We start from the raw sequence: 142,183 nt of genomic DNA, 5'->3' as shown, positions 1-142,183 counted from the left end.
TTCAAAATATCTTAATATACTTCATAAATTGTTCCAGATCAGAGCCATTTCTTCATTTTAATGGATGTCTAGTCTTTCAGGGTGCTGCCATGCTATGATTTAATAGTCCTCTATTAATGGATATTTAAGTGGTTTCTATTCTTTGTTTTTATTTTTATTGAATTTATTGCAGTAACATTGGTTACTAAAATTATATAGGTTTCAGGTGTGCAAATAGACATCATCTGGTGCCTAAAATTATATAGGTTTCAGGTGTGCAATATACATCATCTGTATATTGTGCGTTCATCACCCCAAGTCAAGTCTCCTTTCATCACCTCAAGCTAGTGGCCCAACTTCTCTGTGCATCAGTGTCCCATCTGAAAGGGGACAACATGAGTACTGCCTGTCCAGTGCTCAGAACACTCCTGGTGCCCATGAAAGCCCCATGAGGCTAAGAACTAGGTAGGTTACTGCTGGCCCACCTGATTCCATGGCACACAAAAGATGGTCTGGACAGGTGATGGAGTGCCTTCCCAGGTCAGGACCAGTGCCTTGAAAGTGGGAGGAGGAGAAGAGAGGAGAAAATGAAGTAAAATGAAAAACCTCTTCATGCCCTGATGTTGGAAAACTTTACTTACTGGTGCAAACATAAGGAATCTGTGATAGATTAGGGTCACTAGAAGTAGGACTAAGATGGGGATTCTAGTCAAATGACTAGCCGAGGGAGCTCCCTCAGCAGAAGGTCAGCGAGGGACATGGGACAGGGCAAAGAAGAATGGGGTGAGGACATGGTCTCAACAAGAGACTGATACCAGGGGATTTCTACAGTGAAATTGCCCCTGATCTATTCCCACCCTGAGACAGGGCTGACCTTACGTGCTCTGTGGCAGTCCCTCTTAAGCCACAGGAGAGTAAGGCTGAAGGTATCCCTCCCCTGGTGCCCAGTGAGCTATCAGCATCTCTCATGGCAGCTAGGCTGGGTCTCCAGCCTGGAAAGGGGTCTGGGCAGGGCAACAAGCCTGCTATTGGAAAGTAAAAACAGCTAGAGAGGGAGGCCATGAGCAAAATGGAGGAAGAAGCCTGGAGAAATGGCCAGTGCTATCAGGAGACTCAGTAGATTTTAAAGGGAAGTGACAAAAAATGTGGCAAGTGACAACGTGGGCTGTACAGGAACCAGAGTTCCAAGCTGGCTGCCCAAATCCTTAAGCCTAAATTTAGATTTCCCCTGATTCTTCTCTGGCCCAGAGCATCTTGCTAGCTTCTTGAACAATGGCTTGAAATGAACATCAGCAAAGGGTGTGTGTCTGGTGCCATCAGTACTGGCTGAGGTCAAGGACATTGACAATTCACCTATGAGATGGAGTTCCTCTGAGTTCCTACAGTACTTGGGGCTATGAAAAGACTAAATGTACAGTAGGGATAGGGAGGTAGAAACACCACCTCAGCCCCACTTGATGTGTGGCTTTTGGCAAAGCCTCCAATTCCATGTGTCTAAAAGGAAAACTGTTTCTCAGCCAGGTGGCTATGTGAAATAGAGATTAGGACTTTCCAAGATCCTGGCATCACATTGGCACAGTATAATAGATGCTGACAGAATGAGACTTTGCTCCAAGAAGTGACAAACATGTGGGGCTGGGTGGGGAGCTCAATTATCTTTGTTTTATACACATCTTTCCCCTCTATTTCAGCCTGAATTATCAAGATGTACAAGCAGTTACTCAGTTGAGATGGTGATGCCTTGTAATGAGGTGTTGATGGAAAACAGAAGGAAGGAGGTGGATTTGAGAGATATTTAGGAGATAAAATGAACACATCTTGGTGATTAGAGTCTTGTTGGGGACCACTCTGTGTGGGTTTTGAGACTGTAGCCCCATGAGAGCAAGCCCTGAAAGGGGCTAGTAAGTCTCCCTGGAAAACCAAGTAAAAATGCAAGTGGCAAGCATGACTTGACTCTAACATCCAGAGTTCCTATGGAAATCAGGCCTGATAAATACATTGTATTCTTTGAAGCTTGCTCTGTTTAGTTTTGTATAGCCCTGGTGATATAAACCAGATGTTTAAATTCAAGGTACAGGAGTAAACTGCTTATCTCATGAAATATGTCTTAAAGACCCTCTGGCATCAGCATGACTAAGAGACCCTGACCTATGACAGATCTCTGTGTTCCTTCAATTGTTATCTACAGATAGTACCTGCTTTTGTATAACTATAGCTTTTGTTGTTGATTGATGAGCTATGCATGTATGCTGTGTATGCCTACATGTACCTTTCCCAATAAAAGCCATTTGGGAGAAGAGCTCAGGGCATTCTCCACTAGAGGGAATTGCCACTCCCTTTCCCACCTGAACAGCTAGATTGTGACCGGGACCATTTATTTTACATCTGCAGCTGGGAGGAGCATGCTGCTGGATGGAGTTGCTCCCACAGAGGCTATGGGAGAGTGAAAAACGATACTAGGTTTCTTTCATTGCCTCTAGATGGGGCTGGATAAAGCCTTGGAGAGAGACCACGTGTTCAGTCTTGGTCAGGTTGAGTCTGAGATGCCTTTGAGACATCTAAATGGCAATTATACATCTGAGTCTGAAATTAGATGGGTGAGGTCTGGTCTTAAGATAGTAGTTTGGGCGTCATTTGGTATACCAACAGTAATGAAAGACAGTCATCTGAGAGTAGAAGGAGAAGATAAGAGGGCATCAGGCTGTGTTAAGATACTCCAGAATTTCATGATTAAGTAAAGAAAGATGAACTTGAGAACCAGATGGAGGCATAGGCAGAGAAGACAAAGTGTTTGTGTCCCAAAAGCCAGAGGATGACCATATTTCAGGTGGCATAGGGTGGTCCACAATGTTAGTGCTACCAATGGGTTCAACAAGGTAAGGATTAAGACATAACTGCTGTTTTAGGACTGTTTAGTTTTATGCAGAGCTGTTTCTATGGAAGAACAGATGCCAGATTTCAGGGTGTTAAGGAATGGAAAGGAGGTGAACCTGAGGTGGTATGGCCATATTACCATGTCACATGTCCTCAAGCCATTCTCTGTCATGCCCTACAATTTTGATGAATTAGTTTATTAGCACTAACAGTTTTTGGTTTTTTTGTGGATTCTTTAGGGTGTTCTACACGTAAGATCATGTCACATATTAGCAAAGCTAGTTTTGTTTCTTCCTTTCTAACTTAAATGCCTTTTATTTATTTTTCTTGCCTAAACATTCTCTCTAGAATGTCCTATATTATGTTGAATAGTACTGGGCAAAATAGGCATCTTTATCTTGTTTCCAACAGTAGAGAAAAAGTCTTCTTTGCCCTTCGATATTTAGTATAGTACTATCTGTAGGTTTTTTCATATATGGCTTTATACTGTTGAGAAATTTAGTGTTTTATTATTATGGGGGATTAGATTTTGTCAAAGGATTTTTCTGCATCAATTAAAATAAGCATGTGTTTTTATTCCTTTATTCTACAGTATATTATATTGATTGATTTTCTTATTATGAACCACTTTTGAATTCTGTGGATAAATTCTACTTGGCCATGACATATGACATATAATGTTTTTAATATGCTGTTGAATTTAGTTTGCTAGTATTTTGTTGAAGTTTTTGCATTTATATTTATAAGGGATATTTACCAGTACTTTTCTTTTCTTGTAGTGTCTTTGTCTGGCTTTGATATCAGAGTAATATTGGCCTTATAGAATAAGTTAGAAGTGTTCTTGTTTTTTTGGGAGAGTTTGAGAAAGACTGGTGTTAATTTTTATTAAGTGTTGGTAGAATTCACCAATGAAGCCATCTTGCCCTAGGCTTTACTTTGTTGTTTTTTAAAATCAACTTTATTATGGTATAATTATATACAGTGAAATGCATTTTTAAAAAATGTGGTAAGAAAATCCAAGATGCAGTGGATTGAGCGCGGGCCTGCGAACCAGACAATCGCAGTTCAATTCCCAGTCAGGGCACATGCCAGGGTTTCAGGCAGGTTCCCTGCAGGCCAGTTCCCAGCAGGGGACGCTCGAAAAGCAACCATACATTGATGTTTCTCTCCCTCTCTCCTTCCCTTCCCCTCTAAAGATAAATAAATAAAATCTTTTTTTTTTAATATTTTATTTATTTATCTTTAGAGGGGAAGGGAAGGAGAGAGGGAGAGAAACATCAATGTATGGTTGCCTTTCGTGCGTCCCCTGCTGGGAACTGGCCTGCAGGAAACTGGTTTGCAACCCAGGCATGTGCCCTGACTGGGAATCGAACCGCGATTGTCTGGTTCGCAGGCCCGTGCTCAATCCACTGAGCTACACCAGCCAGGGCTTTAAAGATAAATAAATAAAATCTTAAAAAAAAAAGATTAAAAAAAATAAATTAAAAGAAAATCCAAGATGGTGGAGGAGTAAATGGAAGCTACAGTAACCTCCTACCAGGAAAAATCTGGAATTACAACTAAATTGTAGAGAAGTCATCCTGAATAACCAACTGAACACTTTCTGGAGAAAAGTCTTATAACCACAGATAGATGGAAGAACCACTTCACCACAATAAGAGTGGTAGGGAGTGCAGAGAATGTACAAGAGGGCTGGCTGGGCTCCCATGGCAGCAGCTGAAAGTCCTGAAGATAGACCCCAAACCGAAGAAGCCAACTTTCTCAGGCACAACTCTTCTCCAAATGACATCAGCCTGAAGGGAATCAATAGCCCCACCCATAGGTATTACTCTACCTCACCTTTGGAGCTTATATTGGGCTGCTTATTACAGCTTGGGGATATAGCATTGAGTAGCTGAACAACTAAAGCCGACTTCTGAGAGCTCTATGAGACTTCAGTGGGTCAACCCCTGGGGCCTGGTGCTGATAAAGCCAGACTTGGAACTTTGACTTCTAGCCAGGATAGAGGCATAGGTAGATACATTGTGCCTCTTTGCACAACCAAAAGAAGGACAACAACAAAATTTAAGAACAAACAAACAAACAAAAACAACCAAAACTGACAGAAAATTAAACTGTATGGGAGTCAGACAACCAAGGAGTTAAAGAAGAAACATTCATCCAGACTGGTAGGAAGGGCAGAGACAGGCAGCTGGTTGGAAAGGACTCATGGCAAGGTTGTGGCTGGAGAACTGGGAGAGGTGGCAGCTGGCGGGAGTGGGCAGCCCACAGTCACTGCAGATAAACCAGAAGGAACAACTGGGGAGCAAGACAGACTGCGCAACCCAGGGTTCCAGCATGATGAAATAAAGCCTCAAAGTCTCTAACTGAAAAAACCTGTGGGGTTGTGATGGCAGGAGAAACTCCCTTCCTCACAGCAGAGTTCATTGGAGAGACCCACAAGGTCTTAGAATGTACATAAACCCACCCACCCAGGAATCAGCACCAGAAGAGCCCAATTTGAGTAGCAGAGGAAGTGTCTGAAAGCTGGCAGAGAGCTGAGTAAGCAACATTATTCCCTCTCGGACCCCTCCCACACATACAGCACCACAATGCCATAATGTGAGTTGCCCTGCCCTGGCTAATACCTCAGGCCCCACCCTTACTATATAACATACACAATGAGACCACCCCCCCCCAAAAAAAAAAAAGAAAAAAGGCCCAAATGAAAGAACAGATCATAACTCCAGAAAAAAATGCAACTAAGCAATGAAGAGACAGCCAGCCAATCAGATGCACAGTTCAAAGCACTGGAATTTAGGATGCTCACAAAAATGGTTGAGTATGGTCATAAAATAGTGGAAGAAATGAAAGCTATGAAAAGTGAAATAAAAGAAAATGTACAGGGAACCAACAGTAACAGGAAGAAAATCAGGACTCAAATCAATGGTTTGGACCAGAAGGAAGAAATAAACATCCAACTGAACCAACATGAAGAAGCAAGAATTTTTAAAAATGAGGAGAGGCTTAGGAACTTCCAGGACAGCTTTAAACATTCCAACATCTTAATTATAGGGGTGCCAAAAGGAGAAGAGGAAGAGCAAGAAACTGAAAACTTATTTGAAAAATAATGAAGAAAAACTTCCCCAATTTGGCAAAGGAAATAGACTTTTAGGAAGTCCAGGAAGCCCAGAGAGTTGGATCCAAGGAATAACACTCCAAGTCACATCATAATCACATTACCCAAGATTAAATATAAGAAGAAAAAGCAGCAAGAGAAAAGGAGGCAGTTAGCTACAAAGGAGTTCACATATGACTAGCAGATGATTTCTCAAAAGAAACCTTGCAGGCAACAAGGGGCTGGGAAGAAATATTTGACATCATGAAAGGCAAGAACCTACATCCAAGATTACTCTGTCCAGCAAAGCTATCATTTAGAATGGAGGGGCAGATAAAGTGCTTCCCAGATAAGGTCAAGTTAAAGGAGTTCATCATCACCAAGCCCTTATTCTATGAAATGTTAAAGGGACTTATCTAAGAAAAAGAAGATCAAAACTATGAACAGTAAAATGACATCAAACTCACAACTATCAACAACCAAACCTAAAAAATAAATACATAAATAACAACAAAAGCAAACTAAGCAAACGACTAGAATAGGAACAGAATCACAGAAATGGAGATCACATGGAGGGTTATCAGCAGGGAGGAGGGAATGGGGGAAAGGGTATAGGGAATAAGTAGCATAAATGGTAGGTACAAAACAAACAGGGGGAGGTTAAGAATATTATAGGAAATGTAGAAGCCAAAGAACTTCTTTTTGTAACCCATGGACATGAACTAAGGGGGACGGCATACAAGTGGGAGGGGTTGTCAGGGTGGAGGGGAATAAAGGGGGGAAATGGAACAACTGTAATAGTGTAATTAATAATTAAAAAACTAAAAACCAACCTTGATGCACAGCCTGGTTCTTTATGCACACAAACAGGCCCAGCAGAGGGAGCCACACATTGTGGATTGCTGATAGCTCCAAGCAGGTTGCCCAGTGCCAGTCAGAAACAGTGTCTCTGACAAAGGTCTACACTACAGTCTTCTCAGATCTACTTAATAAATAGAAACAAATCAAAGAAGCAGTCAAAGTGGGAAGACAAAGAAACAGACACCAAATGACACAACAAGAGAATTCTCTAGATAAAGACTTAGATGAAATGGTGGCAGACAATCTATCAGAGAATTTAAAGTAATGATTATAAGGATAGCACAAAAATAGACATAGAAACCATAAAAAAGAACCAGTCATAAATAAAGAATGTAATATCTGAGAGAAATAATACACTAGAAGTAATAAACAATCAGATGCATATAGCAGAGGATTGAATCAGTGATTTGGAGGATGAGGTACAAAAAAAAAAAAAAAAAAAAAAGACCCAGGCAGAGCGGCAAAAAGAAAAAAGCTTAAAAAAATGAGGTGAACTTAGAAACATTTTGGACAACGTGAGACGTAACAACATCTGCTTCATGGGAATACCAGAAGAAGAAGAGAGAAAGCATGGGGCCAAGAACCTATTTGAAGAAATAATGAGAGGACTTCTGCCAAGATGGAGCCATAGGTGGAGATGCTGTGCTTTCTCACACAACCAAGTTTAGAGACAACTAAATATTAGCAACAGAAAACATAGTCAGAACACAGAAAAGTGAACTTTTCGGAAGTCTGATAACAACAAATTCTTCAGCCTGACTGGTAAGGGGGCGAAATCAGCAGCTGGCGGAGCAGGGTTGCACAGGAAAACTTGGTCAGACAGACTCAGGCGCATGGAACCCAGGCACAGGGTTGGACCTGGTAGGCAACCCAGCGAGCGACCGCGGGAAACAGTGAGGGAGAAGGGCTGCAGGTTGACTGTGGTCACTCATTCCTGCGTGGATAGACAAGCGAGGGAGTGGGTGACTGGATGGGAGCCAGCAGGCCCCAGTGGCAAGCAGCACGGGAGGGCACCGCCATTTCCCCGCTCTGACCCCGCCTCCACATAAGCGTCATAACCCAGCGACCTGGGAGTCCAAGGCTCCACTCCTCATACTTAATGGGCGCGAACAGACCAAAAATGGCTCAAGAAGATCTCAAAGCCCCAGAGCCTATAAATCTAAGCGATGAATAAATAGCAAAACTCTCAGATGCACAGTTTAAAACACTGGTGATCATGATACTCACAGAACTGGTTGATTATAGCCACAAATTAGACAAACATATGAAGGCGAAACTAATTGAAATGAATGGAATTGCACAGGAAACCAATAGCGATGAAAAGGAAACTGGGACTCAAATCAATGGAGTGGACCAGAAGAAAGCAAATAATGGCCAAACAGAAAAGAGTCAAGAAGCAAGAATGCAAAAAAATGAGGAGAGGCTTAGGAACTTCCAGGACATCTTTAAACGCTCCAACATCTGAATTATAGGGGTACCAGAAGGGGGAAAGGCACAGCCACCAGTGGAAAACTTATTTGAACAAATAATAAAGGAGAATTTCCCCAATCTGGCAAAGGAAATAGACTGCCAGGAAATCCAGGAAGCTCAGAGAGTCCCGAAGAAGTTGGACCCAAGAAGGAACACACCAAGGCACATCATCATTACATTAGCCAAGATTAAAATGAAGGCGAGAATCCGAGAAGCAGCGAGAGATAAGGGGACAGTCACCTACAAAGGAGTCCCCATCAGACTGTCAGCTGATTTCTCAAAAGAGACCTTACAGGCAAGAAGGGGCTGGAAAGAGGTATTCCAAGTCACGAAATTCAAAGACCTACAACCAAGATTGCTCTATCCAGCAAAACTTTCATTTAGAATGGAAGGACAGATAAAGTGCTTCTCAGATAAGATCAAATTCAAGGAGTTCATCATCACCAAGCCCTTATTATATGAAATGTTAAAGGGACTTATCTAAGAAAAAGAAGTTAAAAAAACATGAACAGTGAAAGGACAGCAAACTCACAGTTATTGAGAACCACACCTAAAACAAAAGCAAACTAAGAGGACAGCTAGATCAGGAGTGGAAACATAGAAATGAAGATCTCAAGGAGGGTTAGCAACAGGGGAGTGGGAGGAGGAGAAGGGGGGAGAAGGTACAGAGAATAAGTAGCATAGATGGTAGGTAGAAAATAGACAGGGGGAGGGCAAGAATAGTATGGGAAATATAGAATCTAAAGAACTTGAGACACATGGTCATAAACTAAAGGGGGGAATGTGGGTGGGAGGGGGTGTGCAGGGTGGAGGGGAATAAAGGAGGGGAATAGAACAACTGTAATGGCATAATCAATAAAATTTTTTTTTAAAAGAAAGGAAAAAAAAAGAAATAATGACTAAAAACTTCCCTAATCTGGTAAATAAAAAAGACATACAGGTCCAGGAAGCTCAAAGAGTCCCAGACAAGTTGAACCTAAAGAGGCCTACAACAAGACACATCATAATCAAAATGGTGAGACTTAAAGACAAGGAGAGAAACCTAAAAGTGCAGAGAAATGCAGGTAGTTACCTACAAGGGAGCACCAATGACACTGTCATCTGATTCCTTAACAGAAACATTTTGGACTGAAAGGGAGGGTCGTGGAGTACTCAAGGTGATGAAAAGCAGGGATCTACAACCAAGGCTACTTTACCCAGCAAGTCTATCATTTATAATTAAAGGAGAAATAAGGAGCTTCCCAAACAATAAAAAGCTAAAGGAGTTTGTTAACACCAAACCAGTACTGCAATGAATATTAAAGAGCTTGCTTTAAGAAGAAAAAAAGAGACAAAACACAGAGGGAAATAGTCTCACAAAAAATGGCACAAAATATGTATCTATCAATAATCACCTTAAATGTAAATGGCTTAAATGCTTCACCAAAAGACATAGGGGAGTTGAATAGATAAGAAAACAAGCCGAATATAAATGCTGCCTCCAAGAGATTCATCTCAGACCAAAAGATACACACAGACTAAAAATAAAGAGAATGAAAAAGGTATTTTATGCAAATGGAAAGGGAAAAAAGTTGGGGTAGCAGTAGTTACATTCAACAAAATGGACTTTAAAACCAAGGCTATAGTAAGAGACCAAGAAGGGCACTACATAATGATAAAGGGAACAATCCAACAAAAGAATATAACCCTAGCAAACCCTTGGGTATTTACATACCCAAGACAGGAGCACCTAAATATGTGAAGCAAATCTTAAGGGACATAAAGGGAAAGATGGACAGAAAGGCAGTCATAGTAAAAAAAATTAATACCCCATTGACTTCAATGGGTAGATCCTCCAGGCAGAAAATCAACCAGGAGAGAGCAGCCTTAAACAACACACCAGATCAAATGGATTTCTTCATTTAATGCATTTTTTCAGAGCATTCCATCCCAAAGCAGCATAATATACATGGAATGCTTTCTAGGATAGACCACATGTTAGCACACAAAACATCTCAATATATTTTAAAAGACTGAAATCATATCAAACATCTTCACTGACCACTATGCTATGAAACTAGAAATCAATCACAGGAACACTGAAAAACACATAAATACATAGAAGCTAAATAATGTTTATTAGCCACACATAAGAATAAATTAAAAATAGATTAAAGACTTAAATGTTAGACCCCAAACCATAAAAATCATAGTAGAAAACATAGGCAGCAAAGTCTCAGACATTGCTCATAGCAATATTTTATTGGATATATCTCCCCAAGCAAGGGAAACAAAAGAAAAAATAAACAAATGGGAGACCAGCAAACTACAATGATTTTGCACAGCAAAGGAAATCATCAATAAGATAAAAAGACAGCCCACAGAACAGGATAACATATTCCCCAATACATATAATAAGGAGTTAATATCCAAAATTTATAAGGAACTTACAAAACTCAACACCAAAAAAACAACCTAATTTAAAAAATGGGCATAGGGCTTGAATAGACACTTCTCCAAAGAGGTCATACAGATGGCCAGAAGACATATGAAAAGATGCTCAATGTCACTAATCACCAGAGAAATGCAAATTAAAACCACAATTATATATCATCTTCACCTGTCAGGGTGGCTATCATCAATAAATCAACAAACATCCACTGCTGGCCAAGATGTGGAGATGGGGAAACACTTTTGCACTATTGGTGGGAATGCAGACTGGTGCAGCCACTGTGGAAAGCAGTATGGAGATACCTCCAAAACTTAAAAATGGATCTGCCTTTCCATCCAGCTATGACACTTCTGGGAATATATCCAAAGGAACCCAAAACACTAATTCAAAAAAACATAAATGTTTCTATGTTCACCGTACCATTATTTATAATTGCTAAGATATGTGGGCAGTCCAAGTGTCCATCAGATAGGCAAAGTATATATCAGTAGATAGACACTTCAGTGAGTATAGTGATAGAACTATGGAACATTTACACAATGGAATACTATTCTGCCATAAAAAAGGATGAAAATTTTACCCTTTGAGACAGTATGGATGGACCTATGCTAAGTGAGATAAGCCAGTCAGAGAGAAACAAGTACCATATGATTTCACTCATATGTGTTATCTAATGAACAAATTGAACTAACAAGTAAAATGGCAACACAGACTCATAAATGGAGACAGGATGACAGCTGGAGGTGGGAGGTCAGGGGGTGGAGGGATTGAGGAAAAACTAAAAGGGATTCATGGACATAGACAACAGTGTGGGGATTGCTTGGGGTAGGAGTGTATGTATAAGGGGAATAAATAGCAACGGAAAAAACACAATAAACATTCTCTTAAAATTTAAAAGTGGGGTAAAATTCTCATAACATAGAAATGATTATCTTAACTATTTTAAGTATACAACTCAGTACATTGATATCTTTGTGCAACTGTCACCACCATCCCTCTCCAGAACTCTTCATTGTGCAAAACGGAAACTCTATACCCATTTAACACTAACTCTCCATTCATCCTTACCCAAGCCCCTGATAACCACGCTTCTATGTTCTGTCTCTATGAATTTAATTACTTTAGGGACCTCATATAAATGGAATCATAGAGTATTTGCCTTTTTGTGGCTGCCTTATTTCACTGAACATAATGTCCTCCAGGTTCATTCATGCTGTGGCATGTGTCAGAATTCCATTCCTTTTCAATGCTGAATATTTCATTGTATGTATAGACCACAGTTTGTTTATCAGTTCATTCAACAATGGACACTTTGCTTCCACCATTGAGTTATTGTGAATAATACTGGCATGAGCATAGGTGCACAAATGTCTCCTTGAGACCCTGCTATCAATTATTCTGGGTATATACCCAGAAGTGGAATTTGATCATATGATTATTCTGTTTTTAATTTTGAAAGCAACTACCATACTTTTTTCCACAGTACTGCACCATTTCATATCCCTTACAACTGTGCACAAGGGTTCCAGTTTTTTTCACATCCTCACCAACACTTGTTTTCTGGATTGTTTTTATAATAACCATTTTAGTGACTATAAAGGCACACCTTATAGTGGTTTTGATTTGCATTTCCTGGATGATTAATGGTGCTGGGCACCTTTCCATATGTATACTGGTGATTCGTATATCTTATTTGGACAAATATATATTAATATATAGACATTTTTATAAATGTCTATTTGCTCATATATATTGTGTGTTTTAGGAGTTCTTTATGTATTTTGGATGTTAGCCTCTTATCAGATAGGTGATCTGCCAATATTTTCTCCCATTCTGTGGTTTCCTTTTTACTTTGTAGGTAGTGTTTTTTGGCATACAAAGGTTTTAAATTTTCACGAGGTCCAACTTTTCCTTTTTGTTACCTGTACTTTTGGTGATATCCAAGAAGTCCATGCCAAATCCAATATCGTGATGCTTTTGCCTTTTGTTTTTCTTCAAAGAGTTTTACAGTTTTAGCTCTTACATTTAGGTCTTTATTTCATTTGAGTTCACTATTATTTATGGTATTAAACAAGGATCCAACTTCATTCATTTGCCTATGGATATCCAATTTTCCTGGTATCATTTCCTGACAAAATTGTTTTTCCCCAAAAATTGTTTTTCCCCCATTAAATGGTCTTAGCAGTTTTGTCAAAAATCATTTGACCTGATATGTGAGGTTTTATATTTAGGCTCTCTGCTCTCTTACATTGATCCACATGTTTAATACTGAGTCAGTACTTCATTGTTTTGATTACTAAAGATTTTTAATAAATTTTGAAAATAGAAAGTATGAGATTTTCAGATTTGTTTTCCTTTTTAAGATTGCTTTGGTTATTCAGGATCTCTTGAGATTCCATATGAACTTTAGGATGAATTTTCTATTTTTGTAAAAATTGTTGTTGGGATTTTACCAGAGATTGCATTGAATCTGTAAATTGTTTTGGGTAGTATTAATATTTCAACAACATTAAGTCTTTCAATTCATGAACATGGAATGCATTTTAATTTATTTATGTGTTCCTTGATTTCTTTCAGCAACATTTTGTAGTTTTGATTGTTTAACTCCCATCTCCTTGGTTAACTCAATTCAAAAGTGTTCCTTTTAATTAATTTATTTTTTATTTTTGAAGCTGTTTTAGATGTCTCCCAGTTTCCCCCATCTCCAGCCTTCCCCACATTGTTGTCTGTGTCCATGCATTACAAATGGAATTATATTCTTAATTTCCTTTATAGAGTTGTCATTGTGTGTTGATTCTATATCCTGCTATTTTGCTGAATTCATTTATTCATTCATTCCCATTTATTAGTTTGTGTGTGTGTGTGTGTGTGTGTGTGTGTGTATAATCTTTTGGGCTTTCTATAATTAAGATAATAGCATATATGAACAAAGATGGTACTACTTATTTCTTTCCAATATAGATACCTTTTCTTTCTTTTTCTTGCCTAATTATTCAGACCAGAACTTCCAGTAATATCTTGAATAGAAATGGCAAAGGTAGGCATCAATCAGCACCCCATTTCTAATCCTAGAAGAAAAGCTTTTATTCTTTCACCATTGAGATGCATGTTAATTGGGGGCAGTGGAGAGGGTGGTTCATGTATGGTTTTTATGATGTTGAGGTAGTTTTCTTCTAGTCCTAGTTTGCTGAGTGTTCTTTTATGAGAAAGATTGTTGAATGTTTTCAAATGATTTTTTCAGTATCAGTTAAGATGATCATGTTTTTCCCCTTTACTGTTAGTGCAGTGTATTATTATATCCATGACTTTCATGTTTTTTTAAATTTAATTATTTTTCAAGTACAGTTTTCTGTCTATCCTTGCATTCCAGATAAAAACTCATTTGTGTGTGGTGTATAATTCTTTTAATATGCTGTTGAATTCAGTTTGTTACTATTTTGTTGCAGAGTTTTGCATCAATATTCATAATTTTTATTGGTATGTGCTTTTCTTGCTGTGTCTCTTTGCCTGGCTTTGGTATCAGAGCAATGCTGACTTCATGGAATTGGTTGGAAAGTGTTTCTTCATCTTCACTTTTTGGAAAAAGCATGAAAAGGATTGATATTAGCTCTTTAAATGTTTGATAAAAACTTACTAATGAAGCCATCTGGTTTGGGGCTTTTCCTGACTAGGAGTTTTTTGATTAGTAAATTAATGTACTTACTATTTATGGGTCTATTCAGATTTTCTATTTCTTCATGATTCACTTTTAGTAGGTTGTATGTTTCCAGGGATCTGTTCATTTTATCCAAATTATCCAATTTGTTGCTATACAATTGTTCATAGTATTCTTTTATAACCCTTTTTATTTCTGTATATTCAGTAATGTCCCTACTTCTGATTTTAGTAATTTGAATTAATCTTTACTGTCTTTTTTAGTCAATATAGTTAAAGGTTTGCCAATCTTATTGGACATTTTAATAATCAATTTACATTTTGTTGATTTTTCTAGACCATTTTTCTGTTCTCTCATTTTTTTAGTTCATTTAGGTATAGTGTTAGACTGTTTATTTATTTGAATTTTTTATTGTGAACCGGGAAGCTGCTCAGCCATGGGTGGTCCAGGAGGGAAGATCAACCTCCCAGAACAGAGTTGAAGAAGAAACTGCTCAAGCAAAGGCAGGTGTTAGGAGCTGTGATAGAGGAGGGGCTGATCACATGGCACCACCTCAAGAAGCAGGTATCCAGTCCAGTGCATGTACCAACATTACTCTGTCTGGGAAGAAGTGCAGAAAACTCCTCCAGCAGAAAGAAAAGGCAGCTATGGAAGTGGAAGTCCAGGCAAAGCCAGTCAAGACTAGTGAACCATAGCCCAAATCACAAAAGAAGACAGAAGCCCTCCTACCCACCCCCAGGATAAAAATATGGAGAACCTTGAAGATTGGAGCTAAATCTTACTCCTTTCATCAGAAGATTCTCAACTGAAGCCAGGAGGATTCAGTGGTTGTTTCAGAACACTTCAAAGTAAACACTGCACCTTTTCACTCTCCCTAGACTCCTCTTGCATAAGGGCCTAGTGACTTTGCCACAGAAGGATGTGCTGAAAGGAAGAATAGAAAAGATAAGAGAGGGGGCTTCTTAGCAGTCAGCTGTATTTGTAGACCTAGAGTTATCAAGGATAAAAACATCTTGTTTCTTTTTTATTGTTGATACTATTACAGATGTCCCCTCATCCCCCCCCTTATAGTCCCCACCACCCAACTCCTGCCCCCTGGCCTTCACCACATAGTTGTATGTGTCCATGGCTATGCACATGTTTCTTCCAATCATCCCACCACCCTCCCCTCTGAGATCTGTCTGTCTGTTTCATATATCCATGCCTTTGGTTTTATTTTTTTCATCAGTTTATTTTGCTCAGTAGATTCCACATGTAAATGAGATCATATGGCATTGGTCTTTTTTGACTGGCTTATTTTCCTTAGCATAATATTCTCTAGGTTCATCCATCCTGTTGCAAAAGGTAAGTGTTCCCTCTTTATCACAGCATGTAATATTCCATTGGGTAGATGTACCACAGCTTTTTTTATCCACTCATCTACTCATCTGCTCATCCACTCTTGAGCCCTTGGGCTGTTTCCTGATTTTGGCTATTGTAAATAACACTACTCTGAGCATAGGGGTGCATATATTCTTTCTGATTGATGTTTTGGGATTCTCAGGATATATTACCAGAAGTGGAATTGCTGGATGAAATGGCAGTCATTTTTAATCTTTTTGAGGAAGCTTCATATTGTTTTCCACAGTGGCTGCACCAATCTGCATTCCCACCATCAGTGCATGAGGGTTACCTTTTCTTTACATCCTTGCCAGCACTGTTTGTTGATTTATTGATGGTAGCCATGCTGGCAGGTGTAATATTACATCTCATTATGGTTTTAATTTGCATTTCTCTGATGTTAGTGACATTGAGCATCTTTTCACATGTCTATTGGCCATCAGTATGACCTCTTTGAAGAGGTGTCTATTCAGGTCCTTTGCTCTTTTTTAATTGGGTCGTTTGCCTTCCTGGTGTTGAGTTGTTAAGTCCTTTATATACAATATTTTAGAAATTAACCCCTTGTCAGATGTATCACTGGCAAATATGTACTACCATACAGTGAGTTTCCTCTTCATTTAGTTAATAGTTTCTTTTTGCTATGCAGAAGCTTTTTAGTTTGATGCAGTCCCATTTGTTTATTTTTCCCTGTTTTTCTTGCCCTAGGAGATATATCAGCAAAAATATTGCTATGCAAGATGTCTGAGATTTTACTGCCTATGTTTTCTTCTAAAACTTTTATGGTTTTGTGACTTACATTTCAGTCTTACCCATTTTGAGTTTATTCTTGTGAATCATATAAGTTGATAGTCTGGGTTTTTTGTTTGTTTGTTTGTTTGTTTGTTTTTGCATGTGCTTGTCCAATTTCCCCAACACCATTTTTTTGAAGTGACTGTTTTTATTCCATCGTATGCTCTTGCCTCCTTTGTCAAATATTAATTGACCATAAAAGTGTGGGTTGATTTCTGGGATCTCCATTTTGTACCATTCTTTATGCCTGTTCTTGTGCCAGTACCATGATCTCTTGCTTACAGTGGCTTTGTAGTATAGTTTGATATCTGGTATTGTGATTCTACCAACTTTGCTCTTTCTTAAGATTTCTAAGGCTATTTGAAGTCTCTTTTGGTTCCATATAAAATTTTGGAATATTTGTTTTAGGTCTGTGAAATATGGAATTGCATTGAATCTATAGTGTGCTTTTGGTAGTATGGGCATTTTAATGATGTTAATTCTTCCAATCCATGAACATGGTACATGCTTCCACTTGTTTGTGTCTTTTATTTCTTTCTTGTAGTTCTATAGTTTTCCAAGCATGAGTCTTTTGGAATCCTTTTGTTTCTTTTTCTTAAAGTATATTTTATTAATTATGCTATTGCAGTTTTCCCATTTTCCCCCTTCATTCCCCTCCACCCTGTGGATCCCCTTCCCCCACTCACCCCCTTTAGTTCATGTCCACGTGTCACAAGTTCTTTAGAATCTATATTTCCCATACTATTCTTGCCCTCCCCCTATCTATTTTCTACCTACCATCTATGCTACTTATTCTGTGTACCTTCTCCCCCTCTCTCCTCGTCCCACTCCCCTGTTGCTAACCCTCCATGTGATCTTCATTTCTATGGTTCGGCTCCTGATCTAGCTGTCTTCTTAGTTTGCTTTTGTTTTAGGTGTGGTTCTCAATAACTGTGAGTTTGCTGTCTTTTCACTGTTCATCTTTTTTATCTTCTTTTTCTTAGGTAAATCCCTTTGACATTTCATATAATAAGGGCTTGGTGATGATGAACTCCTTGAATTTGATCTTATCTGAGAAGCACTTTATCTGTCCTTCCATTATAAATGAAAGCTTTGCTGGATAGAGTAATCTTGGATGTAGGTCTTCGGATTTCATGACTTGGAATACCTCTTTCCAGCCCCTTCTTGCCTGTAAGGTCTCTTTTGAGAAATCAACTGACAGTCTGATGGGAACTCCTTTGTAGGTGACTGTCCCCTTATCTCTTGCTGCTTCTTGGATTCTCTCCTTCATTTGAATCTTGGCTAATGTAATTATGATTTTCCTTAGTGTGTTCTTCTTTGGGACTCTCTGAGCTTCCTGGACTTCCTAGAACGTCTATTGCCTTTGCCAGATTGGGGAAGTTTTCCTTCATTATTTGTTCAATAAGTTTTCCACTTGTTGCTCTTCTTCTTCCCCCTCTGGTACCCCTATAATTCGGATGTTGGAACTTTTAAAGATGTCCTGGAGATTCCTATGCCTCTTCTCATTTTTTTTTTAAATTCTTGTTTTCTTCTTTTCTGTTTGGTTGTTTCTTTCTTCCTTCTGGTCCACTCCCTTGATTTAAGTCCCAGTTTTCTTTCCATCACTACTGGTTCCCTGTACATTTTGCTTCATTTCACTTAGTGTAGCCTTCTTTTTTTCATCTAATTTGCAACTAAAATCAACCAAGTCGGTGACCATCCTGATCACCAATGTTTGAACTGTGCATCTGATAGGTTGGCTATCTCTTGGTCACTTAGAAGTATTGGCTCTGGGGCTTTGAGCTGTTCTGCTTGAGCCATAATGTTTTGGTCTGTTAGTGCCTGTTAAGTATGAGGGGAGGAGCCTTAAGTGTTCACCAAGGTGGGTCAGCCCAGTCGCTGGCTTGTGACTGGGGGCAGGGTCAGAGAGGGAGCAATGGCATTTGTTTCACTCTCTCTTGGATTTTGGTCCCCTCTACCACTTCTCACAAGCAAATTTGGCCCTTCTGATGCTGGTTTCCAGGTGTGTGGGCTTCTGTATGTTCTAGGACCCTGTGGGTCTTTCCAATGAACTCTGTTGTGAGGCTGCAAGCCTGTCCCGGCACCTCAACCCCCAAAAGTTTTCTCAGTTGGTGCTTTTAGGCTTTAATTCCCATTGCTGGGGCCCTGGGTTGCATGTTCTGTCTAACTGTCCATTTTTTCGCCTGGTTTATCTACACATGAAGGTGTGACCACAGTCAGCCAGCCACCTTGTGTCCTCGCTGGGTCTGCCCGTTGCCACCCCACTCCTGGGATCTTCTAACCACTCCCTGCATGCCTGGGTCAGTCGGCAGCCACCGCTCTTCTCTGCCATGACCCCTCTCAGCTGGCCACCGACTCCGTCCCTCTTACCGGTCTGGACAAATGGTTCATTGTTGTTGGACTTCAGTACAGTTCAATTTTCTGTCTGTTTTGGTTGTGTTTTTGCTTCTAAATCTTTGTTGTCCTTAAGTTTGGTTGTGCAAGGAGGTACAGTGTTTCCACCTACACCTCCATCTTGGCCAGAAGTCTGTAGTTTTTTATCTTCTTCAATTTCTTAGATAAGTCCCTTTAACATTTCATGTAACTTGGTGACAATGAACTCCTTTAACTTGACCTTATCTGGGAAGCACTTTATCTGTCCTTCCAGTCTAAATGATAGCTTTTCCGGATAGAATAATCTTGGATGTAGGCCCTCGCCTTTCATGATTTCCAATATTGCTTTTCAGCCCCTTGTTGTCTGCAAGGTTTCTTTTGAGAAATCAGCTGATAGCCTTATGGGAACTCCTTTGTAGGTAACTCTTTCCTTTCCTTTTGCTGCTTTTAAGATTCTCTCTTTATCTTTAATCTTGGGTAAGTTAATGATGATGTGTCTTGGTGTGTTCCTTCTTGGGTCCAACTTCTTTGGGACTCTCTGGGCTTCCTGGACTTCCTAGAAGTCTATTTCCTTTGTCAGATTGGGGAAGTTTTCTTTCATTATTTGTTCAAATAAGTTTTAAATTTCTTGCTCTTGTTGTTCTCCTTCTGGCACCCCTATAATTCAGATATTGGAATGTTTAAGGTTGTCCGAGAGGTTCCTAACTTTTCTTCATTTTTTTGAGTTCTTGTTTCTTCATTCTGTTCTGGTTGGATGATTATTTCTTCTTTTTGTTCCAAATCATTGATTTGAGTCCTAATTTTCCTCCTGTCACTGTTGGTTCCCTGAATATTTTCCTTTATTTCACTTTGGGTATCTTTCATTTTGCCATCAAGTTCAATCAGTTCTGTGAGCATTTTGATTACCTGGGCTTTGAATGCTCCATCATATAGGTTGTCTATCTCCTCATTGCTTAGGCCTCTCTCTGAAGTTTTGCTCTGCTCTTTCATTTGGGCCATATTTCTTGTCTCAGCGCAACTGGTGTAAGGGGGAGGAGCTTTAGATATTCACTAGGGCAGGACAACCCTCCTTCCTGTGCTGTAGCACTGTCTGTCGGGGAGGGGCCAGGGCGGAACAATGCAGCTCGCCTTCTTGGGTCTAGCCCACTGTCCAATGAACTTGTGTGACACTGGGAGTTTCTCCCACCATAGTCCACAGCCAGCTCTGAGTCTCAGTTTCCTGTTCACCCAGACTACCTGGCACAGTCTGCCACCTCACTGCATTTGTCTCAGCTGTCCTCATCTGTGAAGTCTGCCACCTCACCCTGGCTTCTCTCTGTCCACCTGTTTTATTAGTCTTTGTGTGCTTTACTGTTTCTTTAATTCCTTGGTTGTCAGAGTTCCATGCAGTTTGACTTTCTGGCGCTTCTGGTTGTTTATTGATTTTAGATGGCTGTTATTCTCCTTTTGGTTGTGCAAGGAAGTGAAGGGTTTCTACCTATGCCTTCATCTTGGCAAGAACTTTGTTTGTTTCTTGAGATAGGCCTGTATAGCTATAAAATTTCCTCTTGGAAGCACTTTTGCTATATTCCATGAATTTTTAAAAGTTGTGTTATTTTCATATGTTTCAAATGTACTTTTCTAATATCCTGTTTGATTTTCTCTTTGATTTATTTGTTATTTAGTGACATTTAATCTTCATATATTTTGTTTTTTTCCAATTTTCTTCTTGTTATTGGTTCTAGTTTTATGTCCTTGTGGTCAGAAAAGATGCTTGACATGATTTTAATTTTCTTGAATTTATTAAAGCTTATTATGTGGCCTAAAATGTGATCTATCCTGGAGAATATCCTATGTGCACTTGAAAAAAATGTGTATTTTGCAATGTTTAGGTGAAATTATTCTATAAATGTCTATTAAGTTCATCTAGTCTTATGTACATTTAAAACCAGTATTTTTTTATTAATTTTTCTCTTTGGATGATCTTAGTCATTGATGTGAGTAGGGTAAAAATTGCCTAGTGTTACTATATTAATTTCAATGTCTCCCTCTATGTCCATTAATTATTTTATATATTTAGGTTTTTCAAATGTGCATTTCTGTTGGGTGTGTAAATATTAACAATTGTTATATCCTCTTGTTGAACTGACCCCTTATAATTATGTAAATCCTTTTTGTTCTTTTTTTACATTTTTCACTTTTTTTTTTGTCTGATATATTACTACTTCACCTCTCTTTTTGTTTCTATTTGCATAGAAAATCTGTTTTTATCTGTTCACTTCGGTCTGTGTTTTTCTAATTCAAGTAAGTCTTTTTTAAGAAGCATACAGATGGGTCATGGTTTTAATTCATTCAACCACTCTATGTCTTTCTATTGGAGCATTTAATCCATTTCAATTTAAAGTAAATATTTTTAAAATTTATTTAGTTATTTTTCAAGTACAGTTTTTTGTCAATTTCTCCCATCCCAGCCCCCCCCGCCCCGTCTCCCCACCTCCCTTCCATTCCCCCCCACAGTCCTCATCCCTGTGTCTTTCATACTCGTTCTTCAAAATCCCTCCCCGTTTTTCCCCTTAAATTCCCTTCTAAAGTAAATATTAATAAATATGTACTTATTGCCATTTTGTTAAGTTTTTATTGGTTGTTTTTAAAGTTCTCTTCTGTCTCTTTCTTCTTCTCTTGATCTCTTCCCTTTTGGTTTGCTGCTGTTCTTTAGTGTTTTCCTTGAGTTCTTTTCTATTTGTTCTTTGTATATCTTTTGTAGGTTTTTTTTTGCAAGGTTACCATGAGGATTATGTACATCATTTAATACCTATAGCAGTGTATTTTAAGCTGATAGGCATTTAAGTTTGAATATGCTCTATAAAGATTACATTTTTATTCCCCTCTACAGTCTGTTATTGATTTCATGTTTTAGATCTTTTTGTGTGGTGTATATCTTAACTACTTATCATAGTTTTAGTTGAGTTGATACTTTTTTCTTTTGACCTTTATCATAGCTTGTTAAGTGTTTTTATTTGCTGTACATATTAAATATTTGGCTTTATTGGTGCAGTTTCCCCCTTTCTCATATTTTCTTATCTATCGTCATGGCTTTTCATTTTCTGCTTAAAATGCCTTTTAACATTTCTTGTAAAGCTGGACTAAAGTTTTTGCTTGTCTGGGAAACTGTATGTTTTCTAGAACAAAGTGAATGATAACATTGCTGGGTAAATTATCCTACATTGTAGTTTCTTTCATTCAGCACTTTATATATCTTGTGTAGCTCCCTTCTTGCCTGTAAAGTTGCATTTGAGAAATCAGTAGATACTTTTATGAGGTTTCCTTTGTATATAACTTGTTATTTTCCTCTTGTCGTCTTCAAATTTTTCCTTTTTTTTAAACTTTTGTCATCTTGAACAATATGTCTTGGTGTGGATCTCTTTGGGGTCATCTTATTTGGAGCTGTCTGTGGTTTCTGGAACAAAATGTCTGTTTCCTTTCCCAGGTTAGGAAAGTTGTCAGGCATTATTTGTTTAAGTAAAGTTTCCATTCCTTTTTCTTCTTTTGAGATCCCTATAAAGTGACTCGAGCAATTGATATTACCCTGGAGGCCCCTCAAATTATCCTTGCTGTCCTTGTTGTTTGTTTGTTTTGCTGTTCTGATTTCTTCATTTATACTAGTCTGTCTTCTAGGTTGCTAATCTGTTCTGTGTTAGATAATCTGCTGTTGATTTCTCCTGATTTATTTTTTTATTTCACTTACTGTATTTTTCAAGTAATACAGTTTCAAGTAACAAGTAATAAAAAACAGTCTGTTTTTTATTATACTTTCTAACTCTTTGTTGAAGTACTCTGTAAGGTTCTCTATACTACTGTAAATTTTGTTGAGCATTCACATGACCATTTCTTTGAATTTTCATCGGGTAAATTACTTATCTTCATTTCCTTTGGGCTTTTTTTTTCCCTGGGGATTGTTTTTGTTCCTTTATTTGAAAGATTTTTTTCTAGCATTTCATTTTCTTTGATTTTCTGTGTTATTATGAATTAGACAAATTGTCTTTCTCTTCCAACTTTAAAAAGTAGACTTATGTAGAATTGGCCTCTGTAAAGGCTGTGTGTGCTGTGTGGTTTTGGCAGACTGGTAAAAGCCAAGCAAGTGCTTAATGCATCCAAGTAACTGACTTTTTGAGCAAAAACAGCACCTAGTGAGAAGGCCAGGTATGTGTAGTAATGCCCTATTTATCTTGCCTGCTCCTTTTTGGGGGGGGGGGTGAAACAGGCTTGGGTAATGTGTCCAGGAACTCATTGTAGTGATTTTGCAGGTAGGATAGAGCACTTGGGTTAAACCCCTACCCAGCCTATGGAGATTGAGGGAGATGTCAATAATGATGCTCACTGGCACTTTTGGACCTGTAAAATCCTTGCAGTCCCCAGAGAGTCCCCACAGTGCTCCAGCCTTTATGCAGTCTCTTTATTGTTTGTTGTAAAGAAAATAGTCTTCTGGAAAAGAAACCACTCTGTACGTTTTATATGCTGGGTAGTTTTGAGAAGCTTATTGGAACCAGACAGGTACCTATTATGATGCCTGGGCCACTGGCTTGTCAGGCTGGAGTGACTCTTGTCAGGAAGGCCAGGTGCATGTGTTAATGCCCTGATGTTCCTGTTAGCTCCCTTTGCTTCAAGACTTCAGGCCATGTAGCTGAGAACATGTTGGAGTGATCTTGCAAGTTGGCCAAAACTCTCAAATAGATATCTTGCCCCCCATATCAATGTGGAGGGGAACATAAACAATGGTGTTCCTTGGTTTCTCCTGCTCAGAGAGTTTCTGCAGCTCCCAAAAGGCTTTTGTGGTTTTCCCGGCCTTTTCTTTTCCTTTTATTTTTCTTATTTGTTGTTTGTAAGCTGTTTATTCATCCCTAGGTTGTCTCACAGGAGTACTTTTTTACATATACCTGTACCATTGAGTTTGCTCATGGGAGGGAGTAAGTGCAGTATCCTTCTACACCACTGCTATACTGTACTTCTCAATTTTCTAAATTAGCTTTCTATTCTCTACTGATCTATCTTTGTTCCAGTCTTTATTATTCCCTTTCCTCTGTTAGCTTTGTATTTGGTTTGTTCTGCAAGTTCTAGTTCTTTAAGTTGTGTAGTTAGATTATTAATTTTTGATTTTTCTTATTTTGAAGTTAGGCTTTTAAATATATAAATTTATCTCCTAGCCTTGCTTTCACTGCAGTTTTTATGTTTGGTATGTTGTGTGTTTTTTTCTTTCATCAAAAAGACCTTCTAAATTTCATTATGATTTGTTCTTTGACCTAATGATTTTTTAAGGATGTTGGGTTTTAGCCACATATTTGTGAATTTTCCAGCTTACCTTCTTTCATTGATTTCTAATTTAATTTCATTGTGGTCAGAAAATATATTGTATATGACTTAGATCTTTTTAAAATGTATTAGTTTTGTGGCCTAATATATCCTGTAAAACATTCCATGTACACTTGAGAAAAATGTATATTCTACTATTTTGGGGTGAAATTTTCTGTATATCTGTTAACTCTAATTGGTGTATAGTGTTATTCAGATGCTTCATTTATTTAATGATCTTCTTTCTATCTGGTTCTATCTATTATTCATAGTAGGGTATTGAAGTCTCCAACTATTATTGTAGAATTATCTGTTGTTAAGTATATTTTTTATATTGTATCTTCTTAATGGGTCAAAACTTTTATCAATATTTAACAATGTTCTTTATTGTTTCTTGTAACTCTTTCGCTTAGAGTTCTATTTTGTCTAACAGTAATATAGCTATCCAGATCTCTTATGGTACTATTTTTGTGGAATATCTTCTTTCATCCTTTTACTTTCAACCCCTATGTGTTTCTCTTGTAGACAGCGTATAGATGAATCATTTTTAGTACATTCTGTTAATCTCTGCCTACTAACTGGAGAGTTTAATCCATTTACATTTAAAGTGATTACTGTAAGGAATGACTTCTTTCATTTAATCTTTGCTTTCTTTATGTCTACATGTTATTTGTTCCTCAATTTTTCTATTCCTTGTTTTGTATTTAGTTGATTTCTTGTATTGTATAATTTTAATTCCCTTCTTTTGCCACTTTCTGTATACTTTTTAGTTACTACCTTAGTGGTTATTTTTAGGTTTACAATTAAAACCTTAAATATATACAAATCTTGTATGAATAATATCAGCTTAGCTAAAGTTGTGTACAAACATTCTGATTTTATATATCTTTGTCCATCTTTCTTCATATTGTTATTGTCACACATTACATCTCTATATATTATGTTTCCATTAACTTAGATTTGTAATTACTGTTTTATTTATTTGTATTTTAATTTATATATAAAAATATAAGATTTATAAACAAAAATACAATCATACTGACTTTAATATTTATCTATGTAGTCACCATTACCAGTGTTCTTATTTCATCTTACAGCTTTGAGTTACTATCTGGTGTCCTTTCATTTCTGTCTAAAAAACTCCCTTTAGCATATTTTGTAGGGTACATTTACTGATAAGAAACTCCCTCAGCTTTTGTTAATTTGTAAATATATTATTTTTCCCTCTTCTCTTTATTACTGATTTTAGAGAGAGAGGAGAAGGGGAAAAGAAAGAGAGGGAGAAGGAGGGGGGAGAGAGAGAGAGAAACACTGATTTCTTGTTCCACTTATTTATGCATTCATTGGTTGATTTTTGCATGTGCCCACTGGGTATTAAACCTGTAGCCTTGGTGTATTAGGATGATGCTCTAACCAATTGAGTTACCCATCCATGGTCTCTCTTCATTCTTAAAGAATAGTTTTGCCAGATATAGACATCTTTGTTTAGAGTTTTTTCTTTCAGAACTTTAAATATGTCATTTCACTTCTTTCTGGACTCCATGGTTTCTAATGACAAATCAGCTGTTAATCTTACTAAGAATTCCTTGTACACCTGGCATAAGAACAGACACATAAGCCAATGGAAGAGAATAGAAAGCCCAGAAGTAAACCCAAGTCTCTATGGTCAATTAACATTCAAGAAAGGGGGCAGAAGCATAAATGCAGTAAAAGTAGCTTCCTCAACAAATGGTGTTGGGAGAGCTGGATAGGTACATGCAGAAAAAGGAGACTTGATCGCCAACTTACACCATACACAAAAATAAATTTAAGGTGGATAAAAGACTTAAATATAAATTGTGAAACCATAAAAGTCCTAGATGAGAACATAGGCAGGAAAATCTCAAATATTTCATGCAGCAATATTTTCATGTATATGTCCCCTACAGCAAGAGACACAAAGGAAAGAATAAGCAAATGAGATCTCATCAAAATAAAAAGCTCCTTCACAGCTAAAGAAAATGGCATTAAAATGAAAAGGGAACCAACTGTATGGGAAAACATATTTGCCAATGACACCTTGGACAAGGGTTTCATCTCCAAAATATATAAAGAACTCACATGAGTCTACTTCGGGACCTCAAAAAAACAATTAAAAAATAAGAAAAAGACTTGAACAGACACTTCTTCAGGGAGAACATCCTGCTGAGGATGTGGAGAAAAGGTAACCCTAGTGCACTGTTGGTGGGAATGCAGACTGGTGCAGCCACTGTGGGAAGTTCTGTGGAATTTCCTCAAACAACTAAAGATGGAACTCTGTTTTGACACAGCAATTCCACTGCTGGGATTAGACCCTCAGAGTCCTGAAACATGAATTCAAAAGAACCTATGCACCCATATGTTCACAGCAGCATTATTTATAGTAGCCTAGTACTGGGAATAGCCTAAATGTCCATCAGTAAATGAGTGGATCAAAAAACTGTGGTACATTTACACCATGATTGCATGGTGTAAATTCTGTTTCTTTCTACACAGCAGAAAGAAAGAAGGAACTCCTAACTTTTGCAACAGTGTGGATGGAACTGGAGAATATTATGCTAATTGATATAAGCCAATTGGTTTAAGAGAGATACCATATGACCTCACCTATAAGAGGAATCTAATGAACAACATACATAGAAATACAGGTGTGGAAACATGGAACATACTGACAGTGACCAGAATGAAGAGTGGAGGGGGATAATCCTGGATAGAAAGAGAAGCAAATAATCAAAGAACATGTATGGAAGACCCACAGACATGGACAACAGCATGAGTACTGACTGGGGGAGCAGGGTTGCAATGGGTGGAGGTGGGGAAGGGGGTAAAAAATTGGGACAACCATAATAGAACAATAATACAATACTCAATTAAAAAACTGATGCACTGAGAAATAAAAAATCTGTGCAACCAATTACTAGTAAATATATTAAATTGGTAATAAAAAACTTTCCAACACAAAAAACTCATGACCAGATGGTTTTACTAATGAATTTACCAAATATTTGAAAAAGAATTAATGTCAATTCTTCTCAAATGCTTCCAAAAAAAAGAAAACTGAAAAGGAGGGAACACTCCCAAACTCATTTTATGAGGTCAGCATGACCCTAACACTTAAGTCAAATAAGAATATTACAGGAAAAGAAAACTACAGGCCAATGTACATGATGAATATAGAAACAAAAATTATTTTAAAAAATACTGGCAAACCAAATTCAACAGCACATCAAAAGGATCATGTACCACGGCCAAGTAGGGTTCATCCCTGTGATGCAAGAATGGTTTGATATATGCAAATTGACTGTAACAGAATGAGTGATAAAAATCACATACTGTATTTGCCATGTATAATGTGCACCCATGTTTTTGGCCCAAACTTTCAGGAAAAAAAACTTTCATTTTAATTAATTCAATTTTTACTTATTTATGTTTAGATACTTTTTTGTATTATTAAGGAATTTTAGCATTTTTTAAACATTATGATACAAGACATTTTATGTTACAAATAATTACAACACACAAGAACAGATACAAGGTACAAGAAATTTTATGTACTGGTAACAAATTTATAATATTTATGCATCATGGAAGGCCAAGAACTCTTCATCACTGTCAACATCAGAAGTATCACCTTCTTCAATATCTGCATTACCAGTGTCTTCTGAAGTCACTTTTCTCATCCTGGTAAATCTCACCATCCTCACTTCCATCCATAGCATTGCTGGCGCCACATTTTTTTAATGATTTCACAACCACTTCCTTCTTAACACCGTTCCAGGATCTTAGGATCCAATTACAAACCTGGGTGATGGATGCTTTCCTGATCCTACCTGGTAGGATCCTGGTAATGATAAAGTGTTACATCATTACCAGCTGACTGAATCCACAGCATCCACTTTTTCTTTATTAGAGCCTTAAACAGCTTGTTTACTGACACATTGAGAGGTTGCACTTGGTTGATTAGCCCACCAGGTACCACAGCAAGTTGGGTTTTCAAGCCTGCTGAGATTGCTTTTGCACTTTGTGTAACATGGGCTTTGAAGTGATCAAAAGAAACAGAGCTGGTTTTTAAGTAATCCTCCAGGCCTTTGTGACCAGACTTTGTGAAACCAGATTTTCATGCCTTATTCATTCATTCATCCTTTTTCATGCTTATGGACAATAACTCCACTTGGAATCTTTTCTTTTGGAAATGTTTTTCTTTTCAAGATGATCGTTCAGTGGCAGTTTTGTCCCATCTGTACAGCAGGCTAGAACAATATGTTTTCTCATGGCCACTAGTTTTAATAGCCACAGTCTTTGCTCCTTTGATGTCCACAGTTCTGTTGGATAGCACATCAAATGTAAGTGGGACCTTGTCCATATTGGCAATTTGGGACAGCTCAAAATTGTAAGTCTTTTGAAGATTGATAACATAAGTATGAAATTCCAAAGCTTGATTCTCATAGGCTGCTGGAAGCTTTGGGGCAAATTTCATTTGTGTCCTCATGCTCAAGCCTTCTCTCTTCATAAAGTTAAAGCACCACTTAGATGTCTTTGAGAAATCACCAATGTTATTTTCTTATGCAATCCTTTTACCTTTGTATATCATCTTGGTCAGAACAGAGATCCCAGTTTGATGCTGCTCCAGAAACCACCTCCTGCTCCACCTCTGTTCTCTTTGGAGGTTTCCCTTACATTGCCTCCTTCTGTCCTGGCATCTGAAGAGGCTTTTCTTCCTGTTGCCCCACAATCTGATGACACTCCCTGTGGGAGGAGGTCTGAAGTTTCTCTTAGCAGTTCTGTTTCCATGCTTTTTAGCATATTTAATAGCTTTTACCTTAAAGGTTGAAGTGTAGAAAAACCATTTTTGACACCTTACAAGGGATTTTCCAATAATTTCTCCCACCTACCCTGGCTGGTGTAGCTCAGTGGATTGAGCGCGGGCCTGCGAACCAGAGTATCGCGGTTCGATTCCCAGTCAGGGCACATGCCTGGGTTACAGGGTCAGTTCCCAGCAGGGGATGCATTAGAGGCAACCACACATTGATATTTCTCTCCCTCTCTCCTTCCCTTACCCTCTAAAGATAAATAAATAAAATCTTAAAAAAATAAAAGCATCAGTTCAAATCTACTCTTTAAAAAAATAATTTTTCCCACCTAAAGTGTACAAAGAGAAATGCTGCACTGTTCATCCTGTGATAATAAAGTCTGCATCACCTATGTTATTAAGTGGATAACAATTGGCATCATCTGTCTTACTCTGCAGATAACAATATATCACTCTTCGTTCCATTTTATTGAATCATTGTCTGAAACTGCTTTCATTGCAAGCTCATCATAAGTTCAACGAAACTGATTATTGTATTCCATGGTATTATTTTGCATATGGATATAGTTATTGCTTTCTAGAGTTACACTTTTAATGCATAAGCATAAATAAAAGAATTTTAAAAATTAAATAAACATTAAATTATATATATATATAATTTATATAATGTGTTTATATATAACCATATATAAAATAATGTGTTTCCTCATTTTTCCTTAAAATTTTTGGGCAAAAAACTACATATTATACACAGCAGAATATGGGTAATTTTTGAGGCTTTGATGATTTGATGTAAAGCTGAATTGGTTTCTTGACATTTCCTGTATCTTAGAATTTTTTGGATCTGCTCTTCTTTCCAAAATTTTACTGATGTTTGTTTCCTCTGTTATCCTGAAAGAAATTAAATAATGCCTAAATAAATGGAAGAGGGAACAATCATGTTTAAGGATTGGAAGATTTAATATAGTTAAAATGGCAATACTACTTAAAATGTTCTACAGATTCAATACAATCTCTATAGAAATCCCATTGGTTTTGTCCAGAAATGGAAAAGATGATTCTAGGACTCACATAGAATGTGTGAGTTCTACCAGAGACCCCTGATAGTTAAAATAATCTTGAAATAGTAAAACATAGTTGAAGGATTCATACTTCTTGATTTTAAAACTTGTTACATATTACAGTAATAAAAAGTGTGGTGACAGAATAAGGACAGAGATCAATGGAATAGATTTGAGAGTCTAGAAATAAATCCATGATTTATAGCTAATTAATTTTTGACAGGGTGCCAAGACCATTCGATGGGAAAAGAATAGTTCCTTGAACAAATAGTGCTAGCACAAGTGGATAACTATATGTGAAATAATAAAAGTGGACCATTATTTCACATGATACATAACAATTAACTCAAAATGGATCTCAAGCCTAAATATAAGACTCTTATAAACAGACTTCTAAACTATGAAATTTTTTAATGGAAACATAGATTTAAATCTTCGTGACCTTAGATTAGGCAAAGTTTTTAAAAATGTGACAAATAGCCCAAGCAACCAAAGAATAAATAGATAAATTGGACCTCATCAAAATTAAAACCCTTTGTGCTTCAAAGAAACTATCAAGAGAGTCAAAATATAACCCACAGAATGGGAGAAAATATTTTGGAACATATGTCTAATAAAGGCTTAATATCCACAAAGAATTTTTATAAGTCAACAATAAAAAAACCAGAACATCCATTTAAAAATTGGCAAGAACTTGAGTAGATGTTTTAACAAAGCAGATACACAATGGTCAATAAGCTAATAAAAAATACTCAAGTCACTAGACATTTTGGAAATGAAAATCAAAACCACAATGAGCCCTGGGTGGTGTGGTGTGTCATCCCATAACTGAAAGGTTGTGGGTTTGAGTCTTGATCAGGGCACATATCTAGGTTACAGGTTCAGTCCTTAGTCTGGGTGCATATGGCAGGCAACCAAGCAATGTTTCTCTCTTACACTGATGATTCTCTTTCTCCCTTCTCTTTCTCAAAGCAAGGAAAAAATGTTCTCATATGAGGATAAAAACAAAACCCACAATGAGGTACCACTTCACACCTATTACAATGGCTATTGTCAATAAAAGAAAAATACGTGCTGGTGAGGATATGGAAAAATCAGAACCCTTGTACTGCTGGTGGAAATGTAATATGGTGTAGCTGTTCTGAAAAACAGTTTGGTGGTTTCTCAAAAAGTTAAACATAAAATTATCATATGATACAGTAATTCTACTTCCAAGTATATATTCCAAAGAATTGAAAACTGAAATTGGAAACTCAAAAAGAAACTTATACATCAGTGTTTACTGAAGCATTATTTACAATAGCTGACAGATGGAAACAACTCAAATGTCCATCCACAGATACACACAGATGAATGCATAAACACAGTGTGGTAATACCCATACAATGAAATATTATTCATCAATAAAAATAAATAAAGTTCTGATATGCTGCAACATGGATAAACTTTATAAACTTTAGGATAAGTATAATAAGCCAGATGCAAAAGGATAAATATTGTGTGATTCCACTTACATGAAATTTCTAAAATAGACAAATTTATAGAGATAAAAATAGAGGCTACCAGGCACTGCTTGGGGGAGATGGGAGGTGGGAGTTATTGTTTAATTGGTCCGGGGTTTCTCTGTGGGGTGATGAATATTTTGGAACTGGGCGGAGTGGTGGTTGCATAACCTTGTGAATGTACTAAGTGACACTAACCCATATGTTTTAAAATGGTTACTTTTTGTTATATGAATTTACTGACACACACACGTGTGTGAAACTTGGTTGCCAGAAAACAAGGAAGTGAGCAAAGAATGAGGACATATCAAAACACCATAAAAAATAGCTTAAAGTGGTCAAATTGGGGACAATTTGTGTTTTGTTAGTCCAGTGAAATATTACTCAGCCATAGAAAGGAACAAACTACTGGCACCCACAATAAGAAGTCTCAAATGCATCATGCTAAATGAACAAATGAGTCACTAAAGACTAGGTAAGTCATGATTGCATTTGCAAAGTTATGTTGACGGAAACAGAGCAGTTATTGCCAGGGGTCAGTATTTAGTGGAAATTAATTGGCTTCAAATGGGCATGAAGTAACATTTGTAGAATTATAAAATTGTTCTGTATCAGTATAATGATTGGTCACTACCTCAATAAAATTAATGAAAATAATAATATATTGCCTGTAGTTGAAAGAGATTTACATAGAAACATGAATTCCTCATTTGGGAGGTCTTGTCCCCCAGGGACTCACATTGCCAGGTGGCAATAGAGGGAAGTGGAGAGGGAAGAGGTGAGTGGAACCTTCCTATTTGCCTGGGCGCCCTTTGCGTGGGCCTCTGCTTTCCTGACAATGTTAGCGACCGGACCCAAAGGCATCTAAGTTAGAGACCCTTGATTTATAAAGAATTTTGCCTGATTCCTAAATGGATTACAGAGCAGAAAAAAAGTGAAGCGGTGCTAGAATAAGAGCTGTGTCCTTTCCCACGGCCACAGCATGCCAGCTGCCTGTTTTAAGTCTGGAGGAAGACCACAGACAACCCTTGCCTGGAACCCCTGCAGCAGCGCAAGCCTTGCCTATTCCTCCCCTGAAGTGGGGAGCTGGCTGTCTAGTGTCATCGTGTGGTAACTATAGGGAAGAGCAGCAGTGGGCCTCCAGCAAGCCTCCTTTTGGGACTTAGCCCTTTCAGATTTCCAACATCCAGAGATGAGCATCCCTGCGGCTGAAAAAGCCCATACAGTCTGGTAAAGGCGTGTTTCGTGATGATGAACTAGGTACACTGGAGCTTAAACCAGTTGTGCCCTAGAGTTTCTGAAGCTTCATATCCAGCATAGGTGCAAAGAAGTGTTCACATCAGTGTGGACAAAACCCTCTTTGTCTTGTTAACATTTTCTCCTTTCAAATATTTTCCTGAAATTATGGTTGTGAGCTGAGATTTTGCCTGGATAATGAGGTTTGTTTTGAGAAGAGTGAGAGATAATTCAATCCTCCCTTCCACCCCCACCTAAAAGGCTGCCAGAAAGGCAGTCACACCTAGATCTTGGGAGCTTGAATCCTCCCCGAAATTCTAATCTTAGGCCTGAGAGTCCATTAAAGAAAAAATGTAAACTGCATATCATTAAACATAGAAACCCAAGGTCAACTTTGGAAGTAGAACTCTTGTGTTTGCAGTGGCAGTGCTGGCTGAGGCCAGTGAGAGAACCCTTCTCAAACTGGAGTCTGGCTTGTGACTACAGGTGCAGTGACATTTAATATTGCTGATATTTTCCTTGTGTGAAGTCCTCTTTTTGCCTCCAAACTTGGGTCTTCATTAACAGTGCTTGGTGAAGCCCTATGCCATAAACTGTGCCCTCTGGGGACTATGGTGTCCAGAGAACCTGCCTCCTCACAAAAGAGGTGATGACACCAAATCCCCAGTTGCCGACAGCCAGCTATGTGAGAAGATAGGACTTCCACTTCTTACACCAACACACCAGAGCTGAGTGGCACTTCAAAGGGTTAGAATATGCTGAGCTTGTTTTTAGAGTCTAGCAGGAACAGGTGGGTAATCTTTGTATTTGGCTGCTCTGTCCTTGCATGGCAAAAGTCCAAGAAACTAGACCAGCAGGAGCAGGTGCAGGGAGGAGCCACATATGGCTGAACAACCATGGTTGCCAAGGCCATAGTAGTGAAGGCAGTCAGGGTGATGGAGGTAGAGCTGCGACCACCAGTTCTGACATGATTCACAAAGGCAGGGGGGCTCAACCACTGAGTATTGGAGTGTTCCCAACACACTTCTACCCCATAGGCAGCTCCTGGCCCTCTCTGAGGAGTCCTCATATTTCCAGCTGTAAATTGGAGACACTAGCAGTACCTGCTTGCTAGGGTTATCTGAGGATTAGGTGAGATTAGGGAGTGCAAGACACTGCTGAGTGTCTGGCAGCAGTCCTCCTCTATCCCATCCATGCTTGCAAATCTCTGAGACTCACGATTTGCATTTTAGCGTTTGCTATTGCATTATTTTATGCAAGTAACACATGTGTGGTCTGAAGACCAAACACAGTGTGGTTCAAACACAAAGACTTTCCATTGTCTGGGGACATGCTCAGGGACCCTTGCTCAGGGCCAAACAGTGGCAGAAGCACTGGGAGGCTGGCTGACAGGTCTTTCTCCATCTCCTCCCAAACTGCACCACTGCTACAAGGAAATAAGGAATCACTCTCCATCATGTTGTGAATGTTGCTGAACAACTTGACTTATTTGAAAAGCTCACAGTAGGGGGCTTTCTGACAGGGAGCACCATGGGGCCAAGGACGCTCACCTCCTATCAGTCAGGCTTTGGCAGGAATCATCAGGAACTGCTCCAGGGGCCAGGAGAATTTCAGGAGGGGACAACTCACAAAGGTGAGGTGGGGTGAAGGGATATAGAGTACAATGGGCCTTTCTTAGTACCTGCTGTCAGAGGGCAGGAGGTAACTGCAACTGTGGAAGAGGGGTTGCCTGAGGGGTGTAGACTCTGCTGGTCCTAGGGAACCCCACAGGATGCCCACTCCCTCTGACATTCAGCTGGCACCTCCCACCAGCTAGACCCAGTAGAAAGCCCGACCTAGAGTCCTAGTGATGGGAGCTAGGGCAGGTAAAGGTGTGGGGGTGTCTGTGGAGTGAACTATTGGTGTCTATTTGTGAGAAAGGACTCAAGTTTTCCCATCATAAGTTGAAAATATTGTAATTCACAAATGTGTTAAATACACCTAACCTACCAAACATCATAGCTTAGTCTACTCTATCTTAAACATGTTTGGAACACTTATATTAGCTTACATTTGGGCACATTTAAGGTACGCTAGACTAAGCTACTTTAGACAAAATGATGGCTTCGGTGCTGAAAGAGCCCAGAACTATGGTATATATGTTAAATAGTTTAAATTAAAAAAGTGAATGTTATGTGTGAACATATAAAAAACAAATAATCCATTTAGTGGATTTAACAGTAGGTTGGACACAACAGAGTAAAAAATAAGTGAAGCTAAGTACAAGTTTATCCAAACTGAATTACAATGATTCGAACAGAAGAGATGGAAAAATACTGCAAGTCTGAGATCTGTAGGACAACAAAAAGTCTAAAGCACATGTAATTGGAATTTCAGAGAGGAAAGAGAATGGATAGAAGAAATATTTGAGAAGGCAATGGCTGAGAATTTTTCCAAAATTGGTGTAAGATATCAACCTACAAATATAAGTTTAGCGAAGCTGAAGCACGATAAGTACAAAGAAAAACATATGGTCAAAAAAAAGCCAAACTGCTGAAAACAGTTCAGCAGTTCGAGAGAAAGTAAATTCAAGAGAAAGTAAAAATCTTGGAAGCAATCAAAGAAAGAAAAAAAGAGTACATTCAGTACAGGAGGAACCAATGAAAGTGACAGTTGAGGTCTCATCACTAACAATGGAAACAAGTAGTGGAAATTTCTTTTTTTTTAAATATATTTTATTAATTAAGCCATTACAGTTGTTCTATTTCCCCCTTTATTCCCCTCCACCCTGCACGACCCCACCCCCGCCGTTCCCCCCTTTTAGTTTATGACCATGTGTCTCAAGTTCTTTAGATTCTATATTTCCCATACTATTCTTGCCCTCCCCCTATCTATTTTCTACCTACCATCTATGCTACTTATTCTCTGTACCTTCTCACCCCTTCTCCTCCTCCCACTCCCCTGTTGCTAACCCTCCATGTGATCTTCATTTCTATGGTTTGGCTCCTGATTTAGCTGTCTTCTTAGTTTGCTTTTGTTTTAGGTGTGGTTCTTAGTAACTGTGAGTTTGTTGTCCTCTCACTGTTCATCTTTTTTATCTTCTTTTTCTTAGGTAAGTCCCTTTAACATTTCATATAATAAGGGCTTGGTGATGATGAACTCCTTGAATTTGATCTTATCTGAGAAGCACTTTATCTGTCCTTCCATTCTAAATGAAAGCTTTGCTGGATAGAGTAAGCTTGGATGTAGGTCTTCAGATTTCATGACTTGGAATACCTCTTTCCAGCCCCTTCTTGCCTGTAGGGTCTCTTTTGAGAAATCTGCTGACAGTCTGATGGGAACTTCTTTGTAGGTGACTGTCCCCTTATCTCTTGCTGCTTCTAGGATTCTCTCCTTCATTTTAATTTTGGCTAATGTAATTATGATGTGCCTTGGTGTGTTCCTTCTTGGGTCCAAATTCTTTGGGACTTCCTGAGCTTCCTGGATTTCCTGGAAGTCTATTGCCTTTGCCAGATTTGGGAAGTTCTCCTTTATTATATGTTCAAATAAGTTTTTCACTCTTGGCTGTTCCTCTTCCCCTTCTGGTACCCCTATAATTCAGATGTTGGAGCATTTCAAGATGTCCTGAAGGTTCCTAAGCCTCTCCTCATTTTTTAAAATTAATTTTATTTTATTTTTCAAGTACAGTTTTTTGTCTATTTCTCCCATGCCAGCCTCCCCGCCCCTGCTCCCCACCTCCCTCCCATTTCGACCCCCCTTAGTTCTCGTCCCTGTGTCCTTCCTATTTGTTCCTCCAAATCCCTCCCCCTTATTCAACTTAACTTCCCTTCCTTCTCCCCTCTGGTCACTGTCCCCTTGTTCTCTATTTCAGTGTCTTTCGGTTTTTTTTTTTTTCCTGCTTGCTTGTTCGTTTTGTTGTTTAGCTTCCTGTTAAAGGTGAGATCATATGGTGTTTGTCTCTCAGCACCTGGCCTATTTCACTCAGCATAATGCTTTCCACTTCCATCCATGTTGTTGCAAAAGGTAGTAGCTCCTTCTTTCTCTCTGCTGCATAGAATTCCATTGTGTATATGTACCACATTTTTTAACCATTCATTTACTGATGGGCACCTAGGTTGCTTCCAACTCTTGGCTATTGTAAATTGTGCTGCTATGAACACTGTGGTGCATAGGTTCTTTGAAATTGATGTTTTAGGGTTCTTAGGATATAATCCCAGCAGTGGAATTGCTGGGTCAAAAGGCAGGTCGATTTTTATTTTTCTGAGAAAATTCCATACTGTTCTCCATAATGGTTGTACCAGTCTGCAATCCCACCAACAGTGGACTAAGGACCCCTTTTCCCCACAACCTCTCCAACATTGGTTGTTTGTTGCTTTGTTTATGATAGCCATCCTAACTGGTGTAAAGTGGTATCTCATTGTGGTTTTAATTTGCATCTCTCTGATAGCTAACGATATTGAGCATCTCTTCACGTGTCTCTGAATGTTCTGTGTGTCCTCCTTGGAGAAGTGTTTGTTCAAGTCCTTTTCCCATTTTTTAATTGGGTTGGGTGTCTTCTTAGAGTGGAGTCATGTAAGTTCTTTGTATATTTTGGAGATTAAACTTTTGTCTGAGGTATCATTGGCAAATATGTTTTCCCATACATTTGGTTGTCTTTTTAACTTAATACTGTTTTCTTTAGCCACACAGAAGCTTTTTATTTTGATGAGATCCCATTTGTTTATTCTTTCCTTTATATTCCTTGCTCTAGGGGACATATCAGTAAAAAAGTTGCTGTGTGAAATATCTGACATTTTCTTGCCGATGTTTTTCTCTAGGACTTTAATGGTGTCATGGCTTATATTTAAGTCTTTTATCCACCTTGAATTTATTTTGGTATATGGTATAAGTTTGTGCTCAAGTTTCATTTTTTTGCACATAGCTGTCCAGTTCCCCCAACACCATTTGTTGAAGAGGCTATCTTTACTCCATTTTATGTTACTGCCCCCTTTGTCAAATATTAATTGACTGTAGAGAGTTGGGTTGATTTCTGGCTCTCTGTTCTGTTCCATTGGTCTATGTGCCTGTTTTTATGCCAGTACCCGGCTGTTTTGATTACAGTGGCCTTGTAATACAGTTTGGTATCAGGTATTGTGATCCCTCCTACTTTTTTCTTCTTTCTCAAAAGAGCAGCTGCTATTCGGGCTCGTTTATGGTTCCATATAAATTTTCAAAGTGTTTGTTCTGTCTGTGAAATATGCCATTGGTACTTTAATAGGTATTGCATTGAATCTGTATATTGCTCTGGGTAGTATGGAAATTTTGATGATGTTAATTCTTCAAATCCACGAACAAGGTATATGTTTCCATTTGTTTGTGTCTTCCTTGATTTCTTTCTTCAGGGCTGTATAGTTTTCTGCATACAGGTTTTTCACCTCCTTAGTTAGGTTTATTCCCAGATATTTTATTTTTCTTTTTGCTATATCGAATGGGATTTTTTCCTTGATTCCTGCTTCTGCTGATTCACTGTTGGTATACAAAAATGCCTTTGATTTCTGGATATTGATTTTGTAACCATCTGTTTTGCCAAATTCATTAATTAGTTCAAGCAGTTTTTGGGTAGAGTCTATAGGATTTTCCTTGTACACCATCATGTCATCTGCAAACAGTGACAGTTTTGCTTCCTCCTTTCCTATTTGGATGCCTTTTATTTCCTTTTCTTGCCTGATCGCTGTGGCTAAAACTTCCAATACTATATTGAATGGAAGTGGTGAAAGTGGACATCCTTGTCTTCTTCCTGATCTTAGTGGAAAAGCTTTTAGTTTTTGCCCATTGAGTATGATGTTGGTGGTAGGTCTCTCATATATGGCCTTTATTATTTTGAGAAATGCTCCCTGTATTCCCACTTTGCTGAGTGTTTTATCATAAATGGGTGTTGTACCTTTTCAAAAGCTTTTTCCGCATCTATTGATATGATCATGTGATTTTTGTCTTTGCTTTTGTTTATGTGATGTATTACATTTATTGATTTGTGAATATTGAACCATCCTTGCTTCCCTGGAATGAATCCCACTTGGTCATGGTGTATGATCTTTTTGATATATTGTTGGATGTGATTTGCCAATATTTTGTTGAGGATTTTAGCATCTATGTTCATCAGCGATATTGGCCTGAAGTTTTCTTTCTTTGTTATGTCTTTATCTGGTTTTGGAATTAGGATGATGCTGTCTTCATAAAAAGAATTTGGGAGTTTTCCATCCTTCTGGATTTTTTGGAATAGTCTCTGGAGAATAGGGGTTAGCTCTTCCCTAAATGCTTTGTAGAATTCTCCTGTGAAACCATTTGGTCCAGGGCTTTTGTGTGATGGGAGTTTTTTGATTACTGCTTCAATTTCTTTTGCTGTTATTAGTGTATTTAGATTTTCTGCTTCTTTTTCACTGAGTTTTGGAGGATTATATTTTTCTATAAATGTGTCCATTTCCCCTAGGTTTTCAAATTTCTTGGCATACAGTTCTTCATAGTAATTTCTTACAATCCCTTCTATTTCTGTGGTATCAGTTGTAATCTCTCCTCTTTCATTTCTGATTGTGTTTATTTGTGTCCTCTTCTTCTCTTGATGAGCCTACTTAAAGGCTTGTCTATTTTGTTTATCTTCTCAAAGAACCAACTCCTGGATTCATTGATTTTTTAATAAAATTCTTCTTTGTTCTCTTTTTATTTAAGTTTGGGACATTTCTATTAGCCCATCCTCAGTCTCACTAATTCTTTCCTTGGCCATGTGCGCTATACTGGTGATTCCATCAAAGGCATTCCTTATTCCTTTTTTTTAGTGATTTATCTACTTTGGGGCGGGGGAAGAAGGGGAAACATCCTGTGATTGCCTCTCACATGCCTCCTACTGGGGACCTGGATGGCAACCCAGGCATGTGCCCTAGACAGGGAATCAACCTGGTGACCTTTTGTTTCACAGGCTGACCCTCAATCCAACCAGCCAGGGCTCTTATTCCAGTTATTTCTAACATTTCCTTCTGTTTCTTAAGAGTTTTCGTTTCTCTTATTGTACCCATCTTTCTTGTATGTTTCCCACTTTTTCCATTAGAGCCCTTAGCATATTAATCATAGTTGATTTAAATTCCTGGTAATTTCAATCTCTCTCCCATATGAATCGGATTTTGATGCTTGCTGTCTCTTCAAACTTTGTCATCTTTTAATATGCCTTATAATTTTTTTCTGTTGGAAACCAGGCATGATGAATTGAACTTGGGTAAGGTTTCGATATGTAAGCTTATAGTTTCCATCAAATTTATAAAATTCTTCTCTAAATATTTTCTGCTTCTTGTCTCCTTTGCCTTTCTGGGACTCTTAATGATAAATTTAAATTATTTGACAATGTTACGGAATTCATGTAACCTAAATTCATTTATTACTTTTCTATCTCTTTTCTGTCCTTACTTTATATTGTTTCTATCATGTCTTTAATTAACTACATTTTTCTTCTATAGTGTCTAATCTATTGATCACATTCAATTAAATATTTTTTTGAATATAGTGAAGGAACAGTTGATTAAGTAGGTCTATTTTGCTCACTTTTATTTTGCTCACTACATACCTCTGTAGCCAGGGCAGTGATCCCTGGCTAAGCCGTGGGAAATAAATTGATGAAATACAGTTACGGGTTAATTATTATTAGATATGCCTAAACTAGTAGGTCAAGATGCACCAGGATATGTGTTTAAACATGAATGTTTATAATTTACAGTTGGTGTCTGATTTCTGGTCCTCATCACAGCTATGTGACTAGTCCCTTTCAAGAACTCAGAACTCTAAGACATGTGTGAACTTTCCTGGGTGTAGACAGGTGTCTCTGCAGTTCACAGTTGAAAGTACATCTGTACAACTCTTGTAGAGATATGACTTGGAAACCTGAATATGATCTAACACTTGCTTTTGCTTTTTTCCCTGTCCCTGCACTTTACCCTTACTGTAATAAAAACTGGGCATGAGTGTGACTTTGAGTCATATGAGTCCTTCCAGCAAGTCACCAAACTATTTCAGGGATTCCTGAAATGTGTATTGTATTTTTTTTTAAATCCTTAATCTAGGATTTTTCATTGCTCTTAGAGAAAGGGAGAGTGAAAGCAAGAGAATGAGAGTGAGAATCTATTGGCTGTTTTCACACACACCAACTCGGGATTGAACCCACAACCTGGATATGTGCCCTGACCTGGAATTAAACTGGGACTCTTGGGTCTACAGAATGATGCTACAAACAACCAAGCTACTTCTGCAAGGACTGTATTTTTCACCTCTACAAATTATTTTTGGTTCTTTTATTTTCCACTTTATTCATTATGTTCATGTTTCCCTGTAACAACCTTATGTTATTTCATTATGGGCCTATTTCTTATTCACTGTTTTTTCTTAGGGGTCTCACTTTCCTGCTTTTTAGCATGCCTAGTAATTTTTGATTGGGTATTAGACATTAAGGTCTTTACATTTTCAAGTGTTTTGTTGTATTCTTTTAATGGGTGTTGTGCTTACTTTTGTAGGCAGTGACTTCTGGATTATCTTAGTTCCATTAAATTCTACTTTTAAACTTTGTTAGGATGAGTCAATAGTAGACTTGCCTCCTGGGATAGTTCAACTTTGTTGCTAAAGCATGGCTCCTCCTGGGGTCTCTACTTAATATCTCAAGGGGATTATTGAGGACATTCCTCTGCTGGTCAGTTAGAATTTTTTTCCTCACCTAAGTTCTGTGGCAATTGTTCAGTTTTTACTCCATCATTTTTTCCCTGACCTTCTAGACTTTTACTCTGAGGATGTATGGCTTAGAATTCAACAGACTCGGGATCTTGCTATAGATTTCTGGACCTCTTCTCTGCAGAGTTCCCACCACATTTCTCTCCACCACAATAAACTCCAATTTCTATCCCTATTAATCAAGATCACTGGGCTCTGTGTGGATTCTCCCTCGTGTTTGTATACTGAAAATTACTCCCATGCAGAAAGTTCGGGGAAATTGTAGGGAATCACTTCATTTGTTTTCCTTCTCTCAGAAATCACAATTCTGCACTGTCCATTGTTCCATGCCTGAACACGGTTCCACATTTCCTTCAGGTTATAGAGAAATGTTAAGTCTAGTACTTGTTATTCCGGTATGGGTAGAAGCATACGTCTCAAATATTTGATGATGTCTTACAATAAATTCCCACTAGGTCTCTTTGTCACTCCCTTCCTAGACACATGAGATAGTTCTACATTGGGAAATAAAACCACAATTTGAAAAAATTGTACTATTACTCAAAAACCTATAAAGTGTACTAAAGCACATTACACAACAAATTACCAAAACTTGAGCTGTTTTAACACAAACACATTCAGACCTGTATGTTCCAAGAGAAGACTACCATAACAGGAACTCAAGATGGTCTCACATATCCCAAATTCTAAAGACCACTGACACAATTCCAACAACTAGTTTACAAATTCTGACCAATTTCTGCCTAGAGCCACTCACCTACCTCTGCCATATAACCACCCCTTGACTAAACCCTAACCCCTACCCTTAATACTCTAAGGACATTTCTCTAATTCCTATCTGAGAAGAGACTGTCAAGGTATTGTTCTGCCTCACTAAGTCGAATGGTTTCCTAAGCAATCTTTTTTTTTTTAGGATTTTATTTATTTATCTTTAGAAGGAAAGGGAAGGAGAGAGGGAGAGAAACATCAAAGTATGGTTGCCTTTCCTACGTCCCCTGCTGGGAACTGGCCTGCAACCCCGGTATGTGCCCTGACTGGGAATCAAACCGCAATTGTCTGGTTCGCAGGCCTGCGCTCAATCCACTGAGCTATACCAGCCAGGGCCTAAGCAATCTTTCATGAGCATTAATAACCATAGATGCTCCAAGAAAATTCAGCAGGGACCCATCACAGTCAAAGCCCAAGACCACAGACTCTGAAGGTTCTCAACTAAGGATCCTTATGCTTCTCTGCTTATGGTTTCCTTGCCTGCAACTGAAGGAAGTTCAGTGTTTAATCTGAGCTCCAATCCCTTTTTGTTGAAATCCAAAATCTGCAAATGGTTTATTTTATCTGCCCTAGGAAAAAAAGTCAAGACATTTTAAATTAGCTGATGAAATTTGTACTAATTTTAATTCTCTATGAACATATTATCTATTATTGTATAACAAATTATTCCAAAACGTAGCTTGAATTATTAAGTATTTATTTTGTTTCTGATGATCAGAAATCTGAGAGTGGCCTGAGTAGTTCTGGCCCATTCTCTCAAGAGATTGCAGGCAAGCTGCTGGCTAGGAGAAGGCTTACATGGGGAAATATCACTTCTGAGCTCATACACATGGATGCTGACAGACCTGTTTCTTGGTGTTGGCTACAGACTTCAGCTCCTTACCATCTTGGCCTCTCCATGGGTTTCCTGAGAGTCTTCATGATATGGCAGGTGCCTTCTCAGAGAGCAAATGATACAAGAGAGTGCATCAGAGTGACCAAAACTTAAGCTGCAGTCCTTTGATGGCCTAATTTTAGAAGTGAAAAGCCATCACTTCTGCCATATTTTACTGGTCACACAGACCAACCTTGATACATTATAAGAGGGGACTACATGAGGATATGACTACACACAGCTGGAGAATCCAACTTGAGGCCCAACTAAAAGGCTGCCTATTATAGTGAAGTCTGCCAAAGCACCAATTAAATTTTTTTAAAATCCTCACCCAAGGATATGTTTATTGATTTGAAAGAGAGAGAGAGAGAGACAGACAGACAGACAGACACTGGCATGAAATAGAAATACTGATTGGTTGCTTCCCATATATGCCCTGACTGGAGATTAAACTAGCAACCTAGGTATATGCCATGATCAGGGATCAAACCGGCAACCATATGGTGTATGGGATGATGCTCCAACTAACTGAGCAACATGATCACAGCTGCCAAAGCACTGATTTGTCAATAGGTCTCCTGTCTTCTAATGGCTATAATGCTGTGTCTACAGAAGCTTTCCTTAAATAGGGCCCCTACTCATCATCATGGATGCCAAGATACTCTATGCTGATATGCTATACACTGGAAACTTAGTAAATGTATTCAGTTGTAAATCTGTGAAATGGGCAATACTGTCAGCATGAATGAAGAATTAGAAAAGTTAAACAATAAATTTTTTTCATATATTTAGTAAATAACGGGACCAGACATTCACAAGTCTATTATTCTTCAAGGTCTAGAATCTTTCCACAATTCCCTTCTTCTTGTGGATGATTCCTGAGTCTAACCTAGCTCTTTTAGCTTGATCTCACATTAACCCCTTGCTCACCTCACAATACCTGCATATTCCATTTCCCACCATACTGCATGGATTTTGAGATCAGTGGGTTTAGTGTTAGTCCCACAGCTAAAACCCTTTTGTCTCATCTCTACAGCAGTCTTTTGAAATTTGTTGAGCTAGCACATGGCAAACTTCATAAATATTCAATATGTACTTGAAATGAGTATTTATGTTAAAGTCTTCTTCATAAGTTCATTTAACTGACCTTAATTGTGCTATCCAAATCTGTATCTTTACTGATATTTTTTCTTTTATCTAATAAATTGGTTAGGTATATTAAAATCTCTACTATAATGTACAATGTTAATATTTCCCTACTGATCTGTATGCATGTTATGTTATTAGATACATATAAAATTTATCTTCCAGATAAAACAGATCTCTCAAAATTATATAAAGCTCACCTTTATTCCAGGAGAGGAGAAAAAAGAAAAGTGGAGAAAGAGATAAAGTTGGGGCAGGAGTGCAGGGAGTAGGGGAAAGGGAATGAGGGAGCCAGTTAACAGATTTATATCCAAGCCTTTTCTCCCCTTGCTAAGGAAAGATAAGTACCCTTTCCAATGATCTATGACTTGCAGAGTGGTTACAAATCCTTTGGGTGTCCTTAGCTGGGCCTCCCATTGCAAGGGCCTTTTAGATGTTGACAGGTATATAAATTCAAATGGAATATCCTAATATTGCTTGTTCATTTACTGAACTTGGCTATAGTTAGATTGTAGACTGAATCATTTTAGAGTTTTAAATACAGCTCAAATAATAGAGTATTGAAAACATTTTATATTATCTTAAGATCAACATGAAAAAAAATACAAGCATTTCTCTCTGACCTAAGATACTCTGTTCAGTCTAGAGACACTAAGAGGAGAATGACTGACTCCAAGGTAGTTACCATCAGGAAACCAGGAGAGGGTGAAGCATAAGGCAGTAGATAAAAATGTAATCAAAGGAGAAAACAGCTAACTAAACTACATTTAGTGTGTGTAAGTTTCTACTAATGCACCCCAGTCCTCTGCAGCCAGTTACTTCAGGGCATTTCCACAGATACCACTTACCAGAGACCATGTGTGCTTTCCACACTCACACATTGGAAGATCACTATTCTATAGTTTTATAACTGAGAAAATATTTTTATAGGAACAAAGCAAAGAAATTATTTTTTAAAAACCCTAGGAAACAGAAAAGTTAACTTAGATTAGTTATGTGATTAAAAGGTCTTTCAAAGGAAAGCTCTGACTTGGAAGAACATTGGTCTTAGCTCTCTTCATAAGGGGTTCTGAGTAAGACGTCAAGGAAGCAATGTAACTGCCTCTCCCAGGTCAGCTGAGACGGTTGAGTAGATATGCACTGCTGCCTGCCTCCTTGTCTACATTCTCATCTGTGTGCTACGATGAAAGCCCTGCAGTGGGCCCTGTGCATGACAGCAGGTGCCCTGATCACAGACTCATGTGATCTGAGAGCACATGATTCTAGTCATGTGAAAAAACGTGAATTGACAAGGGAGACTAGACAGCAGCAGGTCTAGCCTCAGCAGCCTTTCTGGGAGATGTCTAGTCCTGATGACTTTGTGATTTCCAAAGTGGTAAATACCTGTAAGAAAGGAAGAAAACAAATTTGTGTTTTGGCAACAATTATTTCAGTATTGCTTTAAGAAAACAAATTCTAAATATTACATCTGTTCTCCTTTAAAATATGCAAAATAATTACCAATACAAAAACTTTCTGACAATGTGCTTCATAATAGTTTTTCAAACTACACCAATTGAAGTGAACTTAAAAAATACCTCTCTTTCCTGTATATACCTCACCACAGGTAGGATGAATCCCAATAGTGTCATCAAGTAGCTGCTTCGTGAGCCCACATTTCATTGCAGCTGCAAACCCTTGGGTAACTTCACCAGCATTCGGTCCAAGAAGATGAAATCCTATCACCCGATTCTTTAATACAGAATCAAAACAAAGGGAAGCCCAGTAGGTTAATGGTCTGGATAGGAATCTAGTCATTGCAAGTTCACAGCTCAAATTGACAATATCTACTACAGAAAAAGAACCAACGTTGAACTCAGCAGAGAACATTACCATGAAACTGAGCCATTGTTAAGAATCTGTTAAATGAGTCAATAAATGCACATCCAGAGTAATATGCACTCAAATTTACTGGAAATAAGCAAACTTTACTCACTGCATAAAAGAGCTCATTAGTATGTATGGTAGAAATTTCTGAATTATGTTGAGATAGTGCTAAACAACATACAAATCTGAATTAAAGTCCAACACTGGGATAACTCAAATGCAGCAGGTTTCACTGTCATTGCAGTGATTCCCAACCCAGGAAGCAAGCTGCCTGACTCCTAACAATTAAGTGAAGATCGAGGAGTAGAACATGAGGTGCAAGGTCCATGTGATGAGTAGACCACTGAGACAGAAAGAGATTCATGGCGAATTTCCAAAGTACAATGCATTTAGGCTGTCCTTTTGTCAGTGTATTTTCCATCAGACTCTAGTCTTTGTTTTAATCTTCAATAGTAAGTATACAACAGATAGAGAGAAAGGGAAGCAGAGATCTTGGGGCTGGCAGAAATCTTTGCCTCCTCACATTCTAGAGGAAAAACAATGGTTCAAAGCAGCCAACTCACACACATCTACTCATGGGTGCTCAAAATGGAGAGTTCTGGAAGCAGTGTTTCTCTAAGGGTAATCACGGGCCACAGGGTCTCTGGATGAGAAATGCAGTTCCCAGGGCCCCACAGAAGTAGACTGAATTGGAATCTCTAAGGTGGTACATTGTGCATACAGCAAACTGGGAAAGGCAGGCAGACCAGACAGTAAAAACATGTGATGAAAATCCCCATTTAAAAATGAAAATGAAGGCAGGTTCTGTGAGAGGGTAAACCTCATTCACAGTTTTTACCACATAGCTACAGTAAAATACATAGTAGTAGGGTGGTTCTTTAGAAACAGAAATTTGGACAGGAGTAAAAGAAAGTAATAAGCTCTACTGAGGACAGTGAGCAATTTTACCAAGGGAAACGAGGATCAAGGAGGCAGCTGAGTGTGAGCAGAGGGAGTGGCAAGGGACAGAGATGGGGTTCAAAAAGAAGGTAAATAGACATGAAAATTCCACCTCAGGACTGACAGCCATAGTCAACAACTCTGTCAAGAGGTCAGAAATAATATGAAGGCCGATAATTTTGGTTTCAGCAGCAGCTCAATCAAACCCAATTCCCACACACTTTCACGGGCCTCAGTGCATGCATAGTCTCAGCCTGCTCCCTTTGGGAAGGCACCCACAACTTCATGAGAGTAACCTCAGATTACTCTGTACACTTCATATAAATGTCAGATGTTGCTGTTCATATGTATCTAATCTTATGTTTTATCTCCCCAGATAAATTATAAACTCTTAAAAAGGGAGGAATTAAGTGCTTACACTGCTTCCTACCCTCAGTGTTCTTTATAAAACAAGTCCTGAACAAACAGTGCTTTAAACCCTGATAATCAGGGTACCTGTTAACAGTTTCATGCTCACCTCAACAACAGGGAAGGCAGAGGCCTCCAACAATGGGTTCTCCACCTTACTGATCTTCTTTTATAAAAGGCTTCATTAGGAATTAGTTAATTAACTAGTTTTCACTTTGTGTAAGCATCTCCTTGTAAAGGCTTTTTCACATTCACTTTACAAAATCCACATAAACATACACCTTACATTTTAATAGTTGATGAATAAAAACTTTCACAGGTGATCTACTTCTAAACTGCTGAGTTTGGTAGGTTGGGAAGAGACAATTTTCAATGATTACTTTGAAAAGGTATTGGTAAGCCTCATTTACAATTTATATCACTTGTTCAACCTCTGCAAACATATTAACTGGGCAATAATTTGAAGAATTTATGCCTTCCCTGAAAACTACCTTTAAAGAAATAATGGGAGGGAGGGGGGAGACCGGGCGGGGGGGTGGGGTGGGATGGGAGAAATAGATAAAAAAAAATGTACTTGAAAAGTAACTAAATAAAATTTAATATTAAAAAACAGTTAATATAATTCACTTTATATATAAAAAAAGAAATAATGAAAATCCAAATACTAGAATAAAAGCTGCATTTTAAATTTATAGTATTTCAGCTTCCAATCACATTACATACATTGTTAAATTTATTGCAAATTATCTTTGCATAACAAGTACTGTTGTCTCTGCCAGCTACTGTCCATTCGAGAGGCCAGAAAAAAGTATGATACACCTGGAAGACAAGAAGAAAAAGGGGCCAAGATTGGCATATCAGAAAATCACTCCTTGATATGATCTTTAGTTATATAAACACAATAATCTCTAAAATAGCTTTCAGAAGTTTAAAGTTCTATGATTCCAACTTTATGTATCTGATTGGAGTGTCTGGGCCACATCTCATATAATTCAAGTTGTGCAAGCATGTTGACCTTTGGTTTGCTCTACTGTTAGTACAAAAAAAATCTCCTGTTAACTAAATTTTATATTTATAGAATAATACTGTTCAAGACAATGCACTAGGCTGTGTGGGCTGAAAAGGTAAATAAAGACCTAGATCCTGCCTTTGACAAATTTAAAACCTGACTACAAGATCATTTTCAAACCAAATCTAAGAAAAGCAAAAGAGAAAAAAAACCTTCAACTCCATTAAATGATATTAAGAACATTACCTATGCTACTTGAAAGCCATCACTCCAGCACTCAAGTACATACATAGCTAAGGCTCCTCAATGTGGCTCACTCAAAACACCCTGAGGAAAATATAACATGACCCCCATCCTGCTCAGGGCAGCTACATTTTCCCAGTCCCTCCTAATCTTCCCAAAAAGAAGGCAATGGATTAATGTTTGGTGCCAGCATTAAAAAATGTGTTCTAAACTACATATGGTCCCCAACTTACAATAGTTCAACTTATAATTTTCTGACTTTCTATTTTTATTTTATTTCTTTAATTTTATTTTTTTCAAGTACAGTGTTCTGTCTTTTACCCCATCCCAGCCCACCCCACCCCCAGTGCTCCCAACCTCCCTCCCATTCCCCAACACCTTAGTTTTTGTCCATGTGTCCTTTATACTTCTTCCTGTGAATCCTTCCCCTTTTCCCCTGAAATTATCTCCCCTCTCCTCTCTGGAACCTGTCAGCCTGTTCTGTGTTTCAGTATCTTTGGTCATATTTTGCTTGTTTGTTTTGTTGTTTAGGTTCCTGTTAAAGGTGAGATCATATGGTATTTGTCTTTCACTGTCTGGCTTATTTCACTCAGCATAATGCTTTCCAGTTCCATCCATGATGCTGCAAAGGGTAGGAGCTCCTTCTTTCTTTCTTCTGCACAGAATTCCATTGTGTAAATGTACCACAGTTTTTGGATATATTCATTTACTAATGGGCACCTAGGTTGCTTCTAACTCTTGGCTATTGTAAATGGTGCTGCTATGAACATTGGTGTGCATGGATTCTTTTGGATTGGTGTTTCAGGGTTCTTAGAATATACTACTAACAGTGGAATTGCTGGGTAAAAAGGCATATTCGTTTTTAGTTTTCTTAGAAAATTCCATACTGTTTTCCATAGTGGTTGTACCAGTCTGCAATCCCACCAACAGTGAACTGGGGTCCCCTTTTCCCACAACTTCTCCAACATTTGTTGTTTGGTGCTTTGTTTATGATGGCTATTCTGACCGGTGTAAAGTGGTGTCTCATTGTGGCTTTAATTTGCATCTCTTGGATAGCAATACTGAGCATCTCTTCATGTGTCTCTGGATATTCTGTATGTCTCCTTGGAGAATTGTCTGTTCAAGTCCCTTGCCCACTTTTTAATTGGGTTGGTTGTCTTCTCTGAGTGGAGATGTGTGAGTTCTTTGTATATTTTGGAGATTAAACCTTTCTCTGAGGTATCATTGGCAAATATGTTTTCCCATATAGTTGGTTCTCTTTTTATCTTAATACTGTTTTCTTTAGCCATGCAGAAGCTTTTTATTTTGATGAGATCCCATTTGCTTATTCTTTCCTTTATATTCCTTGCTCTAGGGGACATATCAGTAAAAAAGTTCCTGCGTGAAATATCTGAGATTTTCCTGCCAATGTTCTCCTCTAGAACTTTAATGGTGTCATAGCTTCTATTTAAAGCCTTTTATCCACCTTGAATTTCTCTTGGTGTATGGTGTACGTTGGTGCTCAGGTTTCATTTTTTTGCATGTAGCTGTCCAGTTTGCCCAACACCATTTGTTAAAGAGGCTATTTTTACTCCATTTTATGCTTCTTCCCCTTTTGTCGAATATTAGTTACCCATAGAGACTTGGGTTTATTTCTGAGCTCTCTGTTCTGTTCCATTGGTCCATGTGCCTGTTTTTATGCCAGTAGCAGGCTGTTTTGATTACAGTGGCCTTGTAATACAGGTATTGTGATCCCTCCTACTTTGTTCTTCTTTCTAAAAAATGGCAGCTGCTATATGGGGTCATTTATTAATCCATATAAATTTTTGAAGTGTCTGTTCTATGTCTGTGAAATATGCCATTAGTACTTTAATAGGTATTGCATTGAATCTCTAAATTGCTTTAGGTAGTATGGACATTTTGATGATGTTAATTCTTCCAATTCATGAACATGGTATATGTTTCCATTTCTTTATGTCTTCCTTGATTTCTTTCTTCAATGTTGTGTAGTTTTCTGTATGCAGATCTTTTACCTCCTTGCTTAGGTTTATTCACAGATATTTTATTTTTGTTTTTGCTATATCGAATGGAATTTTTTTCTTGATTTCTGATTCTGCTGTTTCATTGTTGGTATATAAAAATGCCTTTGATTTCTGGATATTGACTTGGTAACCTGCTGTTTTGCCAAATTCATTAATTAGTTCAAGCAGTTTTTGGGTAGAGTCTATAGGATTTTCCATGTACACTATCATGTCATCTGCGAACAGTGACAGTTTTGTTTCCTCCTTTCCTATCTGGATACCTTTTATTTCCTTTTCTTGCCTGATTGCTGTGGCTAAAACTTCCAATACTATATTGAATAGAAGTGGTGAAAGTGGACAACCTTGTCTTGTTCCTGATCTTTAGTGGAAAGAATTTTATTTTTTGCCCATCGAGTATGATGTTGGCTGTAGGTCTCTCATATATGGCCTTTATTATACTGAGGAATGCTCCCTATATTCCCACCTTGCTGAGTGTTTCTATCATAAATGGGTATTGTACCTTATCAAAAGCTTTTCCGCGTCTATTGATATGATCATGTGGTTTTTGTCTTTGCTTTTGTTTATGTGATGTATTACATTTACTGATTTGCGAATATTGAACCACCCTTGCATCCATGGGATGAATCATGCTTGGTCATGGTGTATGATCTTTTTAATGTATTCTTGGATAAGATTCACCAATATTCTGTTGAGGATTTTAGTGTCTATGTTTATCAGCGATACTGACCTGAAGTTTTCTTTCTTTGTTATGTCTTTATCTGATTTTGGAATTAGGATGATGATGGATTCATAAAAAGAGTTTGGGAGTCTTCCATCATTTTGGATTTTTTGAAATAGTCTGTGAAGAATAGGGGTTAGCTCTTCCTTAAATGCTTTGTAGAATTCTCCTGTGAAACCATCTGGTCCAGGGCTTTTGTGTGACTGTAGATTTTTGATTACTGCTTCAATTTCATCTGTTGTTACTGGTTTCTTCAGGCTTTCTGCTGCTTCTTCATTAAGTTTTGGCAGATCATATTTTTCTAGAAATTTGTCCATTTCCCCCGAGGTTTTCAAATTTCTTGGAACACAGTTCTTCATAGTAATTTCCTACAATTCTTTCTATTTCTGTGGTGTCAGTTGTCATCTCTCCTCTTTCATTTCTAATTGTGTGTATTTGGGTCCTCTCTGTTTTTTTCTTGATGAGCCTGCTTAAGGCCTTGTCTATTTTTTATCTTTTCAAAAAACCAGCTCCTGGATTCAATGATTTTTAGAATTGTGCTTATATTCTCTATGTCATTTAATTCTGCTCTGATATTTGTTATTTCCTTCCTTCTACTTGCTCTGGGTTGTCTTTGTTGTTGTTCCTTGAGTTCTTGTAGGTGGAGAGTTAGATTATTTGTTTGAAATGTTTCTATCTTTTTTAGATAGGCCTGTATTGCTATGAACTTCCCTCTCAGGACTGCCTTCGCTGTGTCCCATAAGTTTTGGCTTGTTGTGAGATCATTTTCATTTGTTTCCAGAAACTTTTTGATTTCTTCCCTAATTTCATTCTTGACCCATTCGTTATTTAATAGCATGGCATTCAGTCTCCATGATTTTGGGTGTTTTGGGTTTTTTCCTTTGGGGTTGGTTTCCAATTTCAGTCTCTTGTGGTCAGAGAAAATGTTTGGTATGATTTCCATTTTCTTGAATTTGTTGAGGCTTGTTTTGTGTCCTATCATGTGATCTATCTTTGAAAATCTTCCATGCGCATTTGAAAAGAATGTGTATTTAGCTTCTTTGGGATGAAAGGTTCTATATATATTAGTTAAGCCCATTTCATCTAGGGCATTCTTTAATGCCACAATATCTTTGTTGATAGTTTGGAACACCACTCCATTTTTGACAGTGGGGTGTTAAAATTTCCTACTATAATTGTGTTGCTTGCTGTCAATATCTTTCTGGAAGTCCTCAAAGAGTTTCTTTATATATTTGGGTGCTCCTATGTTGGGTGCATATATATTTACAATGTCAATGTCTTCTTGGTGGATTCTTCCCTTAAGTATTATGAAACAACCTTCTGGGTCTCTTTTTATGGCCCTCTTTTTGAAGTCTATTTTGTCTGATATGAGAATTGCTACCCCAGCTTTTTTTTTCCTTGTCTGTTTGCTTGGAAAATTTGTTTCCAGCCCTTCAATTTTAGTCTGTGATGGTTTTTAGTCCTGAGGTGTATCTCTTGCAGGCATCATATGTGTGGGTCATGCTTTCTTATTTATTCAGCTATTCTATGCCTTTTGATTGGAGCATTTCATCTATTTACATTTAAGGTTATTATTGATAGGTACTTATTCATTGCCAGTTTTGTACCTGTGTTCCTCTCTTTCTTTCTCTCTTCCTTCCTTTCCTAAGAGCAGTCCTTTTAGTATTTCTTGTAGAGCTGGTTTGGTGGAGGCATATCCTTTTAGACTTCTTTTGTCTTGGAAGCTCTTTATTTGGCCTTCTATCTTGATTGAGAGCCTTGCTGTGTAAAGTAGCCTTGGTTGTAGGCCTCTGTTTCTCATTACTTGGAATATTTCTTGGCATCCTCTTCTTGCTTGGAGTGTTTCCATTGAGAAGTCAGTAGCTAACTTTATTGGGGCTCCCTTGTAGGTTACTTCTTTACTCTCCCTTGCTGCCTTTAAGATTCTCTCTTTGTCTTGCAATTTTGCCATTTTAATGATGATGTGTCTTAAAGTGGGTCTCTTTGGGTTCCTCTTGATTGGGACTCTCTGTGATTCCTGGATTTGTGTGACTTTTTTTCTCTCATCAAATTAGGGAATTTTCCCTCATTACTTTTTCAAATAGGTTTCCTATCCCTTGATCTTCTTATTCTCCTTCTGGTATCCCTATTATTCGGATATTATTGTTTCATATTGTCTTGCATTTCTATAAATCCCTCCTCATTCTTTCTGAGTCTCTTTTCCTTTTCTTGCTCTTTCTGGGAGTTTTTTCCCCTACTTTCTCATCCAACTCACTAATCCGATCTTCCGCTTCATCGATTCTGCTTCTGATTACTTCTATCATGTTCTTCAGCTCAGAAATTGTATTCTTCATTTCCTCTTTGTCCCTTGCTGATAGTTTCTATTTTCTTTTTCAAGTTGATATACTTTGCGGTGAGTTAACTCTTCTGGTAGCTCATTGTGAGCTCTTCAATTTTCCTGATAACCAGTGCTTTGAATTCAATATGTGATAGTTGAGTTGCCTCTATTTCATCTAATATTCTTTCTGAGGCTTCCTCCTTTCCTTTCATTTGGGGATTGTTTCTTTGTCTTCCCATTGTTTGTGAGACTCTTCTTGTTTAAGCCTCAGCTTCTTAAATTGATCTGTTCTGATTCCCTGGGTTTATGGTGTGAACTTCTGTGGTAGAATACCTATGAAATTCAGTGGTGCAGTCTCCTTCAGGTATCTTGATGTTCTCCATTTCCACCTACCCCTTTTTTTGGTGTGTGTGTGTGTGATCAGTTGGAGGGGGAGGCAAAATGGTTTATGACAGCAGAAGAGTATTTTAAGATATTTACAGTCACAGTCGGTAGAGAAGAGATAGATCTTAAGCTATATATAGTGTTAACTGTGACCTTCAACCCAACTTGCCACTTTTAAGGAGGATGGACAAAAGGTAAGTCTCTTGTTGGAGAGGGAAGCCTTGTGAGTTGGATCTAGAAAGCAGTGAGGTTGCAGGTGGTCAGATTTTGAGGTAAAGTGAGAGTAAAAAAATAATAAATAGGAGACTTCCGCCAAGATGGAGGTTTAGGTGGAAGCACTGCGCCTTCTCACACAATCAAGTTTAAAAACAACAAAGTTTTAGCAACAAAAACACAGCCAAACCACAGAAAATTGAACGACATGGAAGTCTGACAATAGTGAACCCTTCAGCCAAACTGGTAAGAGGGGCAGAGCCAGCAGCAGAGTGGAGTTGGGCAGGAAAAATCCACTGGACCAACACAGGCTCGCAACCCAGGTGCGCCAGCAGCCATGGGCGGATCCAAGGTATGGAGTAGCGGGTGGACCCACTGAGGACTGGCCACAGTCACACATTCACGCACAGATAAACCAGTGAAGGAGCTAGCGGTGGTGAGACAGACTGCACAGGCCCCAGCAGCGGGAAGCAGCAGAGGGAACTGCCATTGTCCCTCTCTGACCATGCCCCCATGTACAGCATCACAAACCAGCGAACTGGGTGGCCCCACCCCGGTGAACAACTAAGGCTCTGCTCCTCATAATTAACAGGCACAAACAGATCAAAACATGGCTCAAGAACAACTCAGAGCCCCTGAACCGATAAATCTAAGTGATGAAGAAATAGCCAAACTTTCAGATGCACAGTTCAAAACACTGGTGATCAGGATGCTCACAGAACTGGTTGATTTTCGTCACAAATTAGAGGAACATATGAAGGCTAAACTAATTGAAATGAAGGGAAATACACAGGAAACCAATAGTAATGGAAAGGAAACTGGGACTCAAATCAAAGGAGTGGACTAGAAGGAGGGAAAAAATGAGCAAACAGAAAAGGATGAAGAAACAAAAATCCAAAAAAATGAAGAGAGGCTTAGGAACCTTCAGGACATCTTGAAACGTTCCAACATCCGAATTATAGGGGCACCAGAAGGGGAAGAGGAACAGCCACCAGTGGGAAACTTATTTGAACAAATAATAAAGGAGAACTTCCCCAATCTGGCAAAGGAAATAGACTTCTAGGAAATCCAGGAAGCTCAGAGAGTTCCAAAGAAGTTGGAACCAAGAAGGAACACACCAAGGGACATCATAATTATATTAGCCAAGATTCAAATGAAGGAGAGAATTCTAGAAGCAGCAAGAGATAAGGGGACAGTCACCTACAAAGGAGTTCCCATCAGACTGTCAGCAGATTTCTCAAAAGAGACCTTACAGGCAAGGAGGGGCTGGAAAGAAGTATTCCAAGTCATGAAATCCAAAGACCTACATCCAACACTGATCTATTCAGCAAAGCTTTCATTTAGAATGGAAGGGCAGATAAAGTGCTTCTCAGATAAGATCAAATTCAAGGAGTTCATCATCACCAAGCCCTCGTTATATGAAATGTTAAAGGGACTTACCTAAGAAAAAGAAGATAAAAAAGATGAACAGTGAAAGGACAGCAAACTCACAGTTACTAAGAACCACACCTAAAACAAAAGCAAACTAAGAAGGCAGCTAGATCAGGAGCAGAATCATAGAAATGAAGATCACATGGAGGGTTAGCAACAGGTGAGTGGGAGAAGGGGGGAGAAGGTACAGAAAAAAAGTAGCATAGATGGTAGGTAGAAAATAGATAGGGGGGAGGGCAGGAATAGTATGGGAAATATAGAATCTAAAGAACTTGAGACACATGGTCATAAACTAAAGGGGGGAATGGTGTGCAGGGTGGAGGGGAATGAAGGGGGGAAATAGAACAACTGTAATGTCATAATCAATAAAAAATTTTTTTTAAAAGAAAGGAAAAAAAGAATAGTAAATATGTGTAACATGTGAGCAAACTGAGTTAATCACTACAGTAACAGAATTCAGGAGCCTGTATAGCGGTCTAAGATCCGGGAGATGTGTTGTGAAGTATTTACATTTGTATAGAATAGCTTTTATTTACAATTAATATTAGAGCAACAATCATACGACAGACTCTATGTGATCTGTCTGAATAGGGGGTATAGAGCTTTGGGTAGGGTGCTAAAGGAAAACAAGTGGCGTGAAGTATAGAGTATTAGCAATACACTGTGGAGGAAAGAACAGGGGGAACCTGTCAAATAACACAATATAACCAGCCAAGAGTAAGAAGCCTATACAGGAAGTGGAGTAATACAAAGATAATATTAACATATAAAAGAAGTGAGAATAATGTAAAGAATAATAATACAAATATGCAACAACTGGTGGCTTCTCTGGTATAGCAAAGTGAAATTTGTCTCTCTGTCTCTACTGTTGGCATGCCTCCTCTTTGGGTCCCACTTTGGTCTTTCGCGGTTCCCAGTTGTTTGTGTCCCTTGTGGGTAAAAGAAAACAAAGCAACAAATAAAAAACGAAAACAAAAGCAAAAAAAGGCAGGAAAAGGGAGGAAAAAGTGACAAGTTTGGAAAGAAAGGAAGAAGGACTAAAACAGGAAAAAGGAAAGGAGAGGAAAAAAGTACTTAAAGATAAAACAATAATAAAATTAAAAAGATATGACTAGTAAAAAAAATTACTAAAGGAAAAAAACATCCCTTGTTGGTTTCAAACTGTCCAAATTGGTTTTTCTGGTGCAGCAGGCTGAGAGTAGATTGGTGTAGTTTTTCTGAGAGTGCTGCCCCAAGAGCTAGCCTGGTGTCTCTCTCCAGCTCTCCATGAAGGCAATCTAGGTTCTCTTCAGAGTATCTTCCCAGGGGGTCCTCTTTGTGGGCTGGAGTACATGCGCACATGCATGCCAGCCATGCTGCCGAAGTAGGGTATGGGCCCCCGCCCACCTGCCAGGCTGCCTCGGTCCTGCAGGATCTGGCACAGCCCTTCCCAGTTCTGTGGGGAAACTCAGGTGCTTTCCCCCCTCCTCTGGAGCTGCCAGGCTGGGTGGGAAGCAAGCCAAGTTGCTGTCACAGGAGAACACCTCAGTCCACTTTCCCAAAAAACTTCTCCAGAAAGCCTGCCTCTCAGCCCAGCCCAATCCCCAGCCAGACTGGTGATGACAATGCACCTCCCAATTCTCTCGGGCTGGTGACCCCAGAGTCTGCAGCTGAACAGGGCCCTTTGTCCTTGTGACCCTCTCTGTAAACTCAAGCAGACAGGTCTCTGCCCGGTGTTGCCCAGCCTTGCTGAGACAGGGAGGGAGTAGGCTGATGACCCAAGCTCTCTCCCAAGGACCCTGTAGCAGGCCCAAGGCTCCCAAAGAGTCTGCTATAGACCCGCCATGTGCCGGGCCTCCTGAAAAGTCCGTGGCAGGCACCCCCAGCGCCAGTCACCTACTGAGGCTGCTGAGTGCCGGGGCTCCCATGTCAGATGCCCCCAGCGCTGGTCACAGAGGGAAGCCTCTGGATCCCAACGGAGGCCGGAGGCCGCTAGGTGCTGGTCGAGGGCGCCAGCCGCCATTGCTCTTGTCTTTACTCAGGTCCCCGAGAACCCACTGACCTGCCGCTGTCTGGTCCTTCAGAGTCCGTCACAATCTCTGGCCTCTTATTTTCATAAATGCTGGGGAACTGTTGGTTGTTTGCGCTGTTCCTCAGTAGATCTGCCAGTATTTTCTCCCATGTATGTGTACGGGAAATGGAATCCGCTCTGTCCCACTCCATCGCCATCTTCCTGATTTTCTGACTTTATGACGGTGTGAAAGTGATATGCTTTCAGTAGAAATGGTACTTCAAATTTCCTGAGCTAGCAGTATGTGATAAGACACTCTTTTGTGACGTTGGGAAGCGGCAGCAAGATAATTGTGCTCAACTGTACAGGCATATCTCATTTTATTGTGCTTCACAGATTTGAATTTTTTCACCTGAAGGTTTGGGGCAAGCCTGTGTGAGCAAGTCTATCGGTTCCATCTTCCCAATAGCATTTGCTTACTTTGTCATATTTTGAATATTCTTGCAATATTTCAACCTTTATTATTATTATATTCATTATGATAATATGTGAATGGTGATCTTTTAAATATTTTATTTTAATTTTTTAATACATTTTATTGATTATACTATTACAGTTGTCCCAATTTTCCCACTTTGGCCCCCTCCACCCAGCACCCGCCACTCCCGCTGGCAACAGCCTCCACTTAGTTCATGTCCATGGGTCATGCATAAAAGTTCTTTGGCTTCTCCATTTCCAACACTGTTCTTAACGTCCCCCTGCCTATTCTGTTTCTACTTGTACTAAATTCCCGGACTTTTCCCCCAATCTCCCCCTTCTGCTTCCCAACTGGTAACCATGCACATGATCTCTGTAATCATGATTCTGTTCTGATTGTTAGCTTAGTTTGTTTTTTAGATTCAGTTGCTGATAGTTGTGAATTCATTGCCATTTTAATAGTCATAGCTTTGATCTTCTTTTTCTTAAATAAGTTTCTTTAATGCTTCATACAATAAATGATGAACTTTAGCTTTACCTTGTCTGGGAAGCACTTTATCTGTTCTTCGATTATAAATTATGGTAATCTACAGCTATACTACCTGAATGCACCCAATCTTGTCTGATTATAAATGATGGCTTTGTTGGATAGAGTAATCCAGGTTGTAGGTACTTGCTTTTCATTACTTTGAATACTTCTTGCCAGTCCCTTCTAGTCTGCAAAGTTTCTTTTGAGAAATCAGCTGACGGTCTTAGGAGAATTCCTTTGTAGGTAACTGCTTTTCTCTTGCTGCTTTTAAGATACTCTCTTTACTTTGAACCTTGGCATTCAAAAAAATTTTTTTAAATTTATGTTTAGAGAGGGGAAAGGAGGAAGAAAAAGAGGGAGAGAAACATCAATGTATGGTTGCCTTTCATGAGCCTGCAACTGGGGAACTGGCTGATAACCCAGGCATATGTCCTGACTGGGAATCAAACTGGCAACCCTCTGGTTTGCAGGCTGGCACTCAATCCACTGAGCCACACCAGCTAGCACTAACCTTTGGCATTTTAATTATGGTAAGTCTTGGTGTAGTCCTCTTTTGGTTGAACTTATTTGGAACTCTCTGTGCTTCCTGGATTTGTATGCCTATCTCCTTCACCAAATTAGGAAATTTTTCCTAATTTCCTAAAAACAAAATTATCTTGTTCTTTGTCTTCTACTTCTGGCACCCCTATGGTTCAAATGTTGGTACATCTGAAGATGTCCCAGACGCTCCTTACCCTATCCTCATTTTTTATATATTTTTTGTCTTGTTGTTCTGGTTTTTTTCTTCCTTATGTTCCAAATCATTGTTCCGATTCTCTGCTTCATCCACTCGACTGTTGATTCCCCATTAATTTTTATTTCACTTAGTGTAACCATCTTTTCTGATTGGATTATTTTTATGCTGTTGAAGTACCCAATGAGTTCCTTGAGTATCCTAATAATCAGTGTTTTGAACTCTGCATCAGAGAGATTGCTTATCTCTATTTTGTTTAGTTTTTTTCTGGAGTTTTGTTCTGTTCTCTTATTTGGGTCACATTTCTTTGTCTCCTCATTTTGGCAGCCTCCCTGTGTTTGTTTCTATTATTAGAGAGAGCTGCTTTGACTTCATCTTAGTAGTGTGGCCTAATGTACAAAAGAGCACCTGTAAGTTGGATGGGGCAGAGCCTTAGGTCAGGGGTGTCAAACTCATTTTTACCAGGGGCCACATCAGCCTCACTGTTGTCTTCAATGGGCCAAATGTAATTTTAGGACTGTATAAATGTAACTACTCCTTAACTAGGGGCAAGGAGCTCATTGCTGCCGCTGGGTAGGAACAAGGTGCCTGGCCAGATAAAACAAGGTTGAGGGCCAGATTTGGCTGATGGGCATTGTGTTTGCCACCTGTGCCTTAGGTAATCCCCAGGGCAGAGCATCTTGTGTGAACTAGGTTGACTGAGTCTCAGATATCATGTTGCTACTCTGTGGCCATGTGAGGGAGGGCTCAGAAAAGGGATAGTGGCCACTGCCTGGCCTCTAGTGTCTGTCTGGGAAGAAGCTATCCCCTGGCACTTGCCCTGATGCCAGACACTTCAGTTCCTCCCAGTATGCCACTGGTGCTCTTCATACTGCTGCTCTGGTGCCAGAGCCCAGAGGGAGTGAGTCTAAGTCTTAAGTCTGTTGTGGGCTCTTTAACAGGAGATGCCTGAGACTCCTGAAATTTCTTCCACTGCCCAATCCCCACTGGCTTTTACAGCCAGGAGTTATGGAGACTTATATTCCTGGAACTAGAACCCTGGCTGGGTGGTCTAGTGTGGATTGAGATGGCTTGCTCCCAAGATACACCTCCCAATTTTTATCCACCACACATGGGTGTGAGACTACAGTATTTTGCATCTCTGTCCTTCCTACCCATTTGAATGAATGTGACTTCTTTAATTCCTCTGTTGCTGGACTTGCATTCAGCTCGATTTTCTGGCAGTTCTGAGTAATAGCTGTTTTGTAGTTTAATTGTAATTTTTGCTGTGGTTGTGCAAGGAGGTGAGTTGTGTTTACCTATGCTTGTATCTTGACCAAAGTCCTAAACAGTGATTTTGTGTTACTCTTATTATTTTGGAGCACCATAAATCACACCCATATAAGATGGCAAATATAATTGATAAATGTGTGTGTTTTCAATTCTCCACTAAGCATGTGTTCCCCCATTCTCTCCCTCTTCTTAAGCCTCCCTATTCCCTAAGATACAAATGCTATCGAAGATTCAATAGACTATAGTACAGTGTAACAATAACTTTTATATGCAGTGGGAAGCCAGATCATTTGTGTGACTCACTTTGCTGCGATACTCTCTTTATTGGGATGGTCTGGAAAAAAACTTTCAGCATCTGTGAGGTGTACCTGCACTGTAAAATTTTGTTTTGGGTCAGGCCACCAGAGAGTATAGCCCTATTTTTTCCCCTTTAGGAATTACTTTTTTCCCCTCTTGTTGATGCCCTTTTATGATTTTTTAAACCAATGTCTATCAATAAAAATTAATTTTTCAATATTCTGCACTTTGGCATTATGCCGTGAGACTGCAGTTTTGAATCTAATAAGAAACACTTCTGTAAATCCATTATTGTATTTACTAATGAGATATATTAAGCATATCATTCATATCTAAATGCCCCTTTTATAAGAATGTGAAGAAATACCTCCTAATTCTCCTTCTTCTAGTCATGAAGTAGGGAGCTTAGAGTTAAATTCATTTTTCAGCTTAAGCCTGAAGTCTTATAGACTTTATAGCACTAATTTTGTGAACCAACAAATTAACCTTTCCTCTAACTATCTTATTTTTTTTCTACCCTCATTCTCTTTTTACCTTGATTACTTTACTTAAAAAATATTATATAGCCCTGGCTTGTGTAGCTCAGTGGATTGAGTGTGGGCTGAGAACCAAAGGGTCACCACCAATTTGATTCCCAGTTGGGGCACATGCCTGGGTTGCAGGCCAAATCCCCAGAGGGGGGCACATGAGAGGCAACCACACACTGATGTTTCTCTCCCTCTCTTTCTTCTTCCCTTCCCCCTTCTAAAAATAAATAAATAAAATCTTTAAAAATATTATATAGGTATTTTTGAGTCTTCCTCCAATTTTTTTATAATAGGAATTTAAAAAATACCATTACATTAAATTTTCAGTCTTGTAAAGAAAGAAATAAAGAAAATAAGTAGGTGAGTTGATGTTCAGTGAACCTTAGAATGAATACCTTAAAGAAATCCCACAAACTTGGGAAACTATTTTCCTATAAAAATATTCCTTTAATTAGGACCTGGCCTTCTACAGCCTTCTTGCCTCTGTATTTTAATTCTAATTAATTTTAAAAAGTTGTACAACTAAGTGTTAAATCTGTAATCATTACCATCAACTTTCCAGCACTCAAGGAGTTAATTATAAACACTGATCAAACAATGTCCTCTAAAATGTAAATATCTCCTGGCTGGTGTAGCTCAGTGGATTGAGTGCGGGCTTGCGAACCAGACAAACGCGGTTCGATTCCCAGTCAGGGCACGTGCCTGGGTTGCAGGCCAGTTCCCTGCAGGTCAGTTCCCAGCAGGGGAGGCACAAAAGGCAACCATACATTGATGTTTCTCTCCCTCTCTCCTTCCCTTCCCCTCTAAATACAAATAAATAAAATCTTTAAAAAATATATTATTAAATAAATAAATAAAATGTAAATGTGTCATTGAAAGCTACCAGCTAAAATAACATTATAAAGTTTTAATCATACATTTTCCCAATACCAGAAATATAAGTAAGAGTTTCAGTAACTCATTAGACTATTTACTTAGGGAATATCAGTGCTATGGTTTGAAGAAATTTCCAGTAATAAATTAAAATGTCATTGAAGGGAAAGAACTGAAATTTCAATTATCTTTTGCCTAAAACCTCAAGTAGAAATAATCCTCTGGCTCTTTTCATTTCTCCCTATCCCTCCTATGTTGGGAGGCTGTGCAGAAAAAATAATACTCAGACCACCCACTAAAATGTAAGAAAATATTTATAAGGTTGTTGTGACTAAACATAGCAGTGGTGAAAGGGAAGCTGAAATAAATATGTGAAGGACATCTTTGTCAGAGTCTGAATGGCCCACAGCCCATGACAACTCTAGGAAATGCTCATCTTCCCCACCTAAAGTTCAATGATAGTGTAGGTTCCCAGAGCCATGTTGACACTCCATGAGTCTGGCTACCGTCATTCCAAATGGAAGTGGCTGGATGGCAGACCCAACAGACCAGTCAAAGGTCCTCTCCCATAATTTAAAATTGAGACTAAGAAATGGTAAGTCAATCAATTTCTCTTAAGACCAGAATAAACAGTAAACTTGGGAGTAAAACCAAGCCCATATTTTGGCTGCTATGTGCATTCCAGGGACAAAAAAGTCTATCTGTAGGAACATAAGAATGAATTGCATGCACACACACAAACAAATACATAAGCCCCACACAAGTAAAAGGAAGAGGTTAGATCTTTCAATTCCTAGTTCTTATCACTTCCTAAGGCCCTGATACATTCCTGTACTCCTAAAAGAACTTATAACATGTGCTTCCTTGTGTTAGCTTACTCAAGTAGGTATTTGCTATTTGTAATTCAAAAGTCCTAATGCATACATTATACAACTCTCTTTCCCCATGTGTGTTATTATTAGTTTACAAGAGAGATGGGGTTTAAAATTACATTCATACCTCAGTACTTATTGGCTTCAGAACTTGTCAAACTCTGTACTCACTGCATTTTGACAATGTCTCAGCACTCAGTGCTTGCTCAGGAGTCATTGTGCTTGCTAGAACTTGTATGAGTCACAACATTGCTCCACAAGAGAAAATGCTTCATCATCTGGTTGATTTTGGCATTTGTCATGAGTTCTGGAATGAATTAACGACGAGCGCCAAGGTACCACTGTATTTAATTTCTAATTTTCCTAAAATAGGATGATTTCCGAAGACAGTTGATTAAAACAGTAAAATAAACCAAATACAGTCTTACTTCTAGATTCTCTTTTTTATATACTTCAATAGCTTTCTCTTCAGATAATCCACAGCAGCCATATTCCAGAGGAGTAAACACTGTAGTGGGAACATTTATATAATCACACTGAAAGATAAAGAAATTACATGCTTTTATTTTGTGACACTTTTTTTTTACAACAAAAACTTCTATCACATACATTTACAAAAGGAAAATAAGTAAGTCTAGTTCAATGTAAATGATTCTGACATATCACCACTTCAGGGATTGTAAATTACACTGAAGGAGATGGGATGAGCTCAACTCCAGGGCAGAGACCATGCACTGACCAGTGATGAATGAACAGGACTAGCTCTCCCACAGCCCCAACCTCAGATTTCTGATCTGAAAACCACTCAGTAAAGGAGAAGGTGGGTGTAATCACCCACCCTTAAGGGCAACTCTGTTGCCCTTAAGATAGTTTCTAAAAAATTTTTTCCATTCCCACAATTTCTGGGCCCTGCTTTCCTAGAGCACCTCCACTAGGTGATGGAGAATTATACTATTTCACTTGAAGCCTAGACCACTCTCGGCCATTTTATTTAACAATGTCACTGAGATGATAAGCAAAGAAACAGATTAATAGTGCAGGTCTGAGTGACTTCCCTGGACCACCAGGGGAAGATGGCATATACATGTGTACTTGGAAGCTGGGATTGCATGAATCCCATGGTTATGACGGAACTCCTTCAGAGCCTTGATCTGACTGAGACACAGCGTAAGTACACAGCACAACCAGACTGCAGACTCTGAACCCTACACATGATCTTCCAGCAGCTCCGCTTGCCTTGCCAAGTTCAAGTGGCATCCCTGCCTAGAGGAGAAAGTGTTTGTGACTGTGTGAAGCAGAGTTAGAACATGTTGGAGGAGGTGTCATTAAAACTGTGTGTGTGGATAGAGAGTGGTATGCAGGGAGAGAAAGAATGGAGGGTATAACCAGGGATAAAGGTTGCTGTGCCTGTGTATCCACAGCCCCTCGAGGGCTTACAATGCCTAGAGCACTGCATGTCACCCAAATCCCTGCCAATAAGTTATAGGTTATTAGGTCAGGGATGACATCCCCAAAGATAGGTAATCCATAAGCTGACCAGAAACCTATGCAGAGAAAGGTGAGCTGCACCAAACTGTTTCTTTTGCAGGAAAATAAACTAGGAACAAAGGAACGATCCCTCACCTTTAACAGGAAGCTAAACAACAAAACAGACAAGCAAGCAAAATAAAAACAAAGACACTGAAATAGAGAACAAGGGGACAGCGACCAGAGGGGAGAGGGGAGGAAATTTAAGGGGAAAAAATGAGAGGGATTTAGAGGAACAAGTATAAAGGACACAGGGACAATAACTAAGGGGGGTGGAAATGGGAGGGAGGTGGGGTGCATGGAGAGGGGTGGGCTGGGATGGGAGAAATAAACAGAAAACTATACTTGAAAAAAAAAAAGAAACTTGCAGAAGGTCACATGGCTGGTAAATGGATTTGAATCCAGGTCCATCTGATTCTATATCTGTGCACCTGGTTCTATAATCTGTGTTAATTCATTACAATATATTACTACCGATTAATAAATATATATAATATTGAAAAAAATAAAAATAAAAAATAAAAGGAATGATCCCTTATGTGTAGTAGTGTGTTAAGAAAAAACAGAGTTGTGGCCAAGTTAGGCTAATGGAAGGGCACCCTGTGAAGCCCACTTCTCTGTGCTAGGGCCCCAGAGCAGCTGTGACACCCAGACCCAGCCCTGCTTTAACTGCAGTGAGACCCCGTGCTAGCACAGTCCTTGTTCTAAGTCACTATAGTGCAGCTTGACTACTCATCCATGTGGTCCTTATAAGAAACTTCCCCAATTTGCCTACTTTGAGTGATTTTCTATTTTACACAAAAGCGAAACACTTGAAAACACCAGGTATACTGCACTAAAGAGGTGATTTGTGTACAATATGCATCAGCCAAGAGCCTTCAACTAAAATATGCTCAATCACATTTCACATTTGCTAACTGCTAATCATGAAACATTTGTGCTTATTCCAATGTGGCCAGAGAAAAATCACATAACCAGGTGCCTAGTTTTCTGACTTCTCTTAAGCCATCGAATGCTTATCACTCCATTTAGTGACCAGCAGCTGATCCCATATCCCATGGCTCAATAGAGGCCTCTATCTCCTGTCTCGTATCAACAGAGAAATCAACAGGCAATTCCTCAACTTTCTCCCTTTCATCTAAAATACTCTCTCCACATCTTACACTATTTCTTCCACTTGAACTGGACTTCATCTTGTTCTACTTGTAGCCTTCCTTTCAGTCCTAGACTTTTAATCACTCCCTTTTTACACACACACTGGTCCACTTCTAATTTCTTTACCCCATGGCCACCATGACTAATTTCTTGAAAGCATTAGGAACTACTCTGCTCCCATACACCTAAAAATGCTATTGCATTTGGGAAAGGATAATTCTTCTTTGTACATTTATCATTCCTGGCCCCACCCATTCATGCAAGCAGTACCACATCCCCAGCTACCCCTCATCCACCAACACCTCCACATGTATACTAGGTCTTTGTGCACAACTTTACTAGGTAACTGGACTGATAAAATAAACAGCATACAGCATCCCTTGTAAAGAATATGTACCCCAAACTTTTCACCTGAACATAATCACACAAAAACAATCAGAGAAATTCAGAATGTGAGATATTCTACAAAAAAAGTAGACTGGATTCATTACAAATTAAAGTCATAAAAAGTAAAACAAGCAAGCAAATAGGTAAATCAAGGCAGAGGGCTGGGAGATTACAAGAGACTTAGGAGTTAAAAGAGCCAGGTACTGTGTGAATCAAAACATGTGCATACACACTAATGAACTGAATAAATGTAATATTACTGCATATTTGTTGAATTGTCAACTACAGTAATGGAACTGTGGTTATATAGTTCAATATCCTTATTCTTAGGAGACACATGCTAAAGGATTTAGGAGCAAAACATCATTAATGTCTGCCACTTATTTCAAATAGCAGGAAAAAATGTACATGCAGAGAGAGAGCAAAAATGGCAAAATGTTAACAATGGGGAAATATGAGTAAAAAGAGTAATATGGGTGATTGTTACTATTCCTTCTGAGGTTTGCCATCTTTCTAAATGAAAAGTTAAAAAAGATCTTCAATAGCTCCCAATGCCTAGATCGGGCCCTAACTGATTCTTTACTGTGGCATCATAGATTTCTGATGATCTGGTGCCAAATCAATTTTCCAGCCTCATTTCCTATTGTACTCTTCTATCACCAATTGCTCTGCCTGCATACTTCTCAAAATTTGTTAAGTATTGTGCATGAGACGATTCTTCCTCTGTGTGTAACAGAACAGTTAGCATTCCTTACACCCACCCAGTAAAGATGGACTTAACCAGTCAATCTTTCATCTGCTAACACCTCCACACGTTCACTGTGCTCCTGCTGGAATAGAGCATGAACTCCCCCAGAGCTGGGCTTTTGAATGATCTACTTATCAAAAGAGTCCTTTGCTCCCTCAGTTTTAAATTACTCATCCTACAAAGCCCATCCCAAATCTTTGATCAAAGTCTATGAAAGATGAAGGAGACTGCAGAACTCACCTGATTCACACCATCAGCTTTGCAGATGGCGAAATTGAAGTGAAGTGAAATGACATGACCAACTTCACACACTAACAGGCATTTAAGCCAGGGCCAGCATCCTAATCCCCTCCTAGTCTGTGATAGTGAAACCGATAACCTGGAAGGCCTCTTCTTATCCCTTCAATCAGAATTAACTACCCTTCTTCTTACTCATGACCCCCACCTACCTAGCAAGCCCCTTGGTGCTGGAACCATGTCAGTACTTTGTATATTATCCAGCAAAACATCTTGTACATGGCATATATTAAAAAATATTTTTGAAAACCAGTAGTAAATAAGTCACCTGCAAATGACTTATTTGTGAAAAACCCTTTACTTGGAAAACAAACACACAAGCTTTATTTGAACTGTTTTTTTAAAGTCATAATTTTATTTAGATATTATCTCAAAAACAACAGTAAGAAACTTACCTTTTCTACATGACCCCCAAAAAGTCTTCGAGCCAACAGCTTGCCTGCCTGTATGGCAACAGGAGTGAGCTCAAGTTTACCTTCCAGAATATCTCCAATAGCATAAACATATGGCACATTGGTCTGTTCCACATCATTGACTGGAATCTTGCCACTCCTATTAGATTTTGAATGGGGAAAAATATATTATGATTAACTTTATACTGCCGATGACTAATACTCTTCCAACAGAACTAAATACAAAGAGATATGACCTTGCTCTACGAATTCATACACCTCAGGACATTACCTGTCTATAAGACCAATGGCTTACAATAGCAAAAGTTTCTGCAGCTGCAGAAAAAAACACCTTGATGGTTGATAAAACAAGGCTCATTTTTTGGATGTTGAGGATATTCCCAGGTTTCCCCCACAGCTGCACTTAAGAGCTTTGAAATCTTTCTCCTTGCTTGACCAAAGCCATAAAATTCACTGTAAGTCAGATGTAGGTGAATACATTTCCTCAATTATTTTTTTTTAAATCATGCATTTAAAAAAATGCATGTGAGCTTTTTCAGGCACACAATAAAGAGTTACTTGTTAATGAAAAAATTGATAACACAGAGCTGGGACTGTACTTACTATAAAATAAATTCAAAGCAATAAAATTTTGTATCTTAGTAATTAAATGAGAATTTTAAGAGGTGATCTGTAGAAACATTGTGCTTTGTGCATCAACATGATCCCACATGTACATACTTCTCATTGATTTTGACACCAATCGTCTCCAAGCCTATTTTCCTTGTAGAGGAGTCACGACCAATTGCTAACAAAACCTATAGAGGGAGATGAAAAACACAAATTTATCAATATTAGGAATGAAAGCAGGAACATCACTATAGATCCTTCAGATAATAAAAAACTAATAACTATTATAAATGTCCCATGCCAATGAATTTGACAGCTTAGATGAAATAGATTCCTTATTTCTTTTGGTCAAAATGCATTTTAATTGAGGCATAATTGACACACAACATATTAGTTTCAGGTATACAACATGATTCATTATTTGTATATATTGAAAATGATCACAAGTCTAGTTAGCATCTATCACCACACAGTTACAAATTTTTTTCTTTTGATGAGAACTTTTAAGATGTACTCTCTTAGCAAATTTCAAACACACAATACAGTATTATTAACTCTAGTCACCATGCTATACATTACATCCCTGAACTAGACTCCTTGAAAGACACAATTTACCAAACTTATATATAAATCTGAATAATCCTATGTTATGTGCTGAAATTATGTACCCCCCTGCCAAATTCATATGTTGAAGTCCTAACTGTCAATACCTCAGAGAGTATTAGGAGACAGGGCCTTTAAAGAGATAAGGTAAAATGAGGAGACTTCTGGCCAAAATGGAGGCATAGGTAGACACACTTGTGCCTCCTCGCACAACCAAAATTAAGAACAACAAAAATTTAGAAACAAAAAAACAACCAGAACTGACAGAAAAATAAACTGTACAGACGTCCTACAACTATTCATCCAGATGGGTAAGAGGAGCAGAGTCTGCAGTTGGCACAGAGGGGTTGCAGCATGAAAAAGTGGTGGCTGATAGACCCTGGGCAAGGGAAGGGGAGGCAATGAGCAGACTCAGTGAGGGATGCAAGGAGGCTGGCTGACCACTGTCACACATTTGTGCAAAGATAAAACAGGTGAAAACAGGGAGTGAGACAGACCACACAACCCAGGGCCCCAGCACTGGGAAAAAAAGCCTAAAAGCACTGGTTAAAAATATTTGTGGGGGCTGAAGTGCTGGGAGAAACTCCCAGTCTCACAGGAGAGTTCGTTGGAGAGACCTGCAGGGTCCTATAATGTACACAAGCCCCACCCACATGGGAACCAGCATCAGTTGGCCCTGATTTGCTTGTGGGAAGCAGCAGAAGGGACTGAAATCTGGCAGAGAGCACAACAAGTGCCATTGTTCCCTCTCTGATCTCACCCCCACATACAGCATCACAATCCAGCAACTGAGTTGCCCTGCCCTGGTGAGCACCTAAGGTTCTGCCCCTCACCACATAACAGGCACAAACACACCAAAACATTATGGCTCAAGCAGAAAAAGAGCTCAAAGCCCCAGAGACAATAATTTTAAGTGACCAAGAGATAGCCAACCTATCAGATGCACAGTTCAAAACTCTGGTGATCAGTATGCTCAAAGAACTGGTTGATTTTAGTTACAAATTAGAGGAACATATGAAGTCTATTCCTGTGAAATAAAGGAAAATGCACAGGAAACCAATAGTGATGGGTAGAAAACGAACTCAAGTCAATGGAGTGGGCCAGCAGGAAGAAAGAAACAACCAATCAGAAAAGAATGAAGAAATAAAAATTCAAAAAAATGAGGAGAGGCTTAAGAACCCCCAGGACATCTTTAAACATTCCAACATCCGAATTATAGGGGTACCAGAAGGGGAAGAGGAAGAGCAACAAGTGGAAAACTTATTGGACCAAATAATAAAGGAGAACTTCCCTAATCTTGCAAAGGAAATCGATTTCCAGGAAGTCCAGGAAGCTCAGAGAATTCCAAAGAAGGTGGACCCAAGGAGGAACACACCAAGGCATATCATAATTATATTAGCCAAGATTAAAATGAAGGAGAGAATTCTAGGAGCAGCAAGCGATAAGGAGACAGTCAGCTACAAAGGAGTTCCCATCAGACTGTCAGCGGATTTCTCAAAAGAGACATTACAGGCAAGAAGGGGCTGGAAAGAAGTATTCCAAGTTATGAAAGGCAAGGACCTACATCCAAGATTGTGATATCCAGCAAAGCTTTCATTTAGAATGGAAGGGCAGATAAAGTTCTTCTCAGATAAGGTCAAGTTCAAGGAGTTCATCATCACCAAGCCCTTATTATATGAAATGTTAAAGGGACTTATCTAAGGAAAAGAAGATAAAAAAGATGAACAGTGAAAGGACAGCAAACTCACAGTTATTAACAACCACACCTAAAATAAAAGCAAACTAAGAGGACAGCTAGATCGAGAGTGGAAACATACAAATGGAGATCACATGGAGGGTTAGCAACAGGGGAGTGGGAGGAGGAGAAGGGGGGAGAAGGTACAGAGAAAAAGTAGCATAGATGGTAGGTAGAAAATAGACAGGGGGAGGGCAAGAACAGTATGGGCAATGTAGAAGCTAAAGGTCTTATGACACATGGATATGAACTAAAGGGGGGGAAATGTGGGTGGGAGGGGGTGTGCAGGGTGGAGGGGAATGAAGAAGGGAAAATGGGACAATTGTACCAGCATAATCAATAAAATATACTTTAACAGATAAATAAATAAATAGATAGGCAAGTCACAGATGGGAAGAAAATATTCATACTACATAAATCTGAAGAAAGGAATATATCCAAATATATACTGAACTTCTGAAATTCAAGAATAAAACTTCAAATAATGCAACAGGCAATAAGCCAAAGACTCAAACAGACACTTAAGGAAAAATATATAAATGACCATTAAAATGAAAAAATATGTTCCATGTTGTTAGTCATCAAGAAGATGCAACTTAAAACCATAGTAAAATACCACTACATCAGGGATGTCAAATTCATTTTCACCAGGGGCCACATCAGCCTCACAGTTGCCTTCAAAGGGCCGAATGTAATTTTAGGACTGTATAAATGTAACTACTCCTTAAGTACGGGCAAGGAGCTCAGCACTGCCACTGGGTAGAAACAAAGTGCCTGGCCAGATAAAACAAGGTTGAGGGCCAGACTTGCCTACTGGCCTTGGGTTTGACACCTGTGCATTACATGTATTAGAATGGCTAAAATGAAAAGCCAACGAACCCCAAATATTGGTGAGGACAAGGAACAGCCAAAACTCTCATGTATGGCTGGTGGAAATATAAAATAATATAATCATTTAGAAGGTATTTGGCATTTTCTCAAAAAATTAAACATAGAAACTATCCTAGGACCAAGTAGTTTTAACCTTAGGTATTTATTTGTCCATGAGAAATGAAAATATATGTCCACAAAAGGCCTTATACCTGAAATTTTCATAGGAGTTTAAGTCACAATTAGCCCATGCTAGTAACAGCGTAAGTGTCCACCCACAGGAAAATGAATAAATTATGGTATACATACAACTGTATAGTCATACCATTTATACAATAAAAACTACTGATACGACAACATAGATGAATCCTAAAAACATTATTCTGAATTAAAGAAGCCAGATATCAAAGAGTACCTACTATATGGTTCCATTTCTGTGATGCTTAAATAGGCAAAACTAGTTTATGGTGACAAAATCAGAATAAGGTTGCTTGGGGTCAGGAAGTGAGAAAATACACAAGAGCTTACTAAAAATCACAGATGTGTTTTGTTACCTTCAAAGCAATGTGGATTACAGGAACATTGCATTTGTCAAACTGACTGAACTATACATCTAAGACCTGTGCACTTCACTACATATAAATTATATCTCATTACAAAATTAAATAATTTACTAATTTAGATATTGTGAACAACTTTATACCAATATATTTGGTAACTTAGATGAAATGGACTAATTCCTAGAAAAATATATTAATCTAAAAGGACTTAAGAAAAAAATAGAAAGCCTTCAATGTCCTTTGACTGTTAGATAAATGAATCAGTGGTGAAATACCATAGAAAATTCTAGACTCAGATGGTTGCAGCAGTGAATTCTATCAAATATACAAAGAATGTGACAAAATGCTCCCAGGGGAAAGAAAAAGAGGAAATATACTCCAAACTCCTTTCATGAGTTAGTGTAACCAAGCAAACTGGGTACCATATGGTACCTTGATGCATGACTCAACAATTAGTGTTGAAGGAAGCAGGTTTTTATTTACAGGATTCCAACCTGGGGGGCTGAGAGCACTCCTTGTTTTCCCACAAGACCCAGAACTTCCCTCGCTCCCCACCAGGCTATAAGCCAAAATCATGCCAGGACTCCCCACATCCTTATCTGTTCTTTTTTTATGTAAAAGTCTTTTTTTTAAATTTTTTATTGATTATGCTGTTACAGTTGTTCTATTCCCCCCTTCATTCCCCTCCACCCTAACCCCCCCGTTCCCACCATTACCCCCCCTTTAGTTTATGTCCATGTGTCTCAAGTTCCTTAGATTCTATATTTCCCATGCTATTCTTGCCCCCATCTATTTTCTATCTACTGTCTATGCTACTTATTTTCTGTACCTTCTCCCCCCTTCTCCTCCTCCCACTCCCCTGTTGCTAACCCTCCTTGAGATCTTCATTTCTATGTTTCCACTCCTGATCTAGCTGTGCTTTTAGTTTGCTTTTCTTTTAGGTGTGGTTGTTAATAACTGTGAGTTTGTTGTCCTTTCACTGTTCAGGTTTCTTTAACTTCTTTTTCTTAGATAAGTCCCTTTAACATTTCATATAATAAGGGCTTGGTGATGATGAACTCCTTGAATTTGATCTTATCTGAGAAGCGCTTCATCTGTCCTTCCATTCTAAATAAAAGCTTTGCTGGATAGAGCAATCTTGGTTGTAGGTCTTTGGATTTCATGACTTGGAATACCTCTTTCCAGCCCCTTCTTGCCTGTAAGGTCTCTTTTGAGAAATCCGCTGACAGTCTGATGGGGACTCCTTTGTAGGTGACTGTCCCCTTATCTCTTGCTGCTTCTAGGATTCTCTCCTTCATTTTAATTTTGGCTAATGTAATTATGATGTGCCTTGGTGTGTTCCTTCTTGGGTCCAACTTCTTTGGGACTCTCTGAGCTTCCTAGATTTCCTGGAAGTCTATTTCCTTTGCCAGATTGGGGAAATTCTCCTTTATTATTTGTTCAAATAAGTTTTCCACTGGTGGCTGTTCCTTTCCCCCTTCTGGTACCCCTATAATTCGGATGTTGGAGCATTTAAAGATGTCCTGGAGGTTCCTAAGACTCTCCTCATTTCTTTGCATTCTTGCTTCTTGACTCTTTTCTGTTTGGCCATTATTTGCTTTCTTCTGGTCCACTCCATTGATTTGAGTCCCAGTTTCCTTTTCATTGCTATTGGTTTCCTGTGCAATTCCATTCATTTCAGTTAGTTTCGCCTTCATGTGTTTGTCTAATTTGTGGCTATAATCAACCAGTTCTATGAGGATCCTGATCACCAGTGTTTTAAACCGTGCGTCTGAGAGTTTTGCTATTTCTTCATTGCTTAGTTTTATAGGCTCTGGGGCTTTGAGATCTTCTTGAGCCATTTTTGGTCTGTTCGCGTCCTTTAAGTGTGAGGAGCAGAGCCTTGGACTACCAGGTCGCTGGGTTGTGACCCTGTATGTGGGGGCGTGGTCAGAGCGGGGAAATGGCGGCACCCTCTGCTGTTTCTTGCTGCTGGGTGAGGAGCAGAGGCTTAGGTGGTTCACCTGGGCTGGGCCACTCAGAGTCGCTGGGTTATGACGCTGTATGTGGAGGTGGGGTCAGAGCAGGGAAATGGCGGTGCCCTCCCTGCCGCTTGTGGGGACTGGCTGGGTCCCGGTCCAATCGCCCACTCCCTCGCTTGTCTATCAGCGCACCAATGCGCGACCACAGTCAACCTGCAGCCCTGCTCCCTCGCTGTTTGCCCGCGGTTGCTCGCTTGGTCACTTGCTCTGTCGCTCACTAGGTCCAACCCTGCGCCTGGATTCCGCACGCCTGAGTCCGTCTGACCGTCTGACCGAGTTTTCCTGTGCAACCCCGCTCCACCAGCTGCTGGTTTTGCCCCTTACTGGTCAGGCTGAAGAATTTGTTGTTATCAGACTTCCGAAAAGTTCAATTTTCTGTGTCCTGGCTGTGTTTTCTGTTGCTAATATTTAGTTGTCTCTAAACTTGGTTGTGTGAGAAGGCACGGCTTATCCACCTATGCCTCCATCTTGGCGGAAGTCCTCCTTATCTGTTCTTAAACCAGCTGTGCAAATAGGTCTCCATTCCCTCTGGAAGGTGCTCTTACAGGTTTCAGAGTGGCTATCCTCTTGCTGAAGCTCTCTGTCCTTCAGGATCTGGGGTATGTTGTTCTCAGCCTCCATGTAGTGGTTCAGGGAAATATGTGCTATGTTACAATGGATCATGGTGGAGTCCAGAGAGGCACATGTCCCCAAAAAGTGGCTTCTCCATATGTCCTTCAGAGAAGCAGAAGTGTGCAGCTCAGCATTCCTGATCACAGCTCCAAACATCTCCCACAAATCTGTGCTTGGCTAGGGAGGTCCTCACATAGCTCCATCAGCTCTCTTTACACCCTTTCCTCCTACACAGCTTCTTCCTCCTCTCTTTCAGGCCTCATTTAAATGCTTGACCTGGAGCTCCAATATGACCTCATATCCAGCCTTTCCTATGATGCCCTACTTTTGCCAGTTCCCCTTTTTCTTTTACCTTCTTTCAGCTACTATTTTTAGTCAGGGCAAGAGTTCCCTGTGACAGAGGGGCATCAGGGGTGGGCATCCATTTTCCCTGGCTATATCACCAGTCAGGATAAAACCTTAAAGTCATGTATACCTTTTGCCCTAGGCGGCAGCACAACTATTAAGTTGTCATTGTTATGCAAAGTACCTTAACTGCCTTTTGTTCACTTCCCCCTAATCCAAGTTTAACAGGAATCTGCTATTTTGGGGGACTCCTACACTGCACCCCATTACATTAGAATAAATTTGATACTAAAATCTGACAAGTTCAATATGTGAAAGGAAATTATAAGCCAGTATGATTCATGAATATAGTGTAAAAATTCTAAATTTCAACAACTTATAAATAGAACCTTTACCGAGTTAGGTTTATATCAGGAGTAAAAATTTGATTGAAGATTAGAAAATCAATGTAATTCAACATATTTACAAATTAAAGGAAAAATTGGATTATCATCAGCTACAAAAAGAACTGTTACAAATGAACTCATATACTCACAATTTTTAGAAAACAAAAACCCCCACATAACCAAACCCTTAGCAAACGGAAAATAGAAAAGAACTTCTTTAACTTGATTAAGAATATCTATAAAAACCCTACAGAAAAATATTTTCTTCTTAATATATCTTATTGATTATGCCATTACAGTTGTCTTCTGTGAGCATCCTGATCACCAGTGTTTTGAACTGTGCATCTGATAGGTTGACTATCTCTTGGTAACTTAGAAGTATTGGCTCTGGGGCTTTGAGCTGTTCTTCTTGAGCCATAATGTTTTGGTCTGTTCACACCTGTTACGTATGAGGTGTGGAGCCTTAGGTGTTCACCAGGGCGGGGTGAGCCAGGTTGCTGGTTTGTGATGCTGTATGTGGGGGCGGGGTCAGAGAGGGGCAATGGCATTTGTTCCACTCCCTCTTGGATTTCGGTCCCCTCTGCTGTTTCCCACAAGCAAATTGGGCCCCCCTGGTGCTGGCTCCCTGGTGTTCTGGCCTGTGCACCCTTTAGCACCCTATGGTGAACCTCTCTGTGAACCTGGGAGCTTCTCCCAGCACCTCAAACCGAAAGTTGAGGCCTGTCGCTGGGGCCCTAGCCTGCTTGGTCTGTCTCACTGCTTGCTCCTTTGCCTGGTTTATCTGAGTGTGAATGTGTGACCATAGTCAGCCAGCTAGCTTACACCCTCACTGGGTCTGCCTGTTGCCACCCCAAGCCTGGAATCTGCCAACCGTGGCATGTGCACCTGGGTTCAGTCTGGCCACTTTCCTGTGTGACCCTGCTCCACCAGCCGCTGACTCCGCCCCTCTTACCGTCTGGATGAATGGTTCGTTGTTGTCGGACTTCTGTAGAGTTTAATTTTCTGTGTTTTGGTTGTGTTTTTGTTACTAAAACTCTGTTGTCTTTAAACTTGGTTGTGCAAGGAGGCACAGTGTTTCCACCTATGCCTCCATCATCAAAAAAATTATTCTTAAATAATGAAACACTGGAAACTTTCCTTCAATATTGAGAACAAGATGAGAATGGCTGCCACCACCATTTCTAGTCAAATAGTTTCTACTGGAAGTCCCAGCTAATACACTTATGCACAAAAAAGAAGTAATGAGGAAAACAGTAGAAAAGAGGAAATAAAACTGTTGTTATGCAGAAATATTATGAATATTTACAAAGAAAATTCAAATTAGTCTAAGGGTAAATTATCAAATAAATTTTATATCTTAATATATTTTTTACTAGACTCTCTACATCATTCCCTTTTTTAACTAAAAATATCTATATGTTTTAGAGTATATAAAACATAAATGTATAACTTACATTAAAACTATCAACTACAACTTAGAAATGTCGGCATCCAAATATCAACAATTTAAATTAGAATTGTTGCCATCCATAAACAGCCCATGTACTATTTGGATATTTTAAATATTGATTTTTTAATAAAAATATATTTCAAAAAGATATTTTTGAAAATACAAGATATATTTTTAAATAAAATATATAATATATAAAATGATTCAGTATTTATTGCAAAAATACTTAAATGCAGAAATGTTTAAGATATCTAATGCCCATGAACTAAGTATTAATAAGTCAGGCATATCTGCCTCTAGATTTTGTTCTATGCATAGTTACACATATACTTGCATTTTACCATGGTATCCTTCATGTACCATTATAAATGTCAACAGATCAACTACCTTCCACATTTACTACACTCTCACAAAGAATCAAAAAAACAGTTAAGCCTTGTATAATCTTCCTATAAGTGTCTTCTGTGCTAACTTATGAGTGTGTTCAACTACTTCCTGCTTCTAAAACAAAACTCACTGTGTTATACACTCCTTCAATAGTTTCTGGTCCTTCAGTGGATTTAGCCACTACTTTCAGTTTTCCAGGTGAACCTTTCTCCAACTGTTGAACCTAGTAAGGATAAACAATGTAATGATTCTACCTAAAGGGAACAGAAAACTAATGGGTCCTAGGATGTGCATGTGAGTGTGAATATGTGGGTGTGTGTGTATTTAGGCTTTTGGACTAAACAGAGACAGACAGAGAACAAAGGACTGTCACAAGATACATTTTGGAGGTAGAACTAACAATGGATTAGTTGGAGGTAGCATAAAAGGAAGAATGAAGGGATGCTTACTAAGGTGTTGGTTTAATAAATTGTGTGGACTATAGTATCATTTCGTGACTACACAGGACAGAAAGATTATCAGGGGAATATACATAGGCAGAAAATTAAGAGTTTCATATTTGTCTTGTTAAATTTGAAATGCTTATGAGGAATTCAAGTGGAGATAACTAGTAGGCAGCTGTCCAAATGAGTGTGGAGTTCAGGAGAGATGGCTGAGCATATATATATATATATGTGTGTGTGTGTGTGTGTGTGTGTGTGTGTGTGTGTGTGCCATTAACATTAAGATAACAAAATGTGGCCTAAAGAAGACTGCCTAGGTATAAAGGGCAGAGAATTGAAAAGGGTGGAGGGACCAGGTGTTCTGATATTTACAAGTTGAGTATACATGGAACCACAGGCTGTGGGGCCAGAGAAGTACAGAAAGGGCTGGGTTTCAAATGGAAAGAATGTCAATTGCACCTACTGATGCCAGAGGCCCAGTAAGATAGGATAGAGATGTAACCAATGGCTTTGACAACAGAACCTGACAGGCAGTTTCAAAGGAGTGGCAGGGAAGGAGGAAGCAGCTGAGAGTCTGAGGCAGTGGGAAATGAGAAATAACATGCATAGTTTTCTCCTAAAGGGAAAATGAAAAATGGAGACCTATTCAGAAAAGCAGAGGGGTGGAAGAGCTTAGTTGTTTAAAGATGAATGACACTGAAGGGCATGATAGAGGGAAGTCCCTGAAAAGGTGAGAGAAGGCGAGGAACAGTGACAGAAGAGGGAATCTTGCCTGAGAGGAGCAAGGACCCTGCCCTATCAGAGGAGGAGAAGACAGGGACAAATGGGGGCCAGTTTTATAGACTTGGGGTAGGAACACTATCTTTAAGGTTTCCTACTGAGTAAAGACCAATTTACTCAATGAAATGAAGGAGGGATAAAATAAAAGGCTAATTAAAGAGAGTAAAAAGAAAATAAAAGGAATTCCAACTATCATCAGACTCACCATCACAGGTATAAATTTCCTTAAGAACTTAACACCATGTTGTTCCATGTAGGAACCCACTTTCTCTGCCATTTCTTGATCAAAGCCACGAAGAAGGATTGAACGCACCATAATTGTGACATCTAAGCCAACACCAGCAAGAAATCCTGCACATTCCAGAGCCACATAGGATGCACCAATTACTAATGTTTTGCCAGGGCAATAAGGCAGAGAAAAAAGGTCATCACTGAAAAATAAAAATAAGAAACAGAATACCTAGGCAATAAAAATGAAATAAGTTACTGCTTTCAATAGTCTTTTGTTGGCTGAATTACAATTTGGGGCTTGAATGAAGAAACACTAAAAGAAATGGCCTTCTGGAGTATGTAATAGTTTCTCCTGTGGAGGAAGAAGTATACCTCAGTCTTTTAAAAATCAAATTAGTGGATTGCAAGCAAAGTTTGTGTGTATGTTTTTTATCCTCACCTCAAAAGGACATTTTTTTCATTGCTTTTAGAGAGAGAGGAAGGGAGGATGGGGAGGGAGGGAGAAAGAAGGCAAGGGGCGGGGCAGAGAGAGAAAAGAAACACTGATGTGAGAGAGAAACATAGAGTGGTTGTCTCCCATACATGCCCCATCTGGGAACTGAACCTACATATCTGCCCTGACCAGGAATCAAACCCACAACCTCTGGTTGCATGGGACAATGCTCTAACCAATCAAGCCACACTGACTAGGGCACAAGCAAAGTTTAAAAAAAAACAAAACAGAATAGAAAATATCACACTAACTTATATGTGATAAGAAGAAATATTTTATTTTGGATGTGTGTGTGTGTGTCCACCTAATTAACAGCACAATGAAAAATATATTTCTTAATGTGTATCTGGTCAAAAAAAGCTTGCAAGTCATTGTACTACATTATACATTGTTCTCTTTAGGAATGGCCAGCCATGATTCTCCTGATCAGCTGGTTCACTGTTATTATATTAGACACTAAAACCTAAAGCCAATTGTATTTGCTTCTTCTCTTCAACCTCCAGGAAGGTTAGAGCCAAATTCCCAGAGCAATTATCTAGAAACATAAAGCACATTTTTGTGCGTAAATTTGACCTTATTATTTACCTAACTTTATTTACTCTTTGTTCCATTAAGCTAACTACATAGCTTCTTGCATTGTATATACCTTTATTTATCAATTTAAATCTTTGTAAAACAAGACAGGAAACACATAAACATAATACAATTTACAGTTAAAATGGCCTATTTAATCTTACCTAGTAATACAGTATTCTTTATCTCCTTGGATTCCTAAATACCGTGGCCTTTCACCTGTTGCTATGACAAATTTTGCAGCAGTATAGTAAGTTTCCTGTCCTTTTCTATTGGTTGCCTTGAAAAAAGAAAAGTAAATTTCACTTTTCAAACAACATAACAAAGTACCAGTCACCATGATCAAACTAGTTACTCCCCTCTATGAAGCTTCCCATCAACAGGAACAAACACGCAAAATAATAATGCAGTGTGATAAGCATCATCATAGAAATAGAAGTCTTCACAAAACATTAACCAAAAGACCATAGTGGGGGGTGGTTTAAAGGTGGTGGCATTTCAAGGGGAGATGAGAAAAGTGCAAAGATTTTAGAGAAATGGAAAACTAAAAAGAGAATAGTGCATAAAAATGCACACAGGCCTGAAAGCAGCTGGCATCTGGGGAACAGCAAGTGGCCAGAAGTGACAGGACAGGAGGCTATGTGTCAGAAGTGAAGTCACACAGATTAATGCCAAAAGTAAAGATCCTTCTATGTCACCCTAAAAATCCAGGCTATGGAGCATCAGGAAAGGTTGATCATTGTTTGTTTATTTCCAATTATATAAGTAAATAATAAATACTTTCACATTTTAAAAGTTCAAAAACAATTATAAAATTTAAGCACAAAGGGGTGATTTCAGTGGGATGGAGGGAGGGCAACCTGAAGATAGGGACCTGTGACAGATAAACAAGTCCAAGCTGTGAGGGTGAAATGGGAAGAACCTGAAGTTTCTTACTGGAGTACCTGGAGAGATGCTGGTATCACTAAATGAGGAGGCATAGGAGAGGCAGGGGTGGCTGGGAATGATCACTTATTCAATGAGCTATCCCAGATATATGACAGTTTGAGAACTAAAACTGACTGACTTGGATTTCTAGTATGTTTCATGTGAATGATGTAGGTCAAATTAGCCCATGTATAGCTTTAAATGGACCACCTCCCACCTTTCTAGACAAGAAATGACTACAAAATAACTTCAAATTCTATCAAGATTATTGCACACTATGCTACAAAAGCAGAGTACAAGAATAAACTAGGTGCTTAAGGATGATATTTGCTTGTCTTTCAAAACTCCAATTAAAAAGTTCTGTGTCCATCAAAATGGTCTCATTTTCCTTACATATTGATCTTATAATACATAAACATTATAAATATAAATTTACAAAATATACTAATCTGATGCTACTTTTAATTAATACTTTTATGAATAATATATATTGAAGTTCTATTTAAGGTTTCATTTTTTAAAAGAATTAACACTTTTTAAACGAATGGATCAAAAAATTGTGGTACATATACACAATGGAATTCTATGCAGCAGAGAGAAAGAAGGAGCTACTACCCTTTGCAACAACATGGATGGAACTGGAAAGCATTATGCTGAGTGAAATAGGCCAGGCATTGAAGGACAAATACCATATGATCTCACCTTTGACAGGAAGCTAAACAATAAAACAAACAAGCAAACAGAATAAAAACAAAGACATTAAAATAGAGAACAAGTGGGCAGCGACCAGAGGGGAGAGGGAAGGGAATTTAAGGGGAAAAACGGGAAGGGATTTTGAAGAACAAGTATGAAAGACACTGGGATGAGGACTGTGGACTGTGGGCGGGGGGGGGGAATGGGAGGGAGGTGGGGAGACGGGGCGGAGGGGGGGCTGGGATGGGAGAAATTGACAAAAAAAAACTGTACTTGAAAAATAACTAAATAAATTTAAAAACGAAAAGAAAAAAAAAAGAATTAACACTAAAATTTTGATTTTTTTACTGTTTAAACATTTTCTCTTTTAAAATGGCAATCAAAAGGCAACTTCAAAGAACTTTAAAGAGTTCTTTAAAAGGAAATTTCTTTAATTTAGCTAGACATGTGGAATCCATAAACAATGGAGAAAATACTTGTGCATGCATGGCCGGATATGCACTAGCTATACCCCTTAACATGGGACATGGAATTTTAGTTCAAGGCAAGTACAAGTAGTAGTAAAGGAAAGCAATCAACAAGACAAAATATTCAAACAATACCTTTATTTTATGATGCTCAACAAATTCTCCATAGGAATTTACATAGGCTACTGCCTTCTCCCTTAAAGACAGCCTGTAGCTCCAATTTAGAGAGCCAATATGGTTTTGAATAGCTTCTGTCATGGTCTTCCAGTTGTGCTTCACTGAAAATAAATAACCAGGGTGAAATCATAAAGTGAATTTTACTGTAAATAGTAAACTACATATAACCATACATGAGCCACATAATATATTACTTTAAAAATCAAGAAGTAAACAGAAAATAATTAGTAATTTAAACCTTTTTATACTAGGTATGATTCATACTTCTTCCTCTTTTATATTACAAAACATATGCAAAAAAACATAGTTCTGAAAAGAAGAAAACTGGAGAAAAAAATCCATGAAGGAGAGAATGGGAAAAACTAGCTCTCCTATGGCCATGCATGCAAAGTTATTAGGCAGGAAGATCATCTCTACTCAAGAACACCCAAGAAGACACTTTCACGTTCTGCGAGTGCCTGCTGCATGTGGCCTGCTGCATGTAAAGGAAAGCAAGCCTCTCAGGTCAGTGAGCACTGCACATTCGCCTCCCCAGACAGGCCCAGGCTATTCCCATTCAGTTCAACCAGTGGTGGTTTTATAATAGTGAATACCCTACATTTCTTTATGATAAATATGGTTATTACACACCACTGCACACCATTTGTATTGACATGCTTACCCACTTCCTATTGAAGTTGGGTGACAGTTGATGGGATCAGATTTCTTATCATCCCTGTATCTTCCAGGTGGAATTTACTTCTGAGCATTCACCTTTCCTGCTGATGCTGGTTCTTAAAAGACATACTGTCTCTATGTGTCACCATGTTTATAAGAGACAGAGGCCAGCCCAGGTCACATCAAACTAGATGAGATCCCTGAAGACAAACCCAGACAACAGAGCTCACCCTCTCATCATATTTGGAGATTCACCCCATCTAGTACTCTCAAGATAAGGCCCCACCACTCATCAAGAACATGGAGACACTATGATGCAGGCAAGGAAATGAGGTCATAGTGCAGAGAGGCTTGGCTAATGTAACTGTTTATGACTCAGAAGTCACATAACCCTTTCTAGGATGCCAAAATATATAATAAAGTCAACTAAGATTTTGCAATCTGGAAGATCATTCTGGTTACTACATTACCTGACCACCATTCTATGATCCCTGGAGGTTATGACCCAGCAGTGCTGACCTTTTTTACAGCACATACCCTCATATCCTAAAATACCTCTGCCTCACTCCCTGAATAGTTGTAAAAGCTATTCTTCCAACCCTTAATTCCCTATTCTGTGAAATTCACACTTCATATCCTTGTTTCTGGTTCTTGTTGTAAAGGACATTCTATACATTAGAGGTTCCCAATATGGCTGCACATCGGGACCCCTGGGAAACATGTTGAAATATACAGATCCTAGGACCTATCTCAAACCTGTGCAATCAGGAGCAGGACGTCAGAACCTGTAGTTAAAAAGGTCCCCTAGGAGATTTTAATATGGCAAGTCAATAGACCGGCATTTTGGAACCACTTGCTGTACTGTTTTATTACTCTGTATATTCCTGAAACAGTATGATTTTAAATACTGATGAAAAAAGTCATTCTCAAAGACTAACTTTCCACACTTTTCAACTGAACTTAGAACAATCTGCCAAGTCCCCGCCCCCCCAAAAGGTGATATATTTCTTGAACTTAAATGAAATTTACAAATTAATTTTGAGATAATGACTTCAAAATATTGAGACATTCTCTCCAAAAAACAGTACATATTCTGTTATTTGTATATTCTTATATATTTTGTACCTCCCTAGATTATTTATTCATTCCAAGTTATTCTATCATTTCTGTTGCAATTTCCCATTACATAGTTAACATTACTGCTGATATGTTGTACATTCTCAATATATTGCATATAATTCATATTATAAATTTACAAAATCTTTTTCTTCCTTGTTTTCAAATATATACACATTTTCCTTTTCTATTCTTCCTTTTTGTGCATTGGCCAAAAGCACCAAAACAATGCAGGTATTAGTTAGTGGAAGTGTGCAGCTGTGTCTCAGTCTTGACTTTAATGCAAATGCCTCAAAATTTTCTCCATTAAATACCTGCTTCTGATTTTCCTTCATTACATAAAGAAAGTATTCATTTCTTTGTTTATTTCACTAAGATTTTTTTAAAGCAAGGATAGATGTAAGATTTTTATTAAGTGCTTTTGGAGCCAAAATCTAGGTCATTATGTGGATTTTATGTATTCCTACCTTGATTTCCTAATGTTGACTCATTCTTGCATCCTCAGAATGAATCCTCATAAGGACAGTGCATTCTTTTAGTAGAGTGCTACAGAGGACTTGTCAATGCTTTTTCTAGAAGTCTGGCACCTCAATGGACTATAGCTTTCTATACTTACACTATTCTTCTGTATAATCAAGTCAGCCTCAAAAAATACAAAGTAAACCTTTTCAATTTTTCTAAGCCTCACACAGTTTAAATTAGAAAGAACCCCATAGGCAAGGGAAGTAAAGGCAAAAATAAATGAATGGGATATCAAACTAAAAAAGCTTCTGCACAGGAAAAGAAACCAACAACAAAACAAAGAGGCAACCAACAGAAAGGGAGATGACATTTGCAAACAACAGCTCCAACAAAGATTTAATATCTAAAATATATAAAGAACTCGACATGATTGAGGGGCCCATGGGTGGCAGGATGGCTCTAGCCTAGCAAGGCCCAGGAGCAACCCCAGCCTGGCTATGGCCAGCATGGCCCCTCCATACTCTGTTCTAGCTCTTCCACAAGAGGAGCAGGTCGGGAACACCTGTCAGGATGCACAGGACCCAGATTTCGTGTTCAGGTTTTCTTGGAAGCTAAAACTGGAGGTATGAGGTTACAGGACCCAGTGGCCTCAATGTTATCGAAGGACAAATGTGAACCCTAAGAGATTATGGTTACTTGTTGTAGACCACTCTGCCTGGTTCTAGGAATTGTAACTCTACCCCCTATGGCTAAGGAGGAGTCAGTGAACTCTGGAATTCGAGAGCCACAGGAGACAAAACTTGTCTCTGGTAGCAAATGCTGCCTCAGATTCCTCTCCCTGCCCCCAAAGCTTGGTCGGATGTCGATGATGGGTAAGAGCCCTTACAGCGGGGGGCCACCTAAGCCAGACTCCATCACCTGGGGGGTCTTCATGGAAGTACTTTGTTGCATATAGGCTGCAACAAAGAGCAATGGACTCTCGCCTCCCCCCCACCACCCCGGCTTTGACATAGCCCGAGTCCCCGTGTCCTCTGGGAGAAGTGCTTCCTGGCTCTAATCCCCTTAAGCCTAATTACCTGTTGGGGAGGAGTGCAGCTCCTTGCCTTGCTAGAGCATGTCCTGGGGGAAAATCTGGCATCACAAAGATTTCCTGATAAACCTGTGAAATCTGCTCTGCTAAGAGTGCTTTCATTCATATGTTAAGGGTTTGAGCAGAAAACCCTAAAACTCTGTTCCTGACAGTCTCTGACTCAAACTAAGCCCTCAGATTTCTTTGAAATGTTATCTACTGTTTGATCCTTGCTACCCTGTATTCCTGTGTATTACAACCCAATAAAAGCCCCTAGAGGAGTGGGCTCAACACCTTTTTCCCCTGAGAAACTGGCCACTGCTCACAGCCTTTTTCCTCCGGGAAAAAGGCCACTTCTCTTCCCCAAGCAGATCACATCATGTCTCAGTCATGATTACTCTCATCTGTGGCGGCTGGGGGGACTTGAGAGAAAAGTTGCTCCCACAGTTACTACTGACCAGACTGAAGCAGGACCAAATCAAATGAAGCATGGTAGTAGATAGAATCATCCTCTTAGAAATGTTAATAAAGGGAGTCCTTAAAAATTGACAATAGTAAAATATTTTGTGATACTACAGGCTTTGTTCATTTTTGGTTGCTATACCTGTTGCTGGTAGAAAAAGTTTAAAATTGTCAGACTTGATGTAATATAAACCTAAATTCAAGGTAAAATTTAGTCACCAAACTGCATTTGAAGAAGAGATTATGTATTTCAAAACAGCCTTCATACTTGTTGCAGTGCAGAAACCTGTTTATATAGCTAGGCTAAATGTCAAATATCACCCATACCTGGTAGGATAGTGGAGAACCCAGTTGTGCAGTGGTAGTAAGAAAAAAATAAGAATTTGTTAAATTTTGCAACAGGTGAAACTATGAAATGATTACTGCAATGGTTTAAAAAGTTTGGGTATTAAAATTATTTACCCACTCTTGCTAATGCAGGACACATTAGTAAATACAAGGTCCAACAAAAATAACACCCCTTCTTTATTACAAAATCTTTTATTCCTAAATCATAAGCATGTAATTCTGTAACATAACTATCACACTGAAGCACACCATATGACACTTTAGGTGAAATGTTCAAATTAAAACTATAAATTATTACACCCATATCATTACCCTATCAACCACATTCAAGCAGGCATTACTTCTACTGGACCCTATATTCAGTAACACATGTGAAACTGAAGTAGTAAATATAAAGAAATTTAACTGACTTTAGAGGAAGAAAAATCTCAGTTATGATCCTCTTGGGAAAGTGCTCAAAGACAGTTTCCTAGGTTTTGGTCTTTTCCACTGGGAAATAATATCTGGTCATCCTCATCTAATCACTTTTAGTATTTCTTTTTGGAAAATGAAAGTATAGCCTAGATAATACTATACTGAGCCATCTAGTATATCAATAGTCAGCAGAAAATAGGTTTAGGAAGGATGTTAAAAAAGTGACCATTCTATAAGTTCTCTGTTCCTGAGCAAAGACTGACTTTGGAATATCAAGTTGAAAAGAGTCTCAAGTCATTCATGTGAAAAAACATTTTCATGTTGTTTTTTAAAAATGTGAAGTCTACTATATAGTTGTATAGTGCTCTACTACTTTAGAGTTGCCAAAGCACTGTCTCAATAGTTATCTTGTGTGGTATTTCACAACAACCTTGTGAGAAAGAACAAGTAGCAGTACTGATAACTATATGATTCTTTTTCTAGTGAGAAGAATCGTGTGTAAGCCCAATAACTGCAATACAATAAAGAAATGATTGCTTTAAAAATAAAATGTGTACAAGTATAAATGTGTACAAGTATGCATGTGAGAAAATGAAAACTGATTAATGTCACACAGCTAGTAAACCTGCAGATCTAATGAACCCACCTTTATTTTTAAACAATTTCATTGAGCTGTAACTTACAATAAAACTGAGCCATTAAGTTATACATATACAGTTAAGTACCCACCACTCCGAGGAAGTTTTGGAATACTTTGCTTCACCAAAAAAGTTCTCTCTTGCCCTTTTACAGTCAGTCCTTAACTCCTTCTTACCTACAGCAATCACTGATCTGCTTTTTGTCTAATGACAGAAATTTTGACTCTTCTACAATTTCATATATATATATATATATATATATATAATCATACTGGTAATAATCTCTTGTGTTCTGGCCTATTTTAACTCAGAATGATGATTTTGCGATTTATTCATGTTGTTGTATTTATTAGTGGTTCCTTACATTTTATTGTTGAGTAGTATTCCATTGTGTGGGTATACCATAATTTGTTTCTTCACCAATTGGAAGAGATTTGGGTAGTTTCCAGATTTAGGCTGTAATGAACAGTACTGCTATGAACCTTTACGCCCAAATCTTTATGTGGGTATATGATTTTATTTCTCATGGGTGGATACCTAGCAGTGAGATTCCTTGGCTATAAGCTTAACTTTTAAAAAACTGCCAAACTTCTCAAAAAAAAACAAAAACAAATAAAATATATAAAGAACTCATAAAATCAACACCAAACAAACAATCCAACTGAAAAATGGGCAGAGAACCTGAACAGACACTTCTCTCAAAAAGACATACAAATGGTGAACATATATATAAGAGGTTCGACCTTACTAGCTATTAGGGAGATACAAATCAAAACTACCATGACATACCACCTCATTCCTGTTAGAACAGCTGTTATCAACAATACAACTGATAAAAAGTGTTAGAGAGGTTGTGGAGAAGAGGGAACCCTCATTCATTGCTGGTGGAAACGTAGACTGGTACAGCCACTATGGAAAACAGTATGATAGTTCTTCAAAAAATTAAGAACTGAGTTATTATATGACCCAGCAAATTGTCTCCTGAAGATCTATCTGAAGAGCTTGAAAACACGTGTTCACAAAGATATATGCACCCTCCCTGGCTGGTGAAGCTCAATGGATTGAGTGGAGGCTGTGAACCAAAGGGTCGCTGGTTCAATTCCCAATCAGGGCACATGCCTAGGTTGTAGGCCAGGTCCCTACCCAGTAGGGGGCACATGAGAGGCAACCACACACTGATATTTCTCTCCCTTTCTTTCTTCTTCCCTTCCTACCTCTCTCTAAAAATAAAAAAAGATATATGCACCCCTATGTTTACTGCAACATTATTCACAGTGTCCAAGACATGGAGACAACCGAAGTGTTCTTTGATAGAAGATCTGATAAAGAAGAAATGGTACATATACACTATGGAATACTACTCAGCCATAAGAAAAACAAAATACTGCTATTGGTGATGACATTGATGGACCTGGAGAATATAATGCTAAGTGAAGTAAGTCGGTCAGAAAAAGCTAAGAACCATACATATGATTTCACTTATCTGTGAGGTATGAAACTGAAACTTACGAATGCAAACAACGGTGTGGTGGTTGCCAGAGGGAAAGGGGTAAAGTGAGGTGGTGGTTGGGGGCCTAATATATAGTCATAAAGAATTTAAGAATAGATAAAACATGGATTCAAAAATTTAAAAAAATATAGAGAAAGAGTTCCTTAAAGATTTGAGGAAATTTACTTATAATTGCATGCTATCTTGGAGAATGTGTTGTTCTTAAACAATGTTTTCTTAGACAGTTCAAGTCAATTCTGCTCACTCATTTTTTTTAATCCATTTAAATCATTGTTCATTCTTTTTAAAAATGTTTTTATTTATTTATTTTTAGAGAGAGAGAAAGGGAAGGAGAAAGAGTGGGAAAGAAAAATCAATGTCTGGTTGCCTCTCATGTGTCCCCTAATGGGGAACTGACCTGCAACCCAGATATGTGCCCCGACTGGGAATCGAACCGGCAACCCTTTGCTTCGCAGGCCCACACTCAATCCACTGAGCTACACCAGCCAGGGCTGGTCAATCATGTTTTGCTAAAAGATACTCCTTTTTAAGGAGATATTTAAAATTTTAGACTTCCAGTCAAGATAGAGGCATAGGTACACATAGCTCACCTCCTCCCAAAACCACAGCAAAAGTTACAACTAAACTATTAAATAAATATCACCCAGAACTGTCCAAAAATTAAGCTATATGGCAGTCTGACAGAATTTAAAGTCATATTCATTCAGAAGGATAGAAAGGGTGGAGACAAGGAGATATGGAACAGACAGTCTCAAATGCATGTGTGGTAGATAAAAATCAGGAGGGATATCTTAGGAGTGAGGGATCCCAGTCCCACAGCAAAGCACTCAGCCCACAATTCCAGTGCCTGGAAGATAAGTCCCCATAACTTCTGGCAGTAAAAACGAGTGGGAGTTGTGGTGGCAGAAGAAACTGCAGGATTTTCAGGCATATCCTCCTAAGGAACCTGCAACAGTCATAGAAATTACACAGACACACTCCCTCTGGGCTACAGCATCAGAGCATCAGCTTCAAGCATACCAGTGATATACAGGGAGAAAACAAGGTGTCTGGCATCAGGGTGAGTGCCAGGGAACAATAGCTCCTGGAAAAAACTCCAGAGTCCAGGCAGCTGCCATTGTCCCTTTTTGAGCCCTCTCCCCACACAGTCATAAAACAACTGTACCATATTTGAGATTTCATCAACCTAGTTCACAAATGATACCCCACCTTAGTGATTACTTAAAAGGCTCTACCCCATCCAACATATGGGTGCATTTTTCCACTACATTAGGCCACACAACCAAGACAGGGAATCAAAGCAGCTCTACCTAACACACAGAAACAAACACAGGGAGGCTGCCAAAATGAGGAGACAAAGAAATATGGGAAAGAATGAAGTAAAAGAAAGGAGCAAAACTCCAGAAAAAACAAACAAACAAACAAACAAACAAAATGGAGATAAGCAATCTATCAGATACAGAGTTCAAAACACTGGTTATTAGGATGCTCAAGGAATTCATTGGGCATTAACAGCATAAAAACGATCTAATAGAAGTTAAGGATACACTGAGTGAAATAAAGAAAAATTAAGAGGAAATCAACATGGGATGGATGAAGCCTAGAATTAAATCAATGATTTGGAACATAACAAAAGATTCAATCAGAACAGCAAGAAGATATAAGAATTTTAAAAAAGAGGATAAGGTAAGGAGCCTCTGGGACAACTTCAAACATACCAACATTCAAATCACAGGGATGCTGGAAGAAGAGTAAGACAAGAAATTGATAACTGAAAAAGTAATGAAAGAACAACTTAGGCCAAGATGGAGGCGTAGGTGGAAGCACTTCACCTTCTCACACAACCAAGTTTAAAAACAACAAAGTTTTAGCAACAAAAACGCAGCCAAACCACAGAAAATTGAACGACAGGGAAGTCTGACAACAGCGAACCCTTCAGACAAACCGGTAAGAGGGGCAGAGCCAGCAGCAGAGAGGGGTCGGCCAGGAAAGATCCACCGGACCAACCCAGGTGTGCAACCCAGGCACACTGTCAACCACAGGCGGATCCGAGGTGTGGAGTAGAGGGCGGACCCACTGAGGGCTGACCACAGTCACACATTTGAGCACAGATAAACTGGTGAAGGAGTGAAGCGGTGAGACAGACCGTGCAGGCCCCAGTGGCAAACAGTGGCAGAGGGGACCGCCATTGTCCCTCTCTGACCCACCCCCACATACATCACAAACCAGCAACATGGGTGGCCTCTCTCTGACCCGCCCCCACATACAGCATCACAAACCAGCAACCTGGGTGGCCTCTCCCTGGTGAACACCTCCTTGTACGTAACAGGCACAAACAGATCAAAACATGGCTCAAGAACAACTCAGAGCCCCAGAGCCGATAAATCTAAGTGATGAAGAAATAGCCAAACTTTCAGATGCATAGTTCAAAACAATGGTGATCAGGATGCTCACAGAACTGGTTGATTATAGTCACAAATTAGAGGAACATATGAAGGCTAAACTAATTGAAATGAATGGAAATGCACAGGAAACCAATAGTAATGGAAAGTAAACTGGGACTCAAATCAAAGGAGTGGACCAGAAAGAGGGAAAAAATGACCAAACAGAAAAGGATGAAGAAACAAGAATTCAAAAAAATAAAGAGAGGCTTAGGAACCTCCAGGACATCTTCAAACATCCCAACATCCGAATTATAAGGGTACCACAAGGGGAAGAGGAACAGCCACCAGTGGAACACTTATTTGAACAAATAATAAAGGAGAACTTCCCCAATCTGGCAAAGGCAACAGACTTCCAAGAAATCCAAGAAGCTCAGAGAGTCCCAAAGAAGTTGGAACCAAGAAGGAACACACCAAGGCACATCATCATTACATTAGCCAAGATTCAAATGAAGGAGAGAATCTGAGAAGCAGCAAGAGATAAGGGGACAGTCACCTACAAAGGAGTTCCCATCAGACTGTCAGCAGATTTCTCAAAAGAGACCTTACAGGCAAGGAGGGGTGGAAAGAAGTATTCCAAGTCATGAAATGCAAAGACCTACATCCAAGATTGATCTACCCAGCAAAGCTTTCATTTAGAGTGGAAGGACAGATAAAGTGCTTCTCAGATAAGATCAAATTCAATGAGTTCATCATCAACAAGCCCTTATTATATGAAATGTTAAAGGGACTTACCTAAGAAAAAGAAGATAAAAAAGATGAACAGTGAAAAGACAGCAAACTCACAGTTACTAAGAACCACACCTAAAACAAAAGCAAACTAAGAAGACAGCTAGATCAGGAGCCAAACCATAGAAATGAAGATCACATGGAGGGTTAGCAACAGGGGATTGGGAGAGGGAGAAGGGGGGAGAAGTTACAGAGAATAAGTAGCATAGATGGTAGGTAGAAAATAGATAGGGGGAGGGCAAGAATAGTATGGGAAATATAGAATCTAAAGAACTTGAGACACATTGTCATAAACTAAAGGGGGGGAATGGCAGGGGAGGGGTGTGCAGGGTGGAGGGGAATGAAGGGAGGAAATAGAACTGTAATGGCATAATCAATAAAATATATTTTTTTAAAAAGTAATGAAAGAAAACTTCCCTACTTTGGTTAAGGAGACAGACATACAAGCGCAGGAAACACAAAAAGTCCCTAACAACATGGATGAAAAGAGGACCACACCAAGACCCATCACAATAAAAATGCCAAAGATTAAAGATAAGGTGAGAGTCTTAAAAGCAGAAAGGGAAAAGCATATAGTTACCTACAAAATAGTTCCCATAAGACTGTTGGCTGATTTCTCAAAAGAAAGTTTGCAGCTAGAAGGGACTGGCAAGAAGTATTCAAAGTAATAAAAAGCAAGGACCTACAACCTAGGTTACTCTATCTAGCAAAGCTATCAGTTAGAATTGGAGGGAAGATAACATGCTTCCCAGATAAGGTAAAACTAAAGGAATTCATCATCACCAAGCCATTATTATATGAAATGTTAAAGGGACTTATTTAAGAAAAAGGTCAAAACTATGAATATCAACATGGCAACAAATTCACAACTATCAAGAATTGAAACTAAAAAACAAACTAAGCAAAACAAGCATGACAGAAACAGAATCATAGATATGCAGCTCATTTGGATGGCTACTGTTTGGAAGGGGAAAGGGAAGAATGGGGAAGAAGGTGCAGGATTTAAGAAGTACAAACTGCCAGATACAGAATAAGCAGCAGGATGTTAAGAACCCTATAGGGGCTTCTGGTAAACTAGAGGTATAGACAGGCATGCCTTGCCTCACTGCATAATCATGAGAAGGAACACAACTAACTTAAAAATAAAAAACACCCACAACTGCCAGAAAAACACTCAGAACTGTACTGAAGTCGGACAACCAAGGATTTAAACAAGCTATATTCACCCAGATGGTTAGGAGGGGTGGAGATGAGGAGTTGGGGTGGAGAAGATTTGGTGTGGCAGTGGTGATAGTGGAACGAGCAAACCCACATTCACATGTGGTGAATAAAAATCAGGGAGACACTTTGTGAGCAAGCAAGCCCAGCCCCAGGCCAGACTGTGCAGCCCAGGGCTCCGGTGCTGGGAAAAAGAAAGCCTCATAACTTGTGGTGATAAACTCAGTGGGGGTTAGGGCAGAGTAAGAAACTGCCAGTTTCTCAGAAGAGCCCAGAATGTGTGCAAACCCACCCAACTTGGGAACCACAATCAGGACAGCAGCTGAGGGGGTGCCAGGAACATCGGGAAGTGGGTGAAATGATTGGAAACAGGGTGAGGGCCAGGAAAGTCCCCAGAAGTCAGTCAGCAGGGACACTATCCCTTCTTGAAATCCTCCCCCACACATGGAACCATGGTTGCCCCACTCTGGGTAATACCCAAGGATCTTCCCCATATGACGTGAAAGGTGTACTAAAACAATCAAAGTGGCTCTACCTAGTGCAGTCACAGGGAGGTTGCCAAAATCGGGAGACAAAGAAATATGGCCCAAATGAAGGAACAGAATAGAACTCTAGAAAAAGAATTAAGTGACATGGAGATGGCCAACCTATCAGATGCAGAGTTCAAAACACTGGTAATCACGGTGCTTAAAGATCTCATTGTATATGGCAAAAGAATAAGGAAAGAAATGAGGGCTCTACTACGAGAAATAAAGAAAAATCCACAGGAGAACAATAATGAAGGGAAGGAAACATGGGTTCAAACCAATGATTTGCTACATAAAAAAGAAATAAACCTTCAACCAGAACAAAATAAACAAGAATTCAAAAAAAGAGGGGGTAGTTTAAGGAAACTTTGGGACATCTCCAAAAGGGCCAACATCTAAATCAAAGGGATGCCAGAAGGAGAAGAGGAAGATCTAGAAATTAAAAACTTTAAAAAAATAATTTAAAAAATGCCCCCAGTCAGGCAAAGGAAATAAACATACAAATCCAGGAAGCTCAGAGAGTCCAAAACAAGTTGGACCCACAGATGATCACCCCAAGACACATCATAATTAAAATGCCAAAAATGAAAGATAAGAAGAGAATCTTAAAAGCAGCAACAGAAAATGAACAGTAACCTAAAAAGGAGTTCCCATACGAATATCTTCTCATTTCTCAAAAGAAATCTTGCAGGCAAGAAGTGGCTGGCAGGAAATATTCAAAGTTATTAAAGGCAAGGACCTACATCCAAGATTACTCTATCCAGCAAAGCTATCATTTAGAAGGGGAGGGCAGATAAGGCACTTCCCAGACAAGGTCAAGTTAAAGGAGGTCATCATAACCAAGCCTGTCTATGAAATGTTAAAGGGATTTATTTAGGAAAAAGAAGAAGATCAAAACTATGAACATTAAAATGACAATGAACACCACTACCACCACCTGAATCTGAAAAACAAAAACAGACTTCCAGCTAAGGTGGAGGCTCAAACAGACACACTTTGCCTCCTTGCACAACCAAAAGAAGGACAACAAATTCAAAAACAAAAAATAACCAGAACTACCAGAAAACTGAACTGTGCAGAAATCCAACAACAAAAGAGCTAAAGAAGAAAGTCATCCAGACTGGTAGGAGGGGTGGAGAGGGCATGGGGCAGGCAGCAGCTGGAGGGCCAGGATGGGCCAGGCAGCAGTTGGTAGAGTGGGCGGTCCCATATTTGCGTGCAAATAAACCAGGAGGAACAACTGGGGAGCGAGACAGACTGCGCAATCCAGGGCCCTGGCACAGAGAAATAAGGCCTCAAAACCTCTGACTGAAAAAACCTGTGGGAGTTGAGGCAGCAGGAGAAACTCGCAGCCTCACAGGAGAGTTCACTGGAGAGACCCACAGGGTCCTAAAACATAGACAAAACTAACCATTCAGGAATCAGCATCAGAAGAGCCAAATTTGCTTGTGAGTGGCAGAGAAAGTGACCAAAGGCTAGCCAAGAGCTGAACAAGTGACAGTGTTTCCCTCTGTGACTCCTCTCCCACATATAGCACCACAACACAGCAATATGGGTTGTCCTCTCCTGGCAAATACCTAAGGCTCCGCCCCTTAGAATATAACAGGTGCACCAAGACAAAAACATATGGACTAGCTCTGGCTGGTGTAGCTCAGTGGACTGAGCGTGGGCCTGTGAACCAAAGGATTGTGGTTTGATTCCCAGTCAGGGCACATGCCTGGGCTGCAGGCCAGTTCCCAGCAGGGGATGCATGAGAGGCCAACCATACATTGGTATTTCTCTCCCTCTCTCCTTCCCTTCCCCTCTAAAGATAAATAAATAAAATCTCTCTCTCATATGTGTGTGTGTGTGTGTGTGTGTGTGTATCTTCATATATCCCAAATGACAGAATACATGCAGAGTTCAAAACATTTGTAATCAGGATACTCACAGAAATGAGGATGAGTATGGTCACAAAATGGACGAAAAACTGAAGAGAAATAAAGAAAAGTGTACAGGAAACCAACAGTGAAGGGAAAGAAACCAGGACTCAATGATTTGAAACAGAAGGAAGATATAAACATTCAACTAGAACAGAATGAAGAAACAAGAATTAAAAAAAAAATGAGGATAGACTTTGGAACATCCAGGACAACTTTAAACATTCCAACATATCAACCATAAGGATGCCAGAAGGAGATGAGGAAGAGCAAGAAAATGAAAACTTATTTGAAAACATAACAAAGGAGAACTTCCCAAATCTGGCAAAGGAAAAAGACTCCCAGGACATCCAGGAAACTCAGAAAGTCCCAAAGAAGTTCAACGCAAGGAAGCACACACCAAGGCACATCATAATTACATTACCCAAGATTAAAGATAAGGAGAGAATCTTAAAACCAGCAAGAGAAAATGAGATAGTTACCTATAAAGGAGTGACCATAATACTAGCAGCTGATTTGTCAAATGAAACCTTACAGGCAAAAAGGGAATGGAAAGAAATATTCCAAGTCATGAAAGGCAAGGACCTACATCCAAGATTGTTCTATCCAGCAAAGCTTTCATTTAGAATGGAAGGGTAGATAAAGTGGTTTCTAGATAAAGTCAAGTTAAAGGAGTTCATCATCACCAAGCCCTTATTATATGAAATGTTAAAATGACTTATCTAAGAAAAGGATGATGATCAAAACTATTTTAAATATATTTTACTGATTATGCTATTACAGTTATTCTATTTCCCCCTTCATTCCCATCCACCCTGCACACCCCTCCCCTGCCATTCCCCCCCTTTAGTTTATGACCATGTGTCTCAAGTTCTTTAGATTCTTTATTTCCCATACTATTCTTGCCCTCCCCCTATCTATTTTCTACCTACCATCTATGCTACTTATTCTCTGTACCTTCTCCTCCTTCTCCCTCTCCCACTCCCCTGTTGCTAACCCTCCATGTGATCTTCATTTCTGTGGTTCTGCTCCTGATCTAGCTGTCTTCTTAGTTTGCTTTTGTTTTAGGTGTGGTTCTTAGTAACTGTGAGTTTGCTGTCTTTTCACTGTTCATCTTTTTTATCTTCTTTTTCTTAGGTAAGTCCCTTTAACATTTCATATAATAAGGGCTTGTTGATGATGAACTCATTGAACTTGATCTTATCTGAGAAGCACTTTATCTGTCCTTCCATTCTAAATGAAAGCTTTGCTGGATAGATTAATTTTGGATGTAGGTCCTTGGATTTCATGACTTGGAATACTTCTTTCCAGCCTCTTCTTGCCTGTAAGGTCTCGTTTGAGAAATCTGCTGACAGTCTGATGGGAACTCCTTTGTAGGTGACTGTCCCCTTATCTCTTGCTGCTTCTCAGATTCTCTCCTTCATTTGAATCTTGGCTAATGTAATGATGATGTGCCTTGGTGTGTTCCTTCTTGGTTCCAACTTCTTTGGGACTCTCTTTGAGCTTCCAGGATTTCCTGGAAGTCTATTGCCTTTGCCAGATTGGGGAAGTTCTCCTTTATTATTTGTTCAAATAAGTGTTCCACTGGTGGCTGTTCCTCTTCCCCTTCTGCTACCCCTATAATTCGGATGTTGGAATGTTTAAAGATGTTCTGGAGGTTCCTAAGCCTCTCTTTATTTTTTTGAATTCTTGTTTCTTCATCCTTTTCTGTTTGGTCATTTTTTCCCTCTTTCTGGTCCACTCCTTTGATTTGAGTCCCAATTTCCTTTCCATTACTATTGGTTTCCTGTGCATTTCCATTCATTTCAATTAGTTTAGCCTTCATATGTTCCTCTAATTTGTGACTAAAATCGACCAGTTCTGTGAGGATCCTGATCACCAGTGTTTTGAACTATGCATCTGAAAGTTTGGCTATTTCTTCATCACTTAGATTTATCAGCTCTGGGGGTCTGAGTTGTTCTTGAGCCACGTTTTGATCTGTTCGTGCCTGTTATGTATAAGGAGTGGAGCCTTAGGTGTTCACCAGGGTGGGGCCACCCAGGTTGCTGGTTTGTGATGCTGTACGTGGGGGCGGGGTCAGAGAGGGACAATAACGGTCCTCTCTGCTGCTTCCTGCCACTGGGCCCTGCATGGTCTGTCTCACAGCTCGCTCCTTCACCGGTTTATCTGTGCGTAAATGTGTGACTGTGGTCAGCCCTCAGTGAGTCCACCGCCTTGCGCCCTCAGTGGGTCTGCCCGGTACTCCACACCTGGGATCTGCTTATAGCTGCCGGTGTGCCTGGGTCTTGTGCCTGGGTCAGTCCAATGGATCTTTCCTGCCCGATCCCACTCTGCTGCTGGCTCTGCCCCTCTTACAGGTTTTGCTGAAGGGTTTGTTGTCAGACTTCTGTATAGCTCAATTTTCTGTGGTTTGGCTGTGTTTTTGTTGCTAAAACTTTATTGTTCTTAAACTTGGTTGTGGGAGGAGGCATAGTGCTTCCACCTACGCCTCTATCTTGGTGGAAGTCCTGATCAAAACTATTAATGGTAAAATGACAATGAACTCACAACTATCAACAACTGGACCTAAAAAAAGTGAACTAAGCAAACAACTAGAACAGGAACAGATTCACAGAAATGGAGATCACATGGAGGGTTATAGAGAGGAGGAAAGTGAAGGATGGGGGGAAAGGTACAGAGAATAAGAAGCATAATTCATAGGTCAAAATAGACAAGGGAAGGTTAAGAACAGCAAAGGAAATGGAGAAACCAAAGAACTTATATGTACAACCCATGGATATGAACTCAGACAGGGGAATGATGCTGGGAAGGGAGTGTACAGGGTGGAGGGGAATAGAAGGTGGAATAATTGGGACAATTGTAATAGCATAATCAATAAAACATTATTAAATAAATGTGATTAAAATGCTGATGTGGGTTGATTAAAGTATAATCTTCCAATAAAAATAAAAGTTGAGACATCCTCAAAAAAAAAGGAAAGAAAAACTAAGCAAACAACTAGAACAGGAATAGACTCATAGAAATGGAAATCATTTGGAGGGTTATCAGCTGGGAGGGTGAAGGGGGAGAGAGAGAAGGTATAAGGATTTAGAAGTAAAATTGGGTAGGTACAGAATAGACGGGGATATGTTAAGTACAGTATAGGCAATGGAGAAGCCAAAGAACTTACATGCACAACATGTAAGAGGGGGGAATCATAGGAAGGTAAGGGAAAACTGTGCAGAGGGTGGCGTGAGAGGTAACATTGGGACAAATGTAATAGTGTAATCAAGATACTTAAAACTAAACAAAAAAGGAACAGTGCAGGAAATGGAGTGCTGAAAGAACTTACATTTTAAGAGGGGGGATTGCCAGAGATGGGGGGGGTGCTGGGTGGAGAAGGACAATGGAAGAAAATTGGGACAACTGTAATAGAATAATCAAAATCTATTAAAATTAAAAAATAAAATTCTCACCATTAATTTGTATACTGTGTTTTTCAAATATGTTATTTATTTATTTTTAGAGGGGAAGGGAAGGAGAAAGAGGGAGAGAAACATCAATGTGTGGTAGTCTCTCATGCATCCCCTACTTGGGACCTGGCCCTCAACCCAAGCATACGCCCTGACTAGGAACTGAACCAGGGATCCTTTGTTTTACAGGCTGGCACTCAATCCACTGAGCCACACCAGCCAAGGCTGTACACTATATATTTTAATTTATCTTTAGTTACAATTCTTTTCTCAAATCTAGTGTTGCACATTAGTATTAATTTTCTCCCCTATTTTACTGAATAGATATGCCAACTGACTACCCACTTTATTTGTAGTTTCTTTTTTTCTTAAGATTTTATTTATTTATCTTTAGAGGGGAAGGGAAGGAGAGAGGGAGAGAAATATCAATGCATGGTTGCCTCTTGTGTGTCCCCTGCTGGGAACTGGCCTACAACCCAGGCATGTGCCCTGAGTGAGAACTGAACCATGATTATTTGGTTTCCAGGCCCGCGCTCAATCCACTGAGCTACACTAGCCAGGGCTGTACACTATATTTTACATTTAACTTCAGTTATATTTCTTTTCTCAAATCTAGTGTTGCACATTGGTATGAATTTTCTCCCCTATTTTACTGAATAAATATGCCAATTGACTACCCACTTTATTTGTAGTTTCGAATACAGTCTTTATATCCCATTTTAGGGAGGGTGCTAAGTCATTAATTTCTAAGTTTTGTTTTTGGTTTGTGATTTACTTATCTAGTATTAACTGGCATTGCTTTGGTTTGCATTTCCCTAATATCTTTTTGAAAATTTATTACTGACTTTCAGTAAGTTTTTATTTTTCAATTACAGTTGACATACAATATTATTAGCTTCAAGTGTACAACCCAGTGATTAGACATTATATAAATTACTAAATGATCACCTGAATTAATCTAATACTCATTTAGCACCATACATAGTTATAACTATTTTATTTGCTATACTCTGATCCATATACTTTACATCCCTGTCATTGTTCTCACTACAATTTACACTTCTTAAACCTTTCACCCAACACCCACTCCAGACCCAAGGTGGCAACTAATAAAATGTTCTCTGTATCAGTGAGTCTGTTTCAGTTTTGCTTGTTGGTTTGTTTTTTAGATTCCACATGTAAATGAAATCATCTGGAGTTATCTAACTCATTTCACTCGGCTAATACCTTTTAGGTCCATCCATGTTGTTGCAGATGGAAAGATTTCATTCTTTTTATAACTCAGTAATATTCCACTATGTATATGCACCACTTCTTTATACATTCATCTATTGATGGACACATAACTGACTTCCACATACTGGCTACTGTAAATAATGCTGCATGTGAATACAGTAAAAATACATATGAATATATCTATCATTCCAATTTAGTGTTTTGGATTTCTTAAAATACCCAGAGTGGAACTGCTGGTGCTTTCATTGTCTCCTTCTACATAGCCTTTCTTTTAAAGTCCATTTTGTGTGGTATAACTATTGCTGCCCAAGATTGGTTTAGTTGTGTGTTTGTTTCAACTTTCATGACATCTTTTCATCCCTTTAAGTCTATGTTTGTTTTTTTTAATATATTTTATTGATTATGCTATTACAGTTGTTCTATTTCCCCCCTTCATTCCCCTCCACCCTGCACACACCTCCCCCACCATTCCCCCTTTAGTTTATGACCACATGTCTCAAGTTCTTTAGATTCTTTATTTCCCATACTATTCTTGCCCTCCCCCTATCTATTTCCTACCTACCATCTATGCTACTTATTTTCTGTATCTTCCCCCCGTCCCACTCCCCTGTTGCTAACCCTCCATGTGATCTTCATTTCTGTGGTTCTGCTCCTGATCTAGCTGTCTTCTTAGTTTGCTTTTGTTTTAGGTGTGGTTCTTAATAACTGTGAGTTTGCTGTCCTTTCACTGTTCATCTTTTTTTTATCTTCTTTTTCTTAGATAAGTCCCTTTAACATTTGATATAATAAGGGCTTGGTGATGATGAACTCCTTGAACTTGATCTTATCTGAGAAGCACTTTATTTGTCCTTCCATTCTAAATGAAAGCTTTGCTGGATAGAGCAATCTTGGTTGTAGGTCTTTGGTTTTCATGACTTGGAATACTTCTTTCCAGCCTCTTCTTGCCTGTAAGGTCTCTTTCAAGAAATCTGCTGACAGTCTGATGGACACTCCTTTGTAGGCGACTGTCCCCTTATCTCTTGCTGCTTCTCAGATTCTCTCCTTCATTTGAATCTTGGCTAATATAATGATGATGTGCCTTGGTGTGTTCCTTCTTGGTTCCAACTTCTTTGGGACTCTCTTTGAGCTTCCTGGATTTCCTGGAAGTCTATTTTCTTTGCCAGACTGGGGAAGTTCTCCTTTATTATTTGTTCAAATAAGTGTTCCACTGGTGGCTGTTCCTCTTCCCCTTCTGCTACCCCTATAATTTGGATGTTGGAATGTTTAAAGATGTTCTGGAGGTTCCTAAGCCTCTCTTTATTTTTTTGAATTCTTGTTTCTTCATCCTTTTCTGTTTGGTCATTTTTCCCTCTTTCTGGTCCACTCCTTTGATTTGAGTCCCAATTTCCTTTCCATTACTATTGGTTTCCTGTGCATTTCCATTCATTTCAATTAGTTTAGCCTTCATATGTTTCTGTAATTTGTGACTAAAATCAACCAGTTCTGTGAGCATCCTGATCACCAGTGTTTTGAACTATGCATCTGAAAGTTTGGCTATTTCTTCATCACTTAGTTATGGGCTCTGGGGCTTTGAGTTCTTGAGCCGTAATGTTTTGCTCTGTTCGCGCCTGTTACATATGAGGAGCAGAGCCTTAGGTGTTCACCAGGGTGGGGCCACCCAGGTTGCTGGTTTGTGATGCTGTATGTGGGGGTGGGGTCAGAGAGGGACAACAGAGGTCCCCTCAGCCTTCCCGCTGCTGGGGCCCACGAGTTCCGCCTCACTCCTTGCTCCCCTGCCTGTTCATCTGCCCATAAATGTGCAACTGAGGTCAGCCCCCAGTGGGTCCACCCACTACTCCACACCTGGGATCTGCCCACTTCTGCCTGCGCGCCTGGGCTGGGTACCCTGGTCAGTCCAGTGGATCTTTCCTTCCCAACCCCACTCTGCTGCTGGCTCTGCCCCTCTTACAGGTTTGGCTGAAGGGTTCGTTGTTGTCAGACTTTCATATAGTTCAATTTTCTGTGGTTTGGCTGTGTTTCTGTTGCTAAAACTTTATTGTTTTTAAACTTGGTTGTGTGAGAAGGCACAATGTTTCCACCTACACCTCCATCTTGGTGGAAGTCCCCTGTGTGTTTGTCTTTTAATCAAATGTCTGTGTCTTATTGACAGCATATGTAAGGGTGTTGTTATGTTATCTATTCAGTCTCCATATGCCTTGGAGTATTTAATCCATTTGCAGTTAAAGTAATTGTTGATAAATATGTATTTATTGCTATTTTATTATTCATATTTTTATCTTTACTTCTTCTTCTATTCTATTTTAACTATAATTGGACCAAAAGCTCTCCAATGAGTAGACCAGGGAAATTTTGTCAATAGGGAATATGTCCAGCTATAACTCATTATGCTGCAAACCAGACTTTGTTATTTATCTGAATAAATGTATTGCATTTTCATCCAGTCCCTCTTGCTAAATTCCTTCCTCCCTTCACACTCTACCCTACCAATGACCTAGATAGCTTTGGAGAATCACCTTTCAGTATCAGAATCATCTGTGAAACTTTATGCACAAGTACAGATCTACTGGATCAAAATCTCTGGGAAAAGAAACAAGTTGTCATTTTATCTTTAAAAACTCCATATGTTATTCTCATAAGATCACCATTCCACATCTAACCTATCAATACCATGGCTAAATTCTCTAAATTCATCTCATTCTTTCCAATGAATTTCATGGTCTTTGCCCAGGCCTCATCATTGCCCAGGCCTCATCATTTCTCCTTTGGGTTATGCAACAGCTCCCCATCTCACCTATGTTTGGACTTGACCCTTCCCCAACCCACCTCAAGCCTTGTAAATTCCTTGGTGCCATCAGAGGGATCCAAAATCCAAACTATGGTTCATGCTCCTCTACTGTTGAAACTTCTCAACAACTCTTACCACCTTTGGGATAAATTCTACCTCCTCCAAATGGCATTTCAGAGCCTTTGGTACCTGCTTACCTCTCTTATCTCATTTCTCTCAATATCCTGCCCTAGTTCTTTATTCCAGCCAATCACTAACCCCTCAACTTTCAACCTTCACTCTACCTCCAACCCTCACCCTACCTCCAACACTCAAGGTTACACTTAGTGCCCCTCAAACTGATGTTTAAAACAGTTCCATAAATTAGAGTGCACTGAATGACTCTCTCCTCTTCAAACAGTCTGTGCACTTCTTAAGGGCAGATGTTATCTTTTCCTCATATCTATACCCTCAAAGCCTAACCAGTAAGTGTTTATTGGATGAATTTGTTATCCATTTTTCATTAAGACATACAAAACCACTGATAAAACAAAATATTACCATAATAATGGGGGAGAAATCCAAATAATGACCCTTGCTAGTCTATTTTCTTTTTACTTGAAATAAATCTGAAAATAGGGATTATTCTCCCTCATATTCAACTAGTCTGGAATAACTATAACTATAAACAGTTCCCTCCTGTAAGGCCCATGAGAGCAGGGCCAGGTTTAGTTGACCATCTCTGAGTCCTCTGTATGACTAACATACAGGTGGCTCCTAACAAGTGTTCATTTAAAAAATTTAAAATTAGCTATAGAAATAAAAATAGCAAGTCTTTCTCTAAAAAACTCATTTGTTCTTTTCTCTCAATATTTTTAAAAATATTTTATTTATTTATTTTTAGAGAGAGGGGAACGGGGAGAGAGGGGGGAGAGAAATATCAATATCAGAGAAATATCAGAGGCGCCTGCCTCTGGCGCACCCCCTAATGGGGACCTGGCCTGCAACCCAGGTATGTGCCTCACTGGCAATTGAACCAGCAACACTTTGGTTCACAGGCTAGCACTCAATCCACTGAGCAACACCAGTCAGGGCTCAGTGTATTTTATTTTTATTTTTTTTAATATAAATTTTATTTAGTTACTTTTCAAGTACATTTTTTTTTTAATCTATTTCTCCCATCCCACCCCACCCCCCCGCCCGGTCTCCCCCCTCCCTCCCATTCCCCACCCCCCCAGTCCTCATCTCTGTGTCTTTCATACTTGTTCCTCAAAATCCCTCCCCCTTTTTCCCCTTAAGTTCCCTTCCCTCTCCCCTCTGGTCGCTGCCCACTTGTTCTCTATTTCAGCGTCTTTGTTTTTGTTCTGTTTGCTTGTTTGTTTTATTCTTTAGCTTCCTGTCAAAGGTGAGATCATATGGTATTTGTCCTTCAATGCCTGGCCTATTTCACTCAGCATAATGCTTTTCAGTTCCATCCATGTTGTTGCAAAAGGTAGTAGCTCCTTTTTTATCTCTGCTGCATAGAATTCCATTGTGTATATGTACCACAATTTTTTGATCCATTCATTTACTGATGGGCACCTAGGTTGCTTCCAATTCTTGGCTATTGTAAATTGTGCTGCTATGAACATTGTGGTGCATAGGTTCTTTGCAATTGATGTTTTAGGATTCTTGGGGTATAATCCTAGCAGTGGAATTGCTGGGTCAAAAGGCAGGTCAATTTTTATTTTTCTGAGAAAATTCCATAGTGTTTTCCATAATGGTTGTACCAGTCTGCAATCCCACCAACAGTGAACTAAGGTCCCCTTTTCCCCACACCCTCTCCAACATTTTGAATTTGGCAAAACAGCAGGATACAAAGTCAATATCCAGAAATCAAAGGCATTTTTGTATACAAACAATGAATCAGCAGAAGCAGAAATCAAGGAAAAAATCCCATTCGATATAGCGAAAAGAAAAATAAAATATCTGGGAATAAACCTAACCAAAGAGGTAAAAGACCTGTATGCAGAAAACTACACAGCACTGAAGAAAGAAATCAGGGAAGACACAAACAAATGGAAACATATACCGTGTTCATGGATTGGAAGAATTAACATCATCAGTGTATTTTTTAAATTTTGAAAATTACTTTATTTTAGAGAAAGGGGAAGAAAGGCAGAAAGAGAGGGAGAGGAACGTTGGTGTGAGAGAAAAACATCAGAGCCCACAACCCAGGCATGTGCCCTGACCAGGAATGAATTGGCAACCTTTTAGTTTGCAGGAGGATGCCCAACCAACTGAACCATGCCAACCAGCGCTCCCAATCTTTGTTTTTATATACCATTACCCACCTTGTTGACTATACTCCCAGCCAAATTTCCTTGAGTCACTTAATGCCTGTCCCAAAAGGGCAGCTTGATGCATCAGTTTCTTAGGAACACAACCTACATTTACACAAGTACCGCCAAGACCTGAGAAAGAAAATAATAGTTTTAATGTTTCATGTATGTGTGTGTTTACACACATGAAGAGTTAGTGTTATTAAAACACAGAAATAACAATTGGTTGTGGGATTAACATATGCCACAATAACATGCAAACGGTTAATCCAAAGTCTTTAATCATGGGTCTGTGAAGGAGGCCCAAGGATAAGCAAAAATGTGGATGTGCATCTGAACAGTTTTCTAGAGACAATGTCCAAAACTTTCATTTGAGTCTGACCTACAAAGGGATCAGACCAAGGACCAGAACTTCAGCTTCTAGCCTTTACTCTTTGTAAGTCTGACTCCTAAGAGCCAATAGGTCCACTGCAAGGTAAATTATCTTTACTAATATGAAATTCTTGACTATAATTTTTTGAGTAAGTTTAAATTTTTAAAAATGATTTTCATAGTATGACAGATTTTTGGCAGGCAATAGTACCTCAGGTTGGTTAACTAAGGAAAATTTATAGAGAAATTGTCTCTGGGGTATGGGCAGGAAAAGCAAGGTGGGATAGCACAATAGTAGTAACTACTAACAGTGGCTCATCACCAACCCTGCAGGAATGGGCAAGCACACTGCATAGGTGCCCCAGACCAAAGAGGAATGGTCATGACAAAGGCTGTGGCCTTCCATAGGGGAATGGAGCCAGCTTGCAGCAGCCAGCAGACAGGAATCCAGGAGAATGAAGACCCCAAACTCCATTCTCCTCCCTCATTCTGTTCTCCTCCTATTATCCCAACTGGCCAAGCCCAACCAGAAGTCAGAGGACAAGGCTACCTATCAATTCACCAACCTTCTGGGACATGTAGCAGGGTAGAGACAATAAACAATGGATTTGAAGCATAAACAGAAAATATGCAGCATAAAATCTATGTGTTCCAGTTTATATTGAAAAGAACATGGAAGAGTGAACACTCTCATCTACAGCAAAGTCACAGGGCTGGAAGCTCACTGTATACTTTATTAACTGATTTGGAATGACCATACACACAAATTCAAACTGACCAGCATGCAGCGTTAAAAGTCAGTTATAAAATCAACACAGAAACACACACACAAATGTTAGAGCAAACTTAAATGAATATGACACACTATAATCACAACTATGAAAATGTTCATGCATGTGTGCAAAAATTATTATGGAAAAAATGCTGGAATACTAGGTTGTGAATTTTTGGGGGGGGCAAGATCTTCCTCAATTATTTTTATGCTATCTTTCTAAATCAGCACTTGTTAACTATACAATAGTTTCAGGCCAGTTACTTTACAGCACCTATGAAACAGGCTAGTTATTGATCCTGAAATTCTTGTGATTAAATAATATTAAACAAGCCAAAAATGTATGTAAAGAGCAGAGAACAACAAAGAACAACACCTTACCCCAAGATGTACCCTGAGGTGATGGGACCACAAAATCTAGCACCATCACTTTCTTTCCCAAAATGGCAGCTTCCTTAAAAAAAAAGGCACATATAAAGATCTTGTCACTTTCCTGACATTCCCTAATTTTTCTATTCCCTAAATAAAAAGGCTGTTTGTATCATAACAGTCTTTTCTCTTTATTAAATGAGCTATTACAATAAAATCTTAAAACTGTAACATCAAAATGGACTTTTTTTTAAGTAGCAAAATAAATTTTTATGGCAATCATCAAGGAAATTATCATTTTATTTATTTCATACCTGAGCACATGCAAGGCCACCAGAACCACCACCAATGACAATGAGGTCATAATCATATACTGAATTCTCCTGAAGAAGCTTCTGTAATAAACCACTCTGATGTGCCTGTAGTTTCAAGAATATGGTATGATTTATTTTAAAATTGTTTACCTTTATACTATGTTTAATCAGTATGGTTTTCTTTTATAAAATCTTAGAAACAATCTATAATAAATTGGGACTGTACATTTATCTGAATGGTATTCAAATAAGATCCAACTAGTAAGACTATATGCCAAAGTACATGTTCTTTCATGTACTCCTGATAGGCAGGCATGTTCAATGACTGAAAGGTCATGCCTTTACATCTATCAGATGAGGTCCTTTCCCTTGAGTTAATCATTAAAATGTCATATCCAAGTGCAAAAAACAGCCAAATACCACTTTCCAATATCCTCTGTATTTTCTTCACCTGTGCTATGTGCTAGGCTTCCTTTTGAAAACAATTCTTATGCATTATCAGCAGGAAATGCACTTCAAATTTTTTTCATGATTTCTCATAAATTGATCTAAACTTTACAGTTTACTGATAAATTTCCTATACAACACAAACATTTTGCTTTTTCTTTCAGCAATGGTCATGAGCCTGACTCTGCACTATGTACTCTTGTTCACTTGGCTTGCCTTGTGATCAGAACTAGCTTAGCTGAAGTTAGAGGTTCGATATATGATTTAGTAATAGTTTTTATAAGTAGTCAGTTGCTCAATCCCATTATGTTGGCTTTAGAAATGTCATGCTGGGAACCAGCTCATCCCAGGAAGCACAACAGAAATGCTATGCAACTACAGGACTCAATAGTTGGTATGTGGCCCACTGAAGGATGGATACACAGAGGCTCTTGGCACATCTAAACAGGACTCCTTTGGCCTCCCTACTGTTAGGTGCCATTAGAGAAATTTGTCTCCTAAGCATCTGTCATCCAGGGCAACACCTTTCAGTTTTCAAATAGAGTAAATATCTCTATAGCTCCAGACTTACCCTGTTATTATTTTCTACATTTTCTACATTGGGATTAGCAAGACCAACACTCCTAAAGGTGTTTAGGGACTATAATTATAGTACTTACCACCTTGTGAATTGAGTTATAGCTTCTAGACCAATAAAGCAGACTGTCACTGAATAACAACTCTAATTATAGATTAACATATAATGCAGGTCATCTCTTTTCCTCCATGAAGAACAATTCTTAATTACAATTTCAGCTATAAATATTTAATCAATCACTGATTACTATCATTTGCATACATACATAAAGGATACAAGAGTAGAATTTTAATAAAAGTAGATAACTAGTTATAAAATAAGAACCTTACTTAATAAAGATCAGTTTTTATTTACCAGTACTTAACTGACTGATTCCTGTTCATTACTGTACTTTAGAAATCAAAAATTAAAAGTCCATGGGCCTTTGCAAAGCTCCCAGGATTAGCAGCCTTGACAGGAACTCTACTTACCATAGCCTAAAATGTTAGCATTGACCTTATTTTGCTTAACCCAAAAGAGAGAACAGCCATTGTTTCTCTCTCCATCATGATGAGACCAAGGTCTCCAGGGTAGCCCACCTGGTTGTCTGTCAAATCCACTCAAAACCTTCTGAAGTCTGAGCTGGTAGAAAAGCTATTTTCTATCAAAGTAATCAAGATTGAATTTATTTTTGTGTATGGTATAAGTTGGTTGTCGAGTCTCATTGGTGGATAAAAAACTTAAATACACCATTAAAGTCTTAGAGGAGAACATAAGCAGGAAAATCTCAGATAGTCCACGCAATATTTTCACTGATATGTCCCCTAGAGCATGGGACACAAAGGAAAGAATAAACAAATGGAATCTCATCAAAATAAAAAGCTTCTGCACAGCTAAAGAGAACAGTATTAAAATAAAAAGAGAACCAACTATATGTGAAAACATATTTGCCAATGATACCTCAGGCAAGGGTTTGACCCCCAAAATATACAAAGAGCTCACATGACTCCACTATAAGAAGACAAGCAACCCAATTAAAAAATGGGCAAAGGACCTGAACAGACATTTCTCCAAGGATAACTTACAAAGGGTCCAGAGACACATGAAAAAATGCTCAGCATCACTAGCCATCAGAGAGATGCAAATTAAAACCACAATGAGATACCATGCTGGTCAGAATGGCCATCATAAACAAAGCAACAAACAACAATTGTTGGAGAGGTTGTGGAGAAAAGGGAACTCTAGTGCACTGTTGGTGGGATTGCAGACTTGTGCAACCACTATGGAAAACAGTATGGAATTTCCTCAGAAAACTAAAAATGGAACTGTCTTTTGACCCAGCAATTCCACTGCTAGGATTATATCCTAAGAACCCTGAAACACCAATCCAAAAGAACCTACGCAACCCAAAGTTCACAGCAGCACAATTTACAATAGCCAAGTGCTGGAAGCAACCTAGGTGCCCATCAGTAAGTGAAGGGATGAAAAAACTATGGTACATCTACACAATGGAATTCTGTGCAGCAGAAAGAAAGAAGGAGCTCCTACCCTTTGCAACAGCATGGATGGAACTGGAGAGCATTATGCTAAGTGAACTAAGCCAACCGATAAAAGACAAATACCATATGATCTCACCATTAACAGGAACCTAATCAACAAAATGAACAAGCAAGCAAAGTATAGGCAAAGACACTGAAATTGAGAATAGGCTGACAGTGATCAGAAGGGAAAGGGGAGGGGATCATAGGGGAAAAGGGTGAAGAGTTTACAGGAACAATTATAAAGGACATTTGGACAACAACAGGGTGGAAATGGGGGAGGGAGGTGAGAAGGGTTGGGGTGGTGGGGAAGGGTGGGGAAAAAGGCAGAAAACTGTACTTGAACAACAATAAAATAAATAAATAACAGTTTAAATTTTAAAAAAGTAATCAAGATTTCCTGATAATCATCTTATACCCTTTCCATCTTATAATTTCTAAAAGACTAATAGACTCCTAAAAATCACCTATCCCTTTTCAAGTATGTTTACAAGCAAAACTTGAACAAACAGCATTAAAAAACATATAATACCATCATTACCTGGAAAGTCTGGTCACATCCACCCATATGTACTTTATTCACAAAAATATTGGGCACAGTTCTCTGATTAGTGATCTCTGACAGCACTTCTTGAACATTGGCCCCATCATCTAAAGAATAAAACATTGAATATATAAAAACATCAAAAAGGTTCCAAACTTTTGTGAGTCAAACAGAAGTGTTACAACACTCGAATGCTCCCATTTACTCACCCATACAAAGCCAGTGTGTTATCTAACTTTATGAAATAATGACTTAAGAGGAAAAAACATCCAGGTTTTCAAGAGAAACCTTAGAAAATTAAAGACCAATCTACTAATTTCTTTTCAAATAAACCCTTCTAAATTAGATTTTGATATATAATTCAATGATAATGTCAGAAAAATAGGTAAGAATCCTCTTTAAAGATCAAATATCAAGATAAAATCTGCTTTAACAGTAATAGTGATGAAAATATTTCCTACAATTATATTTGAAAAAAAATTTTTAATCCTTACACAAGGACACTTTTTTTTTCATTGCTTCTAGAGAGAGAGAAAGGGAAAGAGAAAAATAAATTCCAGAGAGAAGCACTGACTGGCTACCTCCTATATATATCCAGATCAGGGACTGGCACCCAGATTAGGGATTGGTGTCTGGACCAGGGGTCACATGTGCCTGCACCCAGATTGGGAAATTGAACCCACACGTTTTGCCTATGGGATGACACTCCAAACAACTGAACCACATTGACCAGGGCTGAAAAATCTTTATGATCACAATCCCAAATCTGTTCTCTATCCCCCAAAATAAAACCAGGCCACAACTACTTAAGACTATGTATTTTGTATGCTCTTTAGAAAAGTCTCAAAGGTTTAAGAACATTTCACTTATTAAGGTGACTAGGTAAAAGGAGATGGTGAAGTCCCATGAAGACAGACATAATGTTTTTCCTGTTCGACACTTTGTCTCCCACCCCTACAAAACATTTACACGTGTAAAGTGCTTGGTTATTATTAGATAAATTAATGCATTATTTACAAGAATTCAGAAGTATAAAGCTGAAAGATTGATGTTCTCTCCTTCATAGGTAATACAATCAGGATAAAGGAGCAGATTCTTTTCATTTATTACAGCTTAATCTATTTTGCTAGAAGTTACAAAATACATCTGAAATGTCTGAAGTACTTCAATGTTAGCAGCTTATACATCTTCCTTCACACCCCTCAAATAAAAATATATACATAAAAAATCTATACCAAATTATCTGTAATGCAGAGGTTCCTTTTCTACATGATTGAACATAGATGAAAAAAAAAAACTCATCTAACCTAAAGAGACAAGAGTAAACCGAAATGAACAAAACAAATGAAACTAAGTCAATCTTGTTGATATTTACTACAACAGTACATATGAACCATTCTACTTACCCACTTGATCGAGTTCCAAGATTTTACATTCAACTCCCAAAGAAGAAAAGAGTTCTTTAACCTGTAACAAATATATACTTAAGTTTTACTTTTACAAGCATTCAACAGACTTATGAAATATAGACACAGTAATAAGTGATGTCCAAAATAAATGTTCTTCAGAAATATGAGCTCTGGCCCATTTTTTAAAAATTTCTTCCTCTACATATCTTTCCACAATAATCTCAGCCCATCTCTTCCTCTCTTTTACCATTTGAATCCTCAACTTTCAACTCTATAACTTTTGCCCAAATCCCTTTTATGAACTTAAGACAGTCAAAAATATTTTTTTACCTGAAATGTCCCCAGGCAGCTCACATGCAACATACTCAAAACAAAACTCATCTTTTTACCACACACCTTTTCCTTTGTCTGTATTTCCTTTCAACAGTCATTAAATCATTCAACAAATATTTATCCACCAAATACTTACTATGTTGTCAAGATATAATAGTAAACAAGACAAATCCATTCCCTCTAGTAGGGGAAACAGACAAATAAATTGGTAATTCACATTGCCACCCTTCACCAATTGCATGAACAAGAAACCCCAGGTCCCTGCTATTCAAATAGAGGACAGAGGAAAGGCATCACGGGCATCACCTAGCAGCTTGTTAAATATTTTGAATCAGGCCTTGAATCAGAATCTACATTTTGACAACTCTGTGAAGCACCCTGAGTCATTTTAATGATTCCCTCTTTTGCAACATCTTCCTATCCTATACTAACCCCCCATCCATCAAATTAATTACTAGGTCTTAATCAGTTCTCTCTATTGAACTAGTTCACCTTTATGGTTCTCAACAGTTGCTATTTTAATTTAAGCAATTTCTCAGTAACATCCTAGGAGTACTCTCTGCACTGAGCTTTGTCCCTTTCAGGTCTGTAAACTGCAGCCAAAGTAGTATTTTAAAGCCCAGTTGTCACCAGTACTTAAACTCTTCAAGGTCCTCAACCCTCAAGATAAAGCACAGAAGTTCCAATTCCAGAAAGGAGGTATAAGGTGCCTGGCAGACTTGCTCCTTAAAATAATATCCACATTGGTGAAATTATTTAAAAAACAACCACTTGAAGTCTCTGAAAATTGTACTAAGGGCACACAGCAAATGAAGAATCCCATATTTGAGAAATTCTAGGAGACATCAATAAAAACAGGGAGAGTATGAGGCACTTAAGCTGCAACCCACACTCTCCCTCCTATATGCCCTAGGTTAGCTTGATGGAAGCTCCACTTTGTGAGTAGCCAAGGAAATGAGGTTCCCTGGCCCTTGAAATCTAGTCACCAGAAGGGGAACACCCCAGCACTTCTGTCTCCCTGCAGCTCTGAGTGGCAAAGGCTACATTCCTAATGGCCAAAATCATGGGGCCCCCTTCCTCCACCCAGCCTGCAATGAGAGATCAAAGGCTTTACACTAGGCTTAAAAAACTGGGGACCTAATCACCCTTGCTTTAGCCTTTTTGTAGGGTGAGGTTCCAGGCTGGGAGAAGTAAGCTAAGAGGACAAGAGGCCCCACCCGAAGCTCCACTGGTAAAGTAGGGCTGTTACTCCAAAACAATTGGGTCATTGTCCCCAGCTCAAGATCTAAAGCAAGGATCTCAAAGATTTTGCTCTGGAAAAGAGGTAAAGCATAAGATCAGAGAGCTCAAAAGCTCTACCCAAAGGAAGTAACTTTATTTTAAACTGTGGGAAAGTTCATGTTTTAAGGTGCTCTTGAAAATAATGTTCATTTTGGTAATAAGCAACGAAGGCTGGTACCTCCATGACAGCAATAAGCTAACCTATAAACCAGCGATTTACCAGGAAAAAAACAGGGATAGACAAAGCTAATACTTCTGGAGTCAGAATAAGTCTCAAACTTGCTGTGAAAACTATTTCTGCAAAAGGACCTAGATTTAATTGGGTAAGAGTGTGAAACAATTTACACTTCAAGGCACTGTCAAAAACAACAGCACAACCCGCCTAAAATTAGTGGGACATAACATCTGGGTATGATATCAAGAAAAACAAAAAATATAAAATGGTCAATAAGAGCCCTGTTAAAATCCCAATCATTCCAGTGCGACTGTATACATATTCAATGCTGCATTTTATAAAGAAGTGACATCAAAAGCTTCATCTTCAGGTGAAAATAAACTTCCCTAAAATAATCCAGCCACTCACTATAAAGAAATAAACAAGCAAACAAAAAGAGTCCACAGAGAAGGAGGGGTCCAGTAACTAAACTTGCTACACTATATTAGCTAAACTGTCCAGGTTTCAACAAAAAATTACCAGTCATACAAAGAAACAAGTAAGTAGATCCATTCACAAAGGGAAAAAAAGCAGGCAAGAGAAACTATCTCTAAGAAATCTAGATGTCATACCAAATACTCAAAGTAGTCACTGCAAATATGCTCAAAGAATTAAACTATTTCAAGAACTAAAAAAAGGTATAATGAAAATGTCTGATCCAAAAGAAAAGATCAATATATAGATGAAAAAAAACAACAACAAACCAGATGGACATTGTGGAGCTGAAAATTACAAAAACTAAAATGAGAAGTTGACTAGTGTATCTCAATAGTTAATTTGAACTGGCACAAAAATCGGCAAACTTGAGTATAGGTCAATCAAGATTATGCAACATGAAGAAACAAAAAAAAGTGAAGATAAACAGAGTCTCAGAGAAATATGGGACTTCATTAACCATACTAATGTATGCACAGTGTGAAAAACAGAAAAAGGAAAAAGGGGCAGAAAAATGTTTTTAAAATGTCCAAAAAATACCAAATTTGGTGAAACACAGCAATATACATTATCCAAGAAGATCAATGACCTCAAAGTAAAATAACTTAATAAAAACTCTGTAAAGTGGTCAAAGATCTACAGCACCTAAACATATGCTCAATCAGCAAAATAACAAATTTGAAATGAAAAAAATTTTGTGACATTTATAGCTTCCCTTGCCTCCCCCACTCCCTGCTCCCTGGTACTGCATGTCACAGTAAGAGGAAAGCAACAGCCCAGGCTCCAGTTCCCTTTCACCAGGAAGCACAGAAACCAAGTATGCAACATTCCAATCTGTTTAAAAACTGCTTGATTGGTCCCTGTGATGCCTAACTCAGAGTTCAGTCAGTCAAAAGGGGCTTGGCTCTCAAGCTAGGGGAAGCCATGAGAAGCAGTGAGTGTGGTTTGTGAAAACCAAAAGAAAACTACAAATCTGAAGATACCTGGGGGCAAGAGATTACAGGCATAGGAATACAAAGTTAAACCCACCCTGCCCTGGCAAAAAGAAAAAAAAAAGCAGGGGGGCACTTTTTAAAAACTTAAGATTCTTTGAAGCAGCCATGTACATAGGAGAATTTGGATGATACAGGACAAATTCAAATACAGGCCCACCCACAGAAGACCAATGCCCAGAAAAGACCTAAGAAGATCCTTCACTCTACACTTATTAATTAAGTCCTTCCCAGCAAGAAGTCAGCAAACTAAGAGTGGGAGAAGCAGCTATTTTATATATTGCTTAATCTTCAATAAAAGATCATATGCATACAAAGAAACAGAAAATGTGGCAAATTAAAAAATAAATCTCCAAAAACATCCATGAACAAATACAGTTTTCAGACTTACCAAAGACTTTTTTACAGCATTAATAACTTTTTTTATTTTTCAATTATAGCTGATCTACAATACTATATTAGATTTGGGTGTACATCCCAGGGATTAGACATTTATAGAATTTACGAATGATCACACCAATAAATCTAGTACCCATATGACACCATACATAGTTATTACAATATTATTGACTATTCCCTATGCTGCATTCTATATCCTCATGACAATTTTGTAACTACCAATTTATACTTCTTAGTCCCTTATATTTTTTCATCCAGACCCCAAATGCCTACCATCTGGAAACTATCAAAATGTTCTCTGTATCCATGTGTCTATTTAAGTTCTGCTTATCCATTTATTTTGTTTTTTAGATTCCATAGATAAGTGAAATCATCTAGCCTTTGTCTTCATGTCACTTAGCACAATACCCTCTAAGTCCATCCATGTTGTTACTGATGGTAAGATTTCATTCTTTTTTATGGCTGAGTAATATTCCATTGTATACATGCACCACTTCTTTATCCATTCATCTACTGATGGACTCTTAAGTTGCTTCCTCATACTGGCTATTGTAAATAATACTGCAATGAACATAGGAAGGTATATGTCTTTTCATTTTAGTGTTCTAGGTTTCTTTGAATAAATACCCAGAAGTAGAAACACTGGCTCCTTCTTTGTCTCTTGTTACATAGCCTATGTTTTAAAGTCTATTTTGTCTGGTGTAAGTATTGCTATCCCAGCAATTATTTGTTTGTTCCTATTTCCATGAAATGTATTTTTCCAGCCCTTTACTCAGTCACAGTATGTCTTCTGATCTGAAGTGAGTCTCTTGTAGGCAACATGTATAGGGGTCTTCTTTTGTTATCCATTCAGTCACCATATGCCTTCTGATTGGAGCAATAATTTGCATTTAAAATATGAGCAAAAATATATTTATTGCCATTTTATATTCATATCTATCCCTCCTCCAACACCTCCACTCCAACTCACCCTCACTCTCATCTCCAACATCTTCTTAAAGAAGACCAACATTTCTTTTTTTTAATAGTATTCTTTTTTTTAGAGAGGAGGGGAAGGAGAGGAGAGAAATATCAATGTATGGTTGCCTTTCATGAGTTCCCTACTAGGAATTGGCCTGCAACCCAGGCATGTGCCCTGACTGGGAATCAAACCTCAATCGTGTGGTTTGCAGGCCCGCACTCAATCCACTGAGCTACACCAGCCAGGGCAGAAGACCAACATTTCTTATAATACTAGTTCGCTGGTGATGAACTCCTTTAGCTTTTTGTGGCTGGGAAGCTCTTTTTCAGTACTTCAATCCTAAATGATAGCTATCCTACGTACAGTAATATTGGCTATAAGTCCTTGTTTTTCATCATTTTGAATATTTCTTGTCAATCCCTTCTGGCCTGCAACATTTCTGTTCTGAAATCAGCTTACACTCTTATGGGTACACACTTGTACATAACTAATTGCTTTTCTCTAGCTTCTTTTAAGATTCTTTGTCTTTAAACGTTCGCATTTTAATTATGATGTGTCTTGCTGAGGGCCTCTTTGGGTTCATCTTCTTTGAGACTCTCCATGGTCCCTGGACTTGCATGTCTATTTCCTTCACCAAGTTAGGGAAGCTTTCCATCATTACTATTTTGCATAAGTTTTCAATTCCTTGTTTTCTCTCTTCTCCTTCTGGTACCCCCATAAAGCAAAAGTTGGTACATTTAAAGTGGTCCAAGAAACTCCTTAACTATCCTCATTTATTCTGGATTCTTTTTCTTTCTGCTGTACTATTTGGGTATTTTCTGCTTCCTTATCTCCCAAATCTCTCAGTTCCTCTCCTTCACCTATAATAGTGGAGTTTTCTTGTAATGTATTCTTCATTTCAGTTATTATATTCTTCATTTCTGAATAGTTTTTTTATGTTTCCTACCTCTTTGTTGAAGTTCTCACTGAGTTCCACTACTCTTGCCATAAGTTTATTGGTCATCCTTATAACCAGTGTTTTGAACTATGCATCTAGTATATTGTCTTCACTTTGTTTACTAATTCTGAAGTTTTGTTGTGTTCTTTCATTTGGGACATGTTTGCCTCCTCATTTTGGCTGTCTTTTCTATGTATTAGGTAGAGCTGCTCTGTCTCCTGGGATTGATAGAATGACATCATGTAGTAGGTGTCCCATGGGGGCCAAGTGGCACAGCATCCCCATTCACCTGACCAAGGCACTGCACGTGCTCCCTGGACTTATTTCAGTGGAGCTGTGGTGCCTGTTGAGTCTGACTGTTGACTGTGTAACTTGTGGAAGAGGTTGGGTGGTGCTTCAAAATGGTTTGAAGCTGTCCACTGGTATGCTGGCTCTGTGGCCTCCCAGGAGGTACAGGCCAAGATCACCCTTCACTGCACCCTGCCTGTGGCCAACTGGCATGAGGCCTACCTCCAGATGGCTACTACTTGTGCTGGGCTTGGAAGTGCCCAGGAGAGGCCAAGTTGTGAAATAAGGCCTGCTGCCACTTGGCAAGAGATACACGGCACACTGAGGCCAGATGCTGCTTGTTTATTTTAGGAAAGTCTGAAGCATGAACCAAAACAGGCCATTTGAATGGAAAAGCCACTGGAAATGGCTTGGGTCAGGCCCCAAAACTGGATGGGGTGGAGTCTCAGAGAATTACCAGGGCAGGTTAAACAGTGTTAGCCAGGTTGATGGAGCTACCCCCTGGTGGCTCTGTGAAGGCAGGGCCTAGAAAAGGAACAATGGCCTCTGCCAGCACTTCTGTCTGGGAGAAAGTTGCCCCTGCAGCTCTTGCCCCCATGTCAAGACTACTCCTTGTATGTCCCTGGTGCCCCAGCACTGGAACTCAGAGTGAGGGAGTCTGAGGAAGTCAGGGTACAGGCCCTTTAAGAGGTACACTTGGGACTCCAGCAGGCCTCCTTACTGAATAATGGTTGTTCTGTAGTTTAGTTATAATTTTGATGTGGTTGTGGGAGGATTTGTGTACCACATTTACCTAGCCACCATCTTGACAAGAACCCCTGATATCTTTTCTCACCTATTAAAAATTTTCCCATCTATTTAAAAATTCCTATATTTTCAACAATTATCTTTTGGTTTTAAATGTGTGTCTGGTAATGAATTTTGCTCTTTACTTAACCTGAAAACATAACCTATTTATTCTAATATGTAAAAAATGGCTCCTATGTTGGGCTTCTTCAGCTGTTGTTTTGTTTAAGTTTCATGCTGTTTCTTTATACATTCTCCCCTTCAAAAATTTCTTTTACTTCAAAGTTCTACTTTGAAGTAGATTAAATTAGAATTTAATTTCTAATCTGGAGATTACACATACATTTTAAATCACGGTAATATACCATATTTTGCCCCATAATGTGCTCCCTTGTATAATGCATGCCCAAATTTTTGGCCCAAACTTTCAGGAAAAAAAAAATCTTTCATTATAGATTTTTAATTCAACTATTTATTTATTGATTGATATTTAGAAACAAAACTGATTATTGTATTCTAGGGTATTATTTTGCATACTGATATCATTATTGGTTCCTAGAGTTACATTTTTAATGCATAAGCATAAATAAAAGAATAAAAATATTTACATGATTATGGAGTTAGTACTACACATGTATAATGCACATGCTTATTTCTCCCTCAAAAATTTGGGCAAAAAAGTGTGCATTATACATGGCAAAACACAGTATATTTCTCAATTAACATCAAGAATAAAAGTATCTATAACATCAACTGGAATGAGATTTCAGCAAGTCTTTACTTTCCATTCTCTTGCTTCTTAACTTCTGTTAACTTCTCATGGCCATACATAGAGCCTATGACTAAAATTAGTAGGCTCCAAATTCCATGTAATGGCCACCTAGGTATATGTTCATATAGCTGCTAGTGCTGGTCCTGGGGTCACTTAGCAAGAGGTATGGGGCACTCTGAGGCCAGATGCTGCTAGTTTGGGGTTTGTGAACCATTGAGAAATTTAGGGTATGTGTTCAGCATGAGCCAAGGCAAGTTGTTTGTACAGAAAAGCCACTTGAAATGGTGCAGGTGAGCCTGCATGTAGGGTGATATAAGTCTCAAGAGAATCACCAGGGTCAGGTGAACAGTTTAGTCTGGTTGATAGTTTCTCAGATGTGGTGCCCACCTACTGGTTCTACAGGGGGAAGCTCAACAAAGGAACAGAGGCCTGTGCAAGCACCTCTGTCAAGGAAAAAGCTGCTCCTTCAACCCTTGCCCACAATCTAGACTATTCAGTTCCTGCCTATATGTCCCTGGAGCCTTTTGAGTTGCTGCCTCAATGCTGGAGCTCAGAGCAAGTAAGTATGAGTAAGTTTATGTGCAGGCCCTTTAAGAGGAAGGCCTGGGTTTCCAGAAGCCCTCCTTCTCACTCACCCACAAACCCTCCTGGTTTTTATAGCCAGATGTTGTGAAGACTTCTCTTCCCAGCACTAGAACCCTGGGCTGGGGAAGCTGGTGTGGGGTTAAGACCCCTCACTCCTGAGGGGGGATCTCTGCAGCAAAGATAACCCCCACAATTTTTATCTGCCACACATTAGTGTGGTACCTAGCTGTTCTGAATTGCTACCCCTCCTACCAGGCTCAATGTGTCTTCTTCTTTATATCCATAGTTAGGAGTGCTATTCAGCTATATTTCAGGAACTTCTGAACGATGGTTGATCTGTAGAATGAGAGTACAGTGAGTACTCTTACTATAAATGCTTACACTAAAAAAGAACAAAGATCTTAAGTCAACAAACTAACTTTACACTTTAAGGAACAAGAAAGACAATATAACTAACCTCAAAGCCAGCAAAAGGAAGGAAATAAAAGATTAGAGCAGAAATGAACAAAATAGAAAATAGAAAAAGAATACAGAAAAATCAACAAAACCTAGAGTTGGTTCTTGGAAAAGATCTTCAAAATTGACACACCATAGGAGAAAAGTAGAGAAGACTGATATAACTAAAGTCATAAACAAAAGTGGGATCGTTACTATTTTTATAAAAATAAAAAGGATTACAAGAGAGTATTATGAACAGCTGTGTGCTAACAAACTGGATGATCTAGATGATATGCATAAATTCCTAGAAACACACAACCTACTAAGACTGAATCGTAAATAAGTAGAAAATATGAATAGACCTATAACTAATAGGGAGAATGAATCAATAATCAAAATCCTCCCAAAGAAGAAAAGTGGAGGACCAGATGGTTTCACTGGTGAATTCTACCAAACATATAAAGAATGAACACCAACCCTCCTCAAAATCTTCCAAAAAACTAAACAAGGAACACTTCTAAACTCCTCCCATCAGGTCAACATTACCCTGACACCAAAGCCAAACAAAAATACTACAAGAAAACTACAGAACAATACTGCTGATAAATATGACACAAAAATCCTCAATAAAATACCAGCAATACAATTTCAACAGCATATTAAAAGTATTATGCACTATGAAAAAGTGGGATTTATTTCTAAAACCGAAGGATAGTTCACCAGAGATGTAGATCAATGTAATATACCACATTAACAGAATGAAGGAATAAAAATACATGGTCATCTCAATAGATGAAGAAAAATTATTTTTAAGAAATCCAACATCTTTCATGATACAAATATTCAATAAACTAAGAACAGAAGGAAACTCCCCAACATACTAAAGGCCACATATTAAAAGCCCAAAGCTAATATCATACTTGATGGTAAAAGCATTTTTTCTAAGATCAGAAAAAAGACAAGGGTGCTCACATTTGCCATTACTACTCAATGTGGTACTGGAAGTCCCAGCCAGAGAAAGAAAGCAAGATAAAGAGATAAAAATGAATCCAAATTGGAAAAATTATCTCTGTTCACTGGTAATATAATCTTATATGTGTAAGACCTTAAATTGTTACGCATACACACACACGCAAAAACCCTGTTAACTAGTAAGAAATTCAGCAAAGTTGTAGATAAAAAATGAGACAAAAATCAGGTGATTTCCTATAAACTAAAACTGAACAATCAAAAAAAGAAATTAAGAAATGAATTCCATTTACAATAGCATCAAGAAGAGTACCTAGAAATACACCCAAGGAGGCAGAGACTTCTGAAAACTACCCAAGTCTTTACTAAAAACTACAGAAGTCTATATTGAAAACTGTGACATGTGCCTGAAAGAATTAAAAAGACACCATTAATTGCAAAGAAATCCTGTGTTCATGGATTAGAAGACTTAACACTTTTAAGATCTCGGTACTACCCAACGCAATCTACAGATTCAGTATAATCTCAAAAACTCAAAGACAAATTTTTAAGAAACAGAAAAAGCCATCCTAAAATTCATATGGAATCTCAAGAGAACACCCAATTATACAAAAATATTGAAAAATAAGAACAAAGTCCAAAGTCTCACACTTTTTAAAAAAGATTTTATTTATTTATTTTTAGAGGGGAAGGGAAGGAAAGAGGGAGAGAAATATCAATGTATGGTTGCCTCTCATGCGTCTCCTGCTAGAACTGGCCTGCAACCCAGGCGTGTGCCCTGACTGGGAATCAAACCATGATCCTTTGGCTTGCAGGCCCGCACTCAATCCACTTAGCTATACCAGCCAAGGGGGGGGAAGTCTCACACTTCTTGATTTCAAAACTTGCTATAAAGCTATAGTAAGCAAAACAGTGCGGTACTGGCATTAAGATAAACATAGATCAATAGAAGAAGACAGAAGGCCCAGACAGAAAGCCTAGTGTATCATCAGATCAAATGATTTTTGACCATGGTACCAAAACTATTCAATGTGGAAAAAAACGGTCTTTTCAACAAATGGTGCTGAAAAAACTGGATATCCACATGCAAAAGAATAAAGTTGGACCCTTACTTAACACAATATACAAAAATTAACTCAAATGGATCAAAGATAGAAACTAAGAGCTAAGTCTCTTAGAAGAAAATATAGACCCAAACCTTTACAAAACTGGATTTGGCAATGATTTCTTGGATATGACACTAAAGGCACAAGTAACAAAAGAAAACACAGACAAGAAAATTAAAAAAAAAACTTCTGGTCAAGATGCGGCACAGGTAAACATGGCTCGCCTCCTCACACAACCACAGCAAAATTACAACTAAAATATAGAACGACCATCATTCAGAATGGTTAGAAATCAAGCTGAATGGAAGTCTGATAACTACAGAATTAAGGAAATCACATGCATCCAGACTCATAGGAGGGACAGACACACAGAATGGGTTGGTCCCAAACCCAGGTGTGGTGGATAAAAACTTGGGAGGGAAATCTCAGGAGCAAGGAGTCTTAGCCACACATGAGGCCCCACAGCCCAGGGTTCCATTGCCAGGAAGATAAGAGCCCATAAATACTGGCTATAAAAAACAGCACAATTGAGTCGATCGAAGACAATACTAGAGTTCCAAGCAGTTCCTCATAGAACCCACACAAGAACTTACTGAGACTCACTCCCTCTGAGCTCCAGCACTGGGGCAGCAGCTAGAAAGGCACCAGTGGCATACAGGGAGGAACTTAAGTGTCTGGTGTCAAGGAAGGAGCTGGGGGACAGCTTTCCCTTAGACAGAAAGATGAGCAGAGGCCATTTTTCATTTTCTGAGCCTTTCTCCCACAAATCCACAGAGCCAGCAGGCAAGTGCCACACCTCAGATTCCATCAACCTGACTAACATTGTTGTCCCACCCTGAAGATCCCCTGAGACTCCCTCCCACCCAACTTACAGACCCACCCAAACTGTTAACCATGACTTTTCCTTATGAATGGCTGGTCTTGGCTCATGCTTCTCAATTTCCTAAATACTATCAACCAAGCAACAGCTGGCCATAGTAAGCTTCCAGCACCCATACTTCTTGCTAAGTATCCCCAGGCTCAGTACTAAAAGCAGCCAGTCTATATTTATACCCTGCACACCCAGGAAATCCCAGAGCCTTTCAACCCCCTGGACAGCTACAGACCATGTCAGAGCATTATCACCCTGTCCTAACACAGCTGATCCTCCATAGAAGGCAGAGGGTGGTGGTCAGTGGTCATAGTCAGTCCTTGCAGCTGACTACACTTAGTATATCCCTCCCATTGACCTGCCAACAGAATCAAAGCTCAACTACAAGAGGAAGTTGTACTGTGCCCACATGAAAGGCACATCTCAAGTACCCAGCTTGGGTGATAGAGGAGGCTGTGCCACTGGAACCTACAGGACACCCACTACATTAGGCCACATTACCAAGACAGGGTGTCATAGTAGCTCTACCAAATAGAAAGAAACAAACACAGGGAGGCCGCCAAAACAAGGAGACCAAGAAACATGGCCCAAATAAGAGAACAGATCAAAACTCCAGAAGTGAATTAAATGAAATGGAGATAAGCAATCTATCAGATGCAGAGTTCAAAACACTGGTTATTAGGATGCTCAAGGAGCTTAGTGAGGACCTGAACAGCATAAAAAAGATCCAACCAGAAATGAAGGATACACTAAAATAAAGAATGATTTACAGAGGAATAACAGTAGAGTGAACAAGAACAAAATCAATGATTTGGAATGTATAGAAGCAAAAAAAAAATCAGAACAACAAGAAGAAAAAAGAAATTAAAAAATGAGGATAGTGTTAGCAGGCTCTAGGACAACTTCAAGACATCCAACATTTGCATCATAGGAGTGCCAGAAGGAGGAGAGAGTGATCAAGAAATTGGAAATCTATTTGAAAAAATGATGAAAGAAAACTTTCTTAATTTGATGAAGGAAATAGACATACAAATTCAGGAAGCAGAGACAGTCCCAAAAAGGATGAACCCAAAGATGCCCTCAGCAAGACACATCATAATTAAAATTCGAAAGGTTAAAGATAAAAAGAGAATCTTAAAAGCAGCAAGACAAAAGCAGTTACCATAGTTACCTACAGAGGAGTTCCCATAAGACTGTCAGCTAATTTCTCAAAAGTAACTTTGTAGGCTAGAAGGGATGGGCAAGAAATATTCCATGTCATGAAAAGCAGGAACCTACAGCTAACATTGCTCTACTTAGCAATGATATCATTTAGAATCGAAGGGCAGATGAAAAGCTTCTCCAACAAGAAAAAATTAAAGGAATTCATCATCACCAAACCATTATTATACAAAATGTTAAAGGGACCTATTTAAGCCCTGGCTGGTGTAGCTCAGTGGATTGAGCACAGGCCTGAGAACCAAAGGTCACTTGTTCAGTTCCCAGTCAAGGAACTTGCCTGGGTTGCAGGCCAGATCCCCTGTGGTGGGTTCGTGAGAGGCAACTACACATTGATGTTTCTTTCCCTCTCTTTCTCCTTCCCTTCCCCTGTCTCTAAAAATAAGTAAAATCTTTCAAAGAAAAGGGGAGAGGACCTATTTAAGAAAAAGAAGATCAAAACTATGAACAATAAAATGGCAAGAAATACATATCCACAATTTAATCTAAAAAACAGCTAAGCAAACAATAACAGAGCCAGAATCATGGATACAGACAGCGTTTTTATGGTTGCCAATGGGAGGATGGTGTAGGGGAATGGGTGAAGAGATGAGGGGATCGAGGAGTACAAATAGGTAGTTATAGAATAGCCATCAGATTTAAAGTACAATATAGAGAACAGAATAGCCAAAGAATTTATACACATGATCCATGGACATGAACAATTATGTGAGGATTGCCTGAGAGAGTGAGGGGTGCTGGGTGGAGAGTGCAAAGGGGAAAAATTTGGGACTCTTGTAATAGAACACTCAGAAATACAATTAAAAATAGAAAACACAAGACTTCCGCCAAGATGGAGGCATAGGTGGAGACACCGTGCTTTCTCACACAACCAAGCTGAGAGACAACAAAATATTAGCAACAGAAAACACAGCCAGAACACAGAAAATTGAACTTTTCGGAAGTCCAATAACAATGAATTCTTCAGCCTGACTGGTAAGAGGGGCGAAACCAGCAGCTGGCGGAGCCGGGCTGCACAGGAAAACTCGGTCAGAAGGACTCAGGCACTCGGATCCCAGGCGTGGGGTTGCAAAGGGCCGACCCAATGAGCGACCTAGTGAGCATGACCCAGTGAGTGACCGGCAGATCCGGCAAGGGTGAAGGGGGACGGGTTGACTGTGCTGGCGCATGGCTGCACAGATAGACGGGCAGGCGAGGGAGTGGGCAGTGAGACTGGCCCCAGCAGCTCCCAGCCAGCAGAGACTGCCACCATTTCCCAGCTCTGACCCCACCCCCACATACAGCGTCACAACCCAGCGACCCCACCTTGGAGGCCCCACCCCACCCCTAAGGCTCCACTCCCCATACTTAATGGGCGGGAACAGATCAAAAATGGCTCAGGAAGATCTCAAAGCCCCAGAGCCCATAAATCTAAGTGACAAAGAAATAGCAAAACTTTCAGATGCACATTTCAAAACACTGGTGATCAGGATGCTCACAGAACTGGTTGATTTTAGTCACAAATTAGAGGAACATATGAAGGCTAAATTAATTGAAATGAATGGCAATGCACAGGAAACCAATAGTAATGGAAAGGAAATTGGGACTCAAATCAAAGGAGTGGACCAGAAAGAGGGAAAAAATGACCAACCAGAAAAGAATGAAGAAACAAGAATTCAAAAAAATGAGGAGAGGCTTAGGAACCTCCAGGACATCTTTAAATGTTCCAACATCTGAATTATAGGGGTACCAGAAGGGGGAAATGAACAGCCACCAGTGGAAAACTTATTTGAACAAATAATAAAGGAGAATTTCCCCAATCTGGCAAAGGAAATAGACTTCCAGGAAATCCAGGAAGCTCAGAGAGTCCCAAAGAAGTTGGACCCAAGAAGGAACACACCAAGGCACATCATCATTACATTAGCCAAGATTAAAATGAGAGAGAATCCTAGAAGCAGCAAGAGATAAGGGGACAGTCACCTACAAAGGAGTCCCCATCAGACTGTCAGCAGATTTCTCAAAAGAGACCTTACAGGCAAGAAAGGGCTGGAAAGAGGTATTCCAAGTCATGAAATCCAAACCAAGATTGCTGTATCCAGCAAAACTTTCATTTAGAATGGAAGGACAGATATAGCGCTTCTCAAATAAGATCAAATTCAAGGAGTTCATCATCACCAAGCCCTTATTATATGAAATGTTAAAGGGACTTACCTAAGAAAAAGAAGATAAAAGATATGAACAGTGAAAGGACAGCACACGCACAGTTATTAACGACCACATCTAAAACAAAAGCAAGCTAAAAGGACATCTAGATCAGGAGCAGAACCATAGAAATGAAGATCTCATGGACGGTTAGCAACAGGGGAGTGGGAGGAGAAGGGGAGAGAAGGTACAGAAAATAAGTAGCATAGATGGTAGGTAGAAAATAGATAGGGGGAGGGCAAGAATAGTATGGGACACATGGTTATAAACTAAAGGGGGGGAATGGTAGGGGTGGGGGTGTGCAGGGTGGAGGGGAATGAAGGAGGGAATAGAACAACTGTGATGGCATAATCAATAAAATAAAAATTTTTTAAAAATAGAAAACACAGACAAATTGGACTTCATGAAAATTAAAAACTGTGCACCAAAGCCAACTATCCATTGAGTAAAAAGGCAACACGCAGAATTGGAGAGACTATTTGTAAACCATATACCTGATAATGGATTCATATCTAGAATATATAAAGAGAATTCCTATAACTAGACAAAAAAATTTAAAAACTAAACTAGCAAAGCACCTAAAATGACATTTCTCTCAAGAAGATATTGGCCATTCACAAATGGCAAATAGGGACATGAAAAGATATTCAACATCACTCGCTTTTAGGGAAGTGCAAATCAAAACCACAGGGATATCACTACCCATTTAGGATAACTATTATCAAAAAGCAACCAAAAAAAAGAAAAATGTTGACAAGGATGTGGAAAAATCTGAACCTTTTGTGCACTGTTGGTGGGAAAGTAAACAGGTGCAGCCACCATGGAAAGCAGTATCATGGTTTCCTCAAAAAATTAAAAATAGAAATATCATATAATCTTGCAATTCCACCTCTGGGCATATATCTAAAAGAATCACAAAGAGAGACTCAAACAGATATCTGTACACCCATGTTCACAGCAGCATTATTCATAAAAGCCAAAATGAATGAATGTGGAGGACATTATGCTCATGAAAAAAGTCTTTCATGAATGAACAAATATCACATGATTCCACTTATATGCAGCAATCAGAGTTGTCAAATTCAAAGAGCCAGACAGTAGGATGGAGGTTTCCAGGAGATTGAGGATGAGGAATGAGGAAATACTGTTTGATCAATATAAAGCCTCACCTGGGGAACATGAAAAAAGTTCTGTGGTGATGGTTGCAAAACAATGTAAATGTGCTAATGCTACAAAACTTTACATGGTTAAAACAGTAAAGCAGCTGACCAATGAAAGTTTACATTTTTAACCCACATTATGTATGAATTGGGATTGGCTTAAAATCAACGTGGGGAAGTCGTTTTAAAAACTTGGGGCATTTTCTTCACAGTTTGGGCCATTATTTTATATCTGACCAATGACAACTTCCTGAGTAGCCTTATTGCCTCCACATGTGATCTAGTCTTCATGACATGATACTGTACCTAGAGAACCCCAAAGATTCCACCAAGAAACTACCAGAACTGATTAATGAATTCAGTAGAAATCAGTTGCATTTTTATGTCAATAATGAACTAACAGAAAGGAAAATTAACAACCCCATTCACAATTGTTACAAAAGAATTAAATACCTAGGAATAAACCTAACCAAGGATTTAAAAGACCTGTACTTGGAAAATTGTAAGACACCACTGAAAGAAATAGAATATACAAATAAGTGGAAGCACATACCACGTTCATGGATAGGAAGAATTAATATCATTAAAATGTGCATATGACTCAAAGCAATTTACAGCTTTAACACAACTCCTGTCAAGATTCCAATGGCATATTTCACAGTAGAACAAATATTTTAAAAATTTATATGGAATCACAAAAGGCCCTGCATAGCAACAGCAATCTTGAGAAAGAATTACAATGTCAGGGAATCACACTACCTAAAGTGAAACTATACTATGAGGCCACAGTAATTCAAACCGCCTGGTGCTGGCATAAAAACAGACACACAGATAAATGGAACAAAATAGAGAACTCAGAAATAAACCCACACCTTTATAGTCATTTAATACTAGACAGAGGAAGCAAATACATATAATGGACTAAAGTGTATTCATTAAATGGTGTTGGGAAAATTGAACAAATATGAGTAGAAAAATTAAACCAAACCACCTTCTTACAACACACACAAGAATAAATGGATCAAAGACTTAAATGTTAGACCCAAAACCATAAAAATTATAGAAGAAAACATAGGCAGCAAAATCTCAGACACTGCTTGAGGCAATATTTTATGGGATATATCTCCCCAGGGAATGGAAACAAAAGAAAAAAATAGACAAATGGACTACATAAAACTAAGACGTTTTTGCACAGCAAAGGAAATCATCAACAAAATAAAAAGACAACTCACAGAATGGGAAAATATATTCACCAATACATCTGATAAAGGGTTAATATCTAAAAGTTATCAAGAACTTACAAAACTCAACACCAAAAAAACAAACCAACCCAATTTTAAAAAATGGGCAAAGGTCCTGAATACATACCTCTCCAAAGAGGACATACAGATGACTAATAAAGCACATAACAGGATGCTTGATGTCACTATTCATCAGAGAACTACAAATGAAAACCACAATGAGATACCTGCCAGAATGGCTATCATCCATAAATCAACAAACAAGTGCCGCCAAGGATGTGGAGAAAAGGGAACCCTTTTGCACTGTTGGTGGGAATGCAGACTGGTGCAGCCACTGTGGAAAGCAGTGTGTAGATACCTCAAAAACTTAAAAATGGATGAGCCTTTTGACTCAGTGATCCCACTTCTGAGAATATATCCAAAGGAACCCAAAGCACTAATTCAAAAGAACATAAGCACCTTTATATTCATTGCAGCATTATTTACAGTCACCAAGGTATAGAAGCAGCCCAAGTGTCCATCAGTAGATGAGTGGATAAAACAACTATGGGACATTTACACAATGGGATACTACTTGGCTGTAAAAAAGAAGAAAATTGTACCCTTTAGGACAATATGGATGGACCTGGAGAACATTATGCTAAGTGAGATAAGCCAGTCAGAGAAAGACAAATACCATGTGATTTCACTAATATGTGTAATCTAATGAACAAACTGAACTAACAAGGAAAATGGCACAGACTCATAGATGGAGACCAGGAGGACAGCTAATGGAGGCAGGGAGGTGATGGGGTGAAGGGATTGAGGAAAAAGGATTCATGGACATGGACAACAGTGTGGAGATTTTTGGGGAGAGGGATGTATAAGGTAATGAAAAAATACAGTAAAGATTAAATCAAAATAAAATAAATTTAAAAAATAATAAAAATTAAAAATAGATAGGAGACAGAGCCTGGAAACAGACCAATGCATATGTGAGAGCATTCAAATTAGCATGGAAAGCATGTACTCTCCAATAAATGAAGCAGAGATAACCGATAAGTCTTAAAGAAAAAAATGAAATGTCTCCCCACTCACTGCCGGCATCAAGTCCAGGTAGAATAAAGAAGGTGAGTGTGAAAAACATACTCTAAAATTTCAAGAACTAAAACCAATGTGTTATCTTAATGACCTCAAAGTAGACACAGTCTTATTCTTAAAATAAGACACAAAAAGCACAAACCTTAAAGGAAAAGAATGATAGATTCAACTGTTACAGAAGATAGCATATGAGACTGGGCTACTGTTGCTGGCCAGAGACTACTGTGTCCTGGTTGCCAGGCAACACCTACCAAAATTAGGTAGCAGCTAGGAATGAAGGGCCAGAGGGGAAATAAAGGCTGGGACTTCACCATTGCAATCTAAGAAAGAATTTAATTCAGAAGGCTAAAAGCAAAGGTGGATTTTTCTAACCTATTTACCCAGGAATTCTGAGCCTGGTCTATTGAGGCTGCCAGGCATTCTGAATAACACAAGTAAACTATGATAGTGCAGGAGGGAAGCCCTTGAAAGTCTGTGTGTTTCATCTCCACTAGCTGGTAAAAGGCAAATCCTGACATTGTGTATTCATCCCAAGGCCTAGAAAGGAGAAGGCGTGGCAGTCTACAGTGCCCGAAAGAAAAAAGCCCATAAACCACTTTGGTTAACTGCCTGCCTCCTGTACAAAAGGAGCAAACTGTCTGAGGCAAGATAAGGATTCAGGGCTAACAGACCCCACTCATACCTATGTTTAGGCGGTCATAGCCCCACAGAAACCTGGTATCACCTTTACCTGTCAATCAACATGTAACTCTCTCACTTCTATCCTACCAACTATGTGAGTCCTCAGAACAAAGGACTCCTGCTCTTCTCTTGGCTTTTGGCTCTCTTGTTGTTAGAGGAAGTTGGCAGTTATTTTAAAACATAGCACAATACCCAGGGAATGACTTGTTTTTTCCTTTGCTTCTTACTTTCGTGCCAGAATTAACAGTCTAAGTGACAGACTGCCCCTCACCCTATATAAGCAATTGCTCCCTGCTGACTGGGGCCCAGAATTTGGAGACTGCATCCTCTGGGTCCTAATGCAAAATAAAGGTTCCACTTTGCTTCCTCCAGTGTTTGGTCTGAGTCTTTCCCATAACACTGTCACATGGTGGGGGCCTCTGACCACCCCTTTCTGGCCAACCAGCCTCTGGCCACCTGGGAGCTGCCCACCCTTGCTTTTTCCACCCTTGCTTTTGCTCTCCCATTTACTAATAAACTTTACTTGCAGGGTAATAGGCTTGCTGACCTGTAATTCTTTACTACATCAGCAAGAAGAACCAAGGTTTCTCCAGTAACACAACTACATTAAACTTGCAAACTTCAGTTAACCAAAAGATCCCATAAAGAGTATGAAAAAAAAATCTGGGAGACTTCTCAATACATATAACCAAAGGATTCTAGGATATAATCCTTATATCCTAGGTATAATCCTTATTAGGATTGTAGGTATAATCCTTATTATATCCTAGAATCCTTTGATTATATCCTATATTATATCCAAAATATAAAGAATACCTACAAATCAGTACAAAAATAAAACAACCTGAGAAAAAAGCAAAAGGCCTGAAAGTTTCATAGAAGTGGAAATGCAAATGATCCATAAATGCATGAAAAAATGTTCAACTTCATCAGGAAATGTAAATCTAAAGCCACAACAAAATACCATTTCATAATTGCCATTATGCAGGCAATAATTAAATATATCAACTGTTGACAAGGATATGAAGCAAAGCAGAAGTGATACCCACAGCTAGTGGGAGAGTAACTGGTATAATCATTTGGAAAAACAGTTTGGTATCATCACCTGTTAAGGTAGAAATCATGTATCCTTTATGACTTCAGCTTCAGCTAAAGTCTTATATATGCACTGAAAGATATATGTAAGAACAGGCACAGCTGTGTTGTTTTTAAGAGCAAAATACTAGAAACACCAGAATCAATCAACTATGATATGATTCTACTTAGATGAAGTACCAAAACAAGCCAAAAGGAACAAAATAGTTTCAGGAATATATGTGTATTTGGTAAAAAATGCAAAGAAAAGCAAGAAATTTTGGATAGTGGTTCACGCTAAGGGGAGAAAGGAAAATGTAATCAGGATGAGATATCTAAGAAGTCTTCCAGAGAGTACTACTTTGTTTCCTTATTCTTTTTTTTTTAAGATTTTATTTATTTATTTTTAGAGGAGAAGGAGAGAGGAAGAGAAACATCAATGTATGGTTGCCTTTCTGCATACCCTGCTGGGAACTGGCCTGTAGGGAACCAGCCTGCAACCCAGGCATGTGCCCTGACTGGGAATCCAACCGTGATCCTCTGGTTAGCAGGCCTGTGCTCAATTCACTGAGCTACACCAGCCAGGGCTGTTTCTTTATTCTTTAAGATGTATATGCAAGTTTTATTAAACAATTGTAAGGCAATGAGTACTTAAAAATAAATTTGAAAACATAGCCTATAATTTCATGAAACTACCCAATAGTTTGTTTTTTCATATACCATTTCAGCTTTCTGATAATAAGTATATTTAAAAATATTAAAAGTCCGTATTACTCAGATGGGGTTATCTTCCAAAGGTTCATTTCTAAGTGAGTTATTTTAAACCTCAGAACAAATTTGTCCATAAAAATGCTGGATTCCCAGTTAGTCCCCAAAGTTAAAGTATTATGAAGCACAGCTGAAATTACATCACCTCGTGCCACCTTCACACCCTTCCTCGCATTCATTTTACAAAATGTGGAAACCAAAGCTCCGCAGAGTTCTGTAACCTGGTCAAGATCAAGCAGTTAGGAAGTTGGATCTGTCTCCAGCTCCGACTACTATTCCCAAGTCCTGGCCTCTCCTTGCACTACTCTTATCAGGTCAAAAGTTTTTAGAACTATCTTTTATTCTTCTGGATAAACACTTGATAAGTAAGCCAACAACAAACTAACAACCAGGAGGAAAAGGCTAGTCCTTAGGTTAACCGCTAGTCGGTTAACCCCACGGGCCTCGGTCCTATAACATTTCTGCGGAGTCTAGGCCGTTGTGGTAGCTTCGGAAGGCCCTCCCACGCGGCCGGCTCACCCACGGTGCCAAAGGAGCAAAGCAAAAGGTTCTGGTCCAGGCTTCTTGTATACCACCCCGGAAAACGAGTTCCGGGTACCCCCCCCCCCCCCGAGCGGTAGTTGGGTCTCGCGGATGCACTTCCGAGAGTGGAACAGGAACGCTCCAGTCAGAGGTCCGGGGTCTCAGAAGGCAGGACCAGCCTGGGATCCCGAAGACCCGGTCTCCCCCAGGCTCTCACTGCATTTCCCAAGCCGGCCCCGCCTACCCGCGTGCAGTGCGGACAGTAGCTCTTGCTGAAAATCATCACTCGGTTGCCCTCGATGAGGCCCAGGAGACGGCGCCGTAGCTTTTCGCAGGCCTCCGCGGACTGGCGACTGGTTCCGGGGGAAGACAGGCGGCCCCGGCGCCCAGGCAGCGACATGGGCACGCCGTGGACACCGCCTAGGCGGCGGTTGCGGACAGCGCCCAACTTCACCCGCCCCGGCGACGGTGGTGTACGCGACAACGGCGGCAGCGGTGGCTGCGACAGGGCCTCAAAGTCGCTCCCGGCCGGGTGCGACCAGGCCTGCTACGAAAGGCGGATACTCGAACTCCAACGGAGCGCCTAAGGCTGAGTTTGGATGGACAAACCTCAAAGCACCGCCCACGATCCACACCAGCAGCAAATCCCTCGGACCACCGCTCGCCCCGCCCGCCCCCGTGGACTCGCGCCGCGCGCACTGCCTTGTCACGTGGTGCCTCCCCACTCCAGCTCACAAGAATAGGTGACACTTACCTTTCCAGAATGGTTGGGTGCAAACCTGCGTACCTTAGTGCTGCAAACCCTCGTTACTGCGATTTTGTGAGCACTTCTCTGGACAACCCAGCCTCTGCGATGCCAACCAGGGATGCCCTCTGCGGAGGACTTCACACGCCTTGTAATATATAACAATCACCCCAAACTGTGGTAAAAAAATATTTTTAATGTGTCATGACCATCATTCCAGATATCTCTACAAGCATTAAACACATAGAAGTATGGAGAGATACTTTTCTAGTACAAGGTCAAGTTAATTTAAAGTAAAATGCAAATTAAATTTTAAGAAAACAAGCTAAACTGTAACTGTCAGAATTATTCAGACTTTCCCGGAGAATCTAATAGTTTCTCAAAGATCTCTTTTAAAAAATGATTATAAACACTGAAATTGAGGTAATTATTTTTAAATTTATTTTTCAATTACAATTTACATTCAATACTATTTTGTATTAGCTTCAAGTGTGCAAGGTAATGGAAATGTTGGAAACTCAGTTCTTCTTTCCTACACAGTAAAGAATTAAAGCTCAGCAAGTAGTCAGTATACAAGGAGAGTTTATTAGTAATTAAAGTTCTTTTCCCTGAGGTGGATGAGAGAGGCATAGGCCCCTGGTCCCTTTGTCCTGAGAACTTACACAGTTCGTGGGTGAGGGAGTTACCCCACAATGATTGGCATATAAAGGTGGTGTCTGTGCCTTTCCAGGAGGACATGACCACCTAAAGGTAAGCATGTGTGCGGATCTATTTCCCAGGGTCCTTATCTTTGCTCCAGACCACATCTGGTCATCCATTGTAAAACAGATATGTGACCCAAGACAGTTAATCAAAATTAATGCAGTTAACCAAAGTTATTTACAGGCTTTGTCTGTAAACATTATGGACCCCTCTTAAAACAGATACATTACTGGAGGCAGTTAATCAAAGGCAAGGCAGTTAACCAAAGTTATTTATGTTTTTTTTTTCTGTAACTACTGTGGACCCCCTCTAACCCCTCTTCTTTCTACACTCTAACTTCTACCTAATAGACAACCATATACTTTACAAAACAGCCCCCCAAAATTTCAAATACCTACCTGAAACCATTCATAGTTATTACAATATTATTGACTGTATTCCTTATGCTGCACTTTACATCCTGTGACTATTTTGTAACTACCAATTTGTTCTTCTAATCTGTTTACCTTTTTCACCCAGCTCCCCAAAGCCCCCACTCTTCCAGCAATCATCAGTGTCTTCTCTGCATTTATGGGTCTGTTTCTATTTTGTTCATTTATTTTGTTTTTTAGATTCCACATATAAGTTAAATCATATAGTATTGGTCTTTGACTTATTTCACTTAGCATTGATATCAGTAATTTTTAATACATTTCAACTTTGAACTGTATATTTTTACTTCATGGTAAAAAGTGAAAAAATTAGAACATTTACACTTATCTCTTTATTCATGAATTTTATGAATTATATTATTATTTATACATTGTCAGGTTTATAACATTTGTATTCCACATCCCCACTAAATCTCTCACAATTTAGTTTTACTTATGTGCACCCTGAGAGAAAAGACCTACAAAGAAGGATTCTGGATTGCTAACTGGGCTCAAATTTAAAAGCAGAACATAGCAGCCATTTCTAAAAAGGTGTCTCACCATCAATGAAATATCAGAAATAGAAATCAGGGAAAAAATCCCATTTGATACAGCAACAAGAAAAATAAAGTACCTAAGAATAAAACTAACTAGTAAAGTAAAAGACCTGTACTCAGAAAACTACACAACACTGAAGAAAGAAATTAAGGAAGACACAAACAAATGCAAGCATATACTGGGTTCATGGATTGGAAGAATTAACATCATCAAAATGTCCATACTACCTAAACAGGTGTCTCTCATGCAAACCCCTTTTTAGGGTCCCTTCCTTAGAGAAACTTCCAAAATATTATGTATTGGGTAGGGACTTAGATACTGTAACCTAGGAAACTCATTTGAAACCTATGTTGTTATGGGGAAGGTATTATTTTTATTTAGCTTGTAGGAAGTAAAGTTTTTTAAAAAATGCAATTTTTCCTAAAGTTGCCTGCCTCCTGGACTGAATTGTCTGCCTACCATATGAGCCAGTCCTTACAAAAAAAAAGCCCTTGGAATTCTATTTCAACTAATGGTACTGAGGCTTTCCCCATCTAATCAGAGCTGTGCAGTTATTACATGCTCATTGGCATCTTCACTGACCAGTCACCATTCTAACCAATCCAGTGCTTTCTGGACTAATAAACTTCAAGAATTTAAAGTCCTCATTTGAAAAAAATAGTAAGTCCTTATTTTCATGAGATCAGACCAATCAGGGACCACGTGCAGGGACTTCCTATGTAAGTTGGCTCCCCTCTGGCTTACAGAGTGTACTCTGCCTTTCCATGGAATACTGAACCTTGTGTTTCCCTGGCTGAAGTTGGAACACCAAAGATAAAACACCATCTTGGCAGAGTAGACAGAGTGGAGCAGATCAGCACAGACCAGCATGACACAGAGTAGAATGGAGTAGACCAGAGCAGAGCAGTACCCTCGCTCCAGGGCTGCCTGGCCCCACAGCTGTCTCACAGAGGTGCTGTCTCATAATTGAGCTCTAACATTATTGAGCTGTTCTCACAGCCCTGCTGTGTCACAATTAAGCTATTTTCACTGAGTGAATTTTCCTTCTTCATTGTCTGTTGGCATTGAATTAATGTCAAAAATCATCTATCTATTGACCCTTATTTAAAGGGATACTCATTGAATTTGGCATCCAACACTAATTTTTTGTCATGCCTTTTTATTATTGAACTTTAGAATTTTAATCTCTTCAATGTTTGACTGTAATTATCTCAATTTTTTTAAAAAAGGATTTCACAGTTGTGTACCCTGTTTTTACATTCTTGAGCATGTCTGTCTATTATATATACATATGAGCAACTCAGCTAACTTTAAAATTCCTGGATCGTGTTTTATTTCCCTCTGAACTTTGTAGATTTGCTCATCTTCTGGATTGGAATATGGATGTGGAAAATTATGAGAACAACGGTTTACATCTTGAATCACATGTTAGTTATCTATTGCTACAGAACAAATTACCCCAAAACTTGGTGAAAAGAGCAAATACTTATTATCTTACAGTTTCTGTGGGTAAGAAATCTGGGAACAAATTGGCTGAATGATTCTGCCTCAGAGTCTCTATGAAGTTGCATTAAGCTATTGACTGGGGCTGAAGAATCTGCTTCCAGTCTTAACTCACATAGTTGTTAACAGGAGTCAGTTCTCACTACATAGGCCTCTCTATAGGTTTCTTGGGTGTTTAATAACAAGTGACTTTCCCAAGAATGAGTAATTAAAAAGATAGAGATAGAAAGAGAGCCCATGTGAACCAAGCTAGAAGCAACATTTTCATATCCTTTTTATAACCTAACCTCAGAACATCCCATCACTTCTACTGAATTGTTACCTATAAACATCCCTAACCATTAATTAAGGAGAAAGGATGTTGAGAACCCGTTGATGAGAACTGTATCAAAAACTGATGGAAATATTTTGAGGATAACCATATATCATGTCCATTTTCTTTTTCTGTATAGAAGCCTATCTTATTTTTTATTTACCCTTGAGATTTGGAAACATCACCCAGCTATGTCTTGGTGTGTGATCTTTTGAGCACAAATCCAGGTACACCTTTACTTTAAGAATATTGGGAGGGAGGTGGGGAGCACTGGGGGGGGTGATCTGGGATGGGAGTAAAAGACAGAAGACTGTATTTGAACAACAATTAAAATAAATAGAAAAACAAGAATATTTTCCTCTGCTATATCTTTAGATCTTTTGTCCATTTTATTTGTTTAGTTTTTCTTTCTTCAGATAATTGTTATAATGTGTTGGGTTTCCTTTGCTTTTACATTCATTAAATCTATAATTATGGTTATAACCTTATTGTTTTATTTTCTTTTAATTTAATTTATTTATCTTGGGAAGAGAAGGGAAGGGAAGTGAAGGGAAGGGAAGGAGAGAAAGAGAGAAATATCAATGTATGGTTGCTTCTGGTGCATACCCTGCTGGGAACTGGCCCCTGCTGGGAACTGGCCTGCAACCCAGGCATGTCCCCTGATGGGGAATCAAACCGCAATCTTTTGGTTTGCAGGCCTGTGCTCAATCCACTGAGATAACCTTATTGTTTTCCATTAACTTTTCTGTTAGTTTGTGTTTCTTCTACCTTACCCATTATATCCCTTAATGTGTTTACAGTCATATTTATTCTGTATGTGTATTTTAGATACAATTATTTGTATAAAGAATATATTTGCTAGGACTTCCACCAAGATTGAGGCATATGTAGAGATACTGTGCTTTCTCACACAACCAAGTTTAGAGACAACAAAATATTAGCAACAGAAAACACAGTCAGAACACAGAAAATTGAACTTTTTGGAAGTCTGATAATAAGAAATTCTTCAGCCTGACTGGTAAGAGGGGCAAAGCCAGCAGCTGGTGGAGCGGGGTTGCACAGGAAAACTCGGTGAGAAGGACCCAGGCATGCGGATCCCAGGCGTGAGGTTGCAAAGGGCCGACCCAGTGAGTGACCTAGTGAGTGACCCAGGGAGCAACTGGATCCAGTGAGGGTGCAGTGTGGCAGGTTGACTGTGGTGGTGCATTGCTGCACAGATAGACGGGCGAGGGAATGGGCAGTGAGATGGGACAGAGCAGGGCCCCAGCAGCAGGAGGCAGCAGAGAGGGCCGCCATTTCCTTGCTCTGACCACACCCCCAAGTACAGTGTCGCAACCCAGCTACACCTCCCTGGTGGCACCGCCCCACCCCTAAGGCTCCGCTCCTCATACTTAATGGGCGGGAACAGATCAAAAATGGCTCAAGAAGATCTCAAAGCCCCAGAGGCCATAAATCTAAGTGACAAAGAAATAGCAAAACTTTCAGATGGACAGTTCAAAACACTGGTGATCAGGATGCTCACAGAACTGGTTGATTTTGGTCACAAATTAGAGGAACATATGAAGGCTAAACTAATTGAAATGAAGGGAATTGCACAGGAAACCAATAGTGATGAAGAGGAAACTGGGACTCAGATCAATGGAGTGAACCAGAAGGAAGAAACTAATGGCCAAACAAAAAAATATGAAGAAACAAGAATTCAAAAAAATGAGGAGAGACTTAGGAACCTCCAGGACATCTTTAAATGCTCCAACATCCGAATTATAGGGGTACCAGAAGGGGGAAAGGAACAGCCACCAGTGGAAAACTTATTTGAACAAATAATAAAGGAGAATTCCCCCAATCTGGCAAAGGAAATAGACTTCCAGGAAATCCAGGAAACTCAGAGAGTCCCAAAGAGGTTGGACCCAAGAAGGAACACACTAAGGCACATCATCATTATATTAGCCAAGATTCAAATGAAGGAGAGAATCCTAGAAGCAGCAAGAGCTAAGGGGACAGTCACCTACAAAGGAGTTCCCCTCAGACTGTCAGCGGATTTCTCAAAAGAGATCTTACAGGCAAGAAGGGGCTGGAAAGAGGTATTCCAAGTCATGAAATTCAAAGACCTATAACCAAGATTGCTCTATCCAGCAAAACTTTCATTTAGAATGGAAGGGCAGATAAAGTGCTTCTCAGATAAGATCAAATTCAAGAAGTTAATCATCACCAAGCCCTTATTATATGAAATGTTAAAGGGACTTACCTAAGAAAAAGAAGATAAAAAAGATGAACAGTAAAAGGACAGCAAACTCACAGTTATTGAGAACCACACCTAAAACAAAAGCAAACTAAGAGGACAGCTAGATCAGGAGCCGAACCATAGAAATGAAGATCAAATGGAGGGTTAGCAACAGGGGAGTGGGAGGAGGAGAAAGAGGGAGAAGGTACAGAAAATAAGTAGCGTAGATGGTAGGTAGAAAATAGATAGGGGGGAGGGCAGGAATATTATGGGAAATATAGAATCTAAAGAACTTGAGACACGTGGTCATAAGCTAAAGGGGGGAATGGTGGGGGTAGGGGTGCAGGGTGGAGGGGAATGAAGGAGGGAATAGAACAACTGTAATGGCATAATCAATAAAATAAAAATTAAAAAAGAATATATTTGCTGTTTTTTAAAGATTTTATTTATTCATCTTCAGAGGGGGAAGGGAAGGAAAGAAGGAGAGAGGGAGAGAAATATCAATGTATGGTTGCCTCTCATGCATTCCCTACTGGGAACTGGCGGGCAACCCAGGCATGTGCCCTAATTGGGAATCAAACCATAATCTCTTGGTTCACAGGCCCATGCTCAATCCACTGAGCAACACCAGCCCGGGCATATGTGCTGTTTTTAATGTGGTTTTGTGCTCTATATTATCTTTAGTTTTTAAAGATTTATCTATCTATCTATCTATCTATCTCTCTCTCTCTCTCTCTCTCTCTCTCTCTCTCTCTCTATCTATCTATCATCTATTTATTTATTTTTAGAGAAAGGGGAGGGGAAAAAGAAAAAGAGAGGGAGAAAAATATTTATGTGAGAGAGAAGCATTAATTGATTGCCTCTCATACACACCCCTACCAGGGACCAAACCCACAACCCAGTCATGTGTCTAGAACTGTAATCAAATGGAAGATGTTTTGCTTTACAGGACAATGCCAAACCAGCAAAGCTACACCAGTCAGGGCATACATTACTTTTATTTTTAATTTATTTGCTCTGTCAGCTTTCTCTAATCATCTGATGGGTTAAAGGGACATTGAGAATCCTCTCTGTTTATGCCTGAGCTGTGACCTTTATTGTAAGAATGAAATATAGGCATGCTCTCTCCCAGGGAGAACTGACCTTACTCCCCAGAAGATTAGTACTTTTAATATTTAACTGTTCCTTCGGGAAGAACTGGCCCTTCTCCCAAAGGGACCTGTTGGTTAGCTAAGTCACACAAGGCCATTGGCACATAGCCATTTTTGTCGAAAACATTTTTAAGCATAGCCTCCAAAGTGAGACTTTGGAGTCTCATCAGAGGGAAGGACACTTTGCTCAGAGCTTTCCCAGTCAGACCCTGAAAGCTGTTTCTGGGATTCCCCAGCATCTATGTTTGGGTGTTGATATACATCCTATCTGTTGATGTACAATCTTGATTCTTGCTTTTGCTTTGCTTTCAGTTAATAAAGTGCTTAGTTATTCACATTTGACTTGCTGTTTTATTGTCTGTGAATCCGAACCTCCAAAATAAGTGATCAGGATCTCATGTGTCCCTTAATGGCACCCCATCTTATTACCTTCTGTGGACTTACTTCTTTTTTTTGAAACTTTATGCCTTTTTCCCTTGAACTTCCTGCCCTCATTTTTATTTATTTATTAAAATATTTTATTGTTTATGCTATTACAGTTGTTCCACTTTTCTCCCCTTCTTCTCCTTCCACCCTGCCCACCCTCCACTTCCATAATCAGTCCCCTCATGGCTGTCCATACCCATGGGTCCTTCATATATGTTCTTTGACTAATCTCTTCAATTTCTTTCAGTCTGGCCCCCACCCCCACCCCTTTTACAGCTGGCAGTCTCTCCCATGATTCTATGCCTCTGGTTCTATTTTGTACATTACTTTATTTTTTCATTAGTTTCCTCTTATAAGTGAGATTATATGGTATTTGTCTTTCACTGCCTGGTTTATTTCACTTAGCATAATAGTTTCCAATTTCACTCATGCTGTCGGAAAAGGTAGGAGTTCCAATCTTTCTTTCTACTGTGTAGTATTCAATTGTGTAAAAGTACCACAGTTTTTGTTTTTTTTTTTATCCACTCATCTACTGATGGGCACTTAGGCTATTTCCAAATTTTGGCTATTGTAAATAGTGTGGCTATGAACATGGAGGTGCATAAATTCTTTTGATTTGGTGTTTGAGCTTCTTTGGGTATATTTCCAGCACTGGAATTGCTCAAATTCGCTCAAAAATTGTCTTACTGTTTTTCACAGTGGCTGCAACAGGCTGCATTCATTCGCTACACTAGGGATCCCTTTTCTCTACACTCTCTCCAGCACTTGTTGTTTGTTGATTTATTAATGATGGCCATTTTTACAGATGTGAGATGATATCTCATTATGGTTTTAATTTTTTTCATATGTCTATGGGCCATCTGAATGTCCTCCTTGAGGAAGT

The 142,183-nt window shown here is 39.0% G+C and overlaps 2 protein-coding genes across 7 annotated transcripts; one reads left to right on the top strand and one right to left on the bottom strand.

Moving 5' to 3' along the window:
* The first annotated feature begins 14,803 nt into the window (after positions 1-14,803).
* On the top strand, positions 14,804-16,213 carry CUNH11orf98 (chromosome unknown C11orf98 homolog). Its single transcript, XM_053670298.1, is given in 4 exon segments — positions 14,804-14,828; positions 14,831-14,937; positions 14,940-15,098; positions 15,101-16,213. Coding segments are annotated over 4 exon segments (333 nt in total). The 3' UTR covers positions 15,143-16,213.
* Positions 16,214-37,526: 21,313 nt separating this feature from the next.
* TXNRD3 (thioredoxin reductase 3) lies at positions 37,527-134,180 on the bottom strand. 6 transcript variants are annotated; one of them, XM_053670292.1, is made up of 16 exons: positions 134,026-134,180; positions 111,977-112,037; positions 110,568-110,677; positions 107,486-107,590; positions 107,184-107,256; positions 105,671-105,790; positions 82,334-82,476; positions 80,276-80,391; positions 79,020-79,245; positions 77,722-77,814; positions 68,734-68,810; positions 67,996-68,152; positions 63,915-64,022; positions 48,304-48,399; positions 45,945-46,098; positions 37,527-45,750 (listed from the first exon to the last, which is right to left on the bottom strand). In XM_053670292.1, the coding sequence occupies exons 3-16, from the start codon at positions 110,592-110,594 to the stop codon at positions 45,605-45,607; spliced, it is 1,641 nt and encodes a 546-aa protein (XP_053526267.1). In that variant the 5' UTR covers positions 110,595-110,677; positions 111,977-112,037; positions 134,026-134,180; the 3' UTR covers positions 37,527-45,604. The 6 variants fall into 6 exon arrangements, 5 of the variants coding, with proteins under 5 accessions (XP_053526267.1, XP_053526263.1, XP_053526265.1 ...); XM_053670288.1 differs by lacking the exon at positions 134,026-134,180 and adding an exon at positions 133,516-133,933; XM_053670291.1 differs by lacking the exon at positions 134,026-134,180 and adding an exon at positions 133,516-133,933 and having other exon boundaries at positions 45,607-45,750; positions 45,964-46,098.
* Positions 134,181-142,183: the final 8,003 nt, after the last annotated feature.

This window comes from Artibeus jamaicensis, unplaced genomic scaffold, assembly GCF_021234435.1.
Source record: "Artibeus jamaicensis isolate MK-2021 breed Jamaican fruit bat unplaced genomic scaffold, CSHL_Jam_final contig_558, whole genome shotgun sequence".
NCBI classification, from domain to species: Eukaryota; Metazoa; Chordata; class Mammalia; order Chiroptera; family Phyllostomidae; genus Artibeus; species Artibeus jamaicensis.
Note: the sequence above shows the minus strand (reverse complement) of the source record. Positions and strands in the feature narration are given on the sequence as shown.

Bases quoted from the DNA above. Each gene is read 5' to 3' on its own strand.
- TXNRD3 (XM_053670288.1), bottom strand. From the start codon at position 133,671: ATGTCGCTGCCTGGGCGCCGGGGCCGCCTGTCTTCCCCCGGAACCAGT. The intron at 110,678-111,976 runs GTAAGTAGAATG...TTTATTCTTTAG, and splicing joins CTTGGAACTCGATCAAGTGG to ATGATGGGGCCAATGTTCAA. The intron at 107,591-110,567 runs GTAATGATGGTA...TTGAAACTACAG, and splicing joins GATGTGACCAGACTTTCCAG to GCACATCAGAGTGGTTTATT.